Here is a 104,355-nt window from a genome sequence, read left to right on the forward strand (position 1 = left end):
CCGGGACTGAACCCGCCGGGAAGCATAGACACAATTGAGGACATCATCCTCTTCGTCTTCTTTATCTTATCCAAATGTTCTTGCTGTCTTCTCCATATACTCTCTTCCCTGCTCTCTCCACATACTTGCCCCCTCTGACTTAGGCATCGGAGGGCCGGCGCCGGGGAGCCCGGCCACCGGTTTTTCTTGCAGGACTTGCACACCCCCCCGTAGCGGAGGACGCAGCCGGCCGGCGCACCGCCGTCCGCCCCCTGTAGCAGCGGAGCTCCTCCTTCTCCGGCTTCGCGGCGGCCCCCGGGTTCCAATTTCCAGCAACAATAGTAAGTGATTAGTGGGTGGGACTTTCATATCAAGCTTATCAAACAGAAACAGGTATATAAAAAACTTTGGCATACTAGTTGCCTAAAAAAAGCTGCAAGTGCCTTGTATGTAGAAAACCCTAACAAGGATGTACTTTTCTTAACATAGCCTGAAACTGATACTAACTGCTGACAAACAGAATTTGCAAGCTTAGAGAGATAAATGTACATGGAAAGTACATAGATATACGGATCTACAACAAGATTGAGGTACAAGCTTAGCAGTGAATTATCAAAAGTCCATCGGTCCCTTACGAAAGCACTAGTCAACATGGAATGACATAGTTTTCTTGAGCTTTATTTTATTGCAAAAACTACGTGACTTTTATTTTATTTTATTTTATTTTTTGATGGAAGTGACTTTTTAATTCATCATATGCTACTCTGAATTCTTGTTCGTCCATCTCATAAATGGGCCGAATTTCTGGCCTAGGTCCATCACACAAACTTTTTTGTTATTCAGGCCTTATTTAGAAAGAACTGGCCCCATCAATGAGCTTGCCCAGCCATTAGAGAGTGCTAGCCCAGTCCATTGGTTGACATACAATTCTCAACTTTTGTTAACTTTTGTTTCTATTGAGGAAGTTTAAATTGAAATCTAGCAAACAGTGTACTAATAAAGCAAAACAAAACTACCAGAGAGAGTATTTAGCAACTTGTAATGCATTTATTTGTCATTAAGGCCAGCAGCTAAACCAGTTAATGGATGTATTATACTGGTTAGCAGATGGTTCGGGTTATATCTTTGGACCCTTGGTTCACGGCCCCGCACAGATGTCAAAGCACTCCCAACACTTCCATTCCTCCACCGGCACAAATCTAGAACCATGGATTCGCACGAAGGAAGATGAATCCTTCTCTCATGCGAAAGATATCCCTCAAGTAAGTTTTCCAATTTGCATGCCTTATCCAAAACTAGTATAGAATGGTATAGATCCATTAGATATTAAATTATGGAGGCCCTTTAATATATATAGACCCATTCTAGCATCAGCTGTGTCCACTCAATTAGGCCATATGCAATTTTGGACTATTCACCAAGACAATACTTCATGAAGACATGTTCCATTCTAGGTCTTTGATTCAACTATCAGGAAACTTTACTTGCAAGTTAGCTAACACCTTCATGAGATATGCAAGCTAGCCTTACCTTTTAGCAACCCTATGTTCTACTCTTTCATGTGAACAGGACTTTTGGTCATCCTCTCTGTATTGGGCGATCACAGCTCAATATATAGTAGCCTCTTTTTCAGTAGGAAGGTCAGAGTCTAAACTACCACATCAACAACCCTGCGAAAATATCAGAGAATAATCAAGAGTGTAGTACTTTCAACTGCGGAAGGCAACTAGAGAACTAGAGTTTATTCTAGGAAGCGTTGGCTACATTTATTGGAGGAAAGCAAAGGAGTGCACTATTTTCTTCACCATTTATTGCACTTCCATTTGATGCCTGCCAATTTATTTCAAAGATATGAACCTCCCGGTCGCCACCTATATATATATATGAGAGTGTATGATATGATGTTTTCTTGCATCATAACTTGCAAGTTGAGGTAGTGGACGCAAAGTTCCGGCCTACAGGAATGGCAGAAGAAACGTATGGAAAAGTTTTAAGGAAGATTTCGACATGAGTAGCTCGCTCTAGAAAGGTTCATGCCTTACCCAATTTTCTATACCTATCCTAATGAAACACACAACCTTTTCACGTTTTGCAAGCCCTAAATTCATGAGAAAAAGCCCAAACAATCCTTACGTAGAGAGAACACCACCGAGATTCCTTGTTCCCACGCCACCACATGATTGAAAGAGAAAGATAGGGCCAAAAAGGAGGAAGATGATGATGATTGGCGCCTAAAAAGTTGGTATAGTTTTCATCTTTTTGCTACCTTTGGTTCTCGTCGCCTAACGAAGCCTTACCTCTTCGCTTCAATGCATGCATGATTGAGTTGAATTGATGCTCAATTCTTATATTACTCGGAACCTTTTTTTATACAAGTCCATGAATTGCATCCAAACGCGACCCATTTGTTTTGTCCAAATGAGCCAAATTTTGCATCGATTTGCTTTATCAATTTTTCGATTTGCAGCCAAGTTAGGGCTGAACGTCACTAGCCAAACCTAGTATTTTAAATAAATTTTCTGATTCATATCATGCCAAAAATAAGTATTTGGGTTAAATTTCTTATGTGTTTGGTTTTGCCTAGACCATGCATGTTTTAATTATAGAATTGCATAAAGCTTCTAGCTCTAAACTTGGCCTTGAGGTCCATGTTCCTTGCCATGGTCATGCAAAAAATATCCAGACAGACCCATTTGCACCCTTGTAACCACGGTCATGAAATTGATTAGGAACTATAGCTCGATTATACTACCACTGAAATTGATTAGGAACTATAGCTCCCCTCCCCCTCGAATGGCACAAAGCAGCTCCAATCTGCTTAAATCAATAACTTGTTTTTTTATAAAATTCAAGAAGATGCAACAATGATCATTTTGGGCAAGACTTAAGACTTGTTTGAATTATTGGACTAAAAATTCTACTGGATTCATGAAATGGATTAGTGCAACCAGCAAAATCACAGGAGTACAAATTTATGAATATACAAAAATAACTTTAGAGCAAGCTGGCCCAAATCCAACATGCAAAAAAAGAAAAGACCTCGAGAGATGCATTGTAAATGATATTATTAGTTCCAAAATTCTAATATGGATTTCCAGAATTACAGACTAGGCTAGATTTAAATTTATAAATATATAGAAATGGCTTTTTTTTGGTCAAAATAAAGGAAGGAGGAGGGGCAGAACCCCACCTGCGTCGCAGCCCCTACTGGGCCTCCCTTCCACCAAGCAATGTTTGATGTGGGTCGCAAGTTTCCGCGTGCTCTCTCCAACCCATGGAAAAACTGATGGAAAAAAAACATATTCACACAGAGCCATTCGGACGTGGGGCATGCAGTCCTCTGATTTAATCTTATTCCGCGTGTTTAGAATTCGGATAATTCGGATGGAGTCCAAGCCTCTTTATTACTAGACTACTATTTTTTATTGCCATAGAAATAGCTTTAGAACGAGATGCATTGCAAGTTGTATTATTAGTTCCAAAATTTGGGTTCGGATTGTGCCTCCTATGGAGAAATAAAAATGGTTGATCTTTTTTAATAAAATTAACCATTGAATCGCATCTTGTACACATCTTAGAGCATTGTAAAATTTTTTTTTGCCACCATTTGCGTGGATCTTAAGGCTGCTGTTGCACAATCCAACGGCGGGTTCGCGCGAAGGACTTGGAGAGGAGCAAAACAACGTGGACCGATTCGGATGGTCCAATCAACGAAAAAAAAGATTTGCATGACGCAAAGTTGGTGGGCCCATGCGACCGGGGGTGGGGTCTCCTTTCTCCAACGCTTCCCTGCGCCATGAGATTTTGCGCTTCCGTGCTTCCGCGGTGGAACCTCGTTTCCTGGTGGGCGCTGGAGAAAGACACGGAAAAAGTGAAGGCCTCGAGGCCGCGTCGCGGTGGAAAGGATAGGGAGGGGTGGGTCCTACAACGGACTTTCCTTTCCTCTTATCCGCTAAGGGCATGTCCTTGCGTCGGAACGACGACCATTGCTTGTGCGATGACGACACGCGGGACCCACTCACATGATCGCCGGCTTTCTCTAACGTAATCTTGTCCCTTCAAGTCTTCGCCATTACTTCATAGATAGAAGCCCATTCAGCAAAGCGAGGCCTGGTCTAGTCGGGATCCGGAGGGACCAAGGGTCACGGCCCGTGACCATTCTAAATGATGATGAAAAATGGCGGAATTATTCGGGCAGAGCATATATTTAGAAAAACCAACAAAATTATGAACTGGATGGCTATCTATATAGCTAATCACATCGATAGCACCATATGAGCAGAGAGGATGGAGAGCTGCCTCAAAAGCTCTTTCCGATTTTATAGAAGGTATCAGTACGCGTGTTATATGAATCATCCGTTCTAACAACAACAACAACAGCAATAAAAAAAAAAATCTCATTGTCATAGTTCTTTTAAACCGTCAAAGTCATAAAATATAATTTCACTTTGGCTTAGTTTCTTCTTATTTCTCTTATTCATTTAAAAATTAATTTATTCTTTAATAATGTGATGGTAGTTTATCGAGAACAAATCCTATAGAAAAAGGTGCTAATATATATACTAAAAGACATGTCTGTTAAATGAAAGTTTTTATGTATTTAGGAGTGAAGATATTAGAGCCAGTGTCACACCTCAAGGCACAGGGCTTCAAACTAAATTGAATTAGATAGATGAAGTCAGTGAGTTCCATCTAAATCAAACTTACAAGAGGCACCACTGCACTACCATTGAACATGTGGGTCTATGATCTTATATGATAGATCTTTACTGTATTTTATAAGTGTACATGGTATGTTTTAATGTACCATGCAAACAACTAATGATAACAATAATGATATGTATTTTATTTTTTTTTTTTTGCTTGAAAATCCTTGAGTCATTGTCTGATTAGTGCTAAGAAACAAAACAATTCATAGCATTTGTGAGAAAGAGGGGCATTGAATTCAATCCCAAAGCAGTATCTCTATTTAGGAACTTTGTCCAATAAAAACATATGTTAATATGTACCCACTAGACATATATACATGCAATTTCATTTATGAGCAAGCTTTACTTCAGGTGGGAAGAATAGATCAATACCCAGTTTGTACTAAGAGAAAAGAGAAACAGAGATATGGCTGCTAGATTTTTGACAATAAATTATAATTTTTACTTTTTTTCTTTGAATACTAATAGAGGTCAATCTTGTAACTTTTTCTTAGATTACTAATAAAACTTAAACAAAATTTTGCCCCTCATTGAACACAGGTTGTTCTCATCAATGAATATACTTCAGCTTTGCTTCCTCAAAGACATTTAATCTGCTAAAACTTGTAGAGAATATCTGACACCAACTTGTTGTGTGCTTTCTATTTATAGAAAATTTATAATTGAAAAAATTATTGCATAGAATATAGAGTGATGATCATTCTCAACAATTAAATATAATTTACATCTTTATCCTAGAGTCTTCATGTAATCCGTCTTCGTCATGTAATCTAAAATAGTAGTAAGATTAATTTGACAAAGAATCCTTATTTATATCTATAATAATAATAATAATCTAAAATCTCATCAAAATGTTGCCTCCAATATTTTTTTTACTTATTTATGTACTAACTAATCTCCCTCTATGTAACAAACTTATCCCTCTCAATCTCTGTTTGCCTTTTTAATAACCTTATTTACCTCAATCTCTATCTTTTGTATCCTAACCTTCAATATCTAATCCTCACTCCCTAATCACTACGTCGAAAGTCTGGTATTTATTATCTTTTATTATTTTCTATATAAATATATGAGAAATCAAGTCAAATCTTTATTTAAAACAAGATATGAAATAAAAATTCATCTTAAAAATATATTAAAATAGAATTATTTTATTTCCACATGTAGTGCACATGCTCCATATGTTAGTGGCAAAAAAATGAATTAACTGATTTGATAAGAAGCTTGTATGCGATAAGAAAATATTGATGAAAGTTTTTCTTCAATAGCATATTTTAGATGAACTAAAAAAATCTATGCTAAAAAAAATATCTGCCTTGTAACATGTTTTATAGCACTATATATTGGTCAATAAAAAGTAGAAGAGTCATATTTATTAATAATTAAAAATAAAATAAAATTGCAAAGTTATATATATATATATATATATTTCAATTGTATTGCTTGGTATTATTTTAACCATCCAAAATTTAACCACTTGATGCATAGGTTAAGAATTTTCAAATCGCATGATTTTTGGTGTGTAAGTAGTTTAGAACTAGTAGATCACATCCAATGGCTTAGATCATTATTGTTGCATCCTCTATCATCCAATTATGACTTAATCAGATTCAAGTGGAAAACTACTCAATTGGACCCTAATCTATATATATCATATATGCATTTATGCAATGATAGTTATATCATAAAAATATATGCTAAAATTTGTTTTTGATTTGGAGTCATTCGCATAAAAAATTTTGCTCATTGAGTATCCACTGTGATAATGAGAAAGATTGCAATCTTTTTGTGTAATTCTCATATATAGAAAGCAACTTGTATCAATCTAATTTTCAATATAACTAACTTTAGCTTATTTGTTCAACATTCACTTTGACTGCATCGTTATCCTTCATAGTTATAATTTACTCGTATAATATGCAACGATATGAAAATGGATTGGGGCGCTATACATGGTAACCACAACCTTAGAAGGAATGATGATTTTGGGAGGGGAGGGTGACTTTACGATATGATGCCCCCATCTATTGAACTCATTCCTTAAGTCACTTGCAAGATAGTTTGATCCACCGAGAGATTGAATCCAAGAAGCATTTCTATATCCTTCTTTCCTCTTAGGGTTGTGGTTGCCATATGTGATGACCCAAACAAGTTAAACTGGATCCCTATAGCACTTATCCATATTTCATCGACACAAGATATGTTAACTCTATTGTCTTAATTTTATATGTTACTTTATTCAAAGTGCTTGTTATGCATATCATGTTTCAATTGAGTGTACACTAATTTTTGTGCAACCACAGTTATTTCATACAAACATGCATCGGAATACATTTCTAATTTTTATTCATTCACTTAGACAATTTTGTTATTTTTGCAATCTTTTTATGTGATCATGTATTGAAATGAACATGCATCAATCCAATTTTCAAGATAACTAACCTTAGCCTATTTGTTCTAGTATATTTGCATTAACCACACCCTTATCCTTTGCAAGAATAGTTTGCTCATAGGGCATGCATGATAACACATGTTCAGTTTTTATTGTTTCATATGAGAATCTCTAGCCGCATATTCTTAATTGTATACGTTACTTTATTTAAATATCTCGTTATGCATTATTATGTTTAAACAAGAAACCATAAGCCCTGACAGTTATTTCATAAAAACACACACCAAAATTTATTTCTAGTTTTTATTCATCTGCGTCATATTTGTCCCCTTTGCTATCTCCGCACGTCACTTCAATAAATGAAAAAGAGTTCATGTTAACCCTAATTTTCATTGTAGTTGCATTCAAATGATAATTGTTATTGATTCATATGAGAATTAGTAACTGTTTCTTCTCAATTCTTTGCGTTAGTTTATTCAAAGTTTTCTTGGGCATTATTTTTTTTTTAAATAAGAAAACCATAATTTCTTTGCAGCGACAGTTGTTTCATCAAAATATGTACCGCAATCAATTTTTAGTTTTTATTCATCTACGTCATATAATTGTTTTGTTATCCATCTCCTCACATCTCTTTCATAAATGGAATATAGGTTACGTCAACCCTAATTTTCAATGTAACAACTTTCGAGCAATACTTTTTATTAATTCATATGAGATTCGTTAACCGTATCTACTTAATTCTATACGTTACTTTATTTAAAGTTCTTGTTACACATGATTATTTTTAAATAAAAAAATATAATTTTTCTGCAACGATAATTATTTCATAAAAGCAAGCACCACAATCCATTTCTAGTTTTTATTCATCTACGTCATACTTGTCCCCTTCGATATCTCTTCCCATCACTTTCATAAATAGAATAGAGATTATATCAACCCTAATTTTCAACATATCTACTACCAGACTTAATTCTCATTAACTGCACAATTATCTCTTTGTAACGAAAATTAACTGCCAACGACGTAGAATATAACACATATAATTTTCACTGATCCCCGGACGATTCCTGCGCAATATCTTCCAGTGATTCTTATACACCAAAACTAATTATCATAATAATCCATTGTAAATATTCTCTCAAATGCAAAAAACCTTCTAATCTTTGCACATACAAACATCTCCCCATGTGCAAGACTCACATTGATTCGATTTCTCCGAAGCTCCTCAAGCTTGCAACCCCAGATCTTCCGCGGATTGCGCTCCGTGCCAGAAGAAAATGAGATAATCCTCCCCGCACGCAAACTGCAGCACCCAAGACCACACAAATGCTCCTCCATCCCGTGGACCCCGTGCCTCCTATTCTTGGGTTCATTTCTGGGTTATATACTGCTCGCACAAAATTTCGGAAAAGCAAAATTGAATCAGCTAGTCTGGCAGCTCTAATAGCTTAGACAGAACCGATCAATCCAAACGTCCAACCAGTGGACCTCCAAAATTGATGGTAAGCGTTGTGACGGTTGAGATTTTTAAGGGAGTCCAGTGTTTTCCTTAGCTATCCGGTTCTGGCGGGGCAATATAGTGTCAGCGGTGAATTTTTATGGGGAAAGGGGGAGTTTTAAGTGTCTAAAAAAGAACGAAGGGCTTCGAAAATAGAAACTATATAAAGAGGAGTGAGGTAGAGAGAAGGGCGCGTGCGAGGTAGCGTTGATTGGGTCCGCCCCGAAGCTACGGGCAAGGGCAGAAAGTGAGGAGAGAGAGCGAGAGAGCGAGAGAGAGGGAGGGAGGGAGAAGCGATCGGCTCCATTTCCCTGTCATATCTCGAGGTGGCTTCGGTAATCTCTGATCTTTCTCGCTTTCTTCTTTGTTTTCTCGATTTTTATCAGTGTGCGCGAATCGTCGGATCGATGGCGAATTCTCGACTTCTATCAGTGTGCGTGAATCGCCGGATCGATGGCGAGTTAGGGTTCCAAGAATCGAATGTACGCGCCCTCCCACTGCGTTTCGGCTTCCCCATTTTCTTGTATATAGAGGTTTTGAGGCTTTGAGCTGGTTTTTGGTTTTGTTTTCGCGTGGGAAGGCGGAGGGGGGAGATCGGTGACTGGAGAGTTTGATGGTGATGCCTGGTGATTTCTTTGGTTTGATTTGATTTTTGGGGTTTTGATCGGGGGAAGATTCGGGTTGGGAGCGGGAATTTAGGTTCTTTGTTGAATTTCTTGGTTGTTTTCTGGTGAATCAGGGAGGGGGGTTGGCTGGTTGTTTTGCCTGAGGTCTTTTAGTGGAATTTTTAGTCGACATTTTTTTTTTAAATTTTTTGTCTGGTTGTGTTTGGGGAATTTGGCGAAGTGGGTTAGGGTTAGAGGAGGAGTTGGCTTGAGTTTTCCTGGTGGTTTTCGGAAGCAAAGCTAAAATTTTTGGTAAGGTTATTCGTATTTTTTGATTTTTTACTCCTTATATGGATTGTCTTAAATGATGAACTATTTTGGTTTCTTATATGGTATTTGCTTGGTTTTAAGAGAGGACCGGGGATCTGGATCGATTTCTTTAAGTTAAAATGGGTTTTGATACACCTTTTTGGGATCTCATGATACTTGTGGGATCCATTTTGGTCCAGCAAAGGCTTTAATTTTTGACGACCAGAACTGGGTTTTTTTAATCATTTTAATGCTTTCGTGGTTGATTTTTAGGTTGTTAGTAACCCTTTATGATTTCTTACTAATTTTACTTTGAAAAGGGCGGTCTGTAGTTTCTCCTCTTTCTGTAATATTCATTTTGTCCCATATTATTTTTTTTCAAGCCTGGCAGGAGCGAGCTTAGCTCATCAATGTTTGATTGCAAGGAACTATATTATTAAATTCTTAATATTTCTTTTTTTATATATATAAGGATTTGGATATATGTGGGTTCAAAAGCTTCTTGGATGCCACTTGGTTTGACAATTTTCCTGCTACTTTTGTGTATCTGGCAAATGCCACTGGTTGTGTTTTCTGGAAAGATGTAAGAGGACAGGCTCCTCTGTTTTACCTCCCCAACCCCCACCCACCCCAAGCAAAAATAAAAACCTCCCAGGATGTGAACTCGATCTCTGACAACAGAGCATCGGTACTGGGGCTTTCGCAATTAGCGTGTCTTTTCTTCCTTGTCCTGTTTTAGCTTGTAGTTTTTGGAGTTACTAGAAATTCAGTCGCAATTGTTGTTTTCTGTTTGTGCTTCCTGATTCCTTCAATGCTGTTCTCTTTCAGTCTATAGATCAATGCTTTTCAGCTACTTTAATTTTGTTTTTGTATTTCTCATTGGGAATATAATTCCTGTTGAGTTTGCACTTGCAAAAACTCATGGCAGCTTGTAATATTTATTTTTAGTCCTAAGTTTTTTTTTCTGAATGACATGAAAAAAATGAGATGGCCATTTCTTTAACAATTCTTTGTCTCTGTTGAGGCTTTTCAATTAATTATTCAAAATACTTGCTTCGCTGTATCCCTTTTTTGGGTTCTTCCCCTATCATCTTGAGTTGCATTCCTGCTTTTATGATTTTCAATGAGTAACAAGCTATGTTTTAAAATCAGGTTCTGAAAATGAATCGCACGACAGATGACAGTGACAATGCAATGGTTCCAAAGGACCAGGTCGACTCACCATCAAATGAAGGTAGTAGCGGGGGATTGCTGACAGGAGGAGGACAAGTTTTGAAGAAGGGACCATGGACGTCTGCGGAGGATGCAATTTTGGTAGATTATGTCAAGAAGCATGGTGAAGGGAATTGGAATGCTGTTCAGAAGCACTCAGGTCTGTCTCGATGTGGCAAAAGCTGTCGTCTACGATGGGCCAACCATCTGAGACCAAATCTTAAGAAAGGTGCTTTCACACCAGAAGAGGAGAAGTTGATAATCGAACTGCATGCTAGGATGGGCAACAAATGGGCTCGGATGGCTGCACATGTAAGTTCATGTCGCTTTTAATTCAATCATTATTATAGTGTGTATGCTCTTTTATATAGTTTTATGTCTTAGCTGTTTGATTTTTATCTGATTGAACAATGCATAATATAATTTGTATAGCTTTCTTAGAGAATTGATGCAGTTCATGTGTTAGGTGAAATTTAGTCACTGGGTATGAAATACCAGAGCAATATTTATGGAAGGTTGTATGTATCAATCATCCATGTTTGTGAGATATCATCTGATCAACTCATTCCAGTTATTTATGGATAGATCTTTTCCCCCTAATACATACACAAGTTTTGTTAGATATTTTAAGACAGGCATGGTATAGTTCAATTATGACTAGGCTTATAATTATTTTTTTCAGACATTAGGAATTTTGTTTGTCTGCTGTGATCCTCATGTATCTTTTCATGAGTGATCACTCCGTTGTAATCAGCAATCTCATACCCTTCTTCCTCTCATCTCCCTCCATGTCAAACTATCTGTTATTGAATGACATGTGCCCTTCAATTATCTCCGCTCTAATGTCATAGTTACAGAGAAAATATCCAAAACGCTTCACAACAAGCTGATAGGACCATAATTCTGCACCTCTGCCCCCCAACGACTAATCTCTGATGGTGTAAACAACGACGAGCCTTTGTGGGCTTAAGATTAGTCCAAATTGCTCTCCTTAGTCAAGGTACAGCTGACTAGCTTTCTATTTTTTCCTTTTGTTAGGTTCAGATCGGACTATTCTATTATCATATTGATTATGAGCATAATCACTCCATTATTAATATGATTTTTTTTAATAAAAATCTAAAAAGGGCTTGTCTATCGATCTTTTCCCGAAAAATAATAATTTAATGTATAATAATAACTAAGAAGATATATTAATGCTTCTCATATTTTTATAAAGTGATTAAGGAAGGCAAGCCAACAATAATAATCATCCTGGCAGTTATCTGATGATGCTTCTGTTCTCGGGATTGGCATAAAAAGAAACATTTCCTTAATGCCTTCCTTTTTTTATCATGCTTGAATTTATTACTGGATCCAGAATTTTTCTTTATTATTTTTTTTTTGAGGGGGACACCAAGTACCGATATTTCTAAATTTAAAAGATGCATTCTTAAAGTTTGAACAACTACTGTTCTTTGTATTTGTCATCGACTATGTATTATGTTGTTTCCTCCCTTGTGATGCCTTTTCCATTTTCTGAATGATTCTAGTTCATTTCTGATAATGAATCAACTTTTTTACCTTTTCAGATACTTCATGACATGCGTTTGATTTTTGTGGTAATATTTTTATATGTTATTAAATTGAGATCCTTATGCCCTCCTGCAAAGTCTTACATGCCAAACTAGTTGAGAAAAATATATATTTGTGCATGATTTTATGATTGGGTGTCCAAGAGGATAGCCTGTAATTTTGAGTTAGAAAAATGGAGAAATGGAAGATTGAAGAAAAATGCGCGGTTAGAAGATTGGTTCCCATTCATCCTCCATTTCTTCAAATAAATCAACATAACAAGAAAAGCATAAGTATATAATTGTTAAAGAAAAAAAAAGATGATTATGCTCTCTGTCATCTCTATTTTCTCTTCTTTTCCTTGATAAATTTGGGAAATCACTAAAAAAAAAGAAAAAAAATCTCCATTTAACCGAAAAAGGGAAAAAGGTTGCGTTTTAATATGTGGAACTTATTCTCTTATATAAACAATAGATCCAGGGAAGGGAAACTCTCTTAAAGAAAAAACAAAATAAAGATTGCTTGAGTTCATATGTTGGATGTTAATACAACATATTCACCTAAATTTTTCTATGAGATGTAACATGTTCTGTAATTTCCAAGAAATTCATCTCCTCTTATCCTGTTCCACTTCTGTTTTCTTTGGTTTTACCAATATTTAGGAATACTAGTTCCATAATTTATCCCATTATATTTGGAAGGTTGATCTGATTAGAAGAGCTATACTATGTTCTTAACTAAGATTGGAGAAAACACACATTTAAATCTAAAGGCTGATGACAGTGCAAGGCCAACTAATAGCTAATAGTTAGAAAGTTTAAAAATTCTAGTGGGGGCAATTGACCCTCTAGTTCTCCTAGCTCTGACCATGCTTCGGTTGTCAGTGGCTGAGGAAGTGTTAGAGATTTCTTTTGTGTGAATCGGTAAATACATGTATGCATCATCAGGAAAATTTGTTACAGGTAGATGACAGACATCATACTCTTGCCATGGAAAACTTATTCTTTTTTGGGTGCTATAGTAAGTGGGCACCTTTCTCTTTTCCAATTCTTGGCTTGAGTTAGTTAAGCTTTAGCAAATGAGGTCTGCAGATGATGATTGGGGGGCTAGTTTAGCCTTTATATTGAGACACTAACAAAGTAAGGACTTGCTTGTAGACAACTTGCTAAATGCTAATTAATATGCATTTCCTAGTTTATTATTCCTGGCCTCATGTGAGACCATGATTATCTGGTGAGCTCCAGTTTTGTGAGCTTTGGAGTTGAGGCATGACTTTTCCAATACCGCCATGATGTTGGAGTATGTGCTATTGTGGTGGAAGGCAAGTCACCGACTTCAGGGCCCACAATAAGTAGGGTTGACAGTGGATCAAATTGAGATGTGTTTGAGTTGATTTAGTTATTTACAGATATAGGTATGCGTATATCTTGAATCGCCTTGACTAGCCTACATTTGGTATTGCTTGCTCCATCACGCTAGCTGACTCTGCAATGTAATTATGATGCTGTTCCAGTTTCAAATCATAGCCATGTTACATAGAATATAATATAATTATTATTAGAAAACTCTGGGTTGAAAGAAGATTCATTGGAAACTCTTCAGTAACAAATCAGAAATATCTTTAAAAAAATCACAAATATGTATTGCAAATATTCGTTTGGATGACGATTAAAAAAGACCCAAGTGTCTGATTCTCTTTATTGATTTTTATGCAAGCTTTCGCATGTACCACCGATCGACAATCCTGAACATGAAAGAGACTTATTTAGGTTCCTGCGTTCCATGCATTCCCAAGGCATTCAAAAAATTGCTTTGTAGTTGTTATTGGTATAGCATTCCAATTTTGCGGCAATTAGTACCAAGGTTTAAGTTTTGGCTATCTGAGGACTAGTTAGAAAGCATTTGCTATTTGAGGACTAGGTAGAAACATGTTATAAAATAAGTATTGCTATGGAGTATAGTTAACTTCTTGTTAATTCACAAGTAGATGACAGGAAATGAGAGTCAGCGTACCTGCTTAGAACTATGTTATAGCCCTTATTGGTCATGTATCCTATAAACTTAGTTTATTGTAAATTGAGGTTAAAATGTTGGACCTAAACTAGACATATCCAAGATTCTGCCATTCCCAAACCTGACCTGTAGGATGTCAAGCCCGGTCATGTACAATATTGGCATGAGAGGATCTGTTGATACAGATATAGGCTATGCATGTAGTCGGATGCTATTCTATTTGAAAATTATCTTATGTAGCAATATGAATTTGATCTTGCAAAGTGGCCTTAATTATATTGTGGTCTTGAAATCATACTTTGTTTACTTCACGACTGCTTGGACATCTTATGATGGTGATGTGGGTTTATGATAATATGGCTTTGGAGTCAAGATCTGGTCTGAATCAGGTTCATCTTCCCTGGGCTCTTGAGCCTTCATCTGATACAGCCCAAAACCAGGCTAGCGGTTGCTAACTCAGTTGAATGCAAATATAGTACATGCCCATCCCTGCACTCTTAAGTGCAGCCAGAGTCCAATCCATCCTTGCACATCTGTCTGAGCTTGTGTAGTAAACTGAGCAACAAAATTTGACTATGGCCTTAGAGCATGTTTCTGGAGGTATTGCCTTCAGCTTATCTTTAAAAAAATTGTTGATGATTGAAAACATAGTACTGCAGAAAAAAATTGTGGATGCATGGTATGCATAAGAAGTTTTGTAATATGTTTGAAACATATAGGACAATGGAACATAAGAGGATGCATCAATTATTTTTGAAATGAATATGTTGGTTTTGAGCACAACATAAGATATATATGTGGTTCACCGTATATCTAAATGAAGTTTGCTGAAGCATGATGTGAAGTCTTTATTTATGTGATAAATCCAATCTTTATTTATCAGTTTATTCTTGATTGCACATAATTCTTTATTTTGTTGCATGCTTTTGGGCAGTTTTGCTAGATTTTTCTTGAAGTTGCTTGCAGTTATAGTTTACTGAAAGTTTTCTTAGATATTTCTTCAGTGCTGCAATTCATCTTGATTTTTTCCCCAGTTACCGGGACGGACAGATAATGAGATAAAAAACTATTGGAACACCCGGATCAAGAGACGTCAGCGAGCTGGTTTACCCCTTTATACTTCTAATGTGCCTTTCCAAGCTTCAAGTGAGAATCAGCAAAGCCAGACCGCCACTGCATATGGCAATGGTGAAAAACGGCCCAATGAGCTCCTGCAGGGAAATAGTTTCGATTTTCCTGATGCTATATTTGACAGCTTTAATGCCAATCATGGGGCTTTGTCTTATGCACCACCATTTTCAGATATTTCAGTGAGTAGCATGCTGAGTCAGGGCTTTGGATCCCAAAATTATGGCTTCATGAACCCAATGGGGAACCATGTGAAGCAGTTTCGAGAATCTGAGACTTCACTTCCGGGCTTTCATGGTAGTGTCACTACTGGGCTTCCTCCACTTGAGCAGTTTTCAAATGAGCCTTCTGAAAAGATCCAGCGGAGCTTTGGTTTAGGTTATCCGTATGATCCAGACCCCAGCAGCAAGGACCTGGCACCCTTTGGTGGTGCAGTCCCTGGTAGCCATGCCCTTTCAAATGGCAATTTCTCTGCTTCCAGGCCCCTTGGTGGGACTGTGAAGATGGAGCTCCCTTCACTCCAATATCCAGAATCTGATCTTAGTAGCTGGCTTGCTTGCTCTTCTCCACCTCCTGAGGCAATCGATAATTACATCCAGTCTCCTCCAGCAACTGCGTCAGTGCAATCTGAATGTGTCTCACCAAGGAACAGCGGTCTATTGGATGCATTGCTTCATGAGGCACAGGCACGTAAGACTCAATCATCAGGGAAGAGATCAAGTTCTTCTGTTGTTGCACCTGGTGGCATGGTAGAAAGTTCAGGGCTTAACTTTTGTGAGGCAGCATGGAAAGAATACAATGATCCAATTTCGCCCTTGGGCCGACCTGCTGCTTCTGTCTTCAATGAGTGCACCCCACCCGTTAGTGGTGGTTCACTGGATGAGCTTCAGCCTTCTAAAGAACCTTCTGGTAAGCATTATTTCTGCTTTAATTTGTGCCATTTAATATTGAGAAAAAGTTATTCCAGATACAGTTCCTGCAGGTTCAGACATCATGCTAGCCGCTGCCGAACATGTTTCAACCCCAAATGTGGGGGAGAGAGACATTTCACCTTGTTCAGATTTCTTAAGGCCTGATGCTTTACTTGGAGGGTCAGATTGGCTTGAGAACTCTCAGACTGCCAAAGAGCATTCTACCTTGAATGATGCCATAGCAACACTTCTGGGTGAAGATCTCTGCAGCGAGTACAAGGAAGTGCCTGCTGGAACATCATCTACACTCTCTCAAGGATTGGGCCTCGACTCCTGTCCATGGAACAACATGCCTCGTGCATGTCAAATGTCTTAACTCAGAGGTCATTTATGGGACCTACTTCAGGATTTGTTTACCATGGTCTGTTCCGGTGGGACCTTTTTCTTAATTGACAGATGGTCGGGGAGGACAAAACATGTGGCGGTATGTATAGTTGTTGCTGTTTTTTCAAGGGTTCGATCATGGAAAGTCTTGGTTGTTGGCATTGATGCGCTGTAGGATGGTGCAATCAGGGTAGATGAACTGTTGCTGCAAGTTGGCTTTTGTTATGTCTGTAATAACTTTTGAAACTTGGTTAGGAACAATTCCATTATTTGGGATGCTGTTGCTTGATGGTCTCTATTTTCCATATGGTCTGGTATCTGCTGAAGATCCTTTGTGGTTTGTCTCCGAGAAGGATTATCCATTGAAAGGTTGTTTGCTTTGCTATTAGATTTGCTTGTTTTGTCTTTTGTTGTTTCTCTAGTTTGAAGATAATAGATTTTCCGGCATGAATTCATTTGTCTTAAAGAATGTGGAGTTATTTACTGCTAACAACGGGAAAGAAGATTTGCTTCTGCCATTTTTGCAATGATTTTTATTGACTGCTCCATCTTCCAGGTGCAACGGCATACACAGATTGTTTCTAGTCCGATGATGGTTCTGCAGCTGTTTTGGCTTGCTGGTATTTTGAGTAGTCAGATAGCTGATCGATATATTAGTTGAAGAGCAGCAGTATTTAAAGGCCTTCATTAATGAAGAACAGTAATACACCTATGAAACTTACGTACTTATTACCATCATCTGTGTTGCTGGAAATTGGACCCGGAGGCGATCGTCGGCTGAGAGGGGAGGAGCTCTGCTGCTGGAACAGTAGGTGGCGGCGCGTCAGCTGGTGGCGTCCTCCTGGAGAGTCCTGCAAGAAGTCGGTGGCCGGGATTTCCGGCGCCGGCCCTTCGATGCTTAAGTCAGAGGGGGGCTAGTATATGAGTGGAGTAAAAGAGGAGAATGTTTGTTCTTGTGTGTCTGTCCCCGTTCTTTTTTCCCCAGGTTCCCTTTTATAGAAGGATATTATATTACCTGAGAGGTAACAGGGCAAATTGTCTTTTTCGTGATAATTGGGCATGATCATGCTCATTAATGGCGTTGTGGAAAATAAGACCGGATCAGATCGGAGTCAGCGAATTGTCATGGTTGATCGGATCTGTTGGAGTGGTTGAACCGCCGGCCGTGGCGGGCCTAGGGTTCGTAGACAACAAGTGCATTAATTGCTGAGTGAACCGGTGATCAGGGAGAGCCATACGCTTTGATGGTCTAGTGATCCGGAGATCATCTTAAGCCGTGTTCATTAATGGTTGAGTGCATTGGAGGCCCGCAGGGGTCGCACGCATTAATGATAGGGCGTGCTGAGGGCCGGCGGAGGTCACGTGCCTTAATGGCTTGACGACGGTAGCAGAGTACGGTGGAGTGGGGTATCCAGTTGTCAGATCCTCTCTAAGGGATTAGGCTAGGATCGAATATTTGGACAAGGCACTTTTAGGGCTCGGCACCTGGTCGGGTGCCGAGCTGAGCCAGTTGCCCAGTGGGGTGCCTCCAATTCGAGCGTTGTGAGATCGGCGCGTTCTGGTCGGCGCTCCTTTCTGGTCGGCGCTTGGGTTTTTCCCCAACAATCTGCAATATGGATTGTCAAATGTGGATTGCTGACTTTGCTGTTTGGTTGGAACAAGCTTAAACTTGTTAGGCGAGCCGCATTCTGATTTAGTTACCTTGCATCCCCTATAAGCTACTCTATCTTGTATTGTTTGATTCCCTGGTTATTGTCTATATTAGAACGCATATCTTTTTATCTTAGCCAATAATAAGTAAATAAATAAATAAATAACATATTATATTGTATAATTATTATTACAATAAAATTTGTTTTTAATTTCTAAAAATTAATTAAATACTAAGAAAAATAAAGGATTTTTTGCATGGATATCCTTTTAAATATCGGATTTTGCGTGAATACCTTTCCAAAATTGATATTTGCATGTATACCCTCGTAAAATACTTGTTTTGCTATTCTATCCGTTTTTATTCTTATTTTTGCATATATACCAATGCCATCTAACGCCGTTAAAAAATTAACGGTTTCAAATTAAAATAACTAAAATACCCTTAATGGATAGGCGTACAAATAGAAATTTTTATAAGGGTATACAAACAAATAGTAACTTTACAAGGATATTTGTACAATTTTTTATATTTAGAAGGGTATTTATGCAAAAAAAATCCTAGTAGATGGAAAGAATTTAGATACATTAATTAATGTGATAGTCTTTATAATTCTATATTTATTAGAAAATGTATTTGGTCCTATGACCAAAGATCTGTTTCTTTATCATGAATATAATAAAAATATACAATAGGATTTGCAAATTGGCTGTATCTAGATTTACCTATATCTAGATTTACCTTCTGCAATTGATCTGATGATAGGATTAATATCATAAGGGGAGTAGAGTTCAAGCGTGGAAGGATGGCAGCAAGCATCGGTTCACAGAATCCAAAGGAACCTCGGCCGGTCAGGATTCTCTATCGATCTATTACTGTTGATACCTCTGGTGTCTCGGTAGCTGGCTTTTTTTTTTTTTTTTTTCCTTCTGTTTTTTGGTTTTTGTTTCTTGTAACTTTTGATGGGAGAAAGTGAGGGAACACTAAACGAAATATGGGTCATGTCAGTTTTCTTGAATTTTGGAAGAAGGTCTGGGGATTCTTTTTGTCCTCGTGAGAGGGGAGCAGGGAGACGCCAAGTTCCGTCCAATCAGTCATATAGATAAAAAATAGTGTGATATGAAATTTGGCTTGGTAAGTCATCGGTCATCTGTTCTGACTGAAGGTCAATGGCAAGTCTTTCAAGTCATGGGTCACCCAGCACCTCATAATTATGATATTTGTGCTTTGTAGTTCTTGATTAAGCCAGCTTTTAATCTTCATCGTTAACTTGGAATTGAACAATAATGATGCCTGATTAAGAGAGCTATGCAATTCTCCTGCCAGCTAGGGTTCTTTTTAATGGTACACATCCTAAGGGTAAAAGTTCCACCAGTGCAATCTTAAGTGCTCCTAGCTACGATGACGCCTAGAGGGGAAGAGAGAGAGTGAGAGAAAAAAAAAACAAAAACAAAACAGTGTCACCATAATTGTAGTAAACAAGAGATGTATTCTTGTACCAAGATTTGCATTTCAGTTTAATAATTCCAGCCATTAAACACCAACCAAGATGAATAGGTAGGAGCAGGAATTAATAGCATTAATTCTACCAACCTACTTGTACTAGAGAAAGAAAAAAATCTATATCCAACATAATCTTCACTGCTCCAGCAAAACATGCGATCAAATCTGCAATTAGCAAAAAAAATGAAAAAGAATAAGTATGAGAATTAACTCTATATCAACTAATAAATTATATTTAGTAATAATGCTAAAAGTGATCCAAATAACTTGAAAGCAAATAAGGTGCAAAAGTTAGGATAGATATATCCAACATGTACCAATCAAGATTGTAGGTAGGCATTATCTTTTCTAACTAAAGTTTCCATTCTCTTAGCTTGCTTGCAGGGTCGTCCTTTATTTTTTTCCCCTCTTGGTGCTACGAACACCGCATGTGTGCCTCCTGAAAATGACACTCTTTCTCTTGAACCATTTCCCTTAGGCTTGCAATATTTCAATAATAACCAAGTGATAAAACACAAACATCATTAAGTTAAAGTAATGCTATATATTACCTCGCAAGCTTCTCCGTGCAGAAGAAGAGGATATTGAAGCTTGAGATTTCTCCACTACTGGATTTTTGCAGGTTTTTGCATGATGCCTAAGCTCACCGCAACGTTGACATTTGTGCATCTTCTTCGATGTATTTTCATCTGTACCCCTAATTCTCTTCTTTTTAGGCCTTCCTGGAGGTCTTAGACTGAGCTTAGGAGGCAATACCTTGCATCCAATATCAACTTTTATCCATTGAGCCTTGTCAGGTAATGGTCCAATTTCTAATGCATAGGCAATCTTATACTTGGCAATAGTGAAGTACTCCGAGACAAAATTTTCTAATTTGCACCTCGCATACCACCTGGGTTTCTTCTCAAAAGCTCCTTCTTGAAATCCTCCATTCTCTCAAAAGAATCTGCCCAATTACCATAAATCATGGACATGGCAAGCTCCTTTCCTCTCCAAACTCTGTGGTATGGAAGCTCAAGATGATGGAATTGCAACAATCTCCTTCTTAACTCAATAGGCGACATGTCACCCTCTTTTCGTAGCCAACCAATAATCCTATCACATATCCAAAATTGTGTGGCCATCTTGTTGCCACATTTGTTTATAAATGAGCATGTATGAGGTTCCTTCAATTTTTTAACCTGCACATACAAATAGAATAATATATTAATACATGCAATATTTTTCATAAGCACTGTAATTAAAAGCTAACATATTTCAACCATAATACCTGAAATGTATGACCATCACATAATAGAGAAGCATGAAGTCTCCAATTACAAGCTTCATCTTTGCAACTCACTGTCATTCTACCAGGCTCACTTTTAAGAACTCTTACGGCAAATTCATTCAATATAATATACTGATGCAATGCCACTTTGAACTGTTCTCAATTTGTATATTTTGTCCCTACGGCCATGTTAGGATCCTCAATGTCCATCTCATATGTCTTTCCCTCATACTCTATGATATTTTCATCATCATCATCAGAATCGCTATTATAAATACTGTGATAGCTACTCTCAGAACCATAAATTTCAGTATCTATTTCCTGCTCTTCTTGAAATAAAGTTTCATCATTTACTTCAACAAAATCATTATTTTCAATAGTAGTAGCTAAAGTATCAATGCCTACTGTAGCTAGATGCTCATCTTCATTGTACCTTTGGTTTTCTCTTACTTCATCCTCTCGAATCTCTTCTATTACAGTTGCAGTGCTTCTACATGTTTCAATTTGATCTTAGCTACCTAGTTTTGATTGAGAAAGTTGTATAATATTGGCCTCTTTTGTGACAAATATGAAGCACTCTTTTAAATCCTTGTACTCTTCAAACAAACTCATCAATTTTTGATTTGTGTCTAACATTATGTAAGACTTAGGCATTAAATGTCTAATTAATCACAGACCAAATCTTTATAGTCTCTTCAAGCTTCAAATTGAAGGTATGCACTATATCATCATATAGGTCCTTGTAGCAATAATAGTTAACATCAACTAACTAGCTCTTTTGTCTTCCAAAGTAGTACTTAAGTCTTGTGGAATCCTTAACCTTCTTAAAATATCCTCCAAATTTTACTTTCAATTTGAATAGTTGTTGCTCCATTTAAGACTCTGTATATTGAATAAATAAATATGCACGATATAAATTATAAGAGAGAGTGCTTATCAACCAAACCTATCCTAACAAAATAATAAAAAAGAAAGAATAATATACAACCATACTATGTTTCATCAATCAATCAAAAATGAGTGATATTTCGCCTTTCTTATCCTCAAATAAAGTATATGGTATGGGGTTAGAAACCAAAAAATAGAGTTTTAATATATGTTCACAGCAAAAGATAAGAATAAAATAAAATTAGCTACAACAATCATTATTGTTCTTCTAACACTTGTAATGATTTTTTTCTTCAGATTAATAGAAAAAATAGTATAAATCAATGAAAGAGAAGAAAAGGTAAGATGATATTGAAATACCTTTTTTATGATCAACAGGTTGGAAAGTTTTTGAAGATTTGAAAGATGGATCGCGTCTTTGAAGAGGATAGATTTCAATCAAGAAGAAATTGTGTTTATCATCTCTTGGGTTACAGACCAGGGAGGAAGGAGGAAGGAGATCGCGATCTCGCCGTCGCGAACGCCAGCGATCGCGATCTCACGAGCGCGATATCCCGATCGTGTCGCCCGCGATCCCGCGGAGGGGGGGGGGGGAAGACGGGCGCGGGGAGTGGGAAGACAGGGGTGGGGGTGATGTGGAAGCGGGGCGCGGGCGGCGCGGGGGGGAGGGGAGAAGCAAGGATAATAACGTCATTTCATATTTTAATTTTATTTTTAATTAATAAAAATATGATTTTTTTAACACCATTAGAACAATCGTTATATTAGGGATATTTGTACAATAATAGAGTTTTACGAGGGTATACATGCAAATACCAATTTTCAAAGGGTATTCACACAAAATCTGATATTTAGAAGGGTATCTATGCAAAGAATCAAAAAATAAAACATATCTTCAAGCCAATGACTGCAATGTTTGCTTGCTTAAACATTTTATTCATTAGTCCAATATAATCCTTTCAACAACATAGGCATTTCAAATCAAAAAGTAGGCGCTCCTTCAAGCTTGACTTGCTTCAAGCGCTACTGGTCGGAATAACGTCACAAGCCATTCACTGAAATGGACTCCTCCCAGCTCTATCCTTTAGCGGCCTTGGAGACTGGGAGTTACCACGGCAGAATTATTACTTCCCAATTCCCAGAACTATATAAACCCCCTCCGAAGCGATGCACCGCGGCGCTGCGAAGATGGCCGCAATCCACTGCAAATCTCCCCTCCCCTTTGAAACCATCCCTCTGCCCCATAAACCCGTCTCTCGCCTCCCCAATCCGGCCCTAATGTCTTCGATTTTGGGCCGGAGAACACTTCTGGGCGTTCGATTCCCGTGCTGTTTCCTCCAATCCTTGCCCAATTCTACCTCTGGTGGTGGCTTGCCGGGTTTGGGTCGTCTTGGGTTTGGATTTGGGCCGAAAGGCTTGGATTTTGTTCGGGTTCGAGCGGTTTCGGACGGTGGTTCCGGTTCCGGCGGTGATGGTGGTGGCTATGGGGAGCCGGGATATGGGGGCGCTGGTGGCGGAGGTGGTGATGAGGGCGGTGGGGATGATTGGTTCTTATTCTCATGGTAGAAAAAAATCTTGTCTTTTTGTTTATTTTTCTCTCTGTGTCTGTACATTTCTTCCGCGAATACTTTTTTATGCTGTTGGGATTCAATTTTGTTTGTTTTCTGCCGGTCAATCTGTGATGTATGTTTATAGATTGTTGGAGTGCTTATTCTGTTCGCCAAAAAAAAAAAAAAAAACTTTTTGAGAAAAATCGATTATGTTATAGAAATATTAATACCTCCCGATGGTTATGGAAAACTTTATTTTTGATAAATGCTGTTTTGACTGTCTGTTCAAGGATGACTAAGATGTTACTGTCTAAACATTTATGTTACCACTTTTTTTTTTTCTTTTTTGATGCAAAGGGAGGTGTAAGCCACCCAATTAATTAAAAAGTAAAAGGGTTACATAGAATCAATGGCATATGGTTACTTCAGTTTTTTAAAAGCGGAAAAACTTGAGTGCTTTGGTGGCCCAGGAGTAGGCATCATGTGTCTACATTTTGTGGTTGGGGTAAAACCTAATATATCTAATGTATATGAAGGTAACTTTATGGAATTATACTCTTTGGAGCTTTCTACATTGCAAAGAAATTATTGATTTTAACTGTTAAAGAAAGATTTTGAAAGTCTTGGCAAAGTTGGGATGTCCTCAAGAAGTGAGATTTATATCTGTGGCCATATTTATGGTTTTTATGTCAATTCTTTATCTCCCTGGAGCTCTGTGAGTTAAAACCTAGACTCCTATTATATCTCTTTTTTCTCCCATGCCATTGTTTCTTCTCTATATATGTTTGTGGACTCCTAGAAACTCCAGCGGAAGACTGAAGCTGAATCTAGTGGTAACCCCTTCTTCTTATTCATGAACATAAAGTTACCTTCATGAGAGAGAGAGAGAGAGAGAGAGAGAGAGAGAGAGAGAGAGAGAGAGATGGGAAGGATTTAGGTGCACCATGTCATTCTATAGGTGAAGGGGGCATATAGTTATTGATTCTGATGATAGTTCCAATTCATTAACATAAAATTTTTTTTAGCATATAAATTTACTAAGACCAAGTCGATTCACTTTCTACATTTCAAGCTATTTCTTTTTGGTGAAAATTATTAGTCATTCAGTTATAAACAGAGAGAAAAAAAACAGGTTATAACAACCTTATTTATGTTTATTCAGGTACATGATGGCACTTGATAAGTACCCAGTGACAACCAAAGCAATAACATCTGCATTTCTGACTCTCATTGGTGATTTAATTTGTCAGGTACGTTTTGTTAATGTATATAAATTGTTTATAAATTGTGCTTCCATCATTTCTTGGATATTAGTGATTCATACGCTCCTGCATTGCCCCAATAAATTTTTCTTAACATTGTACTAATGTTAATTCATTGGTACAATGTTAATCCATTCATAATGATTTCTGATTGTGATAATTCATTGGGACATGCATGACAGCCATCATACTATATTTCAGACTTTTAAACAATTTCAAGAACTAACATTGTGCATCTATTAACTTATATAGGATTTTCAGGTGACTAAACTTTGATGTACTTTGCTCTTTAATACATTTTGTTTTTCACAAATATCAACATCTTTCATTTCAATTGAAAGACTTGTTTTCAAATTTTGAACAGATATCATCCAGTTTGAACAGAATTAATGCTAACAAATTAAACAATTGTTGGTCATATTGTTGCTTTTTTTTGTTAAGATTATGAATATATCCATGTTGGGAAAATTAAGTGCTATTATTGTACCATTCTATTTATCGTCTAGAATCCATCCTCTATGTTTTCAGATCTGTGCAAGATGTTGTTGTTATTGTGCAAGATGTCTAGAATTCATAGCATGCCAAGCCAAACCGAATTTGATAACCACATTTATCACGATAATCTTTGTTATTAAATCGTATAGTGTTTCTCGTGAATGATGATCCAATGTGATGCCTGGTTAATGTGTGTTGGGTTATTGAACTGCTGATAATAAAATGAGCCTCTAGGTGCTAACTATCAAGTTCTTTTTTATTATCGTTCACTGAAAAGAATAGAGAAAGGATACAGGTGACAATTACTACAATCTGTGTTTTAAGCTATTTTTAAATTTCACTATAAAGATCAAAGCTCGCCATCTCGGTACCGGATCCCGTACTAGTGCCATACTAGCGCGGTTTTAGTATGGTACCGTACGAAGTTTTTTCGACAAACCGAATGTCGGTACGCCATCTGTACTGGATATCGGTATGGTATGGTGTGCCCCAAAATGTCCGATTCGGGCTGATACGGCGAACCATGGTAAAGATAAACTATACTTGATGCACCTATACATCCTTTATTTAGTCTTGGAGTAATTGTGTTTTAATAGTGACCAATTATTGTTTTTAAGATTAGTGGCACCAATAGACCATTATCCTTTTATTTGTTTATTTAATTTTTGGTCGGTGGGTGATTGCTACATCTTGATATTATCGAACACAAAAGATGCTTATGCAAGTAGTTGCATTTGGCCTTTTTCTTATTAATTTCTATTAATAATCTGGTTTTTACTTAAAATGAGTTAAATTAATCCTGCAATCACAAATACGTGAATTGTCAACGAATCCATAGATATAGAAAGAAATGAATGAATTTAAATCAACTTAAATAAACATATAGGTATTTATCTAGATAAAATAGATTTTAAAAGATCCAATAAAATTCAAATGATTTCAGATTTTCATGTCTTTACTTATGGTTTAGCTCTATTGATTTATAGTATACATTCACTTATTTACTTTCATATTAGAAATGCTTTTGATAAACAAAAGGTTAAAGTAAGTCATATTTGATGTGCATATTACTTGTTTGCACAAGGCTTAAGCATATAATACTATTGTATGAGAATAACAACCAATATTTCACAGATAGGATGACTTTGGGTTTTCAAGAGTTTTTGGATTGAAGGTGTAATGGGTCTAAGTAATGCACTAATGCTAGAAACCGTAATAATTCATCTAAAGAGGTTCTTTTGGATATACACATAGCCATGACATCAAAAGGCAGGAGTGAGCAAGAAATGATCTCATGGAATTATAAAGGTGGCTAGCTCTCTATTTTTCTCAACAAATATTTTTGGTAAATTTTCTTGTCAAATTATTAATATCTAAAATCAGATAGGAAAAACAGCAAAAAAGAATTGATTTTCTTAAATTTATAACTTATGTAATTCTCAAACAATTAAGCTAGCCACCCATGAAGGAAGGAGGAAGGGAGGAGGCTAAATGATGGAGCAAGCATGGTCTAGAAAAGTGCAGGTGTTTAAGCTACAATGTAGTGCAAATCAGAGAGTAGAATGCACTTGAAATGAACAGAGAATTATGGACAATCAGCAGTACTCTTGTTTGACAACCTTCAATAATAAACTACAACTATCAAAATTCTTTGAATAGAGAAATTTTAGCATCTAACATGATAGGCTTCTGCAACACTGTATAATTTAGGGTTGCTTAGGGCAAGGAACTTAATGGAAGTAGATATCATATAAGAAACACTAAAACCAAACAATCAAAATTCTCTGAGAAATGCTAAAATTGTGTATATGACATTTCTGAGAGAGATATAATTTTAGGGTTGCAAAGGTGATGGAAGTTGGTGACGTATAGAGACAGGTCAGTTTAATTGAGTCATTAGTCCTTGATCTGGTCATTATGTTAAAAGTTGAATTTCTTTAAGTTTTGGTTTCTTTTACATTTATTTAAGGGGACTGAATCTGAGCTATAATTTTTTGGAATATTCTAACAAGTTGTTCTGTTATCTTATAATTTGTGCTCTCAGTTGATATGTTCTGACTTTTCCTGCATCTCTCGCCATCTAGAGTTTCAAGTCTACAGAAATCTTGTGGAGTTTTCCTGGTTGTGGGATTTATACTGCATAGAACCGGGGGAAATTTTCTTTCACCAAATTCTGTCTAGAATTAGCAGTAGGCCCTTCTGTTGCCCAGTTTCTTTTCAAGGAAAATGGTCAATAGCCCCACAGTTTCATCATTAAGTAAATGAAATAATAGCAAGGAGGTGAGTGAAGATCTTTATAAGGGAAGAAGAAAAAAAAGTACAGAATGATGAAAATGAGAAAGAAAAAAAATAAAAATACAAAAATAAAAATAAGGAAAACTAATAAAAAATCACAAAAAGGGGGAGGAGGAAAACCGGAGGAGGCTACCAACAAATTAGGCCAGCCGTTCATTTCCACTCTCCATCAGCCAGATCCTCTGAAACTTGCTGGATGAGGCCCACCACAGCTGGCTCACCGTCCTCACAGTCTGGTATGAGATTTGATCAAAGGGGATCCCGGCACAGCTGGCGAAATGCTCCTGGCCTGTTTCCCAAAATTGTCTTAAAACCAAGAATTCTGCACCAAGTTATAGTAGATTGACTTTTGTTTAAGAGCCAGTCAATGAAAATTCTCAAACATCGGTGGATCATGCTTTGACTCATGAACATAACTCTGCACGATGGCACAAGGCCTGTCATAATTAAGCGCATCTGTCCGTTATAATGCATCCAAAAACATAAAGCAAATATTAAAGGGGTAGTGGAATGCCAACTAGTAGATGAACTATAGAAGAAACTAAACATGGTGGAACACATAATGATATTGGAGGGTGCCAAAGGGCCTTGGTAAAGCCTAAAACAAGCATGTTGTTTCTCTTATATTTCTTGATTATTTTATAAATGAGAATGTTAGTTTTTGACTACATCTTGATACCTCCTACTCCATAACTTATATCCATTGTTTCATGTTGCCAGCTTTTAATCGATCAGGTGTCAAAATTGGATTTTAGGCGAACATTTGTGTTCACTCTTTTGGGACTTGTTTTGGTGGGTCCCACGTTGCATTTTTGGTATTAATCTACAACTATTACTTTCTTGAATTTTAGAATATTCAGATTTATCACATAGCCTTGGTGCTATTGGTATTAAGACAAACTATTGTTGTATTTTCCTGCCTTGCTTATATAGCTGTTGTTTTAAGGTTTCAGATTGTTGATCCTCTTCAAAAGTTGGTATATTTAATTTGATCGTTGATTTGCAGGTACCTGTACCTAAGTAAATTGGTGACAGTGCCTGGAGCATCAGGTGCATTCTTACGGCTTTTGCTTGATCAGGTAGGAGTTTATCTCTCATCCCAATAAGGTGTGTTAGATTTCTATATGCCATGCCTGGAGTATTAGGTCCATTCTTGGATCTTTTGTTTGATCCGTTATGTGTGTTTTTTCCATCCTTACAAGTTTTTTGAAATTTTTACTGTGCCATTTGCCTGATAATTTAACTTTTTTGACTTATGGCCTGGATCTTATAACATCAACCCTCTGGTGCAGTTTGTATTCTCTCCCATCTTCATAGGAGTTTTCTTAACTTCACTTGTCACCTTAGAGGGAAGGCCTTCTCATATTAAGCCAAAGCTTCAGCAGGTGAAATATTATCTATTTTAGTCTTCCAAGCAATTTTATCATTAGAAACTGATTCCTCTATATTTCTTTCTATCATGTTCTCTGTAGGAGTGGTTTTCATCAGTTGTAGCGAATTGGCAGTTATGGATCCCATTCCAATTTCTCAACTTTCGATTTGTTCCGCAGAAGTTTCAGGTTTGATAGCTGACTGTGTCACAGCAATATAATCTTTAGTTTTTCTTTTTTTCCTTTTTCTTAATAAGTAGAAACCTTTCCAGACAGACATAAATCCAATTTTAGTGATGGATATCCCCTGAAATTATTCCAAACTTTCAGTTCAGACAAAGATTAGTCCACGTTGATTTGGAAACCATCTAAACATAATATTTCTCTGTTTATGTAATTTTGCAATTTCCCTTTTGAATCTTCCCCTGTGCTCTTCATTTTGTTGCTTATATACTTCTATGATTTCAATGCCAGGTTCTTGTTGCGAATTTTGTGGCTCTTGCATGGAATGTCATTCTGTCATTTAAAGCTCACAAAGAAGTTGTATTGAAATAGGTATCTTTTCTTACATCATTTCTAGTAAACTCAGATATGGTTTGCAGAAAAAATAAATAAATTTTCAGATGCAATTTATAGTAACAGTAGAGTCCATAGTAACAGTAAATAATGCATTGATTCCATTAGAACAACACGTCAATCTGACAGACAGGTTCGTTAACCAAATGAGATCCTCAATTTTTAAAAAAATAATGAAGTTGATTTTCAGAATTGTAGACCAATATACACTCTGTTTATCATAAAATTATATTCTATCTGAGGGCCTGTTCTGGAACAAGATATTTGGGATTCATGTTTAGAATGCTAAATTATGGAGACATGGAGCCCAAACCTGTGGTCAAAGCACAGGAAATATACTTAAGAACTTGCCCATTTCAATAGAACTATCGATTATTAAAATAACAGGGCCATTGATCTCTGACATTCTCATCCTCTTGAGCACTTAATTTCTTTAATCTCGGAACTAAATAATTACAAAAAAAAAAAAACCAAAAGTGAATTTTGTAATTGTTGCTTTCTAATAGAACAAACTGTGTTCACCACTTGGATGTTGGAATTGTCAAAAAGTACATTCTAGCTAAAAAAAGAATTTTGTGATCACAATTACCTTTCTCTAGGGCTTTCTCTCCTGTGCCCAAATGTAGTTACGTGTCTTTAGGAGTTCAGTGATTGTTGAGGTGTAATAATGGTCCAGAAAATATTTGGGGAAAGGTAATATATAACCATGACTGTCTTTATTCCAAACGGCTACATTTTCTCCAAAATCAGTCAAAAGAGAGTTAGAAATAGATTGTTCATATATGTCACATTTTGGTGAATATATAGGGATCAAATATTTCAGGCACAGCATAGACATAGCACTAAATTTTGGACAAAGAAATTAAGTCCGAGTTTTGGTTTACCAACAAAGATGGAATAACAAAGGTTTCTTGAAAAGTGGGGAGATTAAAATATTACCACTGGAAAAGATCTTCATTTATTCAGAGAAACAGGTATTTGTTGAATTATGATCACACTCGACACCTCTTTTGATTGTTTAGTCTGGATAATTCTTTATGCCCTCTTTATTTGTCCAAACCATCTATTAAATATGGGGGTGTTTGTAGATCACAACATGAGTTGAAGAAGGTTTCAGAGGAGGATTGGGCAGAATTTGCCTTTGGCTGTTGTTCTAAGACCAGACCTCTAAAACTTGTTGCCAAATTTCTGCCAAATGGGGCCTACCATGAAAACAATGAGGCTGGTTGGCTTCCTTATTGGTCAATGTTTTGGCTTATACAACCAAGGAGCATTCGTCTAGGATTCCCCTAGTCTTAGAAAGAGCCGGAATTAGGGGATGTGATAACTGTTGGCAGATGGACTGTTTTCATCTTGAAGGCACATAGGAAGAGCCAAAAAATCAAATCCATTTTTTTCACATATAAACCACACTTTCGAAGAAAACTTGGGGAACTTCATCTCCCAATGTGTTCGTTGTTCTTTGGAGCCTATTTGATTGCGAATTAGAAGTGAGTTTGGCAGATGTGACTTAAAAGAATTGGAGCTCTAGTATCATGTTTTTGGCATTATCGAAGTAGGCTTCTACAATGACAACCGATATAATCGAATGTTGTCGGAGAGATGGTCTGGTTAGGATTCATATGTGATTATCATCACACACACACATTATTGTTGAAAAATTGTGATAAATAAATCTAAAAACGTTGGGTTCTTCGGTACTTTTTAGTAATCAATTGGGATTAGGAAAAAAAAAAAAAATCTGTGTTGCTTCCTAACACTCGGAGGCATATGTCAATCTTGAGCTGCTATTTTTTTTTATACATCCGGATTAGAAGTATGTCAGTCACATTTCTTATCTTTTCCTCATAGATATCATTGATCTTGCTTGAATTGGATTACCATAATTCTGTAAACTAAAAAATTGTAAAAGCAGTTATCAAGGAGATTAAAAATAATGAACATGTATATTTTTTGTATACTGCATGGAATTTGGAGGTACTTTTGCTAAATCATCATCTTGGACTTTCTAAATGTGAAACCATGCCATTATGAAGATTATTTACCAGTATGTGAAATGCACAGATATTGATGGAGCATCAGAGAGTGTTCAATGGAGCATCAGATTCGTTGCCAGACATGAATTTGATATCAGTCTTTTTTGGATTAAAATGAATTTGATATCTGGTAATCAGCTAGAACAATCAGGTAGCTTCTTTATCACAAAGATTTTTTTTTTTTGAAATTGTAGCTGATGCATTGGTATTGGGAGGGACAAGAATTCTATATTCGAACTGCTTTCATATCTTTCCACCCTTCGATTTTTCTTCTTCCAGCAAGGGCAAATTACTGGAAACAATATTATTGCTGAGCTGTCGAATCCTTGCAATCCACCCCACACTAGTTGTACTCAACCAAAGGAGGCCAAAAAAAAAAACAGGAGAGAAAATTTTGTGATTTCAAGATCTAAGATGCCAGAATCTACATTTTCATGTGCACCAAATTGCTTATGGAAAGGAAATTATATAACATAACATTTCGCTACTTTTGAGAAAGAACATATGATATTTCTCATGCGAAAAAACATTTATAAGGTTTTCTCATATGCAATTGCTTGTTTGAAAACAAATCAGAATCCAATTAGAGGATGTAACGAGTAAGATCATCAGCTAAATATAGGGGTGCATATGGGTCGGGTCGGGTCATAAGTGACCCCGACCCAATTCAGTTTCTTGTTTGGGTTCTAATTTTGGATCCAGATTCAATCCAATAGTAGATTGGGTCGGGTTCATTGCTACAATTTTTGACCCAACGAGTTGGATCGAGTCTATGTATTATCTGAAGCTAACCCAAAAAATTCAAGCTCGATTCGGGTCAATCCATCCATGGCTTCAGAACTTGTTTGCACCTCTGCAGGCTGCGGCTTGCGGACGCAAATAATTTTTACAGATCCGGATTAGAATGGGGCAGGTCGTAAGATTGAAAATCCAAAATTATTCAAATTTTAAATGGGTTTAGTCAAGTCGAGTACTCGAGTCTAAAGCCAGTAAATGCAAATCTGACTCAGAAAATGGAACGGGTCTAATTTTCAAAGTACTCTAAGCAACTCTCTCTCTTCAGCCCAGAAGGTGCTGTCGGAATGGCAGGCCACATAAGAAGCCACTCAATCTGCAGTTCCGTTAGTCTTTCTAAATACATGCACACACATTCTTTTTTTTTTTTTGCTAGAACAGGCATTTCATATAATACAGGTATGAATACACCCAGTAAAATCTACAATCAAAAGATCCCGAAATGCATCGAGTAAGTCATCCTCACTAACCCATAGGATACCTCCTGAGTGGCTCGCAACATACGCTCCACCTAGTCTGCTGCCCCGTTAGCCTCATGATATACATGCATAACTCGAAAAGTAATTCCCTCCCTCATCATCAACTATATGTCACGGAGCAAAGGATGAACTCCTCCATCGCTATGAATGCCCTGCCAGATCTAGCTTATCACCGTAGCCGAATCGCCCTTCAAGAGAATGGAACTCGCTTGAAGTACATATCGCGCATACCGCAATTCCATCCAAGCCGTTCGCGGTAGTACACACACATTCTTTACTATCTAAAATTTGAAACTAAAAATACTAAATATTATGTCATCATGCTGCAAGAATGACGCGGCGACGACAATTTGAAGAGTTTCTCCGGCGTACGCGTGAGCAGGATAAGTATATGGAGATGGGGCAGTGCAGCGGTCAACTGGCACGTCACCCCACGGCTCCTGTCCTCTGACCACGCAACACCATCATATTGCCCCTCTTGGCAGCCGGCCTTTCTTCTCGATCTCCCCCCCCCCCCCCCATCACATGAGAACAGGGAATACCACCATATTTTTATCACAAGCTCTTGGTGTTATCATCATCTTATGGCATCTTTTCTCTCGTACTACGATCTTTCAAACCTAGCGTACAGCCTCCTTGTTTGACTCTTGGCGTTAATAATCTGTCCTCACGTCGAAGTACTCCGCAGCTAAGCTCCTCTCTTATCCTCAGAGCTTAAAAATTCTTCATAGTAAATTTAGATTTTTTATATGCTTTTAGAATCGATGAATTACGCAAGTTGAATATAAATTTATAAAGATATCATCAAAAATCAAAAAATAAAATATTTTTAAAAAATAATAAGACCATACTATCAAAATATTTGGTCCGAATGATCGGCATCTAACAGAAAAGCTTATTTCCGAACACTACAAATGCTAAGTAAACTTTTGAGCAACTAACAAGAAAAAAAAGAGGAAATCTTCAAAGTCTCATGTTGATGATGTCTTGGAGGATTCTTTGTTGTTCCATTATTTCTCTAGTTTCTTTTATATCATTGCAAGCGAAGATTGAAATAGATGAAACCATATGTATAATTCATTTGATAGTTGATAGATTTTCCGTCCGCTTAAAAATGGCATCATTACTTGATGCCCAATCTGTTGTTGTGTGATAGAAATTTGAGTAATTCATCTCAATTACACTATCAATAATAAGAAACTATTTCATGATCGAAGAGAAAAGAGGGTATGGTTATGTAGTTCGACTTAATGCATATATATGATTCAACAGATAAGGGATAGGCAGTACCCTGCTCTCCAGTATTAATTTTTTTTAAGTCTTGTCTTATATCTTTTTCTTTCTCAAGAAATATTCAGCTCATGTAGCTCTATATGAGTGGCTCTCGACTTGAACAAGTACATGATTCTGATAGCCTCCATAGGCATACACCAGGTCACATTTGAATCTGGTGGTAATCCATTTGTCAATCATGAGTCAAGAGAGATTTTAGAAAGGGAGCTGCTATGTTCATCCAATAATCTCCCCAAATACTGATTTCTTCCTCTGATAGTTCAGAAGAAAACCATGAGTTACATAACTTCAAGGAAGACTTTGGAGACATGCATGAAGCTTTTCCCTTTTAAAAGCTTAAACACTTTCACCAACATGCCCATGCATGAGGGCTTTTATTATTTTTCTTCGAGGATCTAATCAAGGGTGGGCCCTGATAGCTTTTCACGGTATACATTACTGGGCAAAATTACTAAGCAATTAAAATTTTAGATGTGCCTTGAAGATTTAACCTAAGAAGGTTCGACATGTCATTTCCTTTTCTCACCCTTGTGCCATGCAAGATCAAAGCTGATTACATTATGCAAGACCAAAGCTAATTAGGCGTTCATCCAAGTAAAGCTCCATGCTATCCTCATGAAAGGAACACTTCCCCGAATATATCTATTTCTAGAAACACAAGCCAGATGCATGATTCATATATACGGGACTAGCCTCCAAGGTAAGATCTTTATTTCTAGAAACATAAGCTTGACCCATGACTCACATGGGGTTGGTTTCTATGGTAAAACCTTGACCGCCAAATAGTATCTCTCTCTTTGCATCTCACTCTCCCTTCTCCCTCATATTTTAGGTTGATATAAAGTCATTAAAACGTAAAAAGAAAAAAATCACTACACACATACCTTTTGAAAAACAAAAGCACCAGCCATAACTGTGCAAAGAATCTTGGCTGTACTTTTAATCTCTATAAAGGATAAAATACACAGCCCAGGCCCTTAAAATCATGACTAGCATGAGCGTCACTTGAGCCATCTATCTTTCAGTCCTCATTTTAGTCTAGTATAAATGAATAAAATGGTTTTTAGAAACTGCATCAGTATCCGTAGTTAGAAGGCTACCATACTATTCATAGTAAAAAAGACAACAAAAAGCAGAAGTCTGACCCCCGCTCCACTGCATGTACAGCAAAGGAAAAAGAAACGAAGAAAAAACCCTGGTCGACGTCTCTAAAAAACCAAAACTAAACCATCCCATGAGGGGAACGATTTATTGGCTCCTCTCTCTCTCTCTCTCTCTCTCTCTCTCTCTCTCTCTCTACTGATGTCGCCTACATGACGCCCCAAGACTCCAGGGTCGGGAAGCTCGGAAAGGGTTCGAACTCAAACCCGACCTGCCCGTCAACCACCGGTCCAGTCGAACCCAGCGAAGCCGGCACCGGCACGTCAACCGCGGCCCGGTCCAACAAAAAAGCAGAGGTGTCCAGCGTCGGGAGGCAACTCTGAGGCAGGATCGCGGGCCGGCTCACGGCGGCCCGCTGCGGCTCGGGCTTCAACACCGGTTCGACCGGGAGCTTGGCATCGCCGAACCGGACCCCGGTGACCTGCTGGACCATCTGGCGGAAGTTGGCCGGGTCCGCGTTGATGTACGTAGTCGGGCACCGCTTTGACGCCCGCGACTTCTTCTTCGAGATCCTCCCCGTCGCCGGCGGCGCCGCCACCTCCACCGCCGGTCGCTTCGAGCCCGAGTGGGGATTGGAGGGAGAGACGGGGGGCTCAGGATTGATAAGATTTATAAGGAGGGAGGAGGGGGATGAGCAGAGGGCATCGGCGGACACGGGGGAGGGGGTGGAGACGGTGGAGTCGACGCCGGAAAGCGAGATCTGGAGGGCTCTCGTCAGCGCTTCGTTTTCTTTTGCGAACGCGTCGGAGATCCAGGACCAGGGATCGATGGCGGCGGCGGCGGCGGCGCAGTTCTCCGACATCGTCTCTCTCTCTCTCTCTCTCTCTCTCTCTCTCTCTCTCTCTCTCTCTCTCTCTCTCTCTATTTCCGATCTGAGAAAAACTTCGAGGAGTATGGCTTCGAAGAAGGGTTCGTATCACCACATTTCGAGGCGACGGAAGGGATTTCGATGGAATTAGGGAGAGAAGAGATAGCTTTTGGTTCGAGCAAGGAGAGAAGGGGAGGGGGGAGTTGGGAGGGGGAGGGGATTGGGGGATTTAATGAGGCGGTGCCGCGGGGAGGCAAAGCGCGTCGAAAGGGCCACGTGTCCCTACGCCATCCGTACTGCGGTAACCGCGGATTGTGTCGGAGGTGACGGTGATAGGGGTTTTTGGTAACTGGGGTTATGGGGTTGGAGTTTGGGTTAAGGTTTAGTTGACGGTGCTCTCATGCGATTTTGCATGCAAGTCCCTAACAAAGATGAGGGTTGGATTTTTGGTCCCTGATTAGGGTGCTACTAGTGATTCCAAACTATTGTATGAAAAAAAAAAATCATTTCCATTATTTAGATTGTAAACAAAAAAAGAAAAAACTATGAAAAGCTAATAATTCCATTTGAATGTCCTGAAATATATTCAAATCAATACTTGTATTTGTTACGAAGCATGTAACAGATGGCCATGGAGTTGGTGGCAAGTGTCAAGCTTATTATAAATCTACTATTTTCCGTACTTTATTGTTTACATTTAAAAAACTTAGCTAATGGTTGAGTTGCTTGTTATTCAATTAAATTTGACAATTTAATCATAAACTAAAACTATAGTCAAGCATTTCAGAAGATAATACGGATAGGCTGGCCCACCCAAGAGACATGTTTCATGCAAATCTAGAAGTTTAAATTTCGTGGAGGCAGTGCAATCTTGATGCACTAGAGTACTTGTTTATAAAAATAATATTCTCAAGGGACTATTTATGAAGGAACCTCAGCCCAGGTTTTAGACGCAGCCTTTGACCGTCAAGGCGCGTCGTCGGCCCGGTCGACGATTCCTCTCACTCTCCTGTGCGTGTGTCGGGGTGGGATCGATCTCTTTCTTTCTCTCTATATTTTGATCGGCGTCTTTTTCTCCGGGAGTGCCGCCTCTTTTTGGAGCTCGGAAGACCCGAGTACCTGACCAGTTTTCCAACTTAACCTCCCACATCAAATTATTTACGCCGATGCCACTGTACTCAGCGGACCCTCCCAGCTCCAAATCACGGCCCCATCGAAGCCACGAGCGAGAATCTGACCCATCCCCTGCCACCGTATGATCTCATCAGACGGTCGTGACTGAAACGAAGTCCACCGATCGCGTGGGCCTAAGGATACGTCGAGGGGCACCCTTCGTAAATCCTCGCAACAGGCAGTAGTATAATTGTACCGAAGAGCGAGTAAAGTAAGGAATATTCTATTCCGCCATAGCTGACGTCACCGAGACGGCGGAACCGCGTCGAGCGGACGCGTCAGCCGATTCTAAAAGGAGGTGGGGTCCGAAATGCGTGAATGGAAATATTTATGCGGGCCTCGGATGTGCTTCTCTTGGACGGCGTATTCTACGCTCGCATGACAATTTTCTATGCGCGCGCTCGGAGGATAGAGGAGCAGAGACTTGGATGGGGAGCTTCGGTATGAATCCGAGAAGGTTGACTGCACCAATGTGAGTCTCACACACGCGAAAAGTGAAGGCGGCGAAGGAGGGCGACACCGTCCAAATGAGAAAGAATCAGCACCGTCCATCATATGGGGGGGCTGGTCCTGTTGGGAGATCCCCAGGTGACGCGTGGTCTTTAGACCGAGTCCCTTTGGGGGTTATTTTTATTTTTTATATTAATGATTTCGCTGACGTCTTCCATTCGTACGCGTAACCCTGGAGGTGGTGCCATCTTCACTTCTTCTGCAACTAATCCACTCATACTAAAGTTTGGATTCTGTTTACACTTTAAAAAAAAAAGATCTTGTGAATGGGAGTATCAAAGAAATTAAACTAATCCACTCAAGTGTATGGAATGTCTCCCTCTCTCTCTCTAATATCTTTATAAAAAAAAACATGAATGGATTTTTAAATCTTAACTCTCTACAATTTTGCATTATTAATGGTGAGAAATAAATCAATATATATTGATTAGTAGGTAATTTATATGAAGTTATTTTAGTTTTGAATTTAGCCGACAAAATTTTAGTAGGTGCCAACTCTATTCCAGTAGGGAGGTAAAGAACATTACACACATGTCCTAGCTACGATATATACTGCACATATAATCTCAACAATACATAAAATATGATGTATTACTCTTTTATAATTCAAGCCTACTAACATAGGTAGCATGTTTGGCAGATCTTTTGGTGAAGAAAAAATAATAAATAATTTCAGGAAGGATTTGAAATTTTTTTTGAACTTGGATGACCGAGTCTATTACTCTTTGTTTATGCATGCGATCCCATTATTAAACCTCGATTTCACATGTCTAAGTGCGTTTAATAATGTAATTCTCCAAGCAGCTACTTGAAGCCTTGCCATAGACCTAGGTCAATTAATCACTTTATAATAATAACAGTCGTTTATCTTCTGCTGCCTTTAGACTTGTATGAGTAAACGCACATAATAAAAGCCACTTGGCATTAGGATGATGGATACTCTTCAGACTTTTTTTTTTCTCACCAAACTTGTCTTATCTTTGATAAGGTCTTTTGTGGGGCATACTCCATGAGAAGCACTAGATTTTTACGAAAGATGCCATAAGATCTCCTTCTCTCTTTAGCTACCACTTTATATCTGGAAATCCACCACTCACTTTGTTTAAAGCATTACATGTTGGAATTGAAGGAGTTGATAACTTCATGGAAGAAAAAGAATTGCACTGGAGTTATTTTTTAATTGGTTTAGACAATTGGTAGCATGATCATGGCAAGCATAGTAGGAGGAACTCAGCCAAGAATATTCAAAACTAGGCCAAGTCAGTTTGGGTCCATTGGTTTTGAGTAGTTCACTTTATTGTAGTTATTAATCATGATAAGATCTAGAATGACTCCCCATCCACAAATCAGTGGTAGCCCACAAGAGACTCAGGACTAATTACTGAGTCAACTCCAACTCTTAAACTTGAGTCGACTCGAGTTACTCAGACTTGAAGAGAGCATATATTTCATTTTTTAACCCCCTGATTATGTGCAGATAATCTGGAGTTATGTATTTTAAGCTTTCACAACAGTGAATTACGAACACTCTAATTTAATTGCAAGGACTGTGCTCTTTATATTTGCCAATCACATATTGGGGAATGTTAAGTTTCTAATAATTATGTGAGTCGAACACTTGTCTAAGCAACTGTTAAGTTCCTAATAATTATGTTAGTTGAACACTTGTCTAAGCACCTACGAAAGATTCGCTCAATAGCTTTTCATAAATAAAGGAAGTGTGCAATTACTAGTCTATAACGCAGTTTAGGAGCTCTAATATCATATACTTCATTCAAACATGTTCAAACCAATTGGTCTTAATGCTTCAATTTTCACTAAGAAAATTTGTTGAGTTTTCAAGTGTCAAGAATTTTGGCTTTTAAAATAAAAGTGGGAGACATCTTGGTTTTCTTTTTTTTGTGAGTGAAAAGGAAATTGTTGGTAGAATAATGTATGTAGTCTCGTGATGGGCATGGAGGGCAAATTTTTGAATTTCAAACCTAATTTATTCTTGTAACTTTTCAACAAGATAGCGGAAATTTTAAATTGACCACTAGCATCATGACAAGCTTCAAAGAATATCTTAGTCCAGTATTTGACCATAGGCTGAGTTTACTAGTTTGCACACTCCCAATATAATGTGTTAGTTAATTCATAAACTGATTGACTTTCATTGCATCAATATGAATATATTTAGTTTTTTTAAATTTTTCTTACTTCCATTGGGGTGGAGGTTATGTCCTCTGTACAACAAGCCTCCATGAGGGTCCAAACAACCTTACTATTCCTTTTTTCTCCATATCATTAATAGCCCCCAATTTATCTTTAAAAAAAATTCAAAAACTTTTATATTACATTACATTAATGGTGCATTAGATTTGCCGTAACAGTTATCAAGTTAATTGCCACTATGATAGTCATAAACATATGAGACTATTACAATACAAGATCGAGATGCCCCAGATCCATTACAATGTCATAATAGTACCCAATATATATATATATATATATATATATATATGTGTGTGTGTGTGTGTGTTGTGTGTGTTTCTTTTTTTTCGTGAAAAGCTTTTACTTATGAGATGATGATTAATGATAAATCTCCTCATCTACCTCTTAACTGTGTGGCTTAAAAAACTTAAATCAATGCTGTAACCAACCCACTAAATACTAAGGGTTCGTTTGGTTCACGGAAAGTATTTTTTTTCTAGAAATATGATTTCTGAGAAGCAGATTTCTGTAAAAAGGATGTATGAGAAAGTACTTTGACATGTTTGGTTTACAATGAAAAATAACAGATTTTCAGAGTGCTTATATTGGTTGACCATCCACTTTTTATAAAAAGTTATGTGTAATTCCTATTATACCCTTAATAAAATTAGGTCTTTAATGCCCTCTTTAATGCTAAAGGGCTTTTTGGAAAAATAAATAATAAAAATGGAGTGATTTTCAGCTTACGAAAAGTAACTTTTTCATGTTTCTTATGGAAAGATTTTCTATAAAATGTGGGAATCATATTTCCATGGGAATAAACTTTCCGTCTTTCTTCTTTGAAAACTCCAACCAAACAAAAGTCATCTTGTTACTTTTCTGTTGACCATACTTCTTCCTTCTTTTTCGGCCAACCACATGAATCCCAATAGAATGGACTCAATGAGTGGTCCCAACATCAAAAGATTCGAAACCCTCAGGCTCTCAAACAATAGACGAATTGGCCTTGTCTCCATCAGACCCAAAGGTTTACCTTAATGACGTCTCATATGTGGACAGCTTGGGAAGCTTCCGCCTTTCCTTGTTAGGAACAATCACAAGCCACGCATTGCATGCTTTAAACAAAACCAAGTACTCGAATCACGAATTCACCACCACCCAACTCGGGTCCCTCCACAAGCCATGCTGCATTTTTAAACCAAATTATATATATATTAGCCTCCATAGGAAAGAGATGGATCCCGTAAGACTTGTGCATTCATCAATAACACTTGAACACTAGATGCCAGCCTTCCATGGACCACGTTTGTACTTTGCCATTGTAGTAATCTCTAGCTTGATTTAGATGTGCATAAAATGCATTAGGATTGTGTTGTTGGAGTACAATAGAAAGTGCAAAACAAAAACAAAAACAAGGTCCGCACTTGGAACTTGGAAGGACATATATGCCTGTACAAAGTGCATAGAAAAGGACCTCTCTTTGGCTTTGAAGTTTGGACAATCTCTGTTGAGTTGGTTGTAGAGCCAATTCAGGAGCCTTGGCTTTCTCTTTGCCTATCCAGGTTAATGGATTTGTTTTCATCATCAAAGATGTTAGAGAAAAAGTTATATGTTTTGCAGCTGAGCAAGAGCAGAAGTCAGCCATGGGAGGATGGTGGTGGAGAGCTAGGTTTCGATGACATTCTACAGACAGCCAACAAAGGATGCAAATGGGTTGAGTCAACCGGGAAGGTTCCTTGGTTATGATCTTGGACAAGGATAGGCTTTGAGATGTAGACTAGTTAGGTGAATGAGAAAGGGTTAGTATTCTTTACTTTGTCAAGCCAGACTGGAGATGTCAGCATCATGCAATGTTCTATGGGCGAAATCTGTATGTCATGCACTCAGAAGAACATATGCTTGTTATGTATGTATTAGTTGGAGAAGTTTGTTCTTGTTGTATGTTTTCTTTTATAGAGGAGACAAAGGAAAAAAAAGAAGAAAGAAGCTCCCTTGCCTTAACAATATGCTACTAATTTTTTCTATTGGAGATAATTAAGCCTAAAGTCTGCATCCAAAGGCCTTTTGACTCTATGTTACTTGGTTCGTTGAGTATGGGTTTGTAACTTGAACATACTAACGAACATCAATTTGATAAGATGAATTAAAAAATATATTTTTAAAATATAATACTATAATTTAGATAAATAGCTGTTAAGTTTGATAAGATATAAAATATATATATCTATAAAAAAAAATCTTACATTGCTTATTAAAATAACACTTAACCTGAAATATTTCAGAAACTCTCTTTGTTACCAATATTCTATAATCCACACTCAGCTCATTCCCCGCAATCGAAGAAACTTATCACATCCGCTCACACTGACCACTTAAATTCCTTGGTATTTGAACTCCTAGTAATCCAACGCTCACAGAATTGTTGAAGTACGATTACTTTTAATTTCTGAATTCTGAATCACATAGAACCTTATTGAGGATTGGAAACCGCACACAGTTTAGCTCAAGGAAACACGGGCATCATATTACCATTTTACCAATCCTTCAAACATAAACACCTACAACAAGCTGGAAATCTCATAGCATCTTCGTGGGGATCTATTTGAGCTAGGACCTCCTCCAATCATGGGACGACAGATAGAGAATAGAATTCGTCAACTTGGTACGTTAGGATCTATTCCTAACACAAAATAACTGGCTTGGAAAGAAGCAGTTGGATTTTAGGAATCTTTATGAATAATTATCATGTTAGGTTGATAAAAATTTTTTTTAAAAAAAACCAATGTGCTTGTCCTATGTGTAGATTCATGGTTCGGAGATTGTTCTTGTGCACTTAGTTGCTTCAGGCTTGTCTAAACTCCAGTGTTGATGGATTTACTTAGTAATATAACTATATCTTTTGTAAAGAAGAGTGCTGCTTATCGCATCTTTAATGACTCAATTTTTTTATTCTAATTCATGACTGCATTGATAGGATGTGGTCATGGTTTCTATACATGAATGGGACTGCTTAGGGTTAATTTTGTTTCAAGCATAGAAGAATTAAGGAGTAAGCTACTAAAATCTGTTTCAAAATTTTACTTTCCACCATCCTCCATCTCCTTTTCTGCATGGCTACATCCCCTTCTGGGCTGTTCAATGGGCCTAATGTTTTTATATTGAACTCTCGTTGTACTCAGTGGCAGCCCTGCCCGTTGCCTTCCAAAAGAGAAGCTCAGACCATTGGTGCAGTCCTATCAACCATGTATTGCCTCAAACTTGGTATTGCTCTACACAATTCACGGATTTATACGTAGCTCTTACATCCTTCTCTTTTTTCCCCTCTTTCTCTTTTTAAAGTCTCGTTCGCCATTGATATTAGTTTTCAGAAACTGATTTTCTATTATAATTGTATGCGGAATCAAAATCCTGAGAATTGTTTGGAATGCCTTTGGGATATTTATTTTATGATAAGAATTTTTTTGATAGCTATGCAAAACAATAAGAGGGAGAGTACTTAAGATCTACCTATGGAACACACAGTATTGATTTGTGGAATCTGAATAATCTTAGCTTTCATAGGACTAAAAGATGATGGTGGTCAGATAAAAGCTTTTTCGTTGTCTTAGGTTCAGCTATCCTCACAATAATATTTGCCAGAAGTAAGCATTAACATGGACTGATGCAAAGAATCCTGATCTTACAGCTAATTTGGCTTGTTATGCTGGCTTGCCTAGAGGTATCTTTTGGGTCACAGTGCAGAATGCTTTGAGATTTTATACCGTCAGCTCTAAGATTAGTATCTGAAAGATTCACTTAGAAATTATGATTATTATGTCTTTTAGACTTCAAGTTGTTCACCATCGGTTTATTCTTCAAGTTTCTAAATCATCATGATTATTTTCGTTCCTATGATGCAATATGTATAGTAAATAAAAACCAGCCTAGTGCATAAGGTTTCTGCCATTGCGAGATCTGAAGAGGATCGGATGTACATCCTTAGGTCATAATAAAACCATGAAATAATATAGTAAATGGAAATGGTTACAAAAAATGTTCTAATTACTAATCAGCTAAGAGTAGCGGAGAGTAGAGCTGAGTTGCAGAAAGCATAAAGTTGTGGTTACTTTGCATAATTAGTTATATTTAAAATTTTATTAAGCTATAGAAATTAATTGTACTAACACCAAACTAGAAGCTAATAACCAACTACATGCTATGCCATCCCAATAGATTATTTGGCTGATTTCTTCGGCTCCCACGTAGCATCGAACCAAAATATTTCACCATCACAATGCCTTGCAACTTGAATCCTTTCTTCATTTCTCATCACTTGATATCTAAAAGCAATGATAGTAGCTTTGCCTCACCAATGCTGCAACTACTCTCCTCCTAAATATATGCGTATACAGTCCGCTTGGCTTAAAACAAATGGGCCAAATTTGAAATTAAATTTATAATAAATTATTAAATTTTTTTTTGCATAAATATCCTTCTAAAAATTTAAATATGCGTGAATATCCTCTTAAAATTTATATTTATTTCTGTACCCTCATAAGACATTATTTTTACACAAATGCCCCTAATATAATAGTTCTTTTAACACAATTAATAAAAACCATATTTATTTTAATTAAAAATAAAATAAAATTTTAAAATTACTTTTTTGTCCTTCAGTACGATTGTCTCATAAATGTTTCTGTTTTGCACATGTACCTATTAAGAATATTTTAGTCATTTTAATTTGAAACCATTAATTTTTTAACGACGTTAAATGGGTGGATACATATACAAAAATGAGGATAAAAAAGGGTAGAATAGCAAAACGAGTGTTTTACGAGGGTATACATGCAAGTATCAATTTTGGAAGGATATCTATACAAAATTCGATATTTAGAAAGGTATCCATGTAAAAAAAATCCCAAATTATTTATAAAAATTAATATCACTTGCTTTGCACGTGCCAATCCCTCAATGAACTTTTATCAAACAATAAGCATCCTAGTTTCATTAATCCTTCCTCCAACGATTTCTTAACGTTTAAAACCCACAAATAATAATCCCGCTGGCGTTTCTTTTGGAGCGTTGCAGCCGATCGGTTCTCGGTGGCGCACCAACGACCAGTCCCCATAACTCCCTCGCTCTCCTCGCCCTCTCTCAAAAAAGGAAAGAATAAAAATCCCACCTTTACGCGATCCCCACCCCTCCCAAACCTTGGCTTCTTGCCGGGAATCGCCGATGACCCTCGACCCTCCCCCCATCTCGGTTCCTCGGATGCGATGAGGAGCTCCGACCATGGATTCCAATCGAGCCAGCAGCGAGCAAGAACTCTTGGCGGCAGGATCCATGGCGACGGGACCGGAGTTGGGGCTCTTGACCCTCGAGGGGATCGAGGGAGCGGAGACTCCCAAGATCGTCGAGTGGGAGGACCTCCAGCAGGAGCTTGCCCGCTTCTGGAGCCTCTCTTCCGCCCTCAAGAAGGCTAAGGAGAAAGGAGTCTCTGGCCCAGAAGTTGGAGTCGATCATAGAGGTAGGGTTTTTCGGGTTCTGGTGTCGCTATTTTAATCTAAAGGTTGCATGCTTTTGTTCTTTGAGTAACGATTGGATCGGGTAATTGCAAAAGGTTTTCCCTTGGGAATCTTGAATTTAGAAATTTTTAAATTCATTATTTTTCCTGAGTTAGGCATGTCTTTTATGTTTTAATTGAGGGTGGTGAATCTTGGTTTAAGAAGCAGGAAATTAGATCGGATAGTCATATTTTTCGTTTGTTCCTCGATTCTTGATTGAAATGGTGGAAATACGAACCGAGGAATGTGATCTAATTTGATGAATTCTTCTTATTCCGACGATATTGTCCTTTCTTTTCTCCGGAGATTGGTTATGTTATTCTGGATGATAAAACTGGAAACCCTGAATCAAAAGGTTTTTTGCTTGGAATTTCGGAGTCAAGAATTTTAGTTTAAGTATTTTGGTGCTTACTGCTGGAGAATCACCAATCATAGTTTGGGAATTAGAGAATCGTTTTGGCTAATGATGAAAGCACATTGAGAAATGTGATTTGATCTCATGAAACTTTTTTTTTTTTTGGTGAATAACTAATATCTTGACTCTGATTCACATGATTTCATCTCTTTTCCTTTTTCTCTTTCTTTTTCGTTTTTGTTGATTTTGTTGAAAAATTATGCTCTAGATTGTCTTTTATTTGTTCTTGTCATTTTCTTTCTGGGTCTTCAATTGATTAGTTCGCTGGTTAGCGGTGTGGCGGTATGGTGAACAGGTTAGGAGAGAATCGCTGTGTCAGACTAATGAGTTGGAGGAGATGAGACAAAAGCTGGAAACCCGGAAGGTTGCACTAGGGAATTTGTCAATGCACATCATGAAAACATCAGATGATGTCAAGAATCAAAGAGAACAGCTTTGGCTTGCAATCAGAATGTTATTAGCTGGCAAGACTCTCTCTGCAGCACACCAGCAACTGCAGGTACCTCAGAATTTCAGATAGAAATGGCTCTTTTACTTTTTCTCCCCTGAAGGAATATGGTAATAGATAAGTGCATCTTCCTGTTGTTTTGGCAGCGCAATCTGTATCTATTGGCTGCTACGTATTATTTTTAAAATTGCAATTTAGGGTTTGTCAGATAATGATTTTGATTTGTGGAGGAAGCCATATGAAGTTATCTTGGTCGCCGTTATAGATATGAATAGTGCAATGTTATGTTATTGAAGATTTCCTGATAAGTTTGAGAGAGCTTTTTTTCTAATCTGAGAATTTTACATCTTCACTAGGATCACTATTGACTTGGAGCCTGGAGGTCTCCTATATGACAGCTGTAAAATAAAACTTTGCTCCTCGAAAGCACAGTATCTTGCAGACCTCCCCCCCCCCCCCAAAAAAAAAAAAAAAAAAAAAAACACAATGTCTGCTAGATTGTGCAGCTTGGATTGATTGCTAATACATGTTGATTGACGTACAACATTGTATGAACATTGCCATTTGCTTCTGTACCTTTGAAAATAAACTAACTGTGACCTTCTTGCTTTTTGATAACTTGATATTGTTTAGCTATCAGTTATCTTTAAGTTTTTCATGTCATTTAGAGGGTGTTTGCTTACCTGCATTAAAGTTGCAGCATACTTGGAACTGTAGCTTTTCAAATTGCTATTGCTCCAAATGGTTCACCTGCAATCTTAATTTAAGGCTAAGGCCTTGGTGATGAAATACCTTAAGCTTCAGAGATGATGGTACAAGGAATTGAGAGAGGTATTAGTGATGGGATCAATTATTGGGTGATGGGGGGGGTTCAGGTCGATTCCCCCTCACCATTTAAGTAATTCCTGCAACTCAACTACTGGACATTCTGGCTGCAAGCCGATGCAGCTAATGAGCCAAGTTGTAAATCTATATGCTGCAAGTCGAGGGACTTGTATGAAGCCCAACAAGGCAGAGGGCTCTGGTGCAGGATACCTGCAGGAAGTTGCATTTATTACATGAAGACCCATAAGTTGGTTACAGATGATACATTAACAAATGAAAAATTCTCCTGAAAAAATATAAATTCAAATGAATTTCTTACATGAGCTGATCGCTGTCCAACTAAATGGCTTTTACAAGTATCCATATAGTTTGTGTGTGACAGTTTTGTGAACTTGTAGCAACATTTGATATACTTCATCTTTAGCAGCTTGTCAACATCATGTATTTAAAAAGCTTATATAAGAACGCATATATATAGTAGTCTTTGCATATGTTGCAAAGAAAAGAAAATTCTATTTGATTGTTTTCAGTTAGACCGGTAGTAAGTATCTTGTTTTATCTGAGGCTTCTATGTAATAATCCTTGTAAGTGTGAGCTAAACTGTTTCTGGCTTAGTATCAAACTTACTATTATTTTGGTGGTTTATTCTTTCATAGGAAGCTAATAGTTACATATCTGGAAGAAGGGGTATGGCATCTCAGAAACCTGCAAAAGATGCTGCCGCACAAGGCAGCAATATATGGTTCGACAAGTTGCTGCCCTCTATACCTGTGGAGGGCCCTAGATGAACAGACATACAGGGAGCAAGCATAGTTCAGGTAACCATATCAGGAGCTCTCTCTCTCTCTCTCCCTCTCTCATATACACATGCTTGCGTGCATACACATCATGTTTTTAAATAGTTTAATATTTTTGTATTGTCAGATTAGGTAACATAAACAAATTAGGTTCTTGACTCTTAGGTGCAAACATCCATGTCATAGAGGTGCGTAATGTGGATGGCTTTATGTACTCCGTTAATGTCAATGAAGCTAATCTGCATGTGCCCTACAGATGCAAAGGTCACTTTTTATGTGTCTTAGTCATCTGCTATTTATTTTCTGAGTACAGCATAAAATTTATCGAAGTATGTTGGACTCGTGCTGGTCAGGCCAAATACATAATAACTTCTGCTTATTTTGTACTGCAGCAACTTTACCATTTGAGTTTAATTTGATTAAAGGCTTAAACTGTCACTCTAATTGCAAATGACTTGAAACATTCATATAAGTGTGAACAAATAATCAAAAAAATAAAAAAAATATGAAAGCATTATTCGAGAACATAGGTATCCAGTATGTATGTGTGTGTTCAAATCCAAGAATATTTGCTAAGGGTAGAACATATTAATTGTTAAATATGACATTTATACTTTGACTATGGGAATTTTGTGGAGTGAAGCTTTTATTGAAGTATGTATGGACTTAGGATAGAGCGTAGAACTGATGGGTAAAAGATTGCGAGAGAGATAGTTTCAATAAATTCAGTTTATATAGAAAATCATGCTGTCTAATACAAGAACAGGGCCCTGTAGGTGGAATATTGTTATAGAGTGTTATGCAATGAGTAAATGCCAGTTCACTTTGAAAAGCAGCAAAATTGTTTGTTTTAAAGTTATGGATACCATCTGATCTTGAAGGAAAGCCTGTGCAATAGAATCATATGATTGTCTTTATTTTTTTGGTTGGAATGTTGGCAGCCTATGTACACATCAACATAGCTGATCGCATATTGATGACAAGCATTGTATGTATGGTGGTTGTATGCTTAAACTATGAGGGAAAATTTTAGAAATGAGTAAATTGGAGGAATCACAGGATTTTGCCTGTTATGGTCAAAAATGGAAGAACCAATTAAGATACTTTGATCCACTATGCTGGTTTCACTAGCAATTAGTTGCTTGTTTCCTCAATGTATAAGATACAGGTGGCTTGTTCTTCTTGCCCTGATGTTGAAAGAGGACTGGTAATTCAGTCCAATGAGAAAACATCTACTTGCTTGGATATGTGGGCCAGAGACAACCTCAGAAAAGAGAAAGGGAAGAGGTGAAGAACATATTAAATGTGGATGGAACTAACATTAAACAATATAGGAAATTTTGATTTAAGGAGTTGGTGTTAAAGTAATAGCTCAAAAGTCATTTAGTACTCATACTATTGAGTCTTATTTTGTTTCAATTCCTTACACTGCTCAAATGTCAAAATACACGTTAAACAAAGTCGACTTTGGGCCTCTCATTTTAGAGCTGATTTTGTATTGCACGATGAAATACTATATGTGGCAGTGATTTCACAATGCACTTTCATTCTGCCGTTAAAAACAGTGGCTAAGATATAATGGTTTACCCAATCATCAGAGTGATGATTCAACAGTTGTATGTGGTTGTTTTCTGCACTCATGCCGGGCACCATGGAACCACTCAGGGGAATGACATTATAAAGCTGAATTTTGATCCATATATCTATTGTTTCTTTGTGGTTCTTTAAAGGTAAGTGCACTATATCCATTGCTGGGTTGCTTTCAGTGACTTTATGATGAACCATGGAACCAGCTGTAGTTCAGGAGAGCAGAAAATTGGGTGGCAGGTTTGGTCTTCAAGTGATTTTAGAATGTCTAATAAGGAAACCATTTTCTATTGGCACAATGGGTTGCCACAATGTTAGTCCCAATAATTGTTATTGATCAATGTTTCATTTTTAATATCTTTCATATTATTGCTCTTTCTTCGTTTCTGGAGTGTATACTGAGATGAAACAAATATTCTCAGGAATTCTATTTCATCACGCTCTCCAAATGTATCTAAACCTCCACAACTGTCGCCTTTAACAATTTTAGGTCTGCAACTACCTGCACGCCCATTAAAACAGATTAGCTTTTCAGTGGCAAGAAGGAGTGTCAGAGCTCTGCAACTGTTCTTGTTATGTTGCACATGTAAGTTTTCGTTTTCTTTTCTTTTTGAAAAATTTACGTAGCTTGACATGGCCTGCACAACTGAATATGCATTGTCTTCTGCTCATCTCTCCTAAATTTGAGTTCAAGTTGTATTAAAGTTCATGTGATTTTGAAATTTTGCATGTAGCTGTGTAGCAAAACACGTCATGCTCAAAGTCTCACTTTGTAGAGCTATCATGGTAGGCAGGTAGAGATATCAGGGTCAGCTTGTTATTTATTTCTTCCTTGCTTTGCAGGCTGTATGCTTATTGCATCCGTACCTTGATGTTCCTCTACGATATCCTTTTGCGCTTGGGAGGCTCACGTTCATATATTCATGAACTATTGCTCCTCAGTTGAAGTCTATATCATCAGATTTGTCAAGCAAATCCCAATTCTTATGGCAATGAATGTACAAGCCTACTGAATTTCCACTCTTTCTGGAAGGCAAGATCCTACAAGAGCAGCATATGCAATATTTTTGTTGAATAAGTTCATCTGTCTATGCTTTATTGTGCTTCTGTCTCGTCTGTTTAAGGTAGAAGTTGGCATCAATAAGTATCTCCATATCTACTTGATCTGAACTTCGGAATATTTTTTTTATTCGTATCAAAAAGGTCTAAATCTGAACAAAATAAATATAGAAAATAATTGCTTTAGAACTTTTTAATTAATTTCACTTGAATCATGTCATTAAATCTGTAGTCTTCAAGGTAGATTATGTGCCTTGCTGGTTGAACTGATCGTCATTTAAATGTTTATATGAACAAATGGTGAAAGTCAATGTATACCAGAAAATCCTTGTTCATGTTCTGAGATTGTCCGGTTAGATTCAGAAACTCATACCTGTGCGCATGAACTTGTTGAGGAAATATCTCTTGCGTAGAAAACATTAATGTAGAATAATGTATACAAAATAATGCCAAGGATGTTGCTGACGCTTTCCAGTCCCTAAAACTTCATTGCAAATCCTGCCATGTAATTTTATGCAAAATATGCAGTGAGAGCTTGTACGGACTACCTAAGCATAAGGCATCTGATATTTTATATGCATTTTGTATTTTGCCAATCACATTTTGTTTTCGTTTGGTAGGATTTAGAGCAGGCTTTTTAAACTACATTGGAGCTGAAAGTTTGGGACCAAGGCATGTATTAGCTAACTTGAAGGAGCTTGTGAGGATCATCCAGTCTCAGGAATACATTGACATGTAATTAACTCCCACTTGTATCAACGTGTTGAAGCAGCAGATAGATTTTGCCAATTAACTCAAAGTTGAATTCGTTGGCTTGTATTTCTACATTGGTGCAAATTTTAGTGGAGCACCCTTTGACACAAACCAATTGAATACAATTTTTCCAAAGATCTGTATACGTATTACATTTTTTCGATGTAACATATTGTTGTTTCTACAACAATGAAGCAACATTTCTAATGTCAAATTGGGCTACCAATAGGTTTGTCTAAATCTAACAAGTATTGGAAGTCGAGATGGTTCACTTTGACTGACAGATGTTACTTCTTATCATTGCCTACATATTTGCTTATCTGGACTCTCTGGGATATCTGCTTTAATTAAAGTATAATAATCACAAGCCAATCAGTTGCTCACTTTTCTAATGAAACAAGAGAGGATATTTTAAGTTCTCTTTGGTCAAGAATAGCCATGAACTTGTTTGGCATGTCGTGCATGGCTGCTGCTCAAACAAAAAATGCTGTTAGTAATATAAGGAAGCAGGTGAGAATGAAACATCAGAAAAGGCCAGAAAACACAAAGGAGGATATGCTATGACCAGGGTGGAAATTTGCCAGAAGCCAGCTGGAAACCATGGCGAAACCTTGTTAAATACTTCCAGAAAACAAGAATGCTGCACTTGTTAACGTGGGAAGCCACGCGCATTCAGAATCATCAGTAATTTGTGATTTAACGCGCTCATATTTGATCGGTAAGGCTTCCTCTTAACTGGGAAGCTGGTCTGAATTGAATTCCAACCATATTGTTCTTGGATTCATTTGCAGCATCGACAAATTATTCGAGCACTAGAATGTGAATGGAGTCTGGTCGCATGGATGGTGTCTGAATTGGCATAAAATGGTGTGTTTCCAAGGCATGAGAAGTGATTGCAGATATGGGGTTTAATGGACAATACCTGTTAAGAGTTGCCAAATTTGCAGTTTAATGGACAGAACCATATCAGGAACTCATGACAAGAATTCTCTATCCAAATGAGAAACCAAATATCGTCATTCCTCCCTGTTGAAGCAAAAGACCTTACCTTACATACAAAACTAGAGTGGGAGCAACTTATATTGATTTACAGCAGCAACCACATGGTAAACAACATCCACTTGCAGATCAAAATGAGTGTGCTGCTGAGGAATTTGGTTACATGTGGGAGTATAACTCAAACTATGTTTTAAATCAACTGATGCACTCAAATCAGAAACTGTGAATCTATACATCACCGAGGAATAATCCTTCATCTACGCTGTTCTTGAAAAGCAAGTTTTAAGGGGTTGCCGAGGAGCCAGAGCCCCCAGTGGTGTGAAAGAAGCGTTAGCATTCTTTCTCCTTCTCATGTTGTGTTAGCCAGGTGAGCATGTATCCATGTTAGAGCTAATGTCAAATGAGCCTACAAATTCTAGGGGTGCCAATTTTTGATCCATGGGCATAGTTTTTGAACCTAAACTGTGTATCTAGATCTATTTTAAAAAACAATTCAAGCAGGAATTTTTGTTAGGCAAAGTTCCATGTTATAATTTGTATAATATTATGACAGGCACTGCTGATGGATATTATTAAGCCATCATTCCATTATAACTACTGCTAGTTGATATTTTTTCCAGTTCATCAGTTCAGGCCAAAAGTTCATCATTCAAAGCTTTATGTTGAAAGGTTCTTGTTCTGTCTGAACCTTTCTCCCTGTTCTTTGAAATTCTGATGACTGCTGAAGGCTGTATAATAACTATTATCATATTCACAGAAAGTTGAATTGAAGTTTGATTGGCAAATTGTGGCTGTTGTTTTCTATTACGACAGAAACTACCATTTCCAGTAGGATCTGATATTTGGGAATTATCTGCTCATTGAAACCTTAATTGAGGAATCCCACCTTATAAATGTCTATCTTCTTTAAATTATCTGTATGAAATAAAAAAAAATGATCAAGAATCCATCTTGTTGTTAGGTGAGCTGTTGAATTCGTCATCGTTCGCCTTTCTTTTATTTATTCAGCCAGGGTTCATTTTTTGATAACCAGAGTGAATATTTTATAATGATCATTGCATAGTAGGATGCATGTGACCATCCTGTTTACACAGAGTTTGGTTATTTATTTTCCCTATTTAAAAATGATTGTATCCCTACCTCTCCTTTTTGTAATATATCTTTAGTTTGTGATCTCATTTTCCAACTTGCCCTTTAAAATGGTTCCTAAATTATAAACGATTTCGAAAAATTTCCACTATATCAGTTCCTATTTAATGCAGCAACTTGGATGACCAGTCCCGCATCCAGACATTGATATTCCTAAAGAGCAGCTCCTGATTTTTCCTTGACCATGTCATGAAATTTCAGACATCGAGAATTTCAATGTTAGCCTTTGCAGACAAAACTATGGTTGATTCAGCCACAAATCTTTTAGTGTCCTCTCATTGACCCAATAGACCTACAGTTTGTTCCCTTTGCATCCCTAGTATCATGTAGTGACCATCTTCATCAATCATTTGATCATGTTCTTTCACCCTTTCTTTTCTTATTTCTAACAGAAGTTGGAAAGGCTCAGACATGCATCTATATGGCTTGATGTGGAAAATGAGAGACCTCCAGCAGTTTGAGCTTTCTATGAGAGTGATGAAATCATCACTCTTACCAATTGTCCTGACAACTGAATTAAACAGCTGAGCAAAACCAAGAACTGAGCTGTTCAGTCTCAGCTCATCACATGAAAGAGATAATTGACCTCTAGTTAAGCTTGATAGCTGCTGTTTGAGTTTTGGCTCTTTCGTTTAAAGAGCTTGCTCGAGCGAGCTTGTTAGCGAGCTGCGGGCTGAGATTTTATTCATCTTTTTACAGGGACAAGTGTTGGGGATCAGCTTGTTTATGAGTTGAGATTTCAGTTATGCTTGAACTTTCCTCGACAATGAGCTCAATGGAACTGAGCTCAAGCTGTTGATGAACAGCTTCACTCATTGGGCACCCTAGAGGTTCAGCAACATGACAGGAACATGGTTAGATATATTTTCCAGAGTTTGACCACTGATGAGGTCCTTGCTCCATATGATCTTGCTCAAGATCATAATGTGATCAGAACCATCGAAAGTTCACCCGAACAAGGGCGCAAAGCCTGCTAAATTGGAGTAATTAACCTCACTTTCAGATCAGATCGGCCATGTTGCTCTGTGCTACATTTAGAAAATAGCCTGCCAAAGTAAAAGGGAGTTCCAAGGGGGTCCCATGAACTTCTCAAAGGATGCTGATATCACTCCAGAATCCTCTCTGGAAATCTAACCCAAGAGTGAGCCTCAGCATCCACATTCCAAAGATATGAATTGATGAATTTAATGAAGGAGAAATCAAAAAGAATACTACTGTGCAACCAAGTTGATTCTCCAGGCTCTAACAACGTCTTTGTCCGCCATAAGCCTGATGAGAGCTTACAGAGGTTGACCCATTTATGGTGCTCTTTCAGTCCCATTAGAATCATTTGGGATTTTATTACTTAACTGACCTATGCCGTCTTGAATCCTTTTGCAGTGATCGCTATCTCATTAAAAAGCTTGGAACTGCCATGATTATTCTGTTCTAAAGACTCTAAGCTACCATATTGGAGCCTTAGAATGGCCCCATGGGCGTGAGCTAGACAACTACAGCTACAATAATGCAACTCAAAAAAAATAAAGAAGCCTATGATGGCTACCAACCTGGGCATTTTTGGCTTTTAAACTAGTGACGACAACTAGATTCCTCCTCCTTTGTAGTTCATGAAAGCACGTCTTTCCGTCTATGCTAAATCAAGCCTCTAAGTCGGGGAGAAAAATTGTCCAGGAGTCGTATAGTTTCAAATGAATCTTACTCTCTGAGATTAAAAGAAGAATGGAACTCAGCTCAACAAGTGTAAGAACTACAAGTGGTGGCAATTTTTTCGGCCAACATAAGATCTACGAATGATGCATAATTGCCTTTACGTTCTTTTGTTACGGCTTAAATTCAGAGTCAAAATCACATGAATTTAAAAAGTAACTGGTCTTTTCTTTCCTACAAAAAAAAATAAAGGAAAAAAGAACTAGTTTGAGTATTGGAACATTAGGTTTATTAGAAAATCTTCTTTGGCTTGAATTTTAATGAAAGAATTCTGTGGTCAAACATTACATGCTCATATGATGAATAACAGGGCTTACTTAGTCCAAATCATTCAAATATGATAATAATTGAATTATTATTTATAATAATTATTGATAATAATTGAAAGTCACTCACAGGTTTTCATGGGTTGAATGATTGATTCATAATCATGTTCAAATAATCCAACTTCCAATGGAAATAGTACTATCTCCAATAATTTTTAAAATTATTTATAAATAATTCATTGACATTATTGATAATTAATCATTTATTTGAGCACCCATTTAGAAAATAAGCTCAAGTTATAAATTAAATTCTGATGCAACTGTACGGTTCAAAATGTTAGAAAAATGAACATATTTCAAAATACATATTCTAGACATGCATAACAAATAGCTTGGCTTGTGTATTTAATTTGTGGGAATGATGGCTACGATAACATGAACTGTTGCATGTGTATTTTCCAGTACATTTCAAAATGTACATCAAGAGTATTTATCCTGAACTATGTTCATACTCTAATTTGGTTTTGCTCTTTTTTTATGGAGAGGCTACTTAATACTCATGGGAGTTTGCTATCTCCCCAATTTGCATATTAAACTTCACATACGCTCTGAAGATCATTAAAAGAGAAAAAAATCTAGAGAGACTGTCCAGGAATAGAGGTCAGACAATTTTTCTCAAAAAAAAAAAACCTATTGAAACTAAGAGCTTTTTTCCCCTTTAAATGGCTTTCTCCTCAGTTTATACAAAGTGAAATGGTACAGCTGCAAATCTTGTAGTCATGTCAGCCTGGGGGCCCTTGATTTCTTTTTGTGCTGCTGCATTAGGTGAAATTGTAGGCATCTGTTTGGTACTTTCTTTTTCCAAAGTGTAACAAGATGATGATGCAAAAAGTTGACTGGAGAGAATATGTTGTCCAATTCTTATGTACTGAAAAAGCTTCAGATTCTCATCTCCCATCCCTTTCCCTTTGGAATACTCTAGCAGTGTAGGTTGGGTGTGGCAACAAGAGAGAGAGGTGACTAAAAGTCACCATACTCTCATGTAAATTTGTTGTGGTAAACACTAGACAGAGTCAAAAGCAAAAATACATGGCCTTACTTTGTCCAAACATCAATTTCTATTTCCATGTCCTTAGCATCAAATCTCAGCAGCTGACCACTACAGTAGTGGATCAAGAAAACCTGCAATACGATACGTACCGATCATCGTATACGATGATTAGGTCAACAAAACCCATATTTATTTTTTTTAAAAAGAAAACCTGCATCATACTCAATAAATGGACTGATGAGATTGTAGTGTTTCCATGTCTTGATCAAGCTGAAGGTGATTGTACCAAAGATCTAGGATCAAAAATTCAGGATTTAGGGCCGAGAGAGTAATTTAATCTTAGTCAACACCTATAGATTACCAACCTCATCCCATTTATTTAATTGGGTTGATATGAACACTGGCATTGGTTCCATTCTGTGGTCAAATTTTCTTGAATGGATACTGTGTCAAATCCTTTCACTAATTATATTCAAGTCTTGTTTGGTACTTGATTGATCCCATGGACCACATTTAAGACAATCTCTTAAAGATGGATCATTCATGGGCTTACATGTTAAAAAATTCTTATTCAACTTTCTATATTTCACCTTCGAAAAAAAAAAAACTAAATGCATGGGAGGTTCTGAAAAGAAAAAGGTGAAGTGTTATGCTTGTCTGCCCACTTTGTCAGACAAATTCAGAGACGATTAATTATAGATTTTCTCAGCATTGTTGGCAAATGTGGTAAATCTGTTAAAGGTTTGATGACCAGGAAGAATGACAATCAGAACAATGTGGTTAGAAACTTTGAGTGGAGGAGAAGCCAAGATTCATGAACACTTTGGATAGAATTTGATGAGGGTCATAGGACTTAACCTATTTCCAACCTGCTCATGACATGTCTTTAATCAAAATTGGTAAACTAGGTATATTATTTGGACTAGCATATCAAATGGATCATATTATCCACGACATAAAGCAGGACCATAGCTAGTTCAAAAGAAAATGGTGCAACTTGGTGAAATATAAAGGATGAAGTTCTTTTCCATTTGTTCTTTACACTTGAAGAAAGAGTGCTTTCATTCTAGCCTACTTCGTTCACGTAAAGAATGAAACTCTTTTTCTTTTATTTTTTACACTAGAGAGAAAGAGAAAATTTTTGTTCTAGCCAACTTGGATCTCTCCCAAATCCTATAAAGCTTTTCTAAAAGTAAGATGTTTGTTTGCATCTCAAGCAAAATCAAAAGGATGTCTACTTGGGTTAGCAACGAAGCCCAGAGCTTTCTAATATTTTAATTTACCTTCTAATTTTGAATACTTTAGAATTTTTTTTTTGAGAAATAGTGTGTCAACAAAAATTACGCTTGTGCCAAGATATAACAATTTAATTTTATGCATATGAATGATTTAATTAAATTATGTAATTCCCATCTATTGATCAAGGTCCAACCCATCTATTGGTCATGTCAATTAAAACGAAATTACAAAATAAAAAAATTCAATCAAGGTTTTCCTATAGAGTAATTATGTAAGCGACCAAACAAGCTACTTCTCTCCGTGTACAATTTTTAGTGAGAGAAAGGCATAATGAGCGCATCTATCAAAAATGGGAGGCCATTTATCACACCTTGTGAAAGCCCGGGGATTTGTACAAATCCCACGAACGAAGGAAGGGATTAGAAAAAAAAAAAAAGAAGCTCTGTCTCTCGACAGAGGTTTTGATCCCGTCAGCCCCCCACAGAAGACCCCATTCCCTTTAACTTTCCTCTTCTTTCGTTTAGATTTTGCTTTCTCTCTCTCCTCCTTTCCTTTCGGTTCCCTAGACCTTTGCTTCGCCGTCCAAAACTCCAAAGCCTCACCTCATTCGCCGATAAAAGGCACAAGAAATTAGGGAGTAGAAGAGCGAGATTTGGACTGTTCGCTGTGAGCAATCTCTCTTCCTTCTTTGATCCATTGTCAGCATCTCTTATAACTTTTCTTAGCTCACTATAGTTCAAACAATCGCCTCTATTGTTTTTTTCTTTTTCTTTTTCTTTTTCAGTTTCCAAATTTGTTGGGATTTTGGGAGTGAAATCTTTCATTCGTTCATTTGATTAGGTGGTGTGTGCTCTTGTAACCAAAAAGATCCGATTTTGATCGCTTTTCCAGGTGAGTTTGATTCATTTTGCTAAGAAAAACTGCTGCAGTGCTTTTCCCACTTGCTTTTTGGCGGATTTGCGGTGAATTCACGTTCTGTTGATCATCTGGAGATGTTTTTCGATTACAGGATTTGATTCCAATAATTTTTTTGAGGCTGGCTTTGTGTATTTTTACTTGGATTGTCCTCTCCTTGTTCTCGCTTCTGAAATTGGAATCGGTTTCTATCAGTGAGATTGTGTTGTTTTCCTTTCCTGATCGATCTGGTGTTGCATCTTTTCCCAATGAATTCCATTCTATAAGTCCTCAAATGCAACTTCTTGCTTGATATTTGATCAAGAGGAGAAGGAATATAGGAGCATATAAAATAACATATTTTCCTATCAGTTGATATCGTTTCTCAAGCTTTCTCTCTCTCTCTCTCTCTCTCTCTCTCTCTCTCTCTCTCTCTCTCTCTCTTTTTGGGTGGGTTTCTAAATTTTTATGTACTAACTGCTTAGTGCTTTTTTCTCTGTTTTTTTTTCTTATAAAAGAAATGAAAAAACCCTGTTTGACATTGTGCTTTTGAGCATCTGGACAGTTCATAGCCCATGGATTTCGTTAGTTATAATATAGTATTAACGGAGATGTTTAAGGTTAAATCTGGTTTCTTGAGTCTCTTGCCCATTGTCATGGGAAAAAATGCTTGCTGTTTTTCAGAATTGTGCTGCTTCATTTTTCATACTTTAATCTCATTTATTAGTGGATATATTGTTTTTTTTATATATAAATAAGTTGGTTCTTTATCAGATAAATTAAAATCCAGCAAATTTTATCGTTACTCTTAAACCCTGATCCTGGAAAAAGAAACTAAAGAAGAAAAAGATATTGGCTGTATGTTTCTAGGGTGAAACTACTTGTCTTTCTATCTCTTTCTTTGATCTTCTACTAAAATATATGATTTTGACTGGTTACATCAGATTGGGATTTTAAAATTTGTTTCAGAAATGGAGCTTGAATTCTCGCCTATCCCCTTCCATATATTTGATTTTGTCAAGTTTCTTCTGGAGAGCTAATACTATTCTCCTTTTTGGTTGCCACCAGTGTTTAGAGGAAAGAAGAACAAGAGGATATGGCAATTGAGGGAAAGGAAGTTATATTATATATCAAAAAAGTTCTGATTTATTCCATCAGAACTAGCTATAGTTCTGCGCGTGATCATCCATTTATTTTCAGTGTGGCGTGTTTCATGCTTCTACTGTACAGATCTTTTCCTTCTCTATTTGCTTTTCTGGTGTCTTCCTCTCCTGTCCTTATCTGCACTGCTTTACTTCTTGGAACCCTTCTGAGTTATGGTGAACCAAATATCCCTGAAATTGAAGAAGAGGATAAGATTACTCAAAAAATTTCTTCTCTGAAAGTTGGTTCTGCTTCCAGTGATCTTCTTGTCAGGAAAAATGAAAAATGCATAGTGGAGACCCATGTAGAAAATCAAAGAGAGATCGAGGAAATGGCAGTTGAAGAGGCAGTTTGGGGTGAAAGAGTGACTGGTGCTTATGGTAAAGTGGAGGAGGATATCCCCTTTGCAACAACACATGATGAGGGAGATGAGAAGCATAACACTTTGGCTACAAGCTCTTCAGCTAAGGAAGAAAAGAAAGAGATTCCTGGTGAGGAGATAATGACTGAAGAAAGAGAGCTTAGTGAGCAGGAAATAACCAACGATAAAGAACTTTCTGTAAAAAATCTGGCTGAAGATGTACTTAAAGTGGGTCAAGATGTTGATGGCTTCGATGCAACAGATCAAAAAGATATCGAGGGCCTTAAGGCAGAGATTCACAAGCCAGTATTGGACAATTATTTTGATTCTTCTTTGGGTTCACCTTGGCAGCATATTGATAATCATGATAATCATGATTCTTCTTTAGATTCTGAATCTGATAGGGCAGAAAGTTCTTCTACCGATGCTTCTATGGCTGACATCATTCCAATGCTTGATGAGCTTCACCCACTTTTAGGTTCTGAAACTCCTTGGCCTGCTCTTTTATCCAAAGGCAGCAGGGATGGTGCTTCACAAGGGTCCTCTCATGATCATGACTCAGATGATGGTAGTGTGGAGGAAGAAGCTGAAAACCAGGAGGAAGAAGAAGAAGAAGAAGCACGGGAAGAGAAAGATGATGGAGCAGAAGCTGCAGTGATATGGACAGCAGATGATCAGAAGAATGTCATGGATCTTGGGTCTTCTGAACTGGAGAGGAATCGGAGATTGGAGAGCCTAATTGCAAAAAGAAGAGCAAGGAACAATATGACGTTTGAAACAGAGAGAAATTTGATAGATTTGGATGGTGGCATGGGGGAACTATCACGCTTTCATGTCCAAATTGCACCCATTTCTGCACCAAGACGGAATCCCTTTGACCTTCCCTATGATTCAGAAAAATCAATGGGTTTGCCACCAATTCCTGGTTCAGCCCCTTCCGTTCTGCTGCCCAGAAGGAACCCGTTTGATTTCCCTTATGATCCAGTGGATGAAAGTAGCAGCCGTGAAGTGGAGACTCGGAGAAATCGAGACATTACATCAGCTCCACAACATAATATGTTTTTTAGGAGGAATGAGACCTTCAACTTGTTAGGATCTGAACTTAAACAGGACAAACATGAGTCTGTGTTGGAACCCTATTTTGTTGCAGAGAGGATCTCGGAGGAGACTAGTTCTGATGCCTTTCGAAGACAATTCAGTGATAAGAGTGATTCGAAGGTGAGTTCTGTTCCAGAATCTGACACAGTTTCTTCAGTCACTGATCAAGAATATCATAAAGAGCTTGTTGAACAAGAACTGCATCAAGAGGTTGAATTGCTAACGCCTTCTGAACATGATGCTGAACCTGCTGAACAAGAAAGTCAGTCCTCTGAGGAAGTTGAATCATTGGATGTTGCACAAGAGAAGAGTGAGATCAATATCACTAATAATCATGGAATTGAAGCAGATGCCAACATTGTTGTTGATGAAACTCCTCAAGCTGTTGAAGCTTTTGGAGCAATGGAAGAGGAAATCAGAGATGAAGTAGATTTAAGTCCAACAATTTCAGCTGTTGAAAAATTAGAAGTGATTGAAGAGAATTATGAAGAGTCAAGCCCCTCCCCATCAGAAGAGGATGAGAAGACTCCCAGATCAAACTTTCATGAACAATCAGCTAATCTGGAGCAGACTAGGGATGCCATGCTAGCAGTTGGTGATTCTGATTGTCTGAGCAGGGGGGAGAGATTTGATGACAATCATGTTGCAGATCCTATTTATGATTTAAGCCCATCGGCAATCAAAAACTCTCTGTCTAACATTTCAGAGGCTTCATCAGACAGTGGTAAGGGCACTCATCTCTGACCCTTTGTCAAAGAAGTGAAAATCCTTTTATCAATTCTTCTTTTAATGAACCTTTGTTTTTATGCAGGTAAAGGAGGTCCTGATGTCGGTTCTTTGAAATTTGACATCGAAGACATGGGTTCTTCTCCAAGGCCAGTTGAGAGAAATGTTAATTCAGGAGTTGGAAGCACAGGAGAGTTGGCATCCTCCACTGGAGGGCTTCAGGTGGCTTCAGCGGGTTTAACTTTTGAATATGAATTGAGATCAAGGGATAAAACTGAACTTGGAGAGCCAGATGTTATTGAAGGTGGATCACAACTAGTTCACAAAGATGCAAGGGATCCTATTGCACCTGTATTATCAGAGCCAGGAGCTACAGAGATCATGCATCACTCAAGTTTATTTTCAGCAGAGGCCGAGTCAAGAGAGGGTAGTGGAATTGATGTGAATGTGAGCCATCAGACCGAACGAAATAAGATGATTGATGCTGCAACATCTTCTTATTCAGACAGTTTACTGTTGTCTGAGCATTTGAGTTCATCTGCATCAGAAAAGGCACAACCTACAGAGAAATCTGGAATTCAACCATCCTCTGAAGTTGGTCAGATAAGTGTCTTGAACTTGCCTCCAATTCCTGAGGAGAATTTAGATGACTATAAGCCAGAAGAAGATCATGAAAATTCAGTAAAGCCTGAGTCAGTTGTTGGCTTAACTGGATTGCAGATACTTGAAGAACCCCATTTTGCTTTATCTGATATTGAACAAGAGCTATCTCTACTTCAAAGGAAGTCAACAGAGGAGATTATGGATGGGAATTACAGGCTTGCTTCTGAGCCAGAGGCTGGGGATTCTAGAGTTGTTACTCCTGCAATTTCTATTCATGATGTTAGTTTTACTGGATTACAGTTGCTTGAGGCGAAGGAACACATGGATTTCTCAAGTCTGTCAGAGGCAAAATCTGAGCATGAGATCAAGTCCAGTGCTGTTTTGACTAATTCAAGAGACTACATTGTCAATGCTGCTGAAAGGGAGGGCGATGGCTTTTCTCAGCAGAATATAAATGATTCGGATGAAGAATCTGATAAGGTCTATCCTGATGTCATAAATATCAGACGTATTGATGGAAATCTGCTGTCAGAATTGGATGCAGTTGGAGACTTCCATGTGAAAGAATTGAGGGCAGATCAACAGGGATTTGAGATAGGCCAATCAGATGATATTGCCTCAAGTTCTTTAACTTCTGAAATTCCTGAAATCACTTCCCAGCTGCAAGTTTCTGAAGTGAGATCCACAGAGTATGCTGATATGTCCCCGAGTCTACCCACTGAAGCCAAGCTGAACCTTTCTGAAGAATGGCATTCAGTCATTGAGCAGCCACAAGCTATGCAGTCAGAGGTTGGACGATTTGAGCCATCATTTGTAAACCCCGAGCAGACAGTTTACAATCCTAAGCTGCATGTTCTTGAAGCAAGCTCTATTGAAGAAATTGATACAGTTTTTAAGCGACTCCAAGAAGTTGGGCTGTCTTCTGCTTCAGAGCCAGCTGGCGAGTCAAAAACAACAACATCAGAAGCCAATGCAAGTGAATTGGTTGTTGCTGAAAGAGATCCTGAGCTAACAAGAACTGATTCAGAACTGCTAATTGTTGAAGCAACATCTGTTGAAGATATCAATTCAGCTTTCAAAGAACTCAGTGAAGAAAATCCAGGTAAATCTATTATTCCTGAAGTAGGACAATCTCAAATGATGCCAGGGGGGACACATTTTGGACCAATGGAGATTCATTCAGACCTGCAGGTCGTTGAAGCAAAGTCCCTTGAAGACATACATTTAGCTTTCAAGCAAGCATCTGATGGCATCTCTGAGAACCCTCCAGAGGTGACCAAACCCAGTGATGGGTCTGCAGAAGTTGAGATAAGTGACAGACACCTGGAGCCTGATGTTCTTGAAGTGCATTCTGCTGAAGAGATTGAGTTGGCTTTTAAGGAAGCTGTCAAGGAAACTGGCTCAAGTGTGCAACAAAATGCTGGAAAATCAGATGATGCTGAGAAGATGGATGATGATTCTAGCTCTAATCTTTCCACCTCGAAGAAGATGAAGAAGAAAAACAAGTCTGGCAAATCAAGTTCAAGTTCAAGTTCCAGCTCGAGCTCTAGCTCAAGTGATTCAGATTAATTTGAGGATAACTACTAAAAGAAAGCTTTTGCTTTTTCGGGTTTCTTTTTTGCATGTTTGTTTTGCTTGAGGTGCTGTGATATTCGTTTTACCACTCTTGTTAGCTTGAATTTTTAGGTACATTTTGATAAATGGTGTTGAAAGTTTAGGGGGATTTCACCATTGAGATTATGATCTGATTGATTGCTTTGTGGATAGCATCTTGGTAAGATTTTTTTTTGATTTATATTTTTCCTTTGACAGTTTGTTGTTGCAGTTTGATGATGATTGCTTCTTGTAAATCAAAACTTGCAGTGGGATGTTCTTAAAAAGCTGGTAGGGTGATATTTGTGAATGACAAATATTTTAATGTGCTTACTGCCTATCTTCATTGGATGTTCCTGTTCTTTTTACTTATCAAGTTTTCCCGACAAAGTAATTTTCAGCATGTGAGGTTCAAAGATAGTGATCATCATGGGATACTTGAAAATAAGAAATCTATGTTTCAAGTGTAATGTGGAACATTTCTCTTGGTTATTATACTGGCAACACATTGATTCTTTTAATTATTACTGCTGTTGTAATGGTATCAAGACTACGCATCAGCATTACCATGTCCAATCATAGCTTCTGGATTACTTCATTAGAAGGTGAATGATGTTGTTTAGCCAAAAAAGAAGGTTAATTGTGAAATAATGTGTAGAGAAACTAGCAAAGAACACTTCCTCATTACGCTCAAATCTTTCTTAATCTGCATTTTTTCTCTTAATTATTCTGTGTGTATGGTTATGTTAATCCAGTGAACTTCTATAAATGAACTTGTATATCAAACTACAGGCAAATTGCAGCAGTTGTCCAAATGTACTTATTCTAAATCTGGTTCCATGGGAAACCACAAATTCTTGTCCAGGAAACCAGACCTGAACTGCGCAAACTGATGAATCTCTGTAGATAAACAACGGCCGAGAGGAAATTTTGTTTCACAGACTAGATGTGGCCAAGCAAAGTAGGATTCGCAAACCAACATTCGTCGTCTGCTAGAAAAAATACTTTGAGCAATTTTTTCGATATTCCAGAACTCATTGACAATTCTTCATGAAATATTTTCTTCTCCCGCTGGTCTGAGAAATTGTGCTTCATAACAATTGATCCCTAGATCTCTATAAATAAAGAACACTTTATCATATTCTAATTCCTACTTGTTTGAGAAGTTGGTGATTATAGCATTGTTGGGATTAATGGGCACAAAACTCACTGTATCCGGCTTACCAATTAACAATTGGACTCATTCAGGCATTCCATCAAACACATCACAGGCATGAAAAGATAAGCACAAAGACACCAAATTTACGTGGTTCGGCAGCAAGTGCCTACATCCACGGGGAGGAGGAGCAATCCACTATATCAATCTTCCCAATAGGGTACAAACATAGATACATAAGAGCCCAAAATATGGACTGCCAAATGATCACAATAGGAGGCAATATAAAACCAATATAAAGCAAGAAACAACCTGATCGGATCACCCTTCTGCAGCCACAATGATAGATCAAAAGTGTAGTATGCAAATCAACCTTTCTACGGCTCCAATGGTAGATCAAATGAGTATCAAAACCATACCTTCCCTTGTTGCAATTTCTGTGAACAGCAAAGAAGAAAGAGGCTCACGGAAACAGGGAAGTCATAGGAAGAAGCCACGGTTGAAGAAGGGAAGAAGGAAGAAAGCCTCCAGCGAGTGAAGACAAAGGGGAACCCAAGTCGGATGTTGCCAGGAGACCGAGAGCGCACGGGAGGATGAAGAAGATGGGTGCGGCGGCTGAAATCCCTTTCACCCTAAAACAAAACAAAACCCTTCATCCCACGGGAAAAGAGGTAACATGTACCTTTTATATAATGAAATGTCATTTTGCAAATAGGTCCCTCTCAAAGCCACTATTTGGAGCAAAGTCCAAAATAATCAACAATCCTCCTCCTTGCGACAAATTATGTACCTATCATCAAATATGGATTGATAAAAAATAACCTCCTCCTCACCACAAGCCCGGAAGGGCATTAACAAGTGCTCACACCAATCAAGTTCAGGAAAGTCCTGAACTTGACTGTTGTGATTGGTTTAGTGAACATATCAGCCGGATTATGAGCAGTGTAGATTTTCTGAATCCGGACATCACCATTCTCCACCAAATCTCTGATGAAGTGATACCTGACATCTATATGCTTAGTGCGTTCGTGATACATCTGATCTCTGGCAAGATGCAAAGCACTTTGACTGTCACAATTAATATCCAAACGGTCCTGCTCGAGACCCAAATCCTGTACTAGTCCTCTTAACCAAATAGCTTCCTTTGCTGCCTCTGTCAACGCCATATACTCTGCTTCTGTAGTAGACAAAGCAACTGTAGGCTGCAAAGTAGCCTTCCAACTGACTGCACAACCAGAGAGAGTAAATACATATCCGGTTAATGACCTCCTCCTGTCCAAGTCACTAGCATAATCTGAATCAGAAAATCCTGTAATAGTGCAATTACTCTGTGCGGAGAATACCAATCCCAAATTGGAAGTGCCTTTTAGATATCTAAGTATCCATTTCACAGCTGACCAGTGAGCCTTTCCAGGCTTATCCATGTATCTGCTTACTACGCTTACTGCCTGTGAAATATCAGGTCGAGTGCAGACCATTGCATACATGATGCTACCTACTGCACTTGCATATGGCACTCTGGACATATATCTCTCCTCATCCTCAGTCTGGGGACAGAGTGTGGCAGATAATTTGAAATGACTGGCAAAAGGAGTAGTGACTGGCTTGACTGTGGACATACCAAATCTATACAAGACTTTCTTAATATATCCATGCTGAGTAAGAAAAAGTCTACCCAACTGCCTGTCACGACTGATCTCCATCCCAAGTATTTTCTTTGCCGGTCCAAGATCCTTCATCTCAAATGCAGTACTGAGCTCAGCTTTCAGATTTTGGATGATTGATATATCCTTGGCTGCTATCATCATATCATCCACATACAGTAATAAGTAACAAAAGGATCCATCTGAAAACCGCTGGTGATATACGCAACTATCATATGGAGATCTGTTGTATCCATGGTCGACCATAAACTTATCAAATTTGCGATACCACTGTCTTGGAGACTGCTTGAGACCATATAATGATCTCTTGAGCAAACATACATGATCTTCCTTGTCTGGACCTCAAAACCAGGTGGCTGTTGCATATAAATCTGTTCCTCTAAATCACCGTGAAGAAAAGCTGTTTTAACATCTAGCTGTTCCAGCTCTAAATTCTGAGAAACAACTAAGGCAAGCAACACACGAATAGAAGAGTGTTTAACTACAGGAGAAAATATTTCCTTATAGTCAATTCCCTCCCGTTGACAATAGCCCTTAGCTACTAACCTGGCCTTATATCTAAAATCCTGATGACTGGCTCCCTCTTTATTCTTGAAGATCCATTTGCAGCCTATTGCCTTCTTGCCCTCTGGTAATCTGACTAATTTCCAAGTCTGATTCTTCTCTAAAGATTGTAATTCTTCAACCATAGCCATGGTCCATTGTTCAGCCTGCGGACTACTAATAGCCTCCTGATATGTGGTCGGCTCATCACCAATAGTGTCTGCAATGCTCAGAGCATAATAAACTAACCCAGCACAAGCTGAATCCTCAAAACCATACCTTTGTGGTGTTCTGATCTGACGCTTGGGTCTACGAGTGGCAATGCTATCAATCTGATCCTGACCTTCCATGGTAACCTCCTCCTGAGTCTGTATCTCTGCATCTGTCAGCTGTTGCTGCTCATTTGGAATAAAAGTATCTTCATTTGCCTGCTGCTTCTGAGATCTGATAGTCTGATCAATATTCATAACAGTCCTATCTATCTGATCCTGACCCTGATCTCTCTCAGAAGAACTTGGCTGTAGCTGCCTTAAAGGAGTAGCTATCTCATGAAATGTCACATCCCTACTGACTAAAAAACCTTGGGATCCAGGCTGTGTGCACCATAATCTGTAGCCTTTTATCCCAGATGCGTATCCAAGAAATACGCACTTCTTAGCCCTAGGGTCCAACTTTCCATCTCTTACATGTGCATAAGCTGGACACCCAAAGACTCTGAGTACTGAATAGTCTGCAGGTTTTCCTGTCCACATTTCTTCCGGAGTTTTCATGCCCAATGCTGATGCTGGAGATCGGTTTATAATGTAGCAGGCTGTGTGAGCGGCCTCTGCCCAAAAATCTCTAGTTAATCCAGAACTAGATAGCATAGATCTGACTCTCTCAATTAGTGTGCGATTCATGCGTTCTGCCACACCATTCTGTTGAGGTGTACCCACTGTGGTTCTGTGTCTGACAATGCCCTCTAATTTGCAAAAGTCATTAAACTCAGTAGAACAAAATTCTAATCCATTGTCAGTTCGGAAGGTTTTCAACTTCCTATCAGTATGCCTCTCGACCATAGCCTTCCACTTCTTAAATGTGTCAAACACATCACTCTTATTTCTGATAGTGTATATCCAGACTTTGCGGGAGTAGTCATCAATAAAAGTGAGTAAATACCTAGATCCACCCTTGGATGTAATTGGGGCTGGTCCCCATAGGTCAGAATGAATATAATCCAATATACCAGCTGTCCTGTGCACGCCTGTAGAAAAGCTGACCCTGTGTTGTTTTCCGAACACACAATGCTCACAGAATCCAAGTGCACCAACCTTCTGACCACTTAGCAAACCACGTCTACTCAGCTCCTGTAAACCCTTGTCTGAGATGTGGCCCAATCTCTGATGCCACAGGTGTGTCAACTGCTCAGTAGAAGACTGTACTGCTGAAGCCTGTCCAACTATTGTACTACCATCCAAATAGTAAAGGGTCCCACACAATTTCCCTTTCAATAAAGTCAATACTCCTTTATTGATAGTTATTGATCCTCTACCCCATCTGCCCTCGAAACCTGCACTATCGAAAGCATGTACTGAGAGAAGGTTTCTCTTTAGTTGAGGAACATATCTGACATCGTCCAAAGTCACGACAGTGTTTGCATTAGATTTAATTTGAACTGTACCAACACCTTCCACTTTACAAATACCATCATCTCCAAAAAGAACGGTGCCCCCCTCACATGATCTAAAAGAAGAGAACCATTCCTTATGAGGTGTCATATGGAAAGATGCTCCAGAGTCCACAATCCAAGTATCAGGATGACTGACACTGCAAGCAGCTGTAAATACTGCATCATTATCATTACTGTTGTGACCTGCTGATGAAACTGCAACCGTTGCCGAGTCTGAGACGGTTCCTTTATCCTTTTGTTCCCTCTCTTTCTTAGACTGTAGTAGTCTACATTCTGATTTCCAGTGGCCTGGTTTCTTACAATAGTGACAAACACCTGGTCTTCTAGACTTAGACTTTGATCTAATTTTGGATTTGCTTATACCTTGTCCACCTTTCTTCTGCTCATCTCTACCTCTAACTATAAGTCCTTGAGCTGGAGTCTGAACTTGATGTTGTAGCTGTACTTTCAATCTAAGCTCATTGGATAACAAAGTAGCTTCTACCTCTTCAAGACTTATTGTCTCTTTTCCATAGAGCATAGTAGTAGTAATATGCTCAAAGGACTTAGGCAATGAGTAGATAAGGATCAAAGCCTTGTCTTCTTCATCTACTTCAACACCAATATTTGATAAATCAAGTAGGAGCTTATTATACTCATCCAAGTGATCTTTGAGTGAAGTCCCTTCTGCCATACGAAATGTGTGCAATTTTCCCCTCAAGTACAATCTATTAGTAAGGGATTTTGCCATATATAGACTCTCCAATTTTTCCCATACTCCCTTAGCTGTATCAAGATCCACAACATTTCGCAGGACTTTATCACTCAAACCCGAAAATAAAGTTCCTAGTGCTCTCTCATTAATCTCTTCTTTGACAGCCTCATTATCTCCTGGGATTGCATCCATACCCTTGAGGGCTTTTGCTACACCCTCCTTAACCAACAGGTATTTCATTCTTACCTTCCATAGTGAGAAGTCCCCTGTGCCATCAAATACAGCCACTTCATGCCTTATGGTAGTGGAATGTGAAACAGAAGCCGAATCGTTAGCCCTAGATGAATTTTGTTGCCCAACAGTAGCCATAGCTCTGATACCAATTGTTGGGATTAATGGGCACAAAACTCACTGTATCCGGCTTACCAATTAACAATTGGACTCATTCAGGCATTCCATCAAACACATCACAGGCATGAAAAGATAAGCACAAAGACACCAAATTTACGTGGTTCGGCAGCAAGTGCCTACATCCACGGGGAGGAGGAGCAATCCACTATATCAATCTTCCCAATAGGGTACAAACATAGATACATAAGAGCCCAAAATATGGACTGCCAAATGATCACAATAGGAGGCAATATAAAACCAATATAAAGCAAGAAACAACCTGATCGGATCACCCTTCTGCAGCCACAATGATAGATCAAAAGTGTAGTATGCAAATCAACCTTTCTACGGCTCCAATGGTAGATCAAATGAGTATCAAAACCATACCTTCCCTTGTTGCAATTTCTGTGAACAGCAAAGAAGAAAGAGGCTCACGGAAACAGGGAAGTCATAGGAAGAAGCCACGGTTGAAGAAGGGAAGAAGGAAGAAAGCCTCCAGCGAGTGAAGACAAAGGGGAACCCAAGTCGGATGTTGCCAGGAGACCGAGAGCGCACGGGAGGATGAAGAAGATGGGTGCGGCGGCTGAAATCCCTTTCACCCTAAAACAAAACAAAACCCTTCATCCCACGGGAAAAGAGGTAACATGTACCTTTTATATAATGAAATGTCATTTTGCAAATAGGTCCCTCTCAAAGCCACTATTTGGAGCAAAGTCCAAAATAATCAACAATAGCAACATTCAAGATTCTGATCTACTGCAAATAAGGCATGCTTTCTTATGTGGTTTTCCAGCCAATTTATTCCTTGCATTGAGTTTGTTTAAGCCTTCGACTTGTAATGATTCATCTCAGGCTGGTACTAGCTGTTAGGAAACATATCGACCATCTCTTTAGGGTTTGTTGAGAGCCCTGACACCCACCAACAAGCATTTGGTAGATTAAGTGTAGCTGGGGGCCAGGGATAGTAAAAACAGAACTCTAAAACCGCAGCTTGACGATGATGATGTTAAAAGAAATATTAGTTGTTGGGTTTAAGAATATATAAGGGGTGGCAATTGGTTTGGTTCGGGTTAAAAATTCATCAACCCAAACTTGATTTTTATCTTAAACATGTCAAAATTACAAATCTAAATTCAACTTATTTATTAAACACGACCCAGCCTGCATAATCCATTTATTAAATAGGTTAAATGGATTAGACGAATTTTTAACAGGTTGAATAAATTTAAACAGATTTAGCGGGTCGGGTTAAACAAGTCAGAAATAAGTTAAGCAAGTTTCAAACAGATTAAATAAATTTTAAGATCCGATCCGATTATTAAACGGGTTAAATGGATCAAAGGTTTAAATCTGAACCCATCCCATTTAATGAACAGGTTGAGACGGGTTGACCTATTTACAACCCAGACCCATTTATATCAAATCCAAACCTGCTTAAAGCATGTCGTTCATGGGTCGGGTTGATGGGCCGGTCATAAATTGCTGCCTCTAAATTCATAGCCGGTTGTGTTCATCAGCTAGGTGCAAACCATTGGAGTGGATAATTTCTTCGGCTTGGGCTATTCTGGGCCCTTGCTCAGGCCTGAAATTACTAGGCCTGGCCCAGCATGAGGCTCGAATGCCACTTGAGATTGGTTCCTTCGGTCAGTTGGGCTGAAGTGAAACAAACCATTTGATGATCCAATGCAGCCGCCGCCGCCGCCCTTGATCATGCATTGAGATCTGTGCAAATGCATGATCACGTGCAATCATGCCTGCCCTCCTTGGTCATGCATCGAGATGCATGAAAATGCAGATCTTGACATGTGCATCGTACGTGATCATGCATGTTCGTGCATCTTAATGTGTGGACCATCAAATGGTTTTACGTTAGATATATTAAACTAAAAAGGATCCAATCAACGGTTTCAGCCTAAGGATGACCATCTGATATGGTTTGGATGTGTCCAAATAGGCGGTCTATTGAAGGTTTAACCTGGTACATGTACTTCCAGGCAATCATCCAAGTTGCTTGAATCACACAAAAATCATAATTTATGACCATACAAATAAAAAATCTCAAACATACTTCACATATTTACAGCATTCTACAAAGAGGATGATGGTACCAATGGCTAGGCTAAATCAGTATGATTTCGGAAAATGTCACATTTGATGGTGCCAATTTATCGAATTGGTGAGGTATTTAAAACGTGCAATGAGCAACTTGGGATCAAATCCTTGCTTCACTAGGATTTAGAGAGTTATTGGTATTGAGAAAGGGCTACCTTGGATCTCTGGAAAAATCTAGCATCTGTTCTTTTCTCTCTTTGCCAACTTTTCTTTTCTGATTTGTTGGCTACACCCATGCATATTTGGTGTGAGTCGCTGTTGTATCAAAAAAAAACCCTCCGCCCATTTTGCTCTCTAATTGATCTCCCATAAAATTAGGCCAGTAATGTGTGTCATCTCTATATAATGATGAGGATGTATCTTCAAATCCTGTTCATCGGGTAAATAAATCTACATATAAGATAGTGTGAATCTCAAAAGTCACACCAATTAGATCACATTATTTCAAATTTCATTTCATACAGTGATTCCTGCGAACATTTTGATTAATTACCTTATTTTGAAGGGAAATAATTGTCATTCTTCCAACACACCAGCAACTAACAAGTAGTTGATATCATGAACTTACTTACATTTAATTGTGTGACACCAAAGAAAATTATTTGAAAGCTCAACTATTATTTCCATAATGAAAGAGCACATCAATCCACTAACCGATATGATTAAAAATAAGAGCACCACCCAATATTTTTCGGCCTTCAAGTCATCCTTCAGTAATCAAATGCTATTTTCAAAATAACTGCTACCTAGTGAAAGCGCTCTGTTGATCTCAACCATGCATGAGAAAGAGATGGGGCAATTATAATACAAGAAAAATATTACGTACTCGAGTTGGTGGCGATTAACTTGAAGAAAATATTTCTCCAAACATTGTCAAAGGCTTACGAAAATGAAGCAAAGAAAGCAAGAAGTAGAGAAAGGTCTTCACATGGTTAGGTATATCATGATGTAGGAACACTTGTAAGAGATATGATATTAATAAATCTCACTAAATTTTGCAGTATAATCTCTTGATTTTGTGATTAAAGACTTCTTCTTAGTGGAATTCTTTGGGTAGAAGATGGTGATTTGGAACATCTTGTCTTGATATGTTCTATTCTATAGTTTTTCCCTGAAAAATGCTGCACCCAATATTTTTATCACATCATCAACTATAGAATATGAGGCAGCAAAATTATTTCCACCTTTATATAACAGCAAGAAGAAAACTAAACCAGCAATATATTGCTGACACACAGGAAATACAAGCCAAACAAGTGAAAGAACTAAAGAAACAAAAAAAAAAAAAGAGAGACACAAATTGCTTTGCACATGCGCATAGAAATGTATGCACGAAAAAAAAAATGATAGAAGTAGGTAAGAAAGAAGGTTCCAATTCCAATTTTTCCCTAAAAAAGTGAGTTGGTTCCTAATGAAATCTTGCAAGATTATTATATGACAAATGGAGTCTAGAGTCCGACATTGAAATTAAAAAATAAAGATAAAAATACTTCATGTGTGATCTCAAAATTAAATATTATAAACAATGTTATTGAAAAAATGGGTTCCTGCTTTTATTATTGCAAGCTTGTATACTGAAATATTGAAAAATATCATGGTATAGTTCAAGGAGATGGAGAGGGGATTACTTACACTAATCTACTTGTCAATGAGTGGATTTAATGGGACAAGTTCACATTAATGACCAGTTATACTACTCAAATCCAACCAACTTAATTTGATTGTGCTTGAACATTAAATAGTTAGCTAATCCCTGAATAATTTTACTATTTTAGTGATTTATATTCATTTTTTAATCAGCTAACTACTGAATAAATTTATTCACCATTTGATTGGTGCTCGCTACCCGACATCAATACCATTGCAAAAGTAAATGATGGTAATAAAGAAACGATAAAAAAAGTGGCAGAGAAAATAAGGGCTAGAGCAGCCCTAAGAGTTATTTCAACTTCCCTTTTAAACATACTTTAACTTTTTTTATTTTTCTGGGTCGTTGACTAAATAAAGTTATTCATATCTTTTTGTACGATGTTCTACTGGTTAGCTGGTCCTTATATTATTAACCCTCTAACCAACATCTAAAACCAATCATAAGCTACAGGCGTAGTTGCACCGATATATAGATTTGTCAAGTCCATCGGTTGGGGCAATCTTATTGATATTTTTCAAAGGCATGCAGCATCATTGAATTTTTTAGATTTCTAGCAACAACTTAATGGGCACATCGCTCTTAAACTAACAAATTCCAATGCCTCATGCTAAATCTAAATTGCAAAATTGATAGCAGTGCTTTTGTCCCGATCCTTCAAGAAAGGGATGAGGTGTAGTACTAATAATCAATTGGATGACGTGAATGATTTATTTAATTTAGAAAGTAGATAATTCTTACATAAAATTAGATGTTAGTGTCATGCACAAACATGGTTAATTATTTTGTCTAAAGACCATTTGCTATCTTCTCTTTCACGAAGAAGTGTTAATGTTCATAAGTTTTTCTTTTTATGGCTTCCTCATTGAAATTTCTTTCAAATATTTACTTGGTCATTGTGTCATTTCAACAAGTCAAGTTGGAAATTTTCTACTTCCTTCTCGTGTTGATGATAACAATGTCCAAAGAACAACGCTAAAAGTAATTGGAGTTGGTGTGACCTTGTCAAACGCATCGAAATCATGTGTGAAATCGATAGCTTGGTTTTTGATTATAGTAAGACATGGAGCCTGTAATGGCTTCCAAGTCAAACACTTCGATTACGTTCTCCCATTTCGGAATATCCATAAGTACTCTTCAGAAGATGGATAAAATGTGATCACTAACTCTTGCATGAGACCGAGGCCACATTACAAATTGGATGGTGAATCAATTTGAGTCATGAAATACTAGATCATTTCCTGGTTGGAATGGATCAAAGGAAGACCAGGCAAAGACTAGCTGCATATCTAAGATCTTGGTAGAGCGTCCCAATCGATGAATTATGGGGATACTCCCTACCACCAAATCAATATAGTTGACGGCATGCAAGCTATGATGATTGTGAGAATTATGATGGTTTTTAGATATAGGACATGCACCCTAACATTGGCTTGTAATTGGCAAGGGTCATATGCCACGAATGCATGAGGTACGTTGAACAACTTGCACATTTTTCTGCATGCAGCCAGGCTGTGCATGAAGGCTGGATAACAGCTTGCATGCATGTCCGACACGACATGCTAACCTTGCACCCCTTATGCGACCTTCGGACAACACTTTGGCCTTGCTTGCATGGCTGACGATATGAAAATTTTGACCCAACTCGATGCCAATTAGGAAATTAGCTGGATACAATTTTTGATGGCTTACATAATATCCAACTGACTGACTGAGTATTATACTTCTTGGATATTCCTTGCACAGAGATTGTTTCCCTTGCTCTCACTTCATTATAAATAAAGACCAAGACCTCGCCATTTGGATGGTTACGAATATCGTGTCCCATCCCGTGAATGAATAGTAAAAATCGTGCCTCCCCAATCTTGCGTGCGGTATCCAGACTATCCCGGACAGCAGAATCCCAACGTACGCACAACGACGGACATCGCATACGGGAGGGTGTCCACGTCGATGTCTCTATAAGTGGGTGTGTTTTACGAGGGGGGGGGGGGGGAAAAACACGCGGAGGAACCAATAAACCGCGGGACGCCTCTTAGCCGGGTAGCGTTCCTTCGCGGCTCGGGCACCCAACCGAAACCCGCGTGGGCCCAGCCCCCTCGCGCAAAACACCACCCGTAGAAGGGGACTCTTTTGTCCGTCAAAATAAAATATATTTTCAACTAACCATAGAGCTGTGAATTTATTTTCTTTTTAATCAGCTTGGTTTGGCTTAGCATGCATCCTTCAGATGCCAAATTAATCAAAATTTGGTTGAAAAACATGCAATACTATGGATACCATGACTAATTATCAAGAAATAAATTTTGTTTTTTATTGTGAACCATCTGCTTTAAAAAGCATTGGTCTACTGTTGAGTGAGAACTAAGTTATCGAAAAAATAGTGGCAGTGGCTGTGGGTTCAATGCAAGTCGAAGTTATAAGCATATTGGCTATTTTCGATGCTGATAAGTAAAAATTTGGCAAGGATTCATCGTGCAGAAATTTGCATGGGATGACCAAGTAAATTTTTACGTATAAAAAATTGCATGAGCGATATTTGAGGGGTTGTCCCCTAACTTTTCCGAAAATTAATGGCAGATCGTTCATCGGCATGGAATTCTCCATGCGGCATATTAGCTGTTATGAGAAGCCGGCGTCTCACCTGCTCAACACGTGCTCCAACATTCTCACCAAATCTATACCACGCGGTGTTTAGAAACATTCTCACGTTCCTTATACCGCCAAATGGGCACAACCTAACCCCGTACTACTATTTCCTCATCCTTTATTATTTCATATTTTTGCGGACCTGGACGCGGTTGTTCCTTTCCTCCAAGACAACGGCTATAACCCCTACCTTATAACCCTTTTTTTCTTTCTCTTAAAAAAAATTAAAACTATTTTTCGTCGTTTTTCTCTTAATACCAGAGAAATAGGGGATTGAAAAACCTGGCGGCCAGCTGGCAACCGGACCTGACCCGACCATGGCGGCTTGCCTCCTAGGCTTTAGCTGGTACGTGGCTCTTCTGGCCCAATCCCAACCGGAAGAAACCATTCCGGTGTGCTCCAAATCAACGGCCATGAAAAGCCCGAACGACATATCAACAGGATTTTTTTGGGAGTCGGATCCCTTTCCGATCGACTCGACAGGAAAGATTCTGCTCTTCAATCACCACCGTCCATAATCGATCTGAGGACCGCGATAAGATGGGGACAGCGTGCCGCTGGGAGAATAGAGGCCCTCTCCAGTCCAAGTCGGACCGAGGACGATAAATCTTAAGACATTTTGCATGAATACTAAATATCGCATTTTACAATAAATACTATTTTAAAATTAATATATATATAATTTTTATTTTATTTTTTTATTTTTGTTTTTGCAGATATATCCACGCCATGTCGTTAAAAAAAAATAAGTATTTTAAATTAGAATGACTAAACTAATTTTAATAAGTAGATGCGTAAAAAAAAAATATTTAGGAGAGCACCTATTTTTAAAAAAAACCTCTAAATCTTAATAATTAAGGAATCAGTCGTTTTGGGGTCTTTTGTCGTATTCGAGGAGACACTTTACTTAATTAGATTTGGAATTCTTCGCCGCCCGTCTATTTGACCGTTTGCTCCACGCCTTGCTTCCTCGTCCTCGCTGCTCTCTCTCTCTCCTCGAAGCCCCCAGCATTTAATCTTCCAATCGGTGCGACTCGGCCAAACGCACCCCTTCGCCTATTCTTCTTCTCGAGTTCGAGTTTAAGGAGTGGAGGGAGAGAAGAATAGAGACGGAGAAGGAGCCTTTTCCACTCTTTAAGGTTAGTAGTACGCGGATTTGTTGGTTTCCCCATATTTTTTTTTCTTCTCTATGGTTGAAGGTTAGTAGTACTCTCACCGTTTTCTTCCATTGTGGGAAGATATTGCAATCTCTCATGTTGTGATCGCGCGTTTAATCTCCAGAAGTGATTCAGTCTTCTCATTTTCCTTCGATATTTCTCCCTTCTTTTTTTTCCTTGTTTTGTCTTATAAATCTGCCTCCGTTTTCTAGTTCCTCACTGGGAAAAACCTTGGGGTCCAAAATATACTCAAATTTTGGATTTTTCTTTGTTTTTGAGATTAAATAAGTGGCATTCTCTTGCGGAGTAACTAAAAGATCATAGCTTTGATCTTTTTGTGGGGATATTGCTTTAGATTCTGAGGATGTTGGCTGACCGCGTCCACCCCGCCGGAGCTGGCGACGCCGAGGAGAAGGCGGCGGCGGCCCCTGCCGAACCGGCGGCAGCATCCCGACCGGAGAGCCCACGCTCCCCGAAGACCTTCGCCGAGAAGCCCAAGCCCCCGCCGGGGACCTACGTGATCCAGGTCCCCAAGGACCAGATCATCCGTGTCCCGCCTCCGGAGAACGCCCGCCGCTTCGAGACCTACACCCGCCGCGCCCGCCGCCGGAGCCGCGGCTGCTGCTGCTGCCTCGCCTGGACTGCCGCCCTCCTCCTCTTCCTCCTCATCGCCCTCGCTGCCGCCGCGGGGATACTCTACCTCGTCTTCCGGCCCAAGATCCCCAAGTACTCCGTCGACGGCCTCGCTGTCAAGGGCTTCAACCTTTCATCCGCCTCCACCGACCTCGCCGCCCTCTCGCCGGAGTTCGACGCCACCATCCGTGCCGAGAACCCCAACAAAAAAATCGGCATCTACTACCGCTCCGGCAGCTCCGTCGAAGTCAGCTACGACGGCGTCAACCTCTGTCACGGCGTCTGGCCCACCTTCTACCAGGGGAAACGGAACGTGACTGTCTTCCAAACGGCGTTGACGGGGTCCGGGATCCGTTTAGCCGCCGCTATGCAAGACGCCTTGGTGACGGCGCAGAGCCGTGGGGAGGTGCCGCTGGAGATGAACATTAAAGTCCCCGTTAGGATTAAGTTTGGCGCCGTCACGACGTGGACGATCACCGTTAAGGTGCGGTGCGACGTGACGGTGGATAAGTTGGCGGCGGATTCGAGGATCGTCTCCAAGTCCTGCAGCGTTAAGGTGGATCCTTTTTAACGGCGGTGTGTTCTGTTGATATTTATTGTTGGTGTTTGGGATATACCGACGATCCTAACATTTGTTTACTTTTGAATATCGAGTGCGCGTGTTCGGGAGGCATTTCTTGTGATTTGGTTGGTTTATACATGAATTGAAGTAAATACACATACCTATTTACTTGTTTAGCCATTGGATATTATGGTCACTATAATGCATTTGGGATATTTTCTCCAAAGTGCATGAGGTGTGCAGGATAAGATCACATGCCTTCCATGTATTTCACCATCCTTGGAACGGTGGATCCTATATCCTCCATGCCTCATAACTTTGTGATATTGGTTTAGACTATTCTTATGATTTGGATTCATAAAATTTTAGTTCAATGATCCTTGCAACTGATCACTGTTGGAGATACCTAGATTACATGTATAGATATTGCATACCGTTATTTGTGGTCTTTGTATGTATGATGCCAGCCTTCCTCCATCTTCTTCCTTTCTCCCTTGCTCTTTTCTTTCTTCTCTTTTCTTCTTCTCCTCCTCATTTGATGCGGCGTTTTAGATTTTTTACTGAAACTGTCCCGATAAGCCACCGATACGACTTGTGACGCTTCGAATCAGGTGGTTCGAAATGGTTCTACCAACCTTGGTTTAAATTCATCAAAAACATGGATGCCCAAATGAACTATTAGTGATTGGTCCAGCCATTCTCGAACTGATGAGTCGTCATTAACATGCCTTAACAAATAGCTCTTGGCTCCCTTGGTTGACATACCCTCAAGGAATTGTTCTTTCAACTCGCAGAAACAAGTGTGGTAACCATCTTTCTTTCTTTTTTTCTCTCTAAAAAGTTGTCATATTTCTGAAAAAAATAGAAATAAGAAATTTTCACGTCCACTATTTTTCAGAAATGGAAACTCACCTATCGCGCCCACCACAAGGAGCAGTGCGCCGAGCACCTTGCCACTAAAGGTTGCGCCTCTCCCTCCTCCGCCGTGGTCCTCGAAGTCCGCTACTCCGATCAGCCATCCTCGTGAACCTTGACTGGGGCATCAACGCCCTCAAGAACGCCATCGCCACCTCCAACTTAACCCAAAGGCGAAGCTCGCCCGCCTCAGCCAGGCCGAGCGGATGCTCTAGGTTTGCGCTCTCCTCAACCCAACCCAAACCACCGCTGGGATCCCCAACTTGTACCTCTCCACCTCGGCCTCGGCCAACCTCTACCTTGCCTTCTCCGCCCGCCTCTGCGGTGATGCTCGGGGCTCCGCCCTCCACGCCCTGGAGATGTTCGACGTCAACCCTTTCTTTGCCTGCATCAACTCCACCCCGGAGCTCTTGGAGGCGCTCTTCCTCCCCCACGTAGCCTCCATCTTCGGGTGGTACATCCAGGCCTGCCACTAGATCATGATGGAGGCCATCCCGAACGCCGGCCGGCGATCTCTCGCTGATGGTCGATCTCAACGACCAACTATTCCGCGAGTCGTTGGTGCACTCGGTGAGGCCGGACCAGGCGCAGAATCCAAGAGATCTGGAGAAGCGGTATGGAGAAGCCATGAGGCTAGACATTTTTTTTAAAATTTTTGTTGTTAAGGTAAAAAATAGTGACAACCAAACAAATTTTTTGTTTCTAAGTTTATTTTTTTTTAAAAAAAAAGTGACCACGATGCCAAACATAGCCCGAAGATCTCAACAAATTATTCTCAACTAGGGCTGAAATCGGATCGCATATGAATCGAATACAAAATCAAACATGTTTTTAGGTAAATGATAAATCAAATTAATAGTTTGTTAGCATATTTTTCTTAAAAATTTATGAGTGCTATATAAAATTAAATAAGGTTGCAGATAGAATCGGATATTCAAATACAGATTGAATAGTTGTCTATCCATATCGATATCTATTTTTTTTTGACGAATGTGAATACGGATACAGATGTTAGTCAGATGCTCAAATTTCTATACATATCCAAATAGATTCGAATATAAAAATGGATCCGCATAGATATTATTCAATCCACTTTCACCTATATCCTTAAGCACCAATAAGCTGGTGCCTATGAGTTTTGAATCGTCCCGATTCTCAACCATGATTGGACTCGTAGCTTCTCTCTCTCCGAGTAGATGCCTGTTGCTGGAAATTGGACCCGGGGGCGATCTTCGGTCGGGGAGAGGGAGCGGGAGGTCCTCGCAGGGGAGCGGCGATCCGTCGGCGGGCGGCGTCCTCCGTCTGGGTGCCTGCACACGAACCGGTGGCCGGGTTTTCCGGCGCCGGCCCTCCGACGCTCAAGTCAGAAGGGGGGCAAAGTGTGTAAAGAGGCGATAAACAGTGTTTGTAGAGCACGGAATTTTTCAACCCCCTCCTGAGAAGCCAAGGCTCCCTTTTATAGGCGGGGGTCGGTTTACCTGTGATGTAACAGGGCGAGGCCATAGTACGGCTCGGCATGTGGCTCAGGTCGGCGCACGGTCAGGCGAATCATTGTGCTGATGTCGGCGGTGAGGGCGTCGTACGACCCGAACTAGCACGCTACCAGGCGAATCATTGCACTGATGTCGGAGGTAAGGCCGAGATCAGAGACTTATCATAATTGACTAGACTCTGCTGGGCTAACTTGCCGTGGAGAGCTGAGAGTCCGTAGATGATAGGAGTCATGCGCATTAAATGTGGAGTAAGCCGGAGATCCGCATTAATTGTGGAGTAAGCCGGAGGTCCGCATTAATTGTGGAGTGAGCCGGAGATCCGCATTAATTGTCGAGTAAGCCGGAGGTTTACAGGGGCCATGCGCAATAAATGCCGGGGCAGTGGCAGGATATGGTCCTCGGTCGGACCTCGGAGGGGTATGGCCGTAGTAGGTGGCTGACAAGGATAGACCTTGGGTGTCAGGATTTTTCCAGGTCGGATGTCTCGAGGTCGGACGTTCCGAGGTCGGACGTCCCGAGGTCGGACGACGACTTCGACTGTCCAAGGTCGGCGATTGTGCGACTTCTTAGGGGCATTTGTGTCACTGGGGGAAAAAAATCTTGTTCCCCCAACACTACCCCCCGACTTCCGAGTTCGAGCGGCTTGCAGGCTCGGACGTGGGAAGTAAAGACTGTCATTAAAGCCAGAGGGAATCTCGTCCGCACCCTTACGCTTCTCGGAGCTTTTATGGCGAAACCAGCGCCCTTTGGTGCTTCGAGGTCGCTTTATTCAGCGAACTTATGATGGGGCTCGTACACTTACGTTTCTTGGAGCGGCTGTAACGGGGGTGGCGCCTCTTGGATCTCCGAGATCGCTTCGTGCGGCGGACCCATGATGAGGGTCCTCGAGCTCGACGAGGCGGCGCCTCGATCCCGTGGTCGAGGCTCCCTGCTCATCAATGAGTATGCCGTTTTGCGTTTCAAAATGGACACGCGGCATGATCTGAGGTCGGACGTTTCCGGTCTCATGTTAGTGGACTATAGATCTGGGGAGGTAGAGGCTATATCGGGGCTCCACGTGTCCCAGATCTTCATTTAATAAGGAGAGCGGGGGTGCCGTCCGCTCGTTCTTCAAGGTGATTTGATTCTGCGGACCCATGATGAGGCCCCGAGATCCGATGGGACAGGGTTTCGATTTCGTACCCGATTTATTGATCCGGAGTGAATGCGGTGCCTCGGCCTCCGAGGTCGACACGTGGCGCAATCCGGTCGGGGGATGGAAACCGACCCTGCCGATCTGGGCCGTCAAGGGGGTCTATATAAACCCCGCGAGTCTGCCCTAAGAATTCTATTTGGCTGCCTCTCATTTTTGCTGTCTTCCTTCCTTGCTTCCTTCCTCAACCAAACCTCGCCGTCGGTGCCCGGAGCGATTTCCGGCGATGTCCCGTAGGTTCCTACCCTGCAACTGCTAGGGTTCCTCTTCCTTTTCCCTCCCCAGTTTTCATCCTCTGTTTTCGATTTCATTTCGCTCTTCTGTAAAATGGGTCTCGGTCCGGAGGAGGTAGGGTCGAGTCTGTCGGGGGAGGAGTTGGAGTTGATCTGCTCTCGGTTTTTCTTCCAGCCCAGGTTTCGCCTCGAAACTGCAGAGCCGGAAGATAGGGTGACGCGGCCGCCCCCAGGTCGGATCGCGGTTCATCGCGAGACTCTCTGGGCCGGTCTGCGGTTCCCTGTTCACGAGTTCGTGAACAACTTGCTGGTCGAGTACCAACTCGTCCCAGCACAGCTTGCTCCGAACTCGTGGAGAACTATCATCGGGTTCCTATCCCTGTGCCTCGGGCATGGGATCCCGATCTCGGTGAGCGTTTTTCGCCGGTGTTTTTTATTGAAGAAAAATCCGGCGGACGCGGAGTGGCTATACTTCGCCTTTCGGGGCGGTATGTCACTTTTTCACGGGGCCCCTTCCTCTATTCATGAGTGGAAGGAGAAATTTTTCTTCCTCGCTTCCGAGGCGCCGTGGGGGTTCAACCCGAGGTGGGGGCACCCTCGGTTGAAGACCCTCAACAAGCTCTCCGAGCCCTCGGGGAGGGAGCTGAGGGTTCTGGACTCTCTGCGGGCCCTCGGGAAGGGGTATGACCTGACCGAGCTCTTACGGGAGGACGCTCTGGCGAGCGTGGGTCTGAGCTCGGCGCACCCCGAGGGTAAGAGCAGTTGCATTACCTTCTTGTCTGTCTTTTCTTTTCGCTTTTATTGGTCTAACGCTTGGAAAATTTTTGGTTTCAGATATTCCCCACATGCCTACCAGCAACGTGTCCCTCTTCTCCCGCCTGAAGAGGCGAGAGGCCGAGGCTGGGGGAGCTATTCCCCAGCCTCGGAAGAAGGCGAGGTCGGCCGGTGCTTCCACATCGGCCGGGACGAGTGGCCCCGAGGCGGGGGCCTCTACAGCCGACCCGAGGCGGACGCGGGTCGCCAGCGACGCGGGCCCAGCGGCCCCTCCTTGCCCTGCCCCCATTGCCCAGCGGGGGGAGCCGTCCATGATCCGGCCGCAGCGCCCGGGGCCCGAGCCGACCCGAGGCCCCGAAGCGAGCGGCTCCGGGACCTCGGGCTCGGGCGTGCCGGGCTTTTCCTGGGCTTTCCGGGAAGAGTCGGTCGAGCCGGACTCCCCTATTCCCGAGGGGAGCTCGGCTATCCACGACGCCGAGGTCGCACGTTCCGTATTTCGGCGTGCGATGCTTCCTGCGGACCGGGCCGAGTTCCGGAACCTACCGTTGGAGGAAGTCGTTGACAGTACTTACTGCAACACCGCCCGGGTAAGTTTTCTTCTTAATCTCCTTAAGTAATTAGTGAACTTGTATGCTTTTCAACTCACGACTATCTCTGTTCCTTTCTTTGCAGCATATTCACGAGCTCGACACCTTGGTGTTTATCGCCCAAGGATGTCAAGAGGAGGCCCAGCGGCTTGGCCGGCAGTTGGAGCCGGCCAAGAAGAGAATCGCCGAGCTGGAGGCGGCGTTGGCCGAGGCCGAGGCTCGGCGAGAGGCCACCGAGGCCGGGCGCCTTGCTATGGCGGAGGTGCTCGAGGAGGAAAAGGCCGGCCACGCCCTGACCAAGTCGGCCCTACGCGCTTCGGAGGCGCGCCTGGGGGAGGCCCAATCCGAGGCTGCGGGCCTCAAATATGAGGGCGGGGTCCTCCGCCTTAAAATCGAGCAGCTCGAGGCCCGGGAGAAGAGGGCGCTCGAGCGGGCCGAGCGCGCCGTGGAACTCTTCAAGGAGTCGGAAGAGTTCCGCGATATGTTGGAGGAGGAGACGGTCGACGGGTTTCTCCGGGGTTTCGATAACTTCCGGAAGCAGATGGCTCGGATCTGCCCCCAGTTCGATCTCTCGACGGTTCGTCCGAGGATGAACCTAGGTTATGGGCCCGACACGGACGACATTCCCGCCATTCTGACATCCGAGGCGGGATTGTACGAAGGCGACGCCGCCGAGCCCGCGACGGCAGTGGCCGAGTCGGAGGCACCTGCCGAAGCCCCCGCTGCCGACCCCGAGCCCGCACCTGCCGAAGGCCCCCAGGTCATCACCGTGGACGACCTCGAGGGTGATGCGGATGCTGCTGCCGCCGCTTAGGGCTTGTGTACTTTTTCTTCTTTTTCATTGTAATCGGGGTCGGCTTTTGAATGGCCGACCTCCAATTTTGTAATTGGCCTTCCGGCCCTTTATTAATGAAAGGCCATTTTTATAACTTCGTTTCTCTTCCTTTTCCTTGTCGTGAATGAGGCCGGAGTCTTAATCTATCGATTCTCCGACTTTTAACTTTGTATCTTAGTTTTCGAGCTGCTTAACGAAGTCGCCCTCTTTCCTTGGCTATTTTTTGGCCTTCTCGGGTTCCGGTCATCCCAACCAAAGGGGGCTCCGAGCTTAGGTTTTTAGAAAATTTCTCTAAGTCCTACAACTCGGATCTTAGAGTCGCAGGAGTTGCCGTGCTTGGCCTTTAGGTTCTTAAGGCATCGAGATCGGGCCTTAGCCTTTCAAACGAGATTGTGTTAGGTTCGTATGTGGCGCTATTTGAGGAGTCTAGTCGGGTTTCCGAACTCAACTCCGGACCCTTCGCGGGGAGCGTGGGCTAATAATCAAGTTATTGCCGGGGGTTTTCATAGTCATCGTTCTCGGAATTTACCGAGGTTTCGGTGAGCAAGGCTGGAATCTCTAAAGATTGCCTCGGTGTCTTTGTGTTCGACTGGTACACCCGCGGCCAGGATCACTTTCTCAGCTAGGTATCGGAGTCTACGTACGGGGGCCGAGTTGGGCCCTAATTTATGAAGACTTGCACAAGTTGTGGAGATTTGACGGTCGGAGCATGCATAATGTTGTTAGGAGATCGGTCTTATGCCGACTCATTGGGATAGCCCGACTTTGGGCGAAATAAGGCTCCAACTTTGACCGGGATTTCGCTAACAGCATGTAGATAAAATTTGACAAGGAGGGCGTCGAGTTAGATGTACCTTTTGCATTCCCAGAATTGTGCTCCACATGGCGGAGCGGGTTGTTTCCCCTCCTCGTCGACTTTCGGAGCCACTTTTGACTTGTAAGGGGGCTCGGGCTTCTCACGGGCCCGACGACACCCGCCGAAGTTGAGAGGATCTGGAGAGGCTTTACTGATTTGCAGCTCTTTCCGAGATCAAGGGAGCTTGAGACCCTACGGTCGGACCTCGGGGTGCCCCGACCTTGGTCGAGGGACCTTGCGTCAGATCGGCGGGTCTGAAGATGCTTCGCTGACCTGTGGTGCATCCCGAGGTCGAGGGAGTTTGGGACTCTACGGTCGACCCTCGGGGCATCCCGACCTTAGTCGAGGGATCGTTCGCCAGGTCGATGAGTCTGGGCACGCTCTATCGACCTGCGACGCTTTCCGAGGTCGAGGGACTTTGGGACTCTACGGTCGAGCCTCGCGACATCCCAACCTTAGTCGAGGGATCGTTCGTCAGGTCGATGGGTCTGGGCACGCTCTATCGACCTGCGACGCTTCCCGAGATCGAGGGAGTTTGGGACTCTACGGTCGACCCTCGGGGCATCCCGACCTTAGTCGAGGGATTGTTCGTCAGGTCGATGGGTCTGGGCACGCTCTATCGACCTGCGACGCTTCCCGAGGTCGAGGGAGTTTGGGACTCTACGGTCGAGCCTCGGAACATCCCGACCTTAGTCGAGGGATCGTTCGTCAGGTCGATGGGTCTGGGCACACTCTATCGACCTGCGACGCTTCCCGAGGTCGAGGGAGTTTGGGACTCTACGGTCGACCCTCGGGGCATCCCGACCTTAGTCGAGGGATCATTCGTCAGGTCGATGGGTCTGGGCACGCTCTATCGACCTGCGACGCTTCCCGAGGTCGAGGGAGTTTGGGACTCTACGGTCGAGCCTCGGGGCATCCCGACCTTAGTCGAGGGATCGTTCGTCAGGTCGATGGGTCTGGGCACGCTCTATCGACCTGCGACGCTTCTCGAGGTCGAGGGAGTTTGGGACTCTACGGTCGACCCTCGGGGCATCCCGACCTTAGTCGAGGGATCGTTCGTCAGGTCGATGGGTCTGGGCACGCTCTATCGACCTGCGACGCTTCCCGAGGTCGAGGGAGTTTGGGACTCTACGGTCGAGCCTCGAGGCATCCCGACCTTAGTCGAGGAATCTGAGGATCACAAACGACCCAACATTAGAGGCGAATTGTAATCATCAAGATGGGAGAATTATTTGCAGAAAAGAAGCTGAGTCCATTGTCCTGATTATCTTGAACCCCTAGGAGTTTCACTGGTAGTACATTCGCAGATTCTCGGAGTTCCAGCTTCGCGGAATCAGAGTCCCCTCTAGGGACTTCAATTTGTATGCTCCGGGTCGCTGTACTCGGGCGGTTTGATACGGCCTTTCCCAATTTGGGGCGAGCTTTCCTTGCTCGGTAGGTTGAGAAGCCTCGGCTCTCCTGAGGACGAGGTCCCCTACTTTGAAGAGCTTGGGCTTGACTCTGGAGTTGTAATATTGGGCCGTCCTCTGTTGATATCTCGCCATACGGACCCGGGCGACCTCTCGGGTTTCTTCAACGAGGTCCAAGTTGCTCCTGAGCTAGGAGAAATTGGTGTCGGGGTCGTAATGCTCCACCCTTGGAGAAGGAAAGCCGATCTCTAGCGGGATGACGGCTTCAGTGCCGTACGCTAGGTTGAAGGGGGTCTCTCCCGTGGGCAGTCGGAATGTAGTCCGGTACGCCCAGAGGACATTGTACAAGTCCTCGACCCACTGTCCTTTGGACCGATCAAGCCTAGCCTTGAGCCCCTGCAAAATAGTACGGTTAGTTATCTCGGTTTCCCCGTTTGTTTGGGGATGGGCAACCGAGGTGAAGCGGTGGTCAATGCCAAGCTCGGAGCAAAACTCCCTAAAGTGGACATTGTCGAACTGCCGACCATTGTCGGAGATAAGGATACGGGGCAGTCCGAATCTGCAGATTATGGACTTCCACACGAAGTCTCGCATCTTTTGCTCGGTAATCCGGGCTACAGGCTCGGCTTCAACCCATTTGGTGAAGTAGTCGATGGAGACGACCAGGAACTTTCTTTGTCCAGTGGCCAGGGGAAAGGGCCCCAGAATGTCGATCCCCCATTGGGCGAACGGCCAGGGGGCGATGATGGAGGTCAGCAGGGCCGAAGGTCGGCGCTGGATATTAGCGTTCCGTTGACATCGGTCGCACTTGCGGACGAAATCGGCCGCATCCTTCTGGAGTGTGGGCCAGTAATATCCTTGCCGCAGGATCTTATGGGCTAATGCCCGACCCCCCAGGTGATTTCCGCAGATCCCTTCATGGATCTCTCGAAGGGCGTAGTCTGCCTCGGAGGGGCGGAGGCACCTGAGAAGAGGAGAAGTAAATGATCGACGATAAAGTCTATTCTCGTACAAGACATACCGGGGGGCCTAGCGCTTGATTCGGCGAGCCTCCGTCTCGTCATGAGGTAGGGTCCCGTCTTTGAGGTAGCAGACGAACCCGTCGATCCAGCTCGGTTCAAAGTCGATGCACATGGTAGGTTCTGGCTCCTCCGTGCTGGGGGTCTGAAGATACTCGAGCGTTGTTCCCTTGGGAAGCTCGCTCATGCGGGAGGTCGCCAATTTGGACAACTGGTCTGCCCTGAGATTTTCCGCTCTGGGAATATACTGAATACTGAAAGAGTTCAGGGCAGATGTGAGTTTCCGCACCTTTTGGAGATACTTTTGCATGGATGGCTCTTTAGCTTCAAAGCCTCCGTGAATCTGGTTCACCACCAGCTGGGAGTCGCTGAAGGCCCTCAGGTCCTCCACTTTCAGTTCTTTCGCCAGCTTGAGCCCGGCGATGAGAGCCTCATACTCAGCCTCGTTGTTCGAGGCTGGGAACTCGAGGCGCAAGGCTTGCTCGGCCACCACTCCGTCTGGACTGGTGAGGATGAGTCCGGCTCCGCTACCCCCCAAAGTTGAGGACCCGTCCGAGTGCAGGACCCATGGCGGCCTTGGTGCTTCCTCCATGGATTCGGATGGCAACTCGGGGTCGTCCGGCAGGGTGCACTCCACGATGAAATCGGCGAGTATTTGAGCTTTGATAGCCGGCCTGGGCCGATATTCGAGGTCGAATTCTCCGAGCTCGACCGCCCATTTGGCGATCCTCCCTGCACGATCCGACCTTTGCAATATTTGCTTCATGGGATGATCGGTTAGTATAGCTATTGTGTGGGCCTGAAAGTAAGGCCTGAGTCTTCGAGCCGAGATGATGAGAGCGAAGATAGTCTTCTCAAGCTTGGAGTATCGGGTCTCAGCATCCCTGAGGACCCGACTGATGTAGTAGACCGGCCTTTGGAGCTTGTCCTCTTCCCGGACGAGGACTGAGCTCACTGCAACTGGGGAGACGGCCAGGTATAAGTAAAGGATTTCGCCCCTCTGTGGCTTGGTGAGTAGCAGGGGAGAGGCCAGAAGGCTCCGGAGCTCTTCAAAGGCCTGCTGGCATTCTTCTGTCCACCGGAAGTCCTTCGGCCGTTTGAGGCTTTTGAAGAATGGGAGGCAGCGTTCAGCCGATCGGGAGACGAACCTCCCCAAGGCAGCTACCCGCCCTGTAAGCCGTTGCACCTCCTTGACTGTCTTCGGAGGCGCCATTTCTTGCAGCGCTCGGATTTTCTCGGGGTTGGCTTCAATTCCGCGTTGGGTGACTATGAAACCCAGGAATTTGCCCGAGGTGACTCCGAACGCGCACTTCGCCGGGTTGAGCTTCATTCGGTATCTCCTGAGCTTGGAGAATGTCTCGTTGAGGTCAGCTACATGGTGTTCCACCGCTCGACTTTTCACCAGCATGTCGTCCACGTAGACTTCCATATTTCGGCCGATCTGATCTTTGAAAATTTGGCTGACCAGTCTCTGATAGGTGGCCCCAGCGTTTTTCAGACCGAAGGGCATCACCTTGTAGCAGTAAGTGCCCTTGTCGGTGATGAAGGCCGTCTTTTCCTCGTCTTCCGGCGCCATTCGGATTTGATTATACCCTGAAAAGGCGTCCATGAAAGTTAGCAGTTGGTGTCCTGAGGTGGAGTCGACGAGCTGGTCGATGCTCGGGAGGGGGAAGCTGTCTTTTGGGCAGGCCTTGTTTAGGTCGGTGTAGTCCACGCACATGCGCCATTTCCCGTTGGCCTTTTTTACGAGGACTACGTTGGCGAGCCAGTCCGGGTAAGAGACCTCCCGGATGAAGTCGGCTCCGAGGAGTTTATCCACCTCCTCGGCTGCAGCTCGTTGTCGTTCCGGGGCGGAGCCCCTTTTCTTCTGCTTTACTGGTCTGCTGGTCGGCTTCACCTGGAGTCGATGGACCACGACCTCAGGGTCGATTCCCGGCACGTCCGCGGGCGACCAGGCGAAGACGTCAGCATTGTCCCGTAGGAAGCTGACGAGGTGATCCCTCTCACGGCCGCCAAGGCCGGAGCCGACACAGTTAGCTCGGGGAAATTTTCTTGTAGTGGAATTTGGACAAGAAGCTCACCGGGCTCTACTTGCTTCTTCCAGAGGGTATCCCTCGCATCGAGGGTTTCTATGGGTAGTGAGGGGCCCGTTGGCTGAATCGTCGCCTCGGTTGGTGGCTTTACTCCGTGGGCCGCCATGTAGCATTGCTTGGCGACCAGCTGGTCTCCGCGGGCCTCGCCTACTCCTTGGCCGGTGGAGAATCGCATGAGCAGATGACGGGTTGAAACCACGGCTCGAAGGGCGTTTAGCCCTGGCCGTCCAATGATGGCGTTGTAGACTGAGGGCAGACGGACCACAAGGAAGTCCGTCCTTACCGTGCTCTCCCGGGGAGCGAGGCCAACTGTGACAAGGAAGCTGGCCTCCCCTTCAACTGGGATCGAATCTCCGGTGAACCCAACCAGTGGGGCATTAATTCTCCGGAGATGTCCTTCTGGCAATCCCATTTTTTGGTAGGCATGATAATACAAAACGTTGGCTGAACTTCCATTGTCAACTAGGACACGCTTTACATCAAACCTATTTACAATCATAGAGATGACCACAGCGTCATCGTGAGGGGTCTCAACCCCTTCTAAGTCCTCGTCCGAGAACGAGATGACTTCATAAGCACGGGGGCGCTTCGGGGGTGCTCCTTGGGCGGCCGTTCCTGCCGAGGCTCTTCCAATCATGTTGATGGTGCCGGCAATGGGCCTGTTGTCGTCTGGATTTTCGGTCGGTACGGCATTCTCCGTCGGCCTCCTTTCCTCACGTCGGTTCCTCACGAACCGGTTGAGTACTCCCCGACGGATGAGCGCTTCTATCTCGTCCCGGAGCTGGAAGCAATCCTCCGTGTCGTGCCCATGGTCTCGATGGAAGCGACAGTACTTCCTGGGATTACGGGGAACTCCCGTGTCTCGCATAGGAGGCGGGGGTCGGAAGAAGTCCCGACCCTCGATTTCCATCAGGATCTCGGCCCGGGGAGCATTGACAGGCGTGTAGTTCTTGTACCTCCCTGTGTACGTCCGAGGCCGTGGTGGAGACCTCGGTCGAGGAGGGGTCCTCTGCTGAGGTCGTCCCTGCTGTCGGGGCGGGCTCCTCAGCCGGGGGAGATTCTTCTCTCGACGGGGAGATCGACTCCTTTGTCGGCCGCGTTTCTCGCGGCGTTTCTTCTGCTTCTTTGAGGCGGGCTCAATTGCTCCTCGCCTGGAGGCGACCGCCTCCTCGGCCTTGGCGTACTTCCGGGCTCGGGCCAGCATCTCGGTGAAGTCGGCCGGGAAGCTCTTCTCGATGGAGAAGAGGAATCGGTAGGAGCGAACCCCAGTCTTCAAAGCCGACATGGCTATTGACTGGTCTAGCTCGCGAACTTCCCAGGTGGCGGCGGTAAAGCGGTCCAGGTACTCCTTAAGGAATTTCCCCTCCTTCTGTTTGATGTCCAAGAGGGAATCTGACGTCCGTCGTTGGCGTCGGCTGGCAGCGAAATTAGTGGCGAACTGCCTGCCGAGTTGCTCAAAAGAGGATACCGTGTTCGGCTTCAGTCCAGAGAACCAAAGCCGAGCGGTCCCTCGGAGGGTTGCTGGGAAGGCCTTGCAAAGTATGGCCTCCGAGGACCCTTGTAGGGCCATGAGGGCCCGATAACTCTCCAAATGGTCGAGGGGGTCGGTGATTCCGCTGTAGGGCTCCACCTGAGGCATTTTGAACCTTGCGGAAACCGGCTCATCCTCAATCTGGCAGGAGAAGGGCGACTTGGTAGTGAACTCAAAGTCTCCCTCCTGCCTCGCCTTCTTACTGTGGAGCGCTGCAATTTGGCGCTCCAAATGCTCAACCTTTCTGTCGAGCTCCCCCACCCGCGGGATTGTCGCAGTGGTTTGCGCCGGCTCACGGCGGTCCGGGGCTGACTCAGCCTCAGAAGGCTGGAGTCTTCTGTTGAAATCTTTCCCCGGTAGCTCTCTCTGGGGGGAAGTCCGCTCTTCGTTGTTGGCTCTGGAGGAGCCATGCAAATTCTGGCCTGGGAGAACCGGGCCGTTGGGAGGAAATTCCGGCAGGACCTGGGCCTGCGGGGGGAACGCCGGTAAGCCCTTATCGCGCCGTAGGCCTTGAACGGCGGCGGCCAGGGCCTGGACCTGCTGTACCAGGGCATTGAACTGTTCCGGCTGGACCTGAGGAACCGGGTCAGTCGGAGTAGGCGAATTCTAGACGGAATGTCCAGGACTCTGTGGGGGACGCCGGGAGATGTTGGAGACTCCCTTGCTTCTCAACTTCATGATCGCTACTCGGGCCCTTCCTCTAGCGCCAACTGTTGCTGGAAATTGGACCCGGGGGCGATCTTCGGTCGGGGAGAGGGAGCGGGAGGTCCTCGCAGGGGAGCGGCGATCCGTCGGCGGGCGGCGTCCTCCGTCTGGGTGCCTGCACACGAACCGGTGGCCGGGTTTTCCGGCGCCGGCCCTCCGACGCTCAAGTCAGAAGGGGGGCAAAGTGTGTAAAGAGGCGATAAACAGTGTTTGTAGAGCACGGAATTTCCCAACCCCCTCCTGAGAAGCCAAGGCTCCCTTTTATAGGCGGGGGTCGGTTTACCTGTGATGTAACAGGGCGAGGCCATAGTACGGCTCGGCATGTGGCTCAGGTCGGCGCACGGTCAGGCGAATCATTGTGCTGATGTCGGCGGTGAGGGCGTCGTACGACCCGAACTAGCACGCTACCAGGCGAATCATTGCACTGATGTCAGAGATAAGGCCGAGATCAGAGACTTATCATAATTGACTAGACTCTGCTGGGCTAACTTGCCGTGGAGAGCTGAGAGTCCGTAGATGACAGGAGTCATGCGCATTAAATGTGGAGTAAGCCGGAGATTCGCATTAATTGTGGAGTAAGCCGGAGGTCCGCATTAATTGTGGAGTGAGCCGGAGATCCGCATTAATTGTGGAGTAAGCCGGAGGTTTACAGGGGCCATGCGCAATAAATGCCGGGGCAGTGGCAGGATATGGTCCTCGGTCGGACCTCGGAGGGGTATGGCCGTAGTAGGTGGCTGACAAGGATAAACCTTGGGTGTCAGGATTTTCCCAGGTCGGAAGTTCTGAGGTCGGATGTCTCGAGGTCGGACGTTCCGAGGTCGGACGTCCCGAGGTCGGACGACGACTTCGGCTGTCCAAGGTCGGCGATTGTGCGACTTCTTAGGGGCATTTGTGTCACTGGGGGGAAAAAATCTTGTTCCCCCAACAATGCCTACAAATTGTTCAGCTTTTTTCTCCAAGGCCAAAAGCTCAACCTTAAATATGTGCTTCCCCTTGCAATCAAAGATTGGCCTGTCTTCCTTAAGATATTCCTTCTTGTTTGAGAGTTGCTAGATCCAACTTTAAGTCTTCATTTCAATAGTGAGGACATTTGCCCATGGTACCCGCCCAATGTGTCCATTGGGGCTTGTTGCTGCTTTGTCTTCCAAGTTAGCATCAACGCACCATGTTGCCATGCATGCGTCCTGAGGGCTCCATCATCAAAAATCGTGTATGAGCTGAGCCTTATGGGACACCATATTGTATCAACCAGCCTACCTATTTCATTCACGCTAACTGTTTGGTGCTGATCGTGAAATGCCTTTGATGCTTCCAAAGGAGAAATTTTTAGTTGGACCATATCCACGACTGAGCTGGTAGACCAGTCCAACCAAAAAGCAATACTGACAAACACGCCTTCGGCTCTCTTTTCCCACCTCTTTCTTCTTGGCTCGTATTTGTGCATGATGCGATTCAAGTTGTATCGGTCCATTGAGCCAGTGGACCTGTTCCAACTAAAAATTTCTCCTTCCAAAAGTCCTTATCTATGATGGCCTCATCGAATCACAACGTGTGATGTTTTCTTCCCCCTATAAATGTCCAGCTTGGGCTCAGTTGATTGACTATGACTATCCCTGCTCATTTTGTTAGCCATGACTTGTGAGGTGCTTTTGGCACCACTTCTTTTATTGTGGGACCTAGTATGATCACTATAGCTTCTCACTTCTTTTTGATGCAGAGATGAACAATAGATCCATTACTGATTTGATATTGATATATATCCATATTTATATTCATATTTTTTCAACAAACATAAATACGGATACAACTATTAAATAGATACCAAAATAAATATCTAAATTTATTTTAAACAGATATAGATACGAACCAAATATTAAGTATATCTATATTTGATCTGAATCGGCACAGATACAAGTTGGATATTAGTTATATCCTTCTTCCATCCAAATACACCTATAATTTGGATATAAATCAGATTTTTATAGAACTCAATAATGTAAATTAACATTAACTATATAATTATAAAGAATAAAAGCAGAATTTACTGTGCAGATTGCATGCGATACATAAATAAGGAAAAATCTATGGGCTTAAACAAGCAACTCATGCTTTGTTCAAGCATTTCCAACGTACTGTTCTTCACACAGGATTTACTAAAAGTTATTAGAATTATGCTCTTTTCACAAGATGATCATACTTAGGCGTAGGTATCCTTCTTCCCTATGTTGATGATACGACTATTACCGATGATGGCACTTCCATTATCTTGCATTTGAAGCAGCATCTTCAGCACCAGTTTGAGATGGATGATTCTTCGCTACTTTTTGGGTCTTGAGGTTGCTTACTCTAATAGGGATAAAGTGTACTTCTGATTTGATTAATTACATGCTCGCATGGCTGACTCTTGTACAGCTGAAACAGCAATGGAGCTTCATCCTACTGATGGCGAGCCCCTTTCTTTTTGCACTCATTATTTTTAGCTTGTTGATGCCCTTATATATATTTGACCATATTTCAACCTGACACGGCACATTTTTGTCGAGCCATCAGCTAGTCTGGTGGTACCCCTTGACCTGTACATGATACTGCCGTCCTTAGCATTATTTGTTTCCTCCTGGGGATGATTACTTGCTCCCTCTTCCGTGCCGAGCCTGTACTGACAGAAGGCACGGTGCTATATAAGAGCAAAAAAGAAAAAGAGAAAAGAAGACGAGAAAAAAAAAGGTTGGTGGAGGATGGCGGATGCCGGCAAAGGGCCGGCGGAGGCCGCACGGGCCACGGGAATGATACATGATCTTCAAAATGTCCCAGTCTTCTGCCCGAAATCTCAAAGCATGTGGCTCTATTCCAATTTTCCTTCATGAATTCTGCTACTTCAACATGTCCTCTTATTTGAAGACGACTCCCAAATTTCTTACGGCTGGATATATATGTGTGTCAACCGGAAGCATGGTCGCCAGCTCGACTCCGGTTAATAGTCCAAAATCCGGATATATGAAGATGTTTGAGATTCTGATGTTTTTTAAGAGGCATCAAGACTTTAACAACATCTAAATTGTAATACCTTAAAATTCTGAGGCCAGCTTATTTCAGATATAAACTTTAATGAGTTTATATAAGTAGAACAACTTGTTTAGGTTCATGGAACAGCTCATGCAGAGGAAGCTGAGCATCCGTACTATTTGATCGATGACCTACTTTAGCACCCAAGGGAAATCAACATTATGTACAAAGCTCTCCTTCAAATTTAATCACAATTCAGAATATTTGAAATTATCTAACATAATGATTACTATATCATATCAAGTTCATCAGCCTCACATAATCAAATCATTGAGAAAATTTTTGGGATCTTGGACTTCCTCCCAGATCTGACCAATTTCTGTGGTCGGACAAGGTTGGGGTAGGTCTAAGTTTTGTTTATGCATAAAATTTAATGGATTTACATAATGTTTGAACTTCTTTTTAAATCCAGTTCAACACTGAATATAGTTTTGCAAAATTTATAGATAATTAGTGTCAAACTTCTTGCACTAGTTTCACCCATGTCAGAACACTGTGTCGACAGTTTGAAGTATGCTTTATGTGTTTTTTTTTCTCATCTGAAAATTAATTCTTTCTTTGGACAAGACTTGAAGATTAACGATTTTACCATTGATCAAGCTAAGCAAACCTATTCCTGGACCAGGCCGGACCAGGCCTTAGGCCTCTTATTTTGTAAATAAATAAATAAATACTAAAAAATATTTTAAAATATCAAAAATGAATAACTAATTATTGCTAGCAACCTATAATATGTTTAATATCATATGTTTACATATCAACAACAATTGTTAATTAAAACTGCAAATATATCAAATATAAATAAAAAAATAAAAAGTTTCGAACCGGGTCGAGCTTGGGCTGGGGCTTTAATGGACAAGTTCTGCACTTGTGCCGATGAGACTAATGGCTTTAATGGGCTGGAGCTTTATGGGAACCAGACTTGTCAAGCTCGGTGGGTGGTTTTGGTGAGAAGTTCCACTGGTTCTTTGCCCATGGCTGGATTAATGGACAAGAGCAAAACTGTTGGGGGGAAAAATGGACCACCCCACAAATACAATTAAAGCACCCAAATCCGACAGCGAGCCGAGCTCATCGGCCAAGCCGAGCTCAGAAGGCTGCCGAGCTCAGAAGGCTGCCGAGGCCGAGCTCAGAAGGCTGACGAGGCCGAGCTCCGAAGGCTGCCGAGGCCGAGCTCCGAAGGCTGCCGAGCACAGAAGGCCGAGCTCATAGGCCGAGCCGAGCTCAGAAGGCTGCCGAGGCCGAGCTCCGAAGGCTGCCGAGCACAGAAGGCCGAGCTCATAGGCCGAGCCGAGCTCAGAAGGCTGCCGAGCACAGAAGGCTGCCGAGCTCAGAAGGCTGCCGAGGCCGAGCTCAGAAGGCTGCCGAGGCCGAGCTCAGAAGGCCGAGCACAGAAGGTCGAGCTGACCTCAGAAGGCCGACCTCGTCGTCTGTATGCTGCGGCCATGCCCTACAGCAGCCTCACCGCACCATGCTTTGCTTGCCGACATATCAATCAGGAACCATACCCTGCTACGACTGTCAACGCCTCACCATTCCCAAGAATGTACTGCACTGCGCGCCACAAGCAAGCTCTGGCTACACGCCATCTCCTCCCATGATGGGAACGGGCCATCCACGGCAACTCATTACTTCACACGCCCACGTCCAATCGTGACGGTAACCCATTAATTCGCCCAGTCACATCACAGGTAACCCTGCCACTCTCCCTATAAAAAGGGAGGCTTCTTCCTCCCGAGGGGGGACTCCTCCTAACTCTAATTTTCTGGCTTGGACTACTACATACGAACTACATCTCCTTCTCCAAAATTAAGCCCCCCTCTGACTTAAGCATCGGAGGGCCGGCGCCGGGGAGCCCGGCCACCGGCTTCTTGCAGGTCTCCCGGAGGACGCCGCCCGCCGACGGACCGCCACCCGCCATTCTCGCGCCGGAGCTCCTCCTCCTCAGCCGACGGCCGCCCCCGGGTCCAAATTCCAGCAACAGTTGGCGCTAGAGGAAGGGCCCGAGTCGTGACCATGAAGCTAAGGAGCAAAGGGGCCTCCAACGCCTCCCGGCGTCCCGCACCAAGTCCTAGACACTCAGTCCAGAACTCGCCACCAAGGCCTCCGGCGGATCAAGTCCCTCAAGTCCAACCAGAGGAGTTCAACCTGCTTGTTCAACAAGTACAAGCACTCACTGTGGCCGTTCGAGGCCTACAGCAAGTAGAAGACCAGCCTCTACTCCCTCCTCACAACCATGAGTCCTCAGGACGCCGCTCGCAACATCATTTTTCTGTAGAGCGTCGCCACCACCAAAGCTCCCACCGAACTCGACCATCGAGCCGGGAGGGCTTGTCGCGCATCCATTATCCTGCGAGCTCGCGCCGAAGCCTGACGCCTCGAGCTCGGGAGCACCCATCTGAGGCGGGGCCTGCCCCATGCCGAGCTGCAACAAGAGTCCCACCCGAGCTCGGCAGAAAGGTCGAGAAACTCGAGCGGCAGATCGAGGCGCTCCACAGCCAGAAAGCAAGGCGTGAAGATGACTTTGAGTTCACCACCAAGTCACCTTTCTCTCGCCAGATCGAAGATGAGCCGGTCCCACCGAGGTTCAAAATGCCTCAGATAGAGCCCTACAACGGGACCACCGACCCCCTTGACCACTTGGAGAGCTACCGAGCCCTTATGGCATTGCAAGGGTCCTCGGAGGCCGTGCTCTGCAAAGCCTTCCCTGCAACCCTCCGAGGAGCGGCTCGGCTTTGGTTTTCCGGTCTGAAGCCGAGCACTGTGTCCTCCTTTGAGCAGCTCGGCAGGCAGTTCGCTGTCAACTTCGCTGCCAGCCGACGCCAGCGGCGAACATCAGATTCTCTCCTCAATATCAAGCAAAAGGAAGGAGAGTCCCTTAAAGACTACATCGACCGTTTCACCGCTGCAACGTGGGAGGTTCGCGATCTCGACCAGTCAATTGCAATGTCAGCATTGAAGACTGGAGCTCGGTCCTACAAATTTGTCTTCTCGATTGAGAAGAGCTTCCCTGCCGACTTTGTTGAAATGTTGGCCCGAGCTCGCAAGTACGCCAAGGCTGAAGAAGCCATGGCCTCTCGGCGGGAAGCAGCCAAACGACCTGCCAAGATGCAAAAGAAGCACCTCGAGGAGCGCTCCCAACTAAGCAGCAGATTCCCATGGCACGAGGAGAATCCTCCTCGGCCCAAAAGTCCAGCTCGGCAGAGGTTTTCCCTCCAAAAATTTGAGGAATACACTCCCCTCACATCCACCCGAGCCGAGATCCTCATGGAGATTGAGGGTCAGGGCTACCTCCGACCTCCCCCAAAAACATGGCCGTCAGAGTTGCAGAAGCACTCGAAGAAGTACTGCCGCTTCCACCGAAATTACGGCCACGACACGGAAGATTGCTACCGGCTCCGTGACGAGATCGAGGCACTCATCCGCCGAGGTCGACTGGGTCGGTTCGTCCGTGACTAAAAGGGGGGAGCCAGAAGAACGGGACCCTGAGCTCCCTTTATGAAGACCAAAAGGGTGTTGAAACCCCTCATAGCCATGCTGTAGTTATTGCAAAGTCTGACGTAAAAGGACTTGTGGATAATAAAAGCACTACGGACATCTTGATGCCTTCCAATGGTTGTAAAACAACTGGAAAAAATGAGCAACCCTCTGGCCGGCTTCACAGAAGGTCTCATACCTGCGAAAGGGGTTCTCGGCCTGCTAATCACGGCTGTGCGCGTGCCCCGAGAAAGTACTGTGAAGCTAAACTTTTTTGTAGCCCAGGTCGGCTCGGCCTTCAACGCTATTATTGGCCGACCAGGCTCTCTCCGAGCTGCGGTCCCTATCTGCCACCCCCTCGTGCAGTTCTCCACTAGCCGAGCTTAACATGGAGAAGAAGACGCTCAATATAGCTCCTATATACTACATATCAACGACTCTGTGGCCTTGGGGGGCAGTGCCGCAGCCCAAAACTCAACGCCTACCTCCTAAGGGTCTCCAACAACTCTCCGCCGGTGCTGAGCTAAGTCCTGAGGGACTTCGAAGCTCGGGAATCGTCAAAATGCCTACAAAAGGTACGAGACGTCACTTCGGCTTTAAATAATTTCAATATTCAATATATTCCCAGGTCGGAGAAGGCCAACGATCTGAGTGGGGGCACTGCTGAGTCGACCACAAGCCAAAGAAGGCCGCTGAGTCAACCTGGAGCACTTAACTCCAACTGCATTAGAGGTACATCCTACTTGGCACGTACATCTCTATACATATTTGGCTATATTACAGGATGATCGACGACTGGACTACTTCCTTCGCCCGAGCTAAAAAGCAGCTCGAACTCGGAAGTCGGGGGGTAGTGTTGGGGGGAAAAATGGACCACCCCACAAATACAATTAAAGCACCCAAATCCGACAGCGAGCCGAGCTCATCGGCCAAGCCGAGCTCAGAAGGCTGCCGAGCTCAGAAGGCTGCCGAGGCCGAGCTCAGAAGGCTGACGAGGCCGAGCTCCGAAGGCTGCCGAGGCCGAGCTCCGAAGGCTGCCGAGCACAGAAGGCCGAGCTCATAGGCCGAGCCGAGCTCAGAAGGCTGCCGAGGCCGAGCTCCGAAGGCTGCCGAGCACAGAAGGCCGAGCTCATAGGCCGAGCCGAGCTCAGAAGGCTGCCGAGCACAGAAGGCTGCCGAGCTCAGAAGGCTGCCGAGGCCGAGCTCAGAAGGCTGCCGAGGCCGAGCTCAGAAGGCCGAGCACAGAAGGTCGAGCTGACCTCAGAAGGCCGACCTCGTCGTCTGTATGCTGCGGCCATGCCCTACAGCAGCCTCACCGCACCATGCTTTGCTTGCCGACATATCAATCAGGAACCATACCCTGCTACGACTGTCAACGCCTCACCATTCCCAAGAATGTACTGCACTGCGCGCCACAAGCAAGCTCTGCCTACACGCCATCTCCTCCCATGATGGGAACGGGCCATCCACGGCAACTCATTACTTCACACGCCCACGTCCAATCGTGACGGTAACCCATTAATTCGCCCAGTCACATCACAGGTAACCCTGCCACTCTCCCTATAAAAAGGGAGGCTTCTTCCTCCCGAGGGGGGACTCCTCCTAACTCTAATTTTCTGGCTTGGACTACTACATACGAACTACATCTCCTTCTCCAAAATTAAGCCCCCCTCTGACTTAAGCATCGGAGGGCCGGCGCCGGAGAGCCCGGCCACCGGCTTCTTGCAGGTCTCCCGGAGGACGCCGCCCGCCGACGGACCGCCACCCGCCATTCTCGCGCCGGAGCTCCTCCTCCTCAGCCGACGGCCGCCCCCGGGTCCAAATTCCAGCAACAAAAACCATGCCTGCTTTCCTTAAAAATTGGAGAACAAGTGATGATGCTTATAGCCTCTTGCTGAAAAAGTTATCAAGTTCTCTGTAGGTAGAAGTAACACTGATCCAATGATGATTCCCAAAACCCATTTTGTTCTCAATTAAATGTCCTCACCTACTGCAAGGAACAAATTCGCATGTTGCGAGTCACAAATTTAGGGCGGAAAGAGACGTCGGGTTGTTGTTTGATTTTCGAGTAATGAGAAAGTTGTTGAGCGCAATCATAATTGTCGAATAATATGATTGTTGGAATCTAATGCACCAAACACAGATGGACCCACCGATCCAATTTGTCCCTCACCTCATTATCAAGTTATATGAACAGTGATGATTGTGTTCAACGACTAAATTAATGGTGATGATGATGAAAAGGTGTTGAAAAAGAGAGTGGAAATCTAAGTGTCTTGGCTGATGTTATGGATTTCTATTGTTTGTGAGACTTTTTAAGTCATATGAGGTGGGATAATAAATTTTAATTTTATCTTAATATGAGACATCTAAATACTCTAAAAACCTGTGAAGCCAATGGAGCCTTGACCTATGAAGGTCTTATCTTATCTCATGGAGGAGGAAGAATGGCATGAATAGGTTGCAGCCATGCAAGTTGTGGGTGAGGAAAAAATGAAGAAAAGTTTACAGATAATAAAGAACTCTCAGTTTAATTTACGTAAGAGTTATGATTTAACATAAGAACAAGGAGCACAGATAGTTTTCCATACTTCATGTAAGGAGCAACATGGCATTGATTTCCATGCAATCAACCATGCACTTAGGGCTTGTTTTGATGCCCAAACAACTAATACATGAATACCACCTGCTGAGTGGAGGAATGCTTTACAAAACAAATTATAATGACAAAAAATCATGAAAATGTTATCTAATAATTTATGTTAATTTTTGCCGGCAATGAACATAACCTTTGATGTTACCGGCAGCCTTCGGCAATCCCCTCTTTTTTCTTGTAGCAAATACCAAAACTTCTCTTTCACAAAACCTTTTCTCCTCAATACCTCCAGCTAATGTGGGACTAATCCCATGAATACATAATTAGGCATCTAAACAGGCTGTCATTGTTAAGCAAAGAAACAGTGACAATATTTAATTTTTTTTGTAGATATGTGTTCTTCTTTCCCTGCGAGAGCACCGAAAGTTAGGATAATCCTCTGATTCTGAGAGAAGGAAGCTTGATTAGAAAGGAGTGCAAGGATGCAGATAGAGACATGAACAAATTCTCTTTAACCAACTGTACCAATTGTCTACCAAAGCATGGAAACCTCACATGTAGCTGCTCAAAAGAGAGCTCTCTTTGGTGACACCTCTCATGTGAAGGCTCAGCAAAAGGACTATTTGGACAATGGCTGCCACACTAAAGAACTTCACATATTTCCAATAATTTTGAAGTATATTTGATGGGGGTGATAGTGGTCCATAGCCAAACCTAGAATAATGGGATGCATGCAAGTGAGATGGACACATCAGTTAGTACTCAAATTGGATAAAGATGGAATGCCAAAGGAATTCATCAAATGATCATTGAGATTTGATTAAGAGCACTTCATGCACATTTTCTATCCCCTGGATCCATGCAAACCCAGCTGAATTAAGTATTTCGAACATGGCGAATAGCTCGAGCTCGAAAGGTAAAATTCGATCTGATACTTAAAAATATGCAAGAAAAAAAGGCGAAAATATTAAGACGTGCATGTGTTTCTAATATGATGGCGAGATTGTTGAAGTTATGCTAATTAGGTTGGTGACTTAATAAGAGCACATTAATAAGTTGGTGAGCATGTGCCAACAAATTGAGTGGTCCTATACTGAATATGCTGATCTGGATAGCAGTCGGATCCATATCGGCATGGCCATCCCTTGCTCGAAATTGGGTTGATGATTAAATAATTTTCCTGATGTCATTCTTGCACACCAATATTTGAAATCTACAGGCACCAATTCATCATCCATTAGATAAACTCCAGTGGGCATTATTAATATCAGGCCAGACATTAAGTTCTAAAAATTCTGAATGCATAATTCTAGTGCAAGGTATAAGCAAGTGCAGGGTATAAACAAGGATTTTTGAAGCAATGAACATTTCTCAACAGATCCATTAGTTTGATATGGCGAGACTTTGGACCCAAAAAACAGTTATAGGTTGCTTACCAAAAAGGAAAGAAAAATATGAAGGAAAAAAAAAACCCACCATTAGTAAGGGTAAAAATAGATCAAATAATATCTGTCCAGATCTATTTTTATATCTAAATTTATCCGGATAGAAAAAATTTTGAACATCCAACTAATATCCATATCTATATCCATATCTATTTTTTATAGACAACTATCCAATTCGTATCCGAATATCCGATTCCATTTGTAACCCTATTTAATTTTATATGGCACTTTTAAGAAAAATAAATGACCACATTAACATGCTATTAACTTGATTTATCATCCACTTAGTAATATCTTTTATTTTATGGTAATAAAGTTTAATCATCCGATTTATATTCATATTTATATCTGTATCCATTTAAAATAAATATGAATAAATTTTTACATACGACTTACATCCGTATCTGTATTCGTTAAATAAAATAAATATGGATATGGATGTGCTAGTATCCGATCCGTGTCCAATTTGATTTCAGTCCTAACCCTAAGGTCTAAGTTTGTTATTATATTAATTACTTTAGATCCAAACTTGGTAGGTTTGGTTGTTACAAAAGATCAGGGGCTTTAAATAACCAAGAATGTTTCATCCACACTTATGAGTTGTACCTAACGAGGAGTGTGGGCTCAGGAATGCGGGCACTTAAGAAGGGCAGGTCTTATTGGGTTTGTTTTCGGTAACGCATTCATTTAGATCTAATAATATCTCTCCAAGTATGTTCCAAGATATATATAAACAGACTCTATTTTGGACATCCCTCTCCTCACTTACTCTCAGTATGATTATTTGTATGTTTGTTATTTTATATAAATTGGCATCTATATAAATAAAAGAAAGTAGAGTTATCTAAATGTATAACTCTGATAATGCTATTATCTTGCTATCAGTTGGTAATAACAACTAACAAAATTATTGTATCTATTAAGAAAGTAAATTTAAAAGTGGAGGTTTTAACTCTTAAACAAAAATAATCAGTTGTAATAGCTCATGATTGTC

The 104,355-nt window shown here is 41.3% G+C and overlaps 5 protein-coding genes and 2 pseudogenes across 13 annotated transcripts; 6 read left to right on the forward strand and 1 right to left on the reverse strand.

Annotated features, from left to right (window-relative positions):
* The first annotated feature begins 8,756 nt into the window (after window positions 1-8,756).
* Window positions 8,757-17,747, forward strand: LOC103709043 (transcription factor GAMYB-like). Of its 6 annotated transcripts, none has more exons than XM_039124804.1 (5): window positions 8,757-8,913; window positions 10,645-11,016; window positions 15,306-16,308; window positions 16,373-17,063; window positions 17,251-17,747. In XM_039124804.1, the coding sequence occupies exons 2-4, from the start codon at window positions 10,654-10,656 to the stop codon at window positions 16,684-16,686; spliced, it is 1,680 nt and encodes a 559-aa protein (XP_038980732.1). In that variant the 5' UTR covers window positions 8,757-8,913; window positions 10,645-10,653; the 3' UTR covers window positions 16,687-17,063; window positions 17,251-17,747. The 6 variants fall into 6 exon arrangements, with proteins under 6 accessions (XP_038980732.1, XP_038980733.1, XP_038980729.1 ...); XM_039124805.1 differs by having other exon boundaries at window positions 8,757-8,904; XM_039124801.1 differs by lacking the exon at window positions 8,757-8,913 and adding an exon at window positions 8,920-9,060.
* Window positions 17,748-23,054: 5,307 nt separating this feature from the next.
* Window positions 23,055-32,091, forward strand: LOC103709045 (protein sym-1-like). 2 transcript variants are annotated; one of them, XR_604382.4, is made up of 9 exons: window positions 23,055-23,568; window positions 24,719-24,806; window positions 28,329-28,423; window positions 28,615-28,687; window positions 28,901-28,993; window positions 29,081-29,167; window positions 29,453-29,533; window positions 31,619-31,741; window positions 31,870-32,091. XR_604382.4 is itself a non-coding variant. In XM_008794217.4 (8 exons), the coding sequence occupies exons 1-7, from the start codon at window positions 23,174-23,176 to the stop codon at window positions 29,531-29,533; spliced, it is 912 nt and encodes a 303-aa protein (XP_008792439.2). In that variant the 5' UTR covers window positions 23,055-23,173; the 3' UTR covers window positions 31,619-32,091. The 2 variants fall into 2 exon arrangements, 1 of the variants encoding a protein (XP_008792439.2); XM_008794217.4 differs by having other exon boundaries at window positions 31,619-32,091.
* Window positions 32,092-35,242: 3,151 nt separating this feature from the next.
* On the reverse strand, window positions 35,243-36,349 carry LOC103709044 (calmodulin-binding protein 25). Its single transcript, XM_039124806.1, has 2 exons — window positions 36,153-36,349; window positions 35,243-36,122 (listed from the first exon to the last, which is right to left on the reverse strand). Exon 2 carries the CDS (start codon window positions 36,118-36,120, stop codon window positions 35,467-35,469), a length of 654 nt encoding a protein of 217 aa, XP_038980734.1. The 5' UTR covers window positions 36,121-36,122; window positions 36,153-36,349; the 3' UTR covers window positions 35,243-35,466.
* Window positions 36,350-45,010: 8,661 nt separating this feature from the next.
* On the forward strand, window positions 45,011-50,121 carry LOC103709047 (annotated as a pseudogene).
* Window positions 50,122-50,616: 495 nt separating this feature from the next.
* LOC120110117 lies at window positions 50,617-51,420 on the forward strand (annotated as a pseudogene).
* A 6,850-nt stretch (window positions 51,421-58,270) lies between these two features.
* LOC103709048 lies at window positions 58,271-64,601 on the forward strand. 3 transcript variants are annotated; one of them, XM_008794220.4, is made up of 4 exons: window positions 58,271-58,509; window positions 58,628-58,734; window positions 59,806-62,063; window positions 62,151-64,601. In XM_008794220.4, the coding sequence occupies exons 3-4, from the start codon at window positions 59,834-59,836 to the stop codon at window positions 64,235-64,237; spliced, it is 4,317 nt and encodes a 1,438-aa protein (XP_008792442.2). In that variant the 5' UTR covers window positions 58,271-58,509; window positions 58,628-58,734; window positions 59,806-59,833; the 3' UTR covers window positions 64,238-64,601. The 3 variants fall into 3 exon arrangements, with proteins under 3 accessions (XP_008792442.2, XP_017698815.2, XP_038980736.1); XM_017843326.3 differs by having other exon boundaries at window positions 58,684-58,734; XM_039124808.1 differs by lacking the exon at window positions 58,628-58,734.
* A 13,139-nt stretch (window positions 64,602-77,740) lies between these two features.
* Window positions 77,741-79,314, forward strand: LOC103709049 (NDR1/HIN1-like protein 13). The gene is made up of 2 exons (XM_008794223.3): window positions 77,741-77,925; window positions 78,299-79,314. Exon 2 carries the CDS (start codon window positions 78,308-78,310, stop codon window positions 79,145-79,147), a length of 840 nt encoding a protein of 279 aa, XP_008792445.2. The 5' UTR covers window positions 77,741-77,925; window positions 78,299-78,307; the 3' UTR covers window positions 79,148-79,314.
* Window positions 79,315-104,355: the final 25,041 nt, after the last annotated feature.

This window comes from Phoenix dactylifera, chromosome 3 (assembly GCF_009389715.1).
Source record: "Phoenix dactylifera cultivar Barhee BC4 chromosome 3, palm_55x_up_171113_PBpolish2nd_filt_p, whole genome shotgun sequence".
In the NCBI taxonomy this organism is placed as follows: Eukaryota; Viridiplantae; Streptophyta; class Magnoliopsida; order Arecales; family Arecaceae; genus Phoenix; species Phoenix dactylifera.

Bases quoted from the DNA above. Each gene is read 5' to 3' on its own strand.
- LOC103709043 (XM_039124801.1), top strand. From the start codon at position 8,986: ATGGCGAATTCTCGACTTCTATCAGTGTGCGTGAATCGCCGGATCGAT. The intron at 11,017-15,305 runs GTAAGTTCATGT...TTTTTTCCCCAG, and splicing joins GGGCTCGGATGGCTGCACAT to TTACCGGGACGGACAGATAA. The intron at 16,309-16,372 runs GTAAGCATTATT...TTCCAGATACAG, and splicing joins GCCTTCTAAAGAACCTTCTG to TTCCTGCAGGTTCAGACATC.
- LOC103709045 (XM_008794217.4), top strand. From the start codon at position 23,174: ATGCACCGCGGCGCTGCGAAGATGGCCGCAATCCACTGCAAATCTCCC. The intron at 28,688-28,900 runs GTAGGAGTTTAT...CCTCTGGTGCAG, and splicing joins TACGGCTTTTGCTTGATCAG to TTTGTATTCTCTCCCATCTT. The intron at 29,168-29,452 runs GTTTGATAGCTG...TTTCAATGCCAG, and splicing joins TTGTTCCGCAGAAGTTTCAG to GTTCTTGTTGCGAATTTTGT.
- LOC103709044 (XM_039124806.1), bottom strand. From the start codon at position 36,120: ATGTCGGAGAACTGCGCCGCCGCCGCCGCCGCCATCGATCCCTGGTCC.
- LOC103709048 (XM_008794220.4), top strand. From the start codon at position 59,834: ATGGCAATTGAGGGAAAGGAAGTTATATTATATATCAAAAAAGTTCTG. The intron at 62,064-62,150 runs GTAAGGGCACTC...GTTTTTATGCAG, and splicing joins AGAGGCTTCATCAGACAGTG to GTAAAGGAGGTCCTGATGTC.
- LOC103709049 (XM_008794223.3), top strand. From the start codon at position 78,308: ATGTTGGCTGACCGCGTCCACCCCGCCGGAGCTGGCGACGCCGAGGAG.